The following is a 136,768-nucleotide window of genomic DNA, read 5'->3' as shown; positions in this document are numbered from 1 at the left end:
TATCTAGTCTACTGTTTAATGATATATCTAAGATGATTAATGAAGTTTTAAAGTTCATTAATCTTAGATACGTCAAATTTTCGTATTTTTCCTCTACCATTCTAAATTCACTTCTGTTACGAATTTTAATTACTTCTCTAAAGAATAAATTATTTATTTATTACAGTTAAGAATGTGAAATGTGTTGTTGAAGTTAAAACTGCAACACAAAGTGCACATTTTAAAACAGCTATACAAGCTTATCTGCTTCATATTCAATAACTTTTTAGTACATTCAGTGAGAAAAATTCTGGATCAGCGAGTGAAGGAAAGAAAGCCCGTGATTCGTGTAATGATTTCAAGGTACCCGCATTAAAAGTCTTTAAAAAAATCTAGCAACAAACTGCGTAACTTTCCTGGCAAAAAACTTAAAATTGTGTGTGGCGCCATCTGTTATAAGATTTTAACTTTAAAACTTATTATATTATTAACTATTATAAAATAGCAAAAAACTTAATTTTGAAGGTAGAGGCGAGTTTTATAATTTTTTTTTAATTGTAAATACTAATAACGAGTAAAAGCTTCATTGAGTCCAATCTTATTCGAAATATAACACAAACCCCTCTCTATCTTCCCACCCATTTGATCTTTAATTACCAAAATTTAATAGCGTCAATACCTCTAATATACAATTTTCGACAAAAGGCACAGGAGTTATTAAGCTTCAAAATGGGTGAAAAAATCACCCCCCTCCACACACACATTATCATCAATATAGACAGAAAAAACCCCAACTTGTTCTGCATTTCTCGACGTTTCAAGATGAGTCCAAAAATGTAAAAATCTTGGGAGGTCTTTTTTTGACTGATCGCCACACTTTCCCTCTGTTATATCAATATATAAGGGTGTTGCAAAAAAAGAAGTGTTCTTCCTACAATTGGGTGATAGGACTCGTCGAAATGTGTAAAAAAATGTAGAGTAACATATTTGCAAATTCGCGATAGTTACGAAATATTCGAGGTTAAAGTTGCAAATTTGAACCCACTTTTTTTAGGAACTGTGCGTTATCGCTATTTGAACTATCATTTTAAAGACAAACCGAACAACATTTAAAACAAGAAAAAAAAATGCAGCAGTTTCCAATTTATAAAACTTTCAGTTAAAAGTCGTCTCCAGGTTATTTTAGAATCCCATGTTGCCAGTTTAGAGAAAAAAATAATCGCAATGACAAGGTTTTTGAGATTGTTTTTTAATCTGTCCTTTCATCTTCAGTCATAGGTCTACAGTTGACAAATCTATAACGACGGCCCATTCCAGCACAGTTTGGGGCAAAATTTTAACCTCGAATAATTCGGTAGTTATCACCAATTTGCATTATGTTACTCCACATTGTTTGCTTATCTCGACGAATACTATTGCCTATTTCCAAAAATAACTCTTTTTAACACCCTGTTTAACAGTTGAGAAAGTAAAAGTATTGGTTTTTATAAGTTTAAAAAAAAAAAATTACAGTATTCGATAATTTCAAAATTTTGCATATGTAATGCGAAAGCATGGTACTAAAACTGTCGTGAAAAGTCATAAAAGTCATTAATTATCAAGAAAAATTATCATCAAATAAACAATAGCAGATTTCCCATTAAAGAAAATATTTATTTCTGCTATAATCACATTATTTTCTTTTCATTTATATAGAATAAATTTCTCTTTTTAATATATATCAAAAATAATAATAATAAAATAAACAGTAAAATTGCACTTAGGTAGTCCCTATGGCGACCGGTGCAACTACTTACTACACCAACATCTAAAGAAAAAAAATCACTCACTGTTGACATATCTCTAATTCTTTTTCTCAGATTTATTCGGTAAAAAACATGGTTTCGATGATTCTTTCATAACTTCATCCTTTTCCAGCGTAGAAACTTTTTCCGCATTCTTAACACACGTCTACATTCTTTCTCTTACGATTTTCGGATTTATTGGTACTTACTTTCAGGGCTGAATGTACAATATCGGGCTCTTTCCAAACTAAAACATGCTCTTGGATAAAACTTACTCGTATGCTGAACAAACAGTCGAACCATTCTTCTAGTTTTTTCAACAATTTCGTCGATTTCGACAACCTTTCCAGGTCCATCCAATTTTCATTCCGGTAAAATTAGATTTTGAAACAATCATAATGTGTCGTATGAGACTCGCCCAGTCAACAGCTGTTCGACTACTCACGCTTACAGCCAAACGGGTGACGCTCAAAGTACTGTGCATTCTATGCAAATTAGATGCCAAATAAACGAAAATGTAGTTCCTCGAAAAATTTACGTTTAAAAATTACTTCAAACGATGAACTGTTCATCTTGCATTTATGACACCTAAAAGAAACAGAATCACGATACTTTCGATTATTTAATTTACGACGACCATCACATTTCGAACAATCTGCATCTGCAGGTCGCATACCAAACTTTATGGCAGACATACCAACTGATGAAATTCTCTGGTCAAAATTGAATTCAGGATATTTCGATACTAAAAACTGAATAAAATCCCTCGAAGTACACTTTTGCCAAGAAAATTGCTGATGTTTTCCAAACTCCGCCTTTACAACATTAAACGACAGAATATCAAATGTAAAATTCGAAAAAAATGATTCACATAACAATATACAGTATAACTTTTTGAACCTGAATAATTAAATTGCTCTTAACAAAGTTATAAAATGTTAGGAAATCAATCTAGAACTGAAATGACTCTAGAAATCTTGTAAACTAAAGACAGCGACACCTAGATTAACTTTCAAAGCACGCATGTTGTCGAGATTCCGGAAGTGCCGCCGTAGGGGCTACCTAAATACACTTCTACCAAATAAACTTTACAAGCATTTTTTGTTATTTTTTAATTATTCAAACTAAACATTTGACCCGCGAATTCAGTTTTGAACACTTTCGGAAAAAGGTTTGCCATTGCTGTTCTAGATCAGCAACCCAATATAATTGTTTATAATGGTTATTTATAATATAAACATTTTCAAATAACCTGGTAAACTGGAGTCACTATATATTATATAACGAAATCAAATTATGCATAATTGATAAATAACTTCTACGTGTAAAATGTAACATTAAGTACGTTTCTATTAACAGCGATTCAGGCCAATTTGAATTGGTAACGAATAACTTAGTTCAACATCAGCTTTTATTATTGAAATTTAACTATTAAAAAGTAGTTATTTGCTCAATAGTACGAAATTAAATCGATTTATTTGTTTCAATAATTGATTACAGAAAGAAAAAATAATGGAACATTTAAATATGTCAAAGAAAAGTTTCTATTAAAGCTTAACTTTCTACTTTTCTTTACTAATTTATTTATATAGGAATATTTTTAGTAATTACAAGTCGGGCACCCGTTCCTCGCTACCCGGCCGCCCCATTGTGGGCCTGGTCAAGCCTATAATGAGCTTGCTAAAAGAGGTCCTCTTGGTGCCCACAGGTCAGAAAGGACTAACACAGAGGGAAACGGTAATTACAAGTATTTATTCAGTGTATTTATATTTCTTAGTGATTTTTAATGCTTAGTTTCTGCTCTACATTCAGATTTTCTATAACTTGAAATGTTAGATTAAAATAAGATTAATCCCTAGTAAATTAGTCAGTGAGAAGGTATATTTACACTTAAGCTATACATAAAACTTCGCAACCAAAACTATTTATTAGAATAGCACTCGTCAAAACATTACACAGTATATCGGTATAAAAAAGATATTTGTATGCATGTCAATTAAATAATAACGAGAAGTAATTTTCTTAATCAAAAGATGATAATATAGGATATCTTAAAGTTCTATGAAAGAATATATTTTTTAGTTTACAAACAGCAGATATTTTTTTTCTTACATGGGCTAAAAAAGTTGTTTACGTGAGATCCCGAGTAAGACTCCAGCTCACATGTCGGAATTTTAACGAGTGTTATACCGAAAAGTCGAACTTTCGCCTTATGATCGTAGAAATGAAAATAACGACGAAATAGCAATGAAACGAGATATATTGTTTAATAAAAATATCGCGAGAAGGCAATTGAAATTCTTTGGTGTATGGGAAAAAAGTGCACTGTCCTGAATTTCGAGCGAAAGTTCCAAGGTCCGTTAAACATCGTCTGGTCGGAGTCGAGATGCGGCGTCAAATTGAATATCGATGCCGACCTTTCTTTTGACCCGATCTGGTCTAAAGTTTCACCTAGAAACAAAGGAAAGACCAATCGAAAGTGACGAAAGTAAACGGGATCAATCAGAATGGCTAATCCGAGACGAACCCTTTAAAAACTCGTGTCTCAAGGACACGAAGTTCTTTTTCTAAGATCCAAGTCTTCCCTACGAAGTTCTTTAACTCAAAGGTCCGTTTATTTCCTAGAAAATCCGTACAGATTCCTTCAAAGATCCGTACATATTAAATGATCGTTGTTCTTTTTCCAAGATTTGTATTCCATCTGTAAGATCCGTGTTCGTTTACCTCTGTGGTTCCCAACCAGTGGTCCGCAAGAGCTAAAATATGGTCCGCGAAAGATTTAAAACTTTTATTCATTTTAAATTATTCCCACATTGATACAAACTGAATTTAATTTTTACTAAAAATGTTATGTTTTCTATTATAATAGTACTGTTAAAACATGTTACTCGAGTTTAACGATTACTTATGTTAAGAGTTTTGATTAAAGTTTATTTTTGGATTGACACAGTTTATTTTTCTTAAACCTTGTGGTCCCTGCTAACAACAATGAAATCAAAGTGGTCCCTGATCAAAAAAAGGTTAGGAACCGCTGGTTTACCTGAATCCCCTTTCTTCGTCGTTCCGCTGTGAAATTTCAGCGCCCGTCCGAAAGGGAGCTTAGTTCTCTTCATAGAGTCCTTCTTCAATCAATCCATCGCCTTCAGTCAAATTACACAGCTGAATGAAAACAGCCCGGGAAATGACGTTCATGAAATTACTTACAAGTCCATTTCTGTATGATACTCAAGGACTAAACTGACAAACTGAACTCCGTCCGGGAGAAGATCCTGCAGAACGAACTTACAAGCCTTTTTCCATTATAAACAGTTCTTCTCTACAAACGAAGTCTTGCTTCAGCATCTGCTTCAACCTGGCATACGATCTTTCCCTTCTCGCGCCATCCAGAAAGAGAAACCGTTTATACTGGTGTGGATGATACGGTACATGGTCACGAAACACCAAATCGGGGACCTGACATTTAGAATTTTAGATCAATGTCAAGGTAAGGTGTCGGAATTTAAACCAGGATTTCAAATCGCGAAATACCTAAACATCGTATCGAAAGCAGTTAAGGAAAATTCTGTAAATAAAATGTATGCCATTATATTTTATTTCAAGATTTTTACCTGTGAGTTAATGCTAAATGATATCATAATCAATATCATTTTGCATACAGCTCCATTCCAAGTCATCTATTTGACCAATGCTACGAAAATACTGTATGACTTATGCATCTAAGACTCAGACATTATTAGTCATTGCATTAATTTTTCATAGAATCTGAAAATATGTTAACGACTTTTATAAAGTAAAGTGTAATTGAAATTTGTTAATTTTATAATAACAACAATTATAATTACGCTGTTATTTTATATATACAATATAATGTATATATTAATTGAAAGAAGGATTGAGTCTGAAAGACTTAGTTAGAGTAAACGACTGGGATTAAAAATACTGTTTATGAATCAAATTAAAGCTCTTATCCTGTAGATGATGCCGCTGAAGAGAGATCTGAAAAATGTGCAATAAATCAGGGGAGACTAAGTGACAAAATTACAATGTTAAATCTATGGGACAAACATGTCGGGCGCTCGTGCGCCATCTACTAACTTTTAGCACCAATCCCTTTTTATTTTACTGTTACTCAATGATAAGATCAAAATTTGATTGTAACCATCCAATTCGTTACTTACCGGTAATTCCTATTGATGGATTTTTCGACAAACTTACCAACAAACAAACAAACAATTGTATTTCAATTTGAATAAAATTGTCTATTTCGCTGCTAGCAGTAGTTATTATTATAATAGTAAATCTAAATTATAATACATAATACTTGAATATAATAGAAAGTTAACTAAATAATAGCGAATCGCAATATAGCTCAAAGCTTCAAGAACATAATTTCTAGTTCGCTCTACGCTGAATTTAAAATTATGAATTAAAATAAAAAAATATTCCAATAAAATTTTGGAAAATTATCTTGAATACTAATATTATAAAATAAATGAGTAAATGCATAAAAATTTATTAATGCAAAAAAAATGTTATATTAAAATACTTGACATATACAACAGTTTAGTTTATAAACAAAAAACCTAAAAATAAATTAAGATAATTTAGTCATATTCGGAAAATATGATAATTGATTCGTCATTATCATATGATTTGATAGCAATTTCAACATAACAGCTTTATGAAGTAAATATATAAAAAATTTATATCATAATATCTAATTTTACAATTATATTCTAAGCTTTGTATACCTGGTTTTGACTTTCATGTATTTTAACTTCGTTCTCGAAATTAAGGACGAACAGACAACAGACGGACGGACGGACCGGACGGACAAACGAACGAACGAGAGTGGAAATTTATATGTCTACAATTGTTTTTAAATTGCAGCCCAGTGAAACAACGAAAAGATTTCTATAAATTATATAAAAATCAAAAATAGAATATTCGTAAAATTTTTAAAGCATTGTAAAATGTTTCAAATATCTAAGTATTCAATACATTATTATACTCAAAAGATAGCATTACATTTCCATTAGGTTACTCAAAAATTGATTTTACTCATTTATCAATAGAACAAATACTCTGTGTAGTCTAGATATTTAATAAGTTGCTAATTGTAATTACAATACGGAATACAAAAAGAAATATTTTAATGAAAAACAAATCAATATCACGAATATCACTTTGGATAGCACAAGATATTTCACTTGGATTCAGTCTACAATCTATTACCAAACGTGTTATACTGTATTGTCAGTTTTAGACTTTACTTTCACTAAACATTCGTTTGGTATCGACATACGAATCTGGATTTCGACAGGATTGTCACGATTTTTTACGGTGTGTGATCACCACTCTTTTTGGTCTATTAAAAACAGTCAGTTCCGTTTAATCAACTCCATTAAAATTCTGTTAAATTGAATGATTGGCGAAACTGAATCAGACTCCATTAAAAACGGACAACTTCGGTTTAGGGATGGCCGTTTCCAAAATTCAAGATAGAGAATACAGTATTACAAGCGTGTCAATAGGCCGATATACAGTGGAATCTCGGTATACGACCTTAATCCGTTCATGATGTTTGGACTTATACCGAACAGGACGTATACCAAACCAACCTTTCCCATAAGAAGTAATGTAAAAATGATTAATCCGTTCTCATGTAAAAAAAACCCTCTTGATATGATAATATATAAATGGAGTTGTAAAATAATTTAAACACTGTTTGAGCACATTAATAAAAAAATAAATTTTATCATAGATTTTTAAAGTTATTACAGTATATTGTATTATATTATTTAAATCATTAAATCAAAATCAAATCAAATCAAACTCTCCTTAATACTAATAATCTGTTTAGAAATTGATTAAACCCCTTTCGCAACGTTAGCAGATTTAATAATGTCTATTTTTCACGATTGTCGATATCGTCGTTCTCGGAATACGGTATGCAACAGCTAAATCTCGAACACGCATGCCACCTTCATATTTCTCAACAATCTCTTTGTTCAGTTCCATTGTGATTCTAGTCATTTTTTTAGTTTTCTGTTGCTTTTCATTTGCCTTTTTGCAATTCATGATTAATAAAAATAATAAAATTTACTTACAAATTAAAATTAGAAGAAATTTAACAAAGTTATAAACCGTGGGACTGCGAACGTCTAATGTGGTCTAGTACACCGATAGTGCTACTTGTTCATAGATGGCGCGTATATTGAATTAAGTCGTATACCGAGCAAAATTTGTTTCGTCCAAACAGGACGTATTCCGAATTGGACGTATTCTAAAGAAGACGTATACCGAGGTTCCACTGTACAGTATATATATATATATAGAAGGAAAATTTTTAGATTGAGATATTCGGAATTTGGGTGAATTGTCTTCACATCATAAGCACGTCTCTCCATCACTGTTATAAAGCAAACAGACTTCCTCCCAACTATCTAGCATAAATAATCGGCTTTCATTGATCTCAAGTCCGTTTCTCATATGGATGAATATGAAGAGGAGTTTTCTACACGAGATCTTGTTTAAAACTATCGTTCTTTAGTACATTTTCCGTAGTTTTCTCTTTTCAAAAACTCAAACTCAACTGTAATTATTTTGTAAATTTTATAAAATAAAATTTTTATTTTTTCGATACTACGTAACTATTTTTATACAGACTTAAAAAAACAAATTAACATTTGGCTCGAGGTTTCGCTGTACCGTGGACAGAGTGCTTAAAAGCCAATTGTCCGGACTAAAACCGTACATCTAGGGTCCGAATATGTCAAGTCCCGTTTCTCGTCACCCGGCCGCCCACTCGGGACCTGGCGAACCCATAATAGTCTTGCCAAAAAAAGACCCTATTATTTGTTAGTGGTCACAGGGCGGAGAGAGTTTTGAAATAGTTGAAGATCTGGCCATTTTACCTCAGTTTTACCAAATAAATGTGTATTACAACTGACCAAAAAGAGGGGTGACCGAAACTATTAAAAAACCAGATCGAAATTCAGATTTGTCAACGGAAGAGGTCTAATTATCGTATATACATTGGATAGTTTTTATACTTAATAACTTCGTTGTCTATTTTTAAAAAATTATAATTTCATTTTTAATTTATATATACAAACAATGTATTTTAATTACTGTACTTATCATAAAATCAATACATATACTGTAAATTCAATTGTAAATTTCTTAAGAAGAATTTATAATGTTTATAAACCTCTAAACGCATAAATTTTAAAATAAAACGATTTATCTTTAATTTAAAAAAAATTCTTTTAAATAAACCTAAAACAGTTTTAAGAACCTTTTATTTCGAAGTGCTAACGTATAAAAAGCATTCTTTATTCGTACAAAATTTACCTATTTATTTCAGAAACTCTCAACAGATGGTGTTCATAACACATTAAAAATAATCCTATTTGTTAGCATAAAATGAATATTATAAAGCGCCATCTATTGTAGATTTCATAATCATTATTCTTAAAGATAAATATATATATATATACATATAAATGCAGCCCAATTAAGATAAAATAAAATTTATCAAAATTTACGCAAGCAATATAGTTTTTTTCGGGGAAATTGAAATTTATCTACTCTTTAGTTTCCTTATTAATTTTGCTTTTACATAGGCCTAAATCAGATTTGGTAACAGGAATGAACATTTAAATTTTAAACCTTAGAAGGTTGTTTTTTATAAAACTGAATACAAAATTAAAACTTGAATTATATATTTCTCATTATGTATACAGTGTATAACAATTTATTTGTTTTGTTTCTCTTAATGGAAACATTTACGAAGTTTCTCTAATTTTAATAATCATAAATTAATGAAAATAATAAATTTTTTTACTTAAATTTTGCCATTTATGTTACCAGATATTTATAAATGAGGACAGATGAAAGGAATACCCGCTCCTACAATTAATAAAGTCTATTTTTTACCAATTGTTCCTGTGTGATAAGTTCGTTAAAGTATGTTTAGCCTATGTTTAATCGAAATTACGAATATAAGAACAAGAAGGTATAGAAACGAGTTAAATTTTAGTTTATTTTTAATAATAGACTGCAATTCTTGCATTGGCTGATTGACTATCAACATGCTTTCTCTGATTTAATGTGACTGCATTAGACGAAAGATAGAAATATGGGTCACATTACAGTTCCTGACCGTTACTGAAGAATCCTAATTAATGTTGACAGAAATCAGATATATTTCAGATTTATATAATGAAGTCCGGCTAAAACAATATTTCTTTGTTTTATATTAGATATCAGCTTTAATAGAACTGACATAACAACAGACTCTTGTTACTAATGTACAATTGTATTGATGCCAGTTTTATTGTTAAATGCAACTATTCAATATAGGATGAACTACCCAAATGTGGAATTCATTTATACTTAAAATGTCGTGACAATAAATCAATATAAATAGGTTTATGAAAATATAAATTCGTAAAGTTTTATAATAAAGACCTATATAGGCCTACATTGTTTTAGTAGGAAATAAGAACCTCAAAGTTTAAATATAAATAATAGGCTACTATTGCATAAATTGAAAGAGGATAAATTGTTCTATTCTCTTCTGTCCAAATAACAGGATAAACTGTTCATGCATATTAGTTTTAAGTTAATTAATCTGTGGCCTTCTACTTGCTACATCAAGATAATAGGTCTATTATTTATAGTCTATTCTTAAAAAATTTACATTAATGTTTCTGTTTAATTTTCGTCGGATGGATAAATATATTTTTTACAAACAAGAGACAAGTCGCTCTAAAATTTATTAGACGATCACCATTTACACTGATGTTCCAGAACAATTCTATAGACAGCCGGACCTTCCTTTTTAGGCTACTCGACTGCCTACTCTTTAAAAAGTTCCTTTAAAAAACACAGAAAAACCAATAAAGTTAAAAAATCTTTAAAATTGGTATGGTAAGGATGACTTTAAAGAAGATGTCGTAAGATTACCATACCAATTTTAAAGATTTTTTAACTTTATTGGTTTTTCTGTGTTTTTTAAAGGAACTTTTTAAAGAGTAGGCAGTCGAGTAGCCTAAAAAGGAAGGTCCGGCTGTCTATAGAATTGTTCTGGAACATCAGTGTAAATGGTGATCGTCTAATAAATTTTAGAGCGACTTGTCTCTTGTTTGTAAAAAATTAATGTTTCTATCAAAAATGCATTATTTCCTGTTTTTTATTAAAATCATTTAAGATATTTTAATAAATTTTTAATTTTTTTAAATAAGAGTTTATGTTTATACTATATATATACATATGCACGCACACATTCGTTTAATTACATACCTACACACACAAGTGTCAATGATTATATTAAATTGTATTAAATCATTGACATATGTATGTGTATATTAGGTTATTGGCATAATCACAGCAATATACTCATGAAAACTTTCAGAAAAAAATCGAGATTACTCCTAGTATAAAATCAATTTTAATCATATTTTATATTTTTTTCTATTTCCTTCCGAGTAATTATTAAAGTTTTTATGGAAAATAAATATATTTCATAAAAACTATTAAAATTATTAAAAATTATTTAATATTGAAACTTTTAAATACTGTAAATATTAAAAAATTTGAAAATTTATTAAAATATTTTAAATTATTTTAATGAAAACAGGAAATAATGCATTTTCCTTGATAGAAACATTAATGTAAATTTTTTACGAACAGACTATAAATAATAGACTTATGGAAAATAAATAGCTGTAGCTATTTATTTTCCATAAGTCTATTATTTATAGCTACTTATTTATTTTCCATAAAAACTTTAAGCCTGTAATTTAAATGTAGTTTGAATGTCTTTCATAAAATTTCAATACAATAAATTGACGATAAAAATTACTATAAATATTTAGAGTTTTAAACTGTGTGGCTTTGAAATTTAAGAAAGGTCAGAATAGTTGTCATTTTTTTAAAAAATAATTTTGATGACAAGTAAATATTTGAGTTAATTATTTCCTGTATATTTAGATAAAGGAAGAAATCATTACTGACCTTTTACCAAAAGTTCTAAAATTAGATATATATATGGTTTCATTTTTCATAAGTTTACAATCTTTTATGTAATATAAAAATATATAAACTTTATATTAAATATTATATAAACTAGTTTATATTAGTTTTATATAATACTGATTTATCTTTCTTTTATGATGATGATAAATGATAAAAGTCTGTTTGCATTTATCTTTTATTAATCATCATAATAACAACATAAATGTTGATTTATTGCCGAAATGAAATCTTTAAAGTCTAACGATGAATTAAGCATCGATTAAGAATTCATAAAATAAAATAAATAAACAATATTCATCAATTTAATGCATGGTCTGGTCTCTCGATCATAATAACAAAAGCAGACCGTTTCCAAATAACAAATGTTTAAAATCAAATGTTTCTGATTTTAAACATATAAGAGGTAATGTAATAAATATGTCAATAGTTAAATTTTAAATAAGGAATACTTACCGTGTTTAAATATCAAATTTTTCAATTGTAACGGCTTAACAGATAGAATAACAATATAGAAGCTTAAGCATAACAGATTGTTTTCTCATTACTTTTTAAACTGTAGCTGTTAGCCTTACGCATTTGGTTAAGATAATATGTATATTTTACGTGAATTTACGACATATTCATATTTATTCACTATAAAAATTTGAAAACGACTCTATTAACGTAAAGTATGCACTGTTTCAGTCAAACGATCAGAACGAGGATAAGTAAATTTTGCAGTTTTTCAAAAATATTATACTCAGCACGTTTTATTTGGGACCATGTGTAGATGTACAAAATTCCAAACGAATACATAAAATAACAAATTTTTGGTGAGCAATCGGAAATTGGTCCAATTTTCAAATTACAATTTCATTGTTAGCCGTGTATGATTCTATACCACTTTATATATTCTATTCCTTAAAATATAATTTTTATTAGTTTTAAAATAATATTAATATTAATATTTAAAAATTATAGCTCCACGATTTATTATTTGACAAGAATTTATTCGAAACAAAAATATTTTATTATTTCACATAATTCTCAATTTGACAAATAAAAAATGAGGAAATTCAAGTAAAATAACTTATTGACTGTCTGATTCTTTTTATTATTTTAAAAACTGATTTTACAATATCTTTTAGTGATTTTATTAAAAATTTAAATAATATTTTGGTTATTTTTGGTTTAAATAAATAATTGAATGTTTATTTAATAAAACGATATTTATTCTAACAAAACCATACAGATACAGACAATAACTACTGAATAAATAATTATTGATGATAAAAAAATTTTTTAGTTTATATTTTAAAGTTATATGACCGAATTTTAGAAATTTTATAAATGTTTTACAGTAATTTAATAATTCTTTGTGATGTTATGAATAATGTGTTAGAAAATTTTTCCAAATATCGTTACATGATAAAATATATTTTACTTAAAATTATAGCAATTTCTATGTAAATTCCGATGCTTTTCAACATAATTGCAGAGGATTTTCTGCTTTGGGAAGTTGGTTCCAACGGATAAATAATTGTTCGAGGTTTCCAGGGTCGAGTGGGAAGATGACGCGCTTCTCTCATTGTTGAAATTTCTATTGTTTGAACTCGGGGAGGAGGAAGAGTAGAAACTCTGCATTCGTCATCTAAACTATAATAAATGCTTAATTAGTAAATCATTTATAAAGTCATGAAAATTATTGTAAGTTATATTATACGCAAGAAAGTCGACAATATAATTATTATGTAATTATATCATTAATTATTATACTATCGCGTAAGAATAATTTTCTTATCTAAGAATGGTTTAATTGGTGGTTTTGGATAATTTAAATCGTATGTTTAATGGACGAATAAAGGAAGTTGTTAGTGTATGTGTTCAAATCGTCAAAAATTAACAAATTTAACAGATTTTAAATGTCTTTTGATATATGGGGTAGTCCAAAACTTAATTAACACGATATACTGTTTAACATTTGCCTGTTCCAAGCCAATTTTAATTGTTCGTAAAATAATTGTAATAACAAGGTATTACAATTGAGCAATTAAAAAAAATTATAAAAATACATTTTTAAATTTTGATATATTTTTTAATTTTGCATATTTGGTAAGTTCTAGTGGCCATCGTTTTAATATAGAAGTTGAATCGGTGATAGAATATATGGATTATGTGTCATTCACGAATAAATAAGAGCAAAATTTATTTTACTCTTATTTATTCTTAATTGATTTTATTTAAAGTTCAGAAATTATTAATAGTTTTTCAACATTATATCAATTTGTTTCAAATTAATTCTGTCGGTTATTTTGTCTGAAAGATGCCATCTGTAACGAATAATTTTAAATAGACCTATAGAGCATTTAATATAATTATATATTAGACAATTAAAACTAATTATAAATGTTTATGTCTATTACTAATATAATAAAAAATTATTTAAATTATAATTTGTTTGCCAAGTAGAGTTTTTAAAATTTTCTATTGGAAATTTTTTTTAGCAAAGATAGAAAATTTATGAGAACTTGTGTGCCAATTATAAAATAACTGCTGGTAAAGAATTCAAGCACTTTGTAATCCGTTTCTATTAAGAGTAAAATTACTCATAATATTCATATTTAACACTGATTTGATTTCGAAAAATATAATTTCGAATTTTGGTTTGAATGTAAAAAATCATGCAATAGGATAATTTTATACATTCAAACATTTTATCACAAATTAAACAAAAATGAGCAACTCCTTACCCTTTAAATTATTTTTTAAGCTCTTTTTATTAAAAATATGACTTATATTTACATATTGTTATATTTTTACTTTCAAAGGGTAAGAAATTTTAATTAGTCTTGTATGATTTTCATAAGAAATTTAAAATTTCTTTCAAATTGCACAAGTTGAAATAAGAGAAAAAAGGGACAGTTCATGTGTAAGATGATACCCGAAACAGTGTTACTGTAAAAGCAAAGCCATATTGACCAGATTACAGTTGTTCTTGATCTATTGTTCTCTTATAGCACGGAGCCACTCCGATCTAAGCGAACGAGAATCTTAACGTACGCATATGACAGTTTGGACAGAATTTTCACTTCGAATTTTAAACTAATCGAATTTCTTAACATGTAAATCTCTATATCCCAAGCCGGGACAAAAGTACAGTTACAAACTAACGAGATTTCGAACTATCCGAGTTCGAATTGACGAGGATTTCCTGTATCGTCTCATTTGGATTAAATTCCAACAAGTAATCTCATAATTTTATATTTTTAGTTTAAATGTTTAAAGTAACGTAAATTTGAATTGCAACTTATATACCACTTAGTTTAAAAATGTAAAACTAATTTGTAAAATGGATAACTTCTTAAAGGTTTTCTGCTTTTTATATCGCTGTTTGGGAATCTATAATTAACTATTCCTGTAAAGATCTCTTACATCAGTGAAAATTGTCTAATGGATAGTAATCTCAATCAGTTTTTTGGTTCTAGTTGCTTTAATTCAGTGATATTTTTCAAGCTTGTTTTGAAGCTGTTACTGGTTGACTTTAGTGTGTGTGTGACAGACCTGGGATTCAATAATTGATTTAAATCTTTAATAAATTATTGGATATCAGGGAATTTCGCTGCATATCCAGAACCTTGTTGTGACGAATTTGGGTGTCATGAAAGTCAGGGTGAAAACTATTGCTTTAAGAGAGCGGTTGTACACTTGCATTCTATCTTGTTAGTTATTAACCTGTTTACTTCATTTTCATGTCTTGTCTTCATATTTTATTACTCTATATTATTATTATTTGCTATAAATTTATTCTTGACGCAATTTAAAGTAACAGGTCCTTGCGTTAAAAAAACTAAAAACATAATTTAATTTACTTTTAATGTATTTATTCCCATCAATTTTGGATGTTATATTAATAACATTAAATGTACTTAGCCTAAATAGAATTAGTTTACTCAAAAAAAAACAAACAAATGTCTCACTAAAACAGCACTAATAATATCTAATGTGTTAAAATATAATATGTAACTATTACATGCATTTAAAATATAAGCTTAAAAAAACGCTTTAAATGAATTAATATAAACGTTTAAAGCTTTTAATTTTGTTAATTAAGATAATAATTTAAATTTAATGTTTGATTAATTAACTTTTAAATTAAATTTAATATTTAATCAGAATCTACATTAAATGAATTATTTGATTTTTAATATAATATTAAAATTAATTTCAATTTCAGATTTTAGTTATTGAAATTAGTCAACAGAAAATGGCGACAACTTTGAGATATTCGTGGATCATTCGAAGTTGCGATATTTATTGGTCAGATGAAAACAAAAGACATTTTCAAGTAAAATTTTTTAAAAAAATCCAGTTACGAGTTGCTCAACTTTCCCAGCAACATTTAAAATTTTAGTGGCGACATCTGTTATAATATTTTATTTTAAAAATCTTTTATATTTTTAATTATTATAAAATGGCAAAAAAACGTAATTTTGAGGGTAGGGATGAATAACGAGTACAATTGTCATAAGTCCAACCCTACTACACGACCTCCTTTATATCCTCACTCCCTCGACCTATAATTACCAAAATTTAACAGCATTAAACCCCCTAATACACAAACCTCCCTGCAAAATTTCAGAAATTTTCGATAAAAAACACAGGAGTTATTAAACTTCCAACAGGATGAACAAAATCGTGCCCCGCACACTAACACTCATACATACAGGAATTACCCGCGACTTTTTTTTATTCTTCCATTTCTCGACGTTTCAAGGTCTCCTGAGTTCAAAAAATGTAAAAAATCTTCGGAGATCATTTTTAACCGATCGCCATACTTCTCCTCTGTTATATATAACAGCCGGAAAAGTAAAAAGAAACGAAAAATAATTTTTAACTGTTGTAAGATTGTATATTAATTATATTTTCAGTAGATATACAATTATTAATGTTTTTTTAAGTAATTTAATATTGACTTTAAACTTACTCCTAAATTAAAACACTATAAATTTCCATTATAAACTAACTTTGGTTTCTTTCATTGGATGCATTCGCCTTTTCAGAATAATCAGTCATTATTTATTTATTTATTTATTTAGTACAATTGGAAACGTCGAAGACGATTGTATTCCACCCCCTAATAACAAGAAATAAAAAAGATCCCCAATAAAATAATAACAAAATATAAAAGACATAATATAAATTATAAACATAGCAAAACAAAAGTTACATTATGTGTAATACAAAATAGATTTACATTTATTTTTAAAAAAAGTAAAAATCACAATATAGGTATGGTTCCACAGGCTGTATGTGAGATGCTATACGGTAAAATAAAAGGATCTTTGTGAGAGAGAAAGGCGAAAATATGGGATGAAGAAGCATGATGTATTGCGGGTTCTTACAGTTGGGATGCGGAGACCTAACCAGTAGTTTGAAATTAGACCATTGAAGTATTTAAAGCAGAGAATGCGATCAAAATATTTTACGCGATCAGAAAGATTAGGTAGACCACATCGTGGTTATCAGTAAAGGATAAATCGCAGAATTTAAGTATCAGAAAATAAACTTTATCTAATTCAGATTGTATTTTTTGAAGCAGATAAGGGGCAGCTATGGCCCAGACGGGTAAACAATAATCGACTATTGACTGAAAATTAGTAAAGAAAATTGTTCTGAGTACGGCTTTTGAAGAAATATTTTCGCAAAAACGCCAGATAAAGCCACGTCTAATGGCAAGGGAATTAATAATGTAAGAGATATGTTCGTAGAATATTAATTTTTCATCAAATATGATTGCAAGGTCGCGATGAGACTGAACATAGTTTATTTTAGTAGAATCGATAAATATGGAAGGGTGGTAGGGATTGCGAAGTAGAGAAAAGCACATAATAACAGTTTATGGATGTTGATTTTTCGATTATAGCTGGCAAAAATGGAACGTAGAGAATTGAGAGTAGCCTGAAGGGAGGAGGGATCATTGGATAAAATTTTAATGTCATCAAAGTAGGCAATCATTTTAGTGGGTGGATTGATTAGTAATTTATCTATATAAGCTGAGAAAAAAAGCATGCTTAATACAGAACCTTGAGGGGAAAATTTGGAGGTAATTTGGATATAGATTTTATTATATAAGCAAATTTCAAAAATTTTTAACATGACTCATTTAGACCAATAACTATTCTATCAATTATATTTTTGGGGGAGAACCTTTATATTAGAAATTAACCATTGATTTGGAATGTGACTAGAGTTTAATAAACTCGTGAAAAGTTTGGAGAGAATAACAGCTGATATTGCTTTTAGCTTTTCATAAAATTGTGCGAGAATTGAATCTAGACTATAATTAGAGTTGTTTGGGCTATCTATAGCAGATTTAACATCGGAAAAGGAAATAAAAAAGTTATGTTTACATTGTTGAAAAGATAGGGAGTGAAAATTAGCTTCAGGTAAAATGCGAAAATATCTAGATTTGATATTATTAAATGTATCATAGATTTTCTCATCAGGAATAGATTTTTGTGTGGAGGTAGTTTATTTATTTATTATTATTTTTTTTGAAAAGTTAGGAATGAAATGCCAGAAGGTACGAACCTGTACCTTATAACTGTACTATTACGTCAGTATGACATAATTCCTATATATGAAAATTCAAAAATTGCGTCAAATTGACTTAAAAGTATACATTATCTTGACAATACGAGTATGCCTAATATACGTATATAGATTCATACGATCTCCCTTTTGCAATATACAATTCTGTACATTAGCATAACTGTACTATTACGTCAGTATGACATAATTCCTATATATGAAAATTCAAAAATTGCGTCAAATTGACTTAAAAGTATACATTATCTTGACAATACGAGTATGCCTAATATACGTATATAGATTCATACGATCTCCCTTTTGCAATATACAATTCTGTACATTGCAATATGAATAGCTTGAATAGTTTATAAAATATTCTTATTTTTAAGTAGTCAAAATAACCTAATATTTACTACCTTAAAGGAGGTGCTTAAATGAAAATTTAAAAATAGTTTTTTTTTCTAGGATAATCAGTTTAATAAATGCTTAGAAGAATCAGATTCCAAGGGTATGTTTCATGACATATTTATGATATAATGTGAATACGATGGTATAAAAGTGAAATGATTTAACTTGGTTTTAAATTGTAAAGCAAATATTTTATTATATTAATTACTTGGGTATTACTTGTATTACATTAAAAGAATCTTAAGTTTTTGGATATCTTCATTAATTGATCGTAATATATTTTATTCAATCAATTTAAATTCATTAAACGATTTTAGTACAATTACTATATTCGTGTTTGGTTTTATTGAGATTTCAATTTACTTATTATTAAAGGATTTCATGTAATTATTAATGTAAATTAGTATTAAAATTATATGATTTAATACTATTAAAGTACATAATTCTTAACATAAATATAGATGAATAATTTTTTAAATCTTTAAGCATCATTTTTTACTAACAAAACTGTTGACAATAAAAAGACTAACAAAATAAATAAATAATTTATAATATCGATAATTTTTATTGAATAAAATCCTCGATAAAATGTTGTTAGAACTAACGTAAGTGATAATGTAGAACATCTGTCAAAGTAAATATTACAACGATAACTTACTTTTAAATAAATTTATGAAAGTATTTGATCTTAAATAAAATTCTTTATTGTTATTTGGAACCGTGCCTGTACTCTCGTATACCTTTTTTGAAAATACAATGGAGTGTTAACTTAATTGAAGACATCAGACTATTAAATAAAAATGTTAAAATAAAGGAAAAGTATAAATTTATAAATTTACAAATATATATATATATATAATTCTTAAATAGTTTATTGCTAAAATTATAAAAGTTAATGCAAAAAATAATCCGTTTTGTAAAGTAGTCTGTAAACTTTTTAAACTGACCATTATTACAGACTGGACGGTTTTGTTTTATCTAGGTTATTGTCAGATTTAAGACGAGACATCTAGACATTTGTCTGGCCTACAAAGCAATGACCTTTTTAAAGTGTATATATATATTAACATTTATTTACATTTATATAATTACGCTAGTTTATGTGTATTAAGTTCGTGTAACTTAATTAATAAGAGAAATAACTCAATTTAGCTAGAATTAAAAAAAAACTTTTGATATTCTTCAGATTAAATTTAAATTTTTATAAGTATAATGTTAATATTAATATAATTAATATTAATGTATATTACATATATATTAGTATATATGTATATGTACTAATACATATATACTAATATGTATTAGTCATATATATGAGTGTTGATTATATTTTAAATTTTATATTCATCTATTACATTAGATTACAAATTATTTTATTAATTTAATAGAAATAAGTTATTATAAGTTTACTAAAATATTATCAAAATATGTTATTTTAATTTTTAAAGGTTCAAAATGCAATATAGTATATTGATATAAGTGAGTATAAATAAAAACACTGTTACATTTTAGAATATCCGAAATTTAAAAATATATAGTAGGCACCATAGTTATTTCTAAATTCTATCTATTTATAGAATTAATATAACTTCTGGATATTCCAATTAATAAGAAAAGTTATATTTTAAAAGAAACATATAAACATTTTTCATGGTCTATGAATTACTCGTTTTATTCATTGCAAAGTAATAGAAAGAATGATTGTGGTGTGAAAAGTTTTATGGAGCTACCTCAAAGTCTGGAAAATGTAATTATTCTAAATTAAAATTTCATAATTAATTCATATGTAGCCAAAAGAAAGAAATCAAATCAAAATATGAAAAATTAAGAATAAAAGTTATTATAAAAATGGCGAAGAATCTGTTTTAATCGATGCGAGAATATGAAAACGTGATCAAATATCTGAAAAATCGCAAAACGTAGAAGGAACTATTTATATCAGGCTCTGTAAAAAAATGTAATTCTTATTTTTACAAAATATTTAATAGGAATTATCAAAACATGAATCCAAAAATTATAAAATTAGAAATTTATGAAAGAAAACTATTTTTGTTGTCCGTATTTAATAAAAGGCAGAATGGAAAAGTGAAATTTATGAAGCAAAATTTAATAGTTTTAAATTTCGGTTGGTAATATTAGTTTATTTATCGAATAGAATAATATAAAACATGAAACTTTAATGAATTAACGTAAAAATAACTTCATTGATTTTTATTTTATTTTTCAATGGAATATTCTGCTAACAAATTTTGACGTTTGAATTTAATTACAGGTCAGAAAAATCTTAAAACTATCCCAACCAAGTGTAGAAACAGTAACCAAATACACTATCAAAAAATGAAGATTCTATTGATTATATTTTTTTTACATTGTAAACAAACAAAAGAATAATACAAAAAACACAATGTTATCAACTAAAATTTTAAATAATAATTTTATTATATACACACAAAATATAAATATATTTGTATACATGCAGATACATGCATATAAATACTAAAATAGTAACACTTGTGTCATTCCGATTCTTTTATATTTCTATTATCGAAGTTTCAGTTCACAGAACAAATTTTATTACAGAATTAATAAAACAATAATTTCATGTGGGCTATCAATTTATCTTTAGACTTAAAATATAAAAGTGAAGAGAATAAACTGAATAAATTTGACAATATTAAAGATGAAACATATTGAGTTTAATAAATTCGATTGATTAAACAATTATTTAAAGAAGATAAAATAATTGATGCAAATAATTAACGTATGAAAAAAGAAATAAAGATTTTCGAATGAAATTGTCCTGAATAATCTAAGAATTACGAAGATTGCCAAAAAAAAAAAAAATTATCAACATTTAAATTATTCAATTTGATATGTATTTATAATTAAAAGTAAAATTATTTAAATATGATTTAAACGTTAGAGATTAAATTATAATTGTAAATTTTAGTATTGTTTATCGAACTATTAATACAATACATTTTGTTTTAGATCTCCATCAAGACGACGACGACAAAAATTTAAATGGCTGCCAATCGGAAAAGAAAATTTTCTAATATTTCCAATATAAATTAACATGGAAAGAATAACAAAACTAAATTTATATTTTACAAGGATTAAGATATTACGTAAATTTAAAAACTTTTATTTATTTTTAGAGAGTTATTTATAAACGAGAATTAATTAACTTGATATGAAAAATTAATGTCAATATAATGCGATTCATTAATTTGATTTAATAATAAAACCATTTGTCAAACATAAATCGAAAATGTTACAATTCGGAATATTACAATTTTCATCTTGTAATTTATATGCAATTTAGTTTTAATTATAACAATCAGAAAAAAAAACTTTTAATTTTAATTGAAAAATAATAAATGTAAGAGGAAAATTTTTATTATGATATTTCGAAACGTGTCTTTTTTGAAGTCTTTCGGTCATGCAAGCCTTAAGTTTTTTTCACATTAGTAATGAGATGACTGGGTAATAAATGACTGGGACCGGAAAACCCACGATAGACCATTATGGTTTCAAAGAAACCAATTCAAACTCGAACCCAAATCCTTCAAAGCACGTCTTCGTCGCACGGCCATTCGATCGTAATCCTTTATCAAAAGTAAAACATACTAAAATATTTGGAAATTTATTAATTAAAATTAGGAATAATAAATGAATGCCGAAATCTAGAATAAAACATTATAAATAATCAACGTCATAAATCTTGCATCGTTAAATCAGAAAAAACAAAATGAAATAGATCAAGTTAACGATAATTTCGGTTTAAATAGTCAAACGCATAAATAAAATTTAAGAAAAATGTAATGAGGTCCGTATCATTTTTTTTAAATGCGAAATTTTGATAAAAGAATTTAGGAAAAAATTTTCTTTTCTGGATTTGGGCATTTTCCACATTAAATATTGTTCGTAATATGTGAAAGTATCCATCTTCATAAATAAATATAAAATGCAGATTTTCCTGAAGTTAGATGTTAGTTACACATATTCTCTTTGATTTCTGACATTTGTGCGCATTAAATTAGCCATTTACAAGTTTAAATTATATTAATAATATAGAAAATTCACTTTTACTTCAAGCATGATCACTAAATTAATTTACTCTTTAATACTTTAACACGTAAAATTGATGGTAATAAAATCATAGAACTCTACTGTACAATAAAATATTAAAAAATCAAGTCGAAATCTTAATCTTGAAATTACATTTTCAAAATAAAAATTGGTGTCGAAATCTTTTTAAAAATACGTTCTTATAGATGTATCTTTTACTGTTTTTTTCACTATTTATGAAATATATTTAAATGATATTTATTATATTAATATTTAATGAAAATACCGAGTTATATAATAAAATATAAAATATAATAAAATTATATTTTTTGCTTTTACAGAATTTGATCAAAATGAAAATGATAAAAATGTATAACGTGATTTAGTTGAAAATAGGCATTTAGAATTGTTTTTAATAGAAAAAGAACATTATACAAAGTTTTGTTTCTCGATATTAGGTAAAAAATAGAAACACATTATGACAATTATATATCATATAATTGTAATATATTGTTGTTTGTGATAATATGTAATTACAATATATCGTAGCATTTATATATATCGATACAGTCAAAGCTCGGTTTTCGAACGTAATTCGTTCCTAAAAGTTGTTCGAAAACCGAAACAGAAACAAATTCACCCATAAAAAACAATATAAAATGGATTAATCAGTTTCTGACCTCTAAAACAAAGCTTGTTTTTTTTTACATTTTAAGCTGTATTTCATACATAAAAGTGCCATTAAAATGCATTTGTATTTATTTATTTGCATTTATAATATTATATATAATATTATATTGCATTACAGAATAGATATAGATATATAAATATTAAAAGTAAAATGTTCCGTCGCCGCCAACCGAAACCGAAATTACAATGAAGTGCTATAAATAGAGACTCAACTCTGACTGCCAAGATGAAATATAACCAAATCTATCAAGACGGACAAAGAGTACTTGATCTACACTTTCCGAAATACAGTATTATGTTTCAATTGATTTGATTTTAATTTTAATTAATTAATTGATTTTATTTTTAATTTTAGTTTGTTTCAGTTTCAGTTTCTATGTAAAGACCGGAGTTTTAATATTATTTTATTATTTTTAGTTTTAATTAACTGGCTACCTAGTAAAAAAAAAAATTACATTGAATTCGCGTTTCTGACTAAAACTCTCTATTTGATAATTTAATTTAAATATTTTCTAGATTTCAGCATAATATTTTTATTAAAATTGTACAAACAAATCTATTTCATTCTTTCAGAGATGCATTTTATCTATTTTTTTAGATATTCCGTGTTTATAATTCTATGAGTTCTTCTCCTTTCTTTCTACACAAAGTTTTTAATGAATATGGAACAAGGCCCGACATATTCGGGTCAGATTACTCGTGGAAGTTTCGGAAGTTCCGATCGGAAGGTGAATCTTGATCCTCGGATTAGCTCAATATAGCCAGCATCCGGTAGTCTTTTGTGGACAAATGTTAATGCATAAATTTTATTTAAGTGCTGTTTTAAATAATAATTAAACTAAAATATTATTATTTATTTAAGTCACAATTTTCTTTAATAGAATGAAATTGGAAATTTCAGATATTAAAATCATAAGATGTAACATTTAAAATTTATAAAATTAATTTTGTTTTTATTCACTTATTTTACCGAACAGTAATTTCAATTTTTATAAAATTATAAATATGAAAATTTTGAATTAAATTAAGCAAAATACGAATTGGCCTATTTATATGCTAATTTCTCAATGTACAGTTATTTCGTGAAAGAAGAAACAAAATGACAGGTTTCGTTATTTTCCTTATTAACGAAAATGAATTTTACTAATAATTTCATTTCAAAATAAAATTAATATAAACTAAATAAATTCTATTATAATAATATGTCTATGTATATTTATCGTATATCATATTAATTAAATTTATTATATATCATATAATAATAAATTTAATTATCTATCGCAAATCACAAACTACTTAAAGTTTGAGAAGCAACGCTTACAAAGCAGCCGGACACTACAGGGAAGCCGAACTAATTGAATCCTTCAAATTTTTGGGAGTACGTAGTGCATCCTCTTTATCCGTTTTTGATTGAACAAAATACGAAACATATTAACTCGACCCACTCTACGACTGTACAATTAGAATTGTAGTTCTGTCTGCAATAGAACCTTACATAATTTTACTCGTTTTGGGAAAGGGAAATGCTCGAACAATGTACGAAAGCAAAACATTGTTTACATGAATCTGATAGTCCTTTCTGATTTATTAGTCTGAACTGCTTCTTAGGAGATACACTGTATATAGCTGCATAAGTTCACGCTGTATAACTTCTATTGTTTTAGTAATTATTTAAAATAAATTAAATAAAATTACAACATGAAAAGTAACAAAATTGAAAGTTAATAATAAAAGTAGTAAAATATAAACATATTATTTTAAAGAAATAATGAAATTCCGTATATAAAATACACTGTAAAAATACAAAATATTAAAGACTAATACGAATAAATGGTTAATGTTACCTATGGTTCCGAAATGGCGGGTCGTCTCTGATTCCAGCAAATAGAAGAAAGGAAACGGTGGGGACGCACGTTCTAACCTAACCTAACCTATTCTAATAATTTTGTTGGTAATAATTATGGTAATTTATTAGAATAGGTTAAGTTAGGTTAAAACGTGCGTCCCCACAATTTCCTTTCTTCTATTTGCTGGAATCAGAGACGAGCCGCCATTTTGGAACCATAGGTAACCGAATAAATTGTTCTTGTTGTTTTCTTTGTCGTCCTCTTTCATTGTCACAGGAACATGATCCACGTATAAATATATTTTATATAAATATATTTCGTCCTGGATGTTTTATAATTTTTCTTTAAATGAAAGTCCTATTAGTGATATCAGGAGGCAATCGCTCTTATCGATATCTCCTGCATCTGCTTCTGCATGAAAGAGTTGGAACGACTTCTTAATAGCACAGTTTTAGTAAACTAAAACTACACACACATAAGGACTAAAACTAAAATTTAGGAACGTGACTAAAATAGCATTACTTCTTACGACGATAGTACAGAAAGAATTTTATGTATACTGTATTCGAAAGCTGTTTAATCATATTTAAAATCGATTTTTTAAACAAGATTAAACTACTGTATTTTAAAACCATTTAAGCTTTATTTTAAATTTTTTGCTATATTTTATCTATATTAAATTTACCATCTTGTCATACATTTTTTAAACTAAATTTATGTTATTTTATATAGCCTACATGAAGAACAACCATTGTATTTTAAAATGTATATAGAAGATCGGCATTCTTTAAATACAAATTGGAACATAACACTGTACAAACATAAATACGAAAAAATGATTTATAAGGAAGGTTCAAATTTCAACAGTTCTGACAAAAGTAAAATGACGAATGGAATGTGTTGACAATAAATAAAAAAATTCGAAAAGAAAATGATGATAGTGTGCATTTTAACAGAACAAACAGGAAATGTCATTATTAATATAAATAGAACGATACTCAAAAAATAGAATTTATTGAAACCGAGACCCACAATCACTTCAAATAAGTCATATAATTAAATCTTGTAAATTTACAAAAAAATAAATCGCATGATTTTAGTCATTTTCGGAAAAATAAGCCATTAAATATCTATTTTTAAAAGAATTTTCCTTCTAATGATATTAAAAAGGATTCAAAGTATATATTTTTTGATGTTTTTCATTAAAAAATGTTCCAGTTATCTCTTAAAGTGGCGTAGAGTTACAATCAGTTTATTAATAAGTAATGTTTTAAATGTATAGTAAAGTACATTTTGATCTTAATGTAAGATCACGACAGTGATGAATCATAATCGTATTAAAAATAGTAATATGTATACAAAATGTCTTCGGTTTAAAATTTAGTATAAAATCTATTGTTTTATATAGAAATTATACAATAAACGGTAGAAAAATAATAAATACAGATTTGTAACAATGAAAACATATTGCTGCGATGTCAAAATTGATCGTTTTTTATAGGATCAATTGATCCTATAAAAAACGATCAATTTTGACATCGCAGCAATATGTTTTCATTGTTACAAATCTGTATTTATTATTTTTCTACCGTTTATTGTATAATTTCTTTATAAAACAATAGACTTTATGTGTTTTGCTAAATAACAAACAATTCTTTTGTTATAACTGAGAAATTTATAAGACATTATTTAAGAGTATTTTTAACACATTTGAAAAGCAATGAATTTAGAATATAGTTTAAAAAGAACATTAAATATAACAATTTTTATTTTTTACAATTTTTCTACAATCTTTTTCCCCAATTTTTTTATTTCTTCTTTCAAACTTTATCAATCAAACAATTTTTTTCGACTAAGGAAATTATTGCTTCCGATGCTAATAAACATAGATTGATAGCAAAATGAAAATGGTTATTTCCTTGCAACGGGATTTTCCACTCCCGTTGTAAGGTAATAACCAAGGCAAGTCAAGGTTTCCAAGTAGATTTATCAAATAAACACATCATATTAATAGTTTGCAAATATCAAACAAGGATAATCACTTCGTTGCAATTTTTGAATTCTTTTTCAGCATAATAAATAATAAATAATGACTGTTTATACTATTAAATATAGTTTAATATTTATTTTTAACTTACTCCGTCCTGCAGGAACTAAAAGGCTCTTGCGTATCATGTCTACGGTCAATGGTGTATTACTAAAACAAAAGGTACAGCAACGCTATTTTCTAATTCGTAAATACATACTTTATTAAAAAGTAAAAAGGGTTGTGCGGTTTATTTATCATATATTAAATGTAAGTACATAAATGAATTGAAATCATTATTAAACCATATTGAAAAGTAAATTTACGAAAATTCCCCTCCCCCCAAAAAAATGATTTTGTATGTCAAAAAAAAAGCAACACCAGAATACATGATATTCTGTTGCTACAGCTTTTTTGTCGTTAATTCAATAGCAGAACGGTGATAGCGAAGCCATTTCTGTATGTAATAGTCTAAATTCCACACTTATAGCGGTGGGCCGTTAGTCCGATAAACAATAAATTTGTGGCATTTTCAATAATAACGCACAATCTTTTTCCATTGTAATCCAATTCACAGGAAAAAGAAAACGCGACGAGTTATAATGTCGGTATGGCCTCAATTTTTTTATGGCTGCATTGAAATAATTGCAGTGTGCTTGAAAATCAAAATTTGCGTCCGTCGTTGTGTTGACTTAAATGCGTAAAACTTGTCAACGAGTCTGGAAAGGAATTTTGCTTTTCAACAACAAATATTGCAACTTAATGGTTTTTATATATATTTACAATTATATATATTTTGTATGCTCGCAGGTAAAAAGTTCCCATACGCGATCACTGACTATAGTGGGTTCTCTAGGTCCACATAAGTGACCACTGACCAGCGAACAACGAACAGGGACAGACATATCTGAATCACTAATTAAAAATTTCTGTAGATTCGAACTCAGGCCGAAAGGATTGATTACATGCATTTAAAAATTTTAAATGATAATATAATAACCGATATATTTATTTTTTAATTATATCCTGAATTAATCCGCTCTCAAATAACGTGGTCTTTACAAAAATAAAACTTTTGGATTTTATTCTTCAACTTAATTATTTTTAATACATTCTGTTCAAATACGAGATATATCATTAATACTTTCTATAATTTAGTCATACAATTTTATACTTTTTTTTAAATAATCGTTTCCAAAACTCATTAAAATAGTTGATGTTTAAGTTGAAATGTGGGTTCTAAAAATAATTACGTTAAACAAAGATTACTATTAAATTTTTATTAGAGCAATAGGTTATTAAAATAAATGTGAGGATTAATAAACTCGTGGGCTAAATACGTAGGTTTCAAGAGGACATTAACGTATAGTAACTACTGCTTTAAAAAATATCCCATTCACATTAGACCAGAAAGATTTCTTCAAATTTTACAAAGTAATACGTTTTTATAAATTATAATTATATTTGAGGTTTACAATTTATCATTACATTTTACAAAGAACAGTTTAGATGCCGGATCTTTTGCTATTATTAGTGAAAAATTAAAATAAAAAAAAAAGTCATTGCCAAAACCTTTAACGTGAAAAATGGAGAGCGTGAAGGTCTCCAATTATTCTGGCATTTGTTTTCAGCAACAAAAAATTCATGATTACAAAGCAAAAACAGAATTATCTATCATAAACATCGCAGGAAACTACTTTAAAGGACATCATGTAGGCTAACGACACGCAATGTCAATAGAAAAATACATATCGTATTGATATACATATTGTTTGTTCGAACAATCTACAATAAAGGAACGATCTAAGATAAGCTATTCACCAATACAACTCAGAAACACAAAAAAAAAAATAGCAAAACATTTTTATATCTTGACGATAACATTACATTGGTAAATAAATAACCTTATTAATAAAATATTCCATTTAAAATGCTATTCATAGCAACTTTAAATTTGATGTAAATTACTGTTAAAATTAAACATGGATTCAAATAAAAATCTTATGATTTTTAAGAATATATTCTAAAAGATCACATCTATAAAAGAGATACACTACAAAATAGCCTTTTCATGGAGACAAATTAATAAATTATGAGTATTTTCTTTAATACTCAAAAATTAAATTAACGTATTTCCTCGATTAAACTTCGGATGGTTTATTTTTAAAACGTAGGTATCCCTCGGGGTTTATTTGAAAATCCGGGATGTTTTCGACTTTACAACACGAGACGAGTGGGTAAAAATTGGAAGAAATAGCTTAATTACCCATGCATTTTTCAAACTATCAAGACCATTTATTGGCTATATTTATGGATTACAACTAAAACATTTGAAATAATTACTGTTTTCTTAGTTGGCATTCGTATCTGCTTTGATGCGTTGTTAAAATCGAGATGTTGACTATCATCTTCAAATTCAAATTCACCACCTCTTTCCGAAACAGATGGTGAGTTTAAATCAGACTTTTTATAATTTTATTTCAAAAATATTTCCGTGAACCTTGAAATTGAAAGTGCTGTCCGACTATAAACAATTTGAAAAATTAGAATTGTAGTTAAACTCCTTACTTGTCATTCTAGTAGTTATTGCCCTTATACAGTGCAGACTTGTTCAACTCGGGGTTTATTTTTAACAACACTTTTATTCACCGGGTTTATCGAAAACCGGAGTTTAATCGAGAAAATGCGGTATTTATTCTTATGAAAAAATGTTTATAAACTTCTTTAATACGTGTTTTAATTAAAAGTTAAATAATTTTCCATTACTAGCGAGGTTGAGGCCGAAGTTTTAAACGCGAAAACGTGTACGTCGGACGTTCAGCGCTTCTTTCCTGTAAGCCTAGAAGTTTGACAATGGTGTTTGGAAAGTCAATGAGATCATGCTCGACATTCCAAACGCCATTGTCAAACTTCTCGGCTCACAGAAAAAAAGAGCTGAACGTCAGACGTACACGTTTTCTCATTTAAAACTTGGCCTCAACCTCGCTACTATATTAATATGTAAATAGATGATTATGGAAATTACTAATGCAATTTGATATTTATAGACATTTGATTTTTCTCTTTAAATAAAAAAAATATAATATTTCTAACAGGTTTTTTCCATTTTATATTTTTCATTACGTCAAATATACGTAAAATGAACAAAGAATGATGCGAAATTAAATGAATGAAATATCAAAACTGACGTCATTAGAAAATATTGAAAAACCCCAGGTGTTCATGAATAGCATATTTCTTAATATAAAATTTTACTATAAAAAGTGGAATATGATAAAAATTACAAATGCAAAGAATGATTTATTTATTTTTAATAAGAAAATAGAAATTTTTCCAATTTTCATAATTACTTTGTCATTAGTTTAACCATATTATATATTTTTCTCTTTTTGTTCATATTTTGTTTCAAATATTATTTTATAAGCTGCTTGCAATGCAGATTATCGAAAATTTTTCTCATTAAAACTTTACTGTAAAGAATAAAGCAAAATAATTTTGTTTATAAATAACATTAGATTAAACTTTAGCATTACTAATACAACAAAATTCATTACATTTACTTGTTTATTATATTGAGAAAGAAAACAAAATTATATTAATTAAAACAGTGTTTCAAATACATAACTATCATTAAACATTAGTAATGTTTGTATTTACTGAAATGAGATTTTAATTTATTTTTGCTATATTGAAGATTGTTTGATTCTTACACACTACGCTTATTAAAAATTAATTATTTAATTTGAACCGAACTGATATTTACTTATATATTTGATTTTGTAAATAGTATAAAGAGTTAGATTTAACTTTTCCTTAAGCTATTTTATTCTTTAAAATTAGCACGACGAGGTAATTATAAAATTAATTAATTAAACACAGTTATAATACAGGAAAGTTATTTAATCCAAAATTGCAATTCAGCAAATAACAATTAATCATTAACTTCTGATGAAATTCCTAGTCTGTAAAATAAATTTTTTATCCATTTCAATTCTTATTTTCTACAGCTTAATAGCTGTAGCTAGAGAGAAGCTAAATCAATTTCTACATATTTTAATTCAACTTTTTAATTATTCGTATTTAGTTATTGTGAAATATGTTTCTTTTATCCACGCTTCTGGCCATTTCTGTAGTCTAAATTTAAATTCGGGTCGGATGGACCAGACAGTTAAGGCTCGAAAAACCTTAAGAATCTTTCGGGATGGTCTGTGTTAGACATGTTGGGCTCCGCTCATCACCCAGATGGGCCTGGAATAAAGATTCTCTTAGAGCTCGTAGGGTGAGAATAGCAAAGAAAATCATTCAAATTTCAGAATTACCAAATTCTGTAATAACTAAATCGTCATAAAGCGATTCGTCCAATTTTTATCATAAAATTGAAAATAAATTATTAAATGCTAATATCATTATTTTAATGAGAGTAAAGCAAGTTTGTTAAAATGTGAATTTTAATGATTAATATTTAACAAAATATTAAAATGATCAATCCGTGTTTGCTTTGTTTTAAAGAATTGTTCAGAAAATTACATTGTAATAAAGAAATTGTTTCATTAAAACCTATCTAAAATAGAACCTAAATAAAACAGAAACCTACGAAAAAATAATTCGGTATCGTGCAATTCTGATTTACAGGTTTTACTGTAGACCATATGAAAAAACTAATTCGTATTTAGATCTGTCTATCTTGCTGAGAATTTGTTAAGTGTACACAAGAAACAATTTTAAAATTGTTTACACAGAACATGAAAAAACATACTCAATATATTAAGCAATTTTATTTATTTAACTTTTCTTAAATTTTAAAGTAGCCCGCCTTTCGAATAAAATTTTCTTAAGTTAATTTATCTCATTCGTGAAAACATTTTAAAAAATTAAATTACACGTATAAAGAATTAAATCAGTCATTTTACACAGACATTCAGAATTTAATTGTCTTACTTTCAGATCAAAATGTATAATTGAATCATACTATTTCAGACATGTTTTTGAATAAAATATTTTAATTTTATGAATTAATTAGCTTTTCAAATTAATTAATTAATTAACTTTAATATATTTCTACATTAAAAATTATATTTTAAAAATATTTACTCACGAATTAACGGCGGTTGAGCAGTGAGAAACAAGAAATGCCAAGAACTGTTCCATTAAAGAATGTGCATGAATGCCACATTTAGCTTGAAGAGGTTTGTTAACACAACTTTTAAATTCTCTATATCCGCTAATCAATAAAAGAATAATTTATTATTTAATCGTAAAATATTTAATAAATATAAAATACATTTAATATTATAAACAGTAGAAAAAACGTTTTTACTTTACGGGTAATTTATAAATTACAAACTATGCTATATATTTCTTTTTAAATAAAATTAAATTTGTGTAATTTTCATAATTTAAATAAAAATTTTGATGAATTATTTACTTGCATCTACAATTATTCATTTTATACATTTTTTCAATTTCACTTCTTTCCTCCTTACGGGCACTAAGAAAAACCTTTTTACCCTCTACATTTGTCCTGGTTTCAGCCAGGCATGTGATGAGGGATAGGTCCAACGTATCTTGGACGGACCCACTTTAAAAACTTTCCGAAGTTACCCACCTGGATTCAACCTCAGAGCGCTTTAACCGCATGGGCCGTTCGTCCGTCCTTGCACATACATTAATTAATATAATGCGTTTATCCGAACATTAATTATCTTCACATAAAAATCAAACTTACACAAATTTTAAAAATAAATAAGGTATTAACAGATTAATAGAACGCCGTAGCCTAAAAGTATCGGTTGCAGTTATAGGATCCGAGTTTGAGTCCTTGTTGGATCCTCTGATTTATGTGTAATCCGGTACGGTTTTCACATACTAGTGGGAAATTTTCTGATGTAATACCATACTGTGGTACTTATTTCTTACCTTATCCTAAGCTATCTTTCTTCCCCGACAAAGCATCCATCATTCACACCCATTGCAATCCTGACCGAACCCTTGATAAATCTGACCAGTTCCGGATATATTTTGAGATTTAATTTAGACAATTTCTTAGTGCTCATATTTGTTGAACTTATCTTGCCATAAAAACACTAAAAAATTTTGTATCCGTTTTATGTATATTTTCGTATGTCCGTATACATAAGAAATATGCAGTAGAACTCGGTTAAGAAGTTTTTCAAGAATCCAATTTAAAAAGAGTTTAAGCTTTTCTTTCAAAATCCATATTTATTTAACAATGTTCATCTGCGTTACTGTAAATTAAGCTTATATAGTATTTGTTTACTTAGCCTATGTATTTGTCTAATGTAGCCTGTTTTGTTGTGTAAAAGAAAAAAAAAACATGCTTTATGATTCCCGCAAACAAAACAACAGATCTACAAATGCTATGCTAAAATTCATTAAAGATTTACAATATCATCTACGAGTTATTAGCGCTTTTCAGAACTTGGTGTTTCTTGTGAGCAGGTTACCTTGCAAGAAAAATGCAAAACCCGTGTTCAAAGTAGCCCAATGTCGTTCGCGAAATGACATGAATTTTGTGCATTTCTTAATGCAAATTTTTCCCCCATATGCAATTAAATACATAAAATTTTCGATAGGATGAAGTTGAAAAACTTCTTAAGCGAGTCCATTTTTTTTGGATTTCATTTTACTTATGCGGGAAATTTTCTTAAACGGGACATTTCATACGGGTAAATTTACATATTTCTTACGGAAAAGAATTGGGACTTTTTGGAAATTAATCTTCTTATACGGGGAAATTTCTAATGAGGGGCGTTCTTAAACGAATTCTACTGTATATAGACGTCTATCAATCATAAAAGAAATAAAAACACATAACAAAATATTATAAATATATTTACTGTACGTGATATTGTAAAGTATAATACATTTCACATTGGGGATTTTGAACGAAAATAATTAACGGTGTCGTCATGCTAATGAAACTGATGCATTAATTTTTCGATTATAACACATTATGTAGGAGGAATTTATTAGAATTACATGTAACTTATTCTGCAATAATACATAAACAATTTGAAGATAATAATTTCAAAATAAAAATTACAAAACGAATGACGTCAAACAGTGACGATAGCATAAAACGAAATAACTACGGCCAAGACTAATAAGAAGAATCAATTCAAAATATCAACAAATACATTAAAATAAATGTATTTTTTACGTAAATGTATTAATAAAGCGAGACTCATATAATTTGATAAAAATGCTTCGAATCTCATATTAAATTCCAAATCTCTCGCTTAGAAATTTTAATAAATTTATAGCACTTAATTATTTAAAAATATCTTCGTAACTGTTTATAATAATTATATCGTATACGCAATGCATTTTTATTCAATAATAAAATTGTGCCAATAAAATAAATAATAATAATTTTCTAATTAAAAATATTGAAAGAGTTTTTATATAAAATAAGAAATAAGTATAAATTTAATGATTTACCAGCAAACGTCGTGATATTTAATATGAGGATCGGATGCTCGATCGATCATTCTCTGATATGAAGGCCCACAATGATTCACTGATACTTCTTTGAAACATTCAGCAATATCTAAATAATCTATAAAGTTTATGTTGTAATTATAATTATAATTAAACAAGACTGTATTATATATAGAGCCTACGGATTGTTTTTGAAAAGTATTTCCTTAACACCGTGTTGTAAGGGGCGTAAAAATAAAAAAAATTCCATAGAAAGAAAGTCCGAAAATGCTTCCTTTCGAAATTATATAATTTTAAAAGTAACTGTAATTAAAAAATTTCTACGTAACGGAAATTAATAGCAATCTATGGTTTCAAGTGACCCATAGAACAAGCCATTAAAGTTTAGATAGACTTTTCAAAAAACTCCCTGTATAAGCTCACATAACAACTATATTTATAATCGGCTTACGAATAATTATATATTGAATAAATATTATAGTACATTTAAAGGAATTTATAAAAATTAATTTATATTAAAATTAATTAAATAATCTTAAGGTTGAATTTAAAGTAAAAATTACAGCATTGATAGTGTAAAGCAGTACAACAGTGACTGCTGAACTGCTCTATTCTACTAACGTTGTAATTTTTACTATTATATATTTATTAGTAGTTAAAATGATTTTATAAGACCTATTTTATAGAATTATCTTTAATTCCTTATAAATACCGGTATATATTTTTTTGCATATTAATAAAGATTTGCTTTATCTTAATACTAAACAAAGAACTTATTACAATATTTTAACAATTATTCAATGCTTAATATTGAAATCTTACTTAACATTTATTCAATTTTGATAAATGTTCATTAAAATACGTCTCTAATTTCTTATTCTGAATATAAAAATTTTATTCTTAATTAATAATTAATAAATTTTATTCTTGTGGAATTTAATTTTTAAAACATTATTCAATAAAATTATCTATCAGGTATTTTAAATTAAAAATTAGTATATAAAGATACGTAGACTGATTTAAATAACTACATTTACATTAAATGTCGATTTAGTTTTAAAAAAAAAGCTATATGTATACAGCTTTTAATGTATTTTGTATGCACTGTAAAAGCTGTATATTTTACAAATGGTTTTGTATATTTAAATCTTATTTAGAAGTAATTTTATCAACAAAATGAATTAAGAAAATTTTAATTATTTCTTTAAAAATAAATTAATATGTATTTTTACTGAAAATGTTATTTAAATTTAATTTTTATAAGTAAAAATATTTTTATCATATTAAATAAACAAGCGTAAAAAAAATTCATTATTCATAAATTAAATATTTCTGGATATTTTTAATATTTTAGATTAAAAGTTCGTGTCCTTGCTTTATACATTGAAAAATATTCTTATCATTTTCTATTGTGATAGGTGTAAGATGAATCATATTAATTTCTTTTTTATTTCTGTCAAAATACTTTTTATAAAAATGAGGCATTTCATGACAGACTAGCATTAATGACATCACAAATAGGACAAGGACACGTTTTGAATATCATCTGGAATTTAACTGGTCATCATCTAATCACGTGATTCCTCTTTCCGTTATCCATAATCGGTCAATGACAAACTGGCAACACCCGGATGATGTCATAACAATAATAATATATCATAAATATTTTCTGGATATTTTCGGACAATTCTGTCATTTTCTATAAATTATATATTCGTGATTTGTTCATTTAAAATAGATTACCTTTTTGATATTTTTCTGAACTGCAAATGGCATGAACTACGTGAACAGGTATTCGAACGGCATCATTAAACTTATTCTTTTGATTAAGCGTAGAACAGTCGTTCATAAATATACGAACGCATTCCATTAATTCGCTCCAACGTCTAAAAATAATGATTTAATGGAGATTAAAAACGAATTTTTTTAATCTAAAAATACATTTATGATATATACATAATTTGTTTTCTTACTTGCAAACGTTTTGAATATCCGAAATGTTGACGGGAAACATGTATTGATGTAAATGCAAGAAAGGTTGAACAATATGGATACACGTGTTCAATTTCGAATCGCATTCTTTACCGTAGATATTTCCAAAAACTGTTTTGAATTAAATTAAGAGGGGCGGAATATTATAAAAAGAAGAAAGTTCTTGACTAATAATGTTAAATATTAAAAAATAATATAATTTGCTAATGAACTTACTCGTTACGAGAAGTATAACCTTGAGTATATTCATTGCCATTTTGGTCCTAAGTTTGTAATATTAAGAGAAATCCAGCAACATTCGATCCGTCATGTTTCGACTGTCGAATTGGAACAATTTACACTAAACGTCCAGAGATACTTTCACAGAAATTCATAACAATAGTGTCACTGTCGGACAGTTTATATTGTTCCATACAGGATACGCGAACTACCAAATTCACTGACGTGAAGTTCCTCGCATCCGGCAACTGAGGAAGAGAAGCTGTATTATCTGATATTTAAATAGTTGTTGATATATTGTCGTTGGTCGAAAGAGAAAATTACTATTTCCAACCAGTAAATAAAGTCAAAAACACGAAGTAATCATTTAATCTGTAATTGGAAATGGCAAAAGAAATAAAATTACTTCCTGGATTCATGAATTCTTTTTTATAGTTTCGTTCTTAATATTAACAATTTGCGGAATTTCACTTTCGAATTGGTAACAACCAACATTTTGTTAACGATTGAAACGCATAATTATTTGGTTATGTTATAGAATAGAATATATAAGAATGACTCCAAAAGAGAAACTCTACTTCTCCATATTCCCACCCAATTTGGGTGGGAATATGGAGGAATAGCGTTTCTCTTGTTGCACTCTATGTTAAAATTTAAGATAAAGCATTGCTCTCGTTAACAGACCAATATACGAAGATACTCAACCGGTCATTTATGTTTTACATACCAAAAATAATGTAAACTTTTTCTGATATTGTTATGATCAATACATAACTACTGAAAATACATAACTAAGTTCTCATTGGGATAATTATTTAAATCTTTCTAATTCAAGCATTGAGAATGATATATACTATTCATATATGAACAAAGTAAATAGAGAAAATTGTAGAGATTTTAAATAACAATACATTTAAACCAAGGTCAGTTTAGAAATATTCGAGTCTTGCATAATTCTTGAGCCCAGTTCTAAGGATTTTAAAATGTGACAATTTAAAACTTAAATTAATAATTTTTTGAATAGAAATTATAATTAATTGAATAAATGTTCTAGAAATCAGAAGTGCACTAGAGAAAACAAGGATTATCTTCTAGAATTTAGAATTTAAGATAAAATACATTTTCGTGTTTGTTGTTTAGTAGGAATGTAATAATTACGCAAATTAAAATTTTTAAATATATTTGTTTTAAAAGGTCGTTTACTAAGGAAACATCATGTTCCCTTAGTCAGTGATTTGTTAAAATAACTTGAAGAATTTCAACTTTCTACAAATGCTTCTAAAAAAATTGACGTAAAAGATTGTTTTTCCATTCTTATCGCTGGTGACAGAAATATTTCCCCTCTCGAAATAACATATTAGTTTCAAATGTTACCGTTTGAACAGCAATTTATCTGTGGAATGTTATCAAAAAGCTAAAAATTTCACTGAATGCTGCACATAATCGTTTTATTTTATATATTTACTTTACATTGTATTAGAAAATACTATTTTTTCAGATAAAAAATAATAAAGTAGTAGTGGAAGTGACATGAATTTTGTGTCAAAAAATATTACACGTTTATTCTAACTACAAAGTAATTCTATTAAAAATTTTTGAAGTGTAAAATAATTTAGTAAATAAATATATATATATTTAAAAAGAAATGATTTTGAGAAATTTATTAATTTAAATTCTTAGATTTTGTGATATTTTTGTATGTATTTTTAATAGCACTGTATCTCGAAAGCGTAGAATAATCCTATCAAAAACTATTTTTATTGTTTTTTTCTTAATTTCTTTGCATATTTTAATACATTGAAAATACAAATATAAGAATATTATTCAGTCAAAAATCTAACGAAAGAATTTATAGCATGCGAGTAAACAATTTTCACCGTCACACACCACATAAACACTATAAAAACATTCGTATGACATATCAAATAAAATGTGTCATTATTTAATTACGTGTAAATTTACATATATACTTATTAAATCAGATAAAATTATTAAAATATTTTCAATAATTTAACGTACAATACAAAAAAATATTCCTTAAAATATAACCTGATTATGATTAAGCTTATATACTCTATTTACATCAAAGTAGAATATTTATTAAACTATAGGCCTATATATACATATATGTATATTTTAAATATTATTTCTTTTATTTTATTTTACTTTTTTTTAATAAATATTGTACATTTATACATAATTTACATATTTAAAAAAGTCATTTTGTGTATTTGCCATTCGTTTCAGTTGAAAGATATTATAAAAAAATTTAAGAAAAATGATTTAAAATTCAAGTTTTATTTATATTTAAAATATAAAATCAATTTGTAAAAGTCCCTTTATAAATTAATATTGAAAAATTGTGTTCTTTATATATTTTACTTATTCTATTTCAGTCAATTTATGTTATAAAATTTTATTTTATAATTTAATAGCAATAATTAATAAAATAAAAATCCAGCAACGAGTTGCTCAACTTTTCCGGCAACATTTGGTGACGCCATCTGTTGTGATATTTTATTTTAAAAACTTTTTATATTTTTAACTATTATAAAATGGGAAAAAGTTTAATTTTCAGGGTAGGGATGGGTTTTATAAAAAAAAAAAAATAAAATAAATTGTAAATGCTAATAATCAGTAAAACCGTCATTAAGTCCAACCCTACTCGAGATATGTCATACGACCCACTTTATCTCCCCATCCCCTAGACCTATAACCACTAAAATTTAATGGCGTCAATCTCCCTAATACACAAACCTCTCTGCAAAATTTCAGAAATTTTCGATAAAATATACAGGAGTTATTAAGCTTCAAAGAGGGTAAACAAAATCGTACCCCACATACACACACAACACACACACATACATACATACATACAGAAAAAAGACCCGAATTTTTTGCATTTCTTGACGTTTCGAGGTCCCCTGAGTCCAAAAAGTCTTAGAGGGCCATTTTTTGACCGATTGTCATACTTTTCCTCTGTTATATATAACAGAGCCGGGAAAGTAAAAAACAAAATCATCATTTGAAGTTATAAAAATATTAAAAATTTAAGTTTTTGAGTTTAAACAAAATTTAGTATGGTATATTTTTATAGTATTCAGAGACTAGGAAAGACAAAATTGAGCCCAGACTAGTCGTAAATGGACGGCTTTAGTCTTCTCCGAATGCCATAAAAATAATATGAATGAAGTCAATAAAACAAATAAAAATATTATTCTCATCACTTACCAAAGGCAAACTTAATTTCTATCACATTCCTGTCATGTAACTTGTATAAAAGGAAAAATTTTGGGGGCTTCTTTGTGTTCGAGATTTGGACCAAATGATTCTGCTAACTCTCTCTATCTGGCCTGACGTTATCCTAAATAAAATAGTAATCATTTATATTTATATAATTTACTTTTGTAGTTTAAATATTGAATAAATATTCTGTTATAAAATCATACAATAAATATACAATATATATATATAATAAATAGAAAATACTGTAAAACATCCATTATGTACAGACTTATGAAGAGTGACAAAGAACACCACGAATTTAAAAAGCATCTCAACCTTAAATTCGGAAACATAAGAAAAAGCCATCCTAAATTCGAACTAAAGCAGTATTTATTATGTATATTAATTTACATATTCCGGAGATCGTTATATAAAAAATAAACTGTACGTATGTTTTGATGAGATAATGTTTTGTGTAACTGTATGAGAGACACGAGATTTTTGATTGTTCGATTTATTAAATTTAAAATTACAGAAAGTGATTGCATTTTCAATGCAATTAGGATAAATGTGGAACATTTGAGTGATTTACTATATTTCACCGTCGACAAAATATATTCGCTGGACGATTTCGTTAGTCTTATTTTATAAGATCCAACAGTATTGTGTATGGATAAATTGTTCCCACGTTTAAAATGGACTCTTCGTTTTTAAATGTCAAAAATACCGATAAATGAAGCTCTATTTTAATTTTAAAAAAAGCAAAGAATTTCTACGGTTATTTACAACATTTAAAAACACTAAAATATAGATATGGAATGCTTAATTACTAACATTTATGCTCCTCTTTCAAACAAGAAAGAGAAATTATTAATATTCTGATATAAATACGAGCAATTTTCTTTTCTAAATTCTGACTTACTAATAAATAAACAAATATTTTATATTAATCGTCTGAATATTTTATTAAATTAGGACAATTAACAAGAATAATCATCGTTCGTTAGTAAATAATAATAATTAATTAATTTTCTAATTAATTAAATACTGTACTATTTATTAGAAAGATAAATAATAATATAATATTAAATTATGCTTTATAAAATTTATTAAATCGATTTTTATTTTAATATTAATATATCAGGTGATGGTAATTAAAATATTCTTATTTAAATTTGTCTGGAGACATACCAGTCCAGATGCAATCGAATCTGTCTGATGACATTTCAAGAACTCAAAAGATATTTCTGTTAAAAAATTAGTAGTACCAAAGCTCACCACTATGGCACTTTTGATGCCGCAATCAACAACAATATTATTTCTACAAGACACTCATGCTAACTGCTTTTAGTGATGTAGGAGATGCTACTCAATGTGGTCCTCATTCTGAAAATGTAAAACGTGAAGATGTGTTTAACTCTAACATTCTCGAAGAACAATTAATGAAAGAGCCCATTAAATTTTTAACGACTTATTAACTATTAGATAGAGACATTGTTTACATAATAAATTAGTTATAATGATATACATGTTTAACAAAAAGAAAAGTAATTATTTCTCCACGAATGAGTGAAACCCACAATTCTAAATAATAAACTAAACAAATTAAATCAAAACTAAAATAAATATTTAATCGCAAAAATAAAACTAAGTGTAGTATCGAATTTACAATGTATCTCTTTTATATCCAATACGTTTCTTAAACTGTTAAAACCCAAAACTATTAAATTATTTTGTATTTAATTCCGTTTTAAGCACGATTATATTAAAATACATTCAATCATACTTAAATTGTAATTTGCTTTAAGTTCACAATCTAGTTCCATTTTATAATTATCCACTTTACTTAAGTGGAAAAAGAGGAAAAAAAAGTTCTCTTCACCCTCCGATTTGGGACGAAGTTGATTTATGACACTTTTCCATTTGAGTTACTTTTGTTACTTTTTCATTTTTTTTTTTTTTTTTAGTCCCCTTGAATTCTTCTTATTGTATATAAATGTGTCTACTTTTTCGCTTATTTATATTATAATTTTTCCAAGTATTAACTTAAATATTGATATTTTAATTATTATTTTCTTTTTTAGCCTAAATCAATTGTAATGCTTATCTATTTTAAGTTTACAGTAGGTTAATTACAAACAAACAGTAGTATTTATTTATAGTATCTTGTACAGAGACACAAAATTCATCATTTAGATAATTAATTTTCTAGCTAGTCTTTCTTCATCAGTTAAGTAACTCGACAGTATGACTACCATTTTAGATAAATGCGATTCTATTTTTGAGCATCACCAAAATGCCCCTTTATTCACTACTTTAAGCTGTCCTTATTATGAATTATCAAGAAAACAAATGAATACAAATGTGAAAATATCGCTATATTTATAACATTTTTTAAATAGTTACCTTAAGTAATTATTATTTAAAACAGTTTTTATTGTGTTTATTTAATATTAGAAAGAAAATTAAGGCGATAAAATTTAATTTTATATTAAAAATTGTAATCATATATATGTGAATACACAAAATATGTGCGCTAAACTGTGTATAGTAGACATTTTATAAGTTTTCTACGCTGGTATTTTATTTTAGATTAAATAATTATTCCATTAATTTAAATATAGAACTAATTTCGATTTAAAAATCAGATTAAGAAAATCTTGTTTCTAAATTTAGTTTGTTTGTGCATGAAACAAACAATATGCATTAACTTTAAATAAAACAGTAACAGCGTTAAATTATCTAAACTGATAACGAAAAGTGTCTTCGTTTATTGAATAATTTAATAAAAATACAATAACTTCTAAATTAAAATTGTAGCATCTGCCATATAAAAATGAAGATGAATAAATTAAATCACATTAACAAAATTTCAATGCAGAAGGTAGTTTAACTTTCTACTAAATATTCTATATTTGTAGTAATTAAACCAGTTTAACATAAACCAGTTTATTCAGTATTAATCAGTGTCAGTGTACAAGAAATATTAAACAAGCAGCAGAGCCTATGTCGTAGGAGGCATAACAATTATTTCTTTTTAGAATCAATTTTAATAAAGGAAGGACGATTTTAAAGATGTCTCGAATTAAACTGGGGTTTCCTTTTGAATAAGAGTTCTGTTGTTTTTCAATAGTAAATAACTGAAAAAAGTGTACTGAGTGCTACTGATCTCGCACAGTATATCTTACAATCGATAAGATATTCATTACAGAGAGATTAATTATTATTTTAGCGACATTGAGTTATACTTGCTTATATTTTATGTTTTCTTTTAACTGATATGTTGTATGATTTTGTATGATTTCTCCCTGCAGCATGGTTATACCAGTATGCTTAAATAAATAAATAAATAAACTTGTTTATAACATTGAGTTCAGAATAATTTAGTCAACTTCGATAGACCGCCGTCCCGAATAACATCACCCTCGTAAAGTGCCAATGAATACACATGAATAGATCTTTTTCGTAAATATTAAACAGACAGCCATTCAGTATCTGTGAATAATTAAATGTATGATTTTGCATTACTAACCACATTATCACCAAATTACGAAGATTTTACACTCAAACTCAACTTGTGTGTAGATCTCATTACCGTATGAATATAAAACCTTATTGTTAGGATTTAGCGCCTCTTTCAGAGGTAAATAAATGGTAACGCTAAATCGAAGTTGTACCAGAAATAAACTTGATTCGTGGATCTTTTAATAATCTAAAGATTGATCTTTAAAATAAGGAAAATAAATATTTTCTTATTTTAAACTGGGTTTTAAGTTAATATATTTAACGACTATTAATGTTTCAATCTCTGGATATCTTTCCATTTATATTTCATAAAGGGACACTTGTGAAGTAAAAGTGAATGGAAAAGCGAAGTAGTATTTATTTTACAAAATTTGTCGAAGAATATTGAAAATATTCGAAAATTTTCGATTTATAGAGATATTTTTAGCGATAGAAAAACTTGTGTTAGCATTATCCATTCTTATGTACTGTACATAAAAAACATTCTGAAATGAGTCTTCATATTTTCAGGATAACTTTAGGGATATGTGTAGGGCCTACTTCCCTACACATATCCCTACACATATAAGTCAAGTTGTATCCACAAAATTGTTGAAAAAATTGAAAAGACTCAAATTTTATATAATTTTAAAATACAGTAATTATTTACTTATAAATTTTCAATATGAATGATTTAATTTGGTTTCGAATTTCTTTAATCACTCAAAATCGAGATTCCATTCCATTCAATTATATTTATCATTATTAATATTAATTAATTACGTGGTTAAAACACGAATAAGACACGTAATTATATTTATTAATATATTTTGCACGATTCATACTTTTAAAATTTATAGTTTTGTGAGAAAGCAGTTAAGTTTCAATAAATCCTTATGAAGAATAATATCCATATTTAATTTGGGTATTAAGTAGAACAGTTAAGATCAAATGAGTACAGGCGAGGCGCCTGTACTATTAGCAACATCAATGGCGAATGACCATGTAATTCGGCTACACCGTCAACCTGTAGTAATTTAATATTTCAATAGTCGAAATTGATCTGAGTAGCTCTGGCCATATTTTTTAAGCCATATTATTGACGCCACTCTCCTGTGAAAGACCCAAATTATGTCACTATCATTCACGTAACATTACAAATTTTACGTTAATTCTTTAAGTTTGTTTATGACTTAGATACATTAATAACCTGCATTTTATATTCGTATAATTATAATAGAAAATATTCATGGAAAGGGAAAATAGATGTTTTAAAATATTTATTTAAAACAAAACTACTAAATGTTTAAAAGAAAAAAAAATTATCAAGTTAGAATGTGGGACATTTTCCTGGAATATTTCCAATGCTGAATAAGATGTAAAAATAGGGAAATATGCCACTTAATATTGTATACATAGTCTCTTAGTAAACCTTTAAGACAAATACAAATGACGTTTTATGCTTAAAATACAACTTGTGGTTACGTTAAAATATTGCAGAAGTTGTTTTTTCCTAATATATTAAAAAAAGGTGAAAATATAGTGAATATAGAAAAACTAAAATACAGTTTTAGCATCGGTTTTATATAATAAAATACGAATTTATTTAGCTTAAGCTTAATAAAATCCAGTGAAACCTGTGCCATATAATAAGATATAAATAGAATATAAATTAATATATATATATATATATATTGTTATTAAATTGTAATTTATTGCCTAGTATATTATAAGTTAATGATCTAATATAAATACATAAAGTAAAAAAATATATATAGGCCTATATTATGAAGAAAATCAGTTATATTAATATAACTTTATTAAACAAACTTTATAACAAAAATTTATGAAAGTTTTCAATAAAAATATTTCCAATTTAAAAAATGAAATTATGTTATGAATTTCCTCAAAGATGACATTAAACATTCCATGACCTTTATTACATATCTTAATATAATTACAACTTGTGTGTACTGGAAATACTAGTTTTGTCAAACAGAAATGATTTGTTTCTATCATTTTAATTATTCAAAATCTTATCATTTTATTTAAATAATTATACCTACAGCATGAAAAATTGCTTTATTAATAGAGCTTAACAAAGAATTTTAAATTATATAAAACTTAATAAGAATTAAATATTTTTCTATATTTACTCTCGCAAGCATAAAGTTATCAAATTCTAAAATCTTTCCACAAGACTTGTTTATTTACTTTGTAATAAATTTGTTTTTACTCATTTTCATATTAAATTTATATTGTAATAATAAAAGTATATTAATTTTCTTAAATTTATTTTTTTTAAATGTTTATGTATTTATATGCATAATTTTACACACGCACACTCTAAGATGTGTGTGTATATATATATATATATATTATATACGCAGTGTATGTGTGTGTGTGTGTGAGTACAGGTGGGCCAAAACTGATTGAAGATTTCCTTCTTTCCACCCTGAATCAACCCTTCACATATAACTTAATAATATTTTTTTATAATTTTAATAACATATAATGATAATAATTTCATAGTTTTATAACATGTTTGCAATTTCCACGCTTGATCAAAAATGATCATCAGCAATGTCGTCATCATCATCAATAACCTTGAACTCAATGCCCATTAATGTCTGATGACTTGTATTATGATGAAGATATATAATTAAAATACGAATACAAAAGTAATAAGATATAATAATATAATATTGAATGAAAATTTTTTTTTTAAATTCTAATAAAGGAAATGACAAAATTTAAAAGAAAAAACTAATTTTCTTGCTCTATTTTAATTTAAATGAATGTCTTTGTATTCACATTTTAATTATACATCGTCATCACCTTTCATCAAACATGGAAATTCTTTTCGCTGTAACTTTAACATTTGTAAAAGATATAAAAGGTTAATTATGTTTTACCTCTAGCTGCAAAATAAATCGCATTTCAACTGGAAAATGTGTAAATATTTACTGAAATTCTTACGTGCAGAAATTCAAAATTTAATTAATTAATTTTATTTGAATAAAAAAAATCATCGTGTATTTTAATTATTAATATTATATAGCAAATAAACAGAGGATTTAAATAATTATTTGCGTACGGGAAAGATTACATACAATTACACCGGCTACTAGGAAGTGGCGACATCTGTTAACATAAAAATATGTAGATATCATTTATGGAATTTCATATATTGTTAAAATTGTACAAAATTAATCATTAATCAATAAATTATCATTAAACGTTAATTACAGTATTCATTATTAAAAATTATGTTAGTTTTAAATATGATATTATAGAACCTTCCGTATAGTGGCCCGTTGGTCTAGGGGTATGATTCTCGCTTTGGGTGCGAGAGGTCCCGGGTTCAAATCCCGGACGGGCCCAAATTTATTGCGATTTTTTATTTTTTAATTATTATAATTATTTCTCTTTTACAAATCTTTTTATTATTGTAGCAATTATTTTAAACCTAACTCCTTCTTTTAAATTTCTATCACTATTAACGTTCGGTCAATTAAAACTTGTTAGTTATAATGCTAATTACTTATTTTTGTATCTATTAAATATATCGTTAAATAATTTTTAATGTTGTTTTCTTATTAAAATCCGTTTATAATTATTTTTGTAAAATTTGCATGTTATATTTGAATTATATTACTTTTAAATAAAAAAAATATAATATATATATATATAACACTTTTATAATAAGCATTTTCATTTTCCTTTTCTGAAAATAAATTAAATAGAATGCTAACTACTGGTATTTAAACATCCCACGTTTTATTTTTATAAGCGGGAAACACGTGAAGATCTTTTTCATGGAAGACCACGTGTTTTCAACAAATCGCCTCCACCTACACAATAAAAATCATAGTCTGAACTTGACAGTGACGGTGATGACGTCAAACCGAACATAAACATTTCTTTGTTTTTCTTTATATCTATAACACAATGTAACCATTTGTTTCTCTGGCACAAAGTACAAAAACAGTTAACATAATGTCGTGTAGACATAAAATTGTGTCGTCATACGTCACAGATACGTAACCTGTGACGTTGCAGTACCGATACAGTTTTGTGACGCCGGATTTGGGGTCGACGTTTGCCTTTTTGAACGAACAACCTCCACTTAGGAAAATGATCGAGATAGGATTTGTTACCTCGGGCTTTATTATTATATATTTAGATAAGTAACAGTAAGAAAAAAAAAACAAAAAACAGAAAAACAAAATAATTCTTTGTGTGTTCTTGCTTAAAAACAATTGTAAGTATCTTCTCAACTGCTATAAAGATTTTTCAATAATATAAACTGTATATACGTAAAAGGGCATTGGAAAATAATCAAATTTAGCCGAATGAGCGGGGAAGAGGTCAGAATGAGGTTAATGGAAACCATAAACCGAAGTTCTTGACGGAAATAAATTTGTTGTCAGGTAAATGACAGAAAATAAGGTCAGGTTTGTATGAAGCGGTATGTTTGTAAACACTCGGTTTATACAAAGCAAAATACTGTCCTTTATATTAATATTCCACATAATAAATTATTTTTATACGTTTTTAAAGGTAACGGAAACAACAAAATTGTTTTATTAAATAGTTAATACTTGTTTATTGTTATATAATTCTCATAAACTAGTTAAAAAATAATAAAATGGTTTAACAATGTATAAACAGTTATCAATAACGTAATATTGTATTTATCTTTTACATAGTATTACATATTTTTCGTATTAAAGAAATTATATATGTTATTTAAAGCCCTGTATATATATATTTACAAATAAATTAGTATAAATCGATTTAAATATTTATTTTTTTCCTGAAAAATATTTACATACTGAATTGTGGTATTATTTAAAATAATTAATTCATTTATTTTATTTACGATTGTAAACTGTTTAGTTTCTCTTTAAAACATTATTTTTAAACAAGATATTAAATATGTACATATTTATTTATAAGAGAAAAAAGCTGATTCGTAATATTTTATACTAAATATTTATGTTTAACGACTTTCTCGGCAGATGGCGCTTTTATCTAAAAAAATCTTTTAACCGGAATTGCCTAAGGAAAAGCATTCAATATTATTTCGTGGTACGAAATCTCTTACAATGCGTACCAAATATAATTAAATGGTTTCTTTTATACACCGGTGTGATCTATCGGAACAAGTGAGACGGTTAAAGACAAGTTTTCTGATGGTATGTAACCATCGAATAAAAAAAAGAAAATAAAATACTACGCATGATGTATTAAAAGTCCGGTCGGCACCCTTTTACCGGATGCCATGTTGCTATATTTTGTCAATGAGGACGGGGAAAAAGATATAACACAAGCCATGTGACAGGCGGTCAAACACGTGTTTCTTCAATATTACAGAGGGAAATTTTTCGATAGGTCCCGAACGACCTTGTTTTTGTCAATGTTTTGTTCGATATTTTTACATTCATACAAGAAAAGGAAAAGAAAAACAAGATAATTCTTCAGGATAAATTTAACTCTCGTAGATTAAAATTAAAGAAACACTAAAAAAGGAAAATACCGTATTACAAATTTGCAATTTGTCAATTTTCTTTCTTTTTTTATACGCTTTAGCGATTTAAATTTCAATAGTATTTTTATTATTAATTATTATTTTTTTTACAATTTAAAAAATAGATTTCTGAACATTGGAATGCATTATTTCGTGCTATAAGTGATTAATGAAGCGAAATTTAAAAAAAAATTATAATTTGTCATTTTCATAACTATTACAATTTAGAACTATTACTGTATCATTACGCATTTAATTTTTGATAATAACTTAGTATCTGATCAAATTTTTTCTTGTTTTTACGTTTTTCTGTTTTGTTAAAGTAATTATTTATAGTATTAGATAATAAGTAATGAGTTTAGAAACATTTTTTGTGGATCTATAATAAAATAGATCAAAATCACATTACATAGAGAGTGTGCCTGGGCAGATGCCCACAGCGGCCTCTGCAGACAACAGGCAGGTGTGAGTGGACAGGTGTGGGGCGGAGACGGGCGCCAGGTGGCCACGTGGCACGAAACAGCTGTGGTCCACCTGGTGACGTCATTGACCCGACAAGAACTAGGCCATCTGCCCCTCGAACTAAGATAAAAAAGTTTTTGCGTTCTGTCTCTCCTCTCCCTCCACTCGTTCCCCTCCCCGATTTAGTCCTCCACGATAAAATCTATAAAAAAATTCAGATCACTTAAATAGATAAATGAAGATAGCTTTTTGTAATATAGTCTATATAAATAAGTTATATAAACATTGCAAAACTTACGTGTTATTTTATCTCCTCACGCTCCTTTTATATTATTTTAAATTTGATAAATTTACCATACTAAATTTCCTTTAATTAATATGCACCTAGCATATTTTGTCGTGTTACAAAACATTTAAAATGCTTAAAAACTCGAATTTATGTTGGCATCTTCTCTTTAATAAATCTACAAAAATAGATACATTTATCAAGCATTCCTTTTCTTATTTTTTTTTTTTTTTTTTTTTTTTTTAGAGGACATTTTATTTTAAAGACTATTAAATATATTTTTGTCGCGATTATTTTATTTTAAAATGTTATAACGTGTTTTTTAATATATTCATTTTAAAATATTAATTAAAGGGAGATATTTTTTGCAAATTAATTAAATTAACAAACTTTTTAAATTAATTAATTCAGATATAATCAGACTTAAATACTTCTTTCCAAGGTCTTAGTTCGCTGATTTTACAGGTGTTTTTTTTTAAATAATGTTTCGGTTAATTGATTTCAAAATATTCAAAATTGCAACTAAAACTATTTTAACTAATTTACAATTCGTGAAATTATCAACCGAGTTAACGAACTCTCGAGATTAGTTAACCTATTTAAGTTGCTTTCTTTCTTCTCTTTTTAACATACAAATTATACCAGAAACGTTCCCTAAATTGACTAAATAAACTTCGTATCTTACAGAAGTAATTTCTCATTTAATATTAATCGATTAAACGCATGAATCACAACTAATTAGGATTATCTCTATAGATCTCATGAATAATAATGCAATTATATTTGAAGGAGTTCTAATAGTACATACGACATATTGCCGTAAATGAGATTGCCGTATAATTAGAATCAACTGTATCTAGATTTAATTTTAAATGACGTTACGATAATCATTTTAGGTATTACTTTCGCAACGTTTTTCCGCTAGTATCACTGATTATGACGCAAATTCTACAGACATCAGATGATCAAACAACACGATCTTCCACAAGTATCGACCTTGACAACAGTTCGGTTCGGCGCCAATTCGTATTCGTTTCTCGTTACAACAGGCGACAGTCTAAAAAGATTTAAGAAGAAGAAGAAAAAAAATAAAAATGAAAACGAGTTTTCTTTAAAATTTAGTCCATATTTGCATTCTTTTTTTAACGAAATTCCAATAATTTCTTATCTAAAACTGTTCAAACAAATGCTATTTAGCAACGGGATGATCAAACAAAGTATTAATACCTGGTGTTGCAATAACGGATTTTCCATCATTTGAATTCATTACAACAAATAGATCAAACTTTAACAGGATACTAACTAACGTCATAAGATAGGGTCATATATTGATGACGTCCTTGAAATGTCTATCCACAATTTTTACTTGTCGCTTAAAAAAAGACATAAAATAAATAATAATATTTTATCGCATTAAAGAATATAATGCATTTGACGTCATTTACATCAATTAAAGAATTTTTCCTCATTCAGTAATTGGACGAAGCAAAGGCAATGTGGTTTTTGAATTTAAGAATTCTAAAGTTGTTTTGCCACTTAACAAATGACATCAATTAGAAGGTTACTCGGAATTTTTAATTCCTTGAAGTATAAACGTCTATAAAATATAATTAACCATTGAACACAAGAAGGGAAATTTCTAGCCCACAAAAATTTTAGATTATCCTAATTTATAGCCTATTATTTATATTATTACAGATCGTAGAAAGATAATCTTTACGAATTTTCCGTGTTTGATACTACATTATCCAGGATATTTCCTGGCAGTTTTTAATAACAGCAATTTAATAAAAATGGTTTCTAAGTATAAATAAGCTATTGCAATTAAATTACAGAATCCAATGTTACAAATATTGTGTAAATAAATCCCAGTTTTATGAAGTAAGCTTTGGTTTTAGTAGTTTATTTTCGATTTATCGTAATTCTATTCTAAATTGAAATTTCCTTCCTTGGAAGAAGATAAATCAGGTTTTATGACGTCACCATTTTTAGTATTGCATAGTCAACCTGGCTCGCTCTTGATCAAAATAATAAATTATCCCCTTTCTCAATTTTTTCAATGTACTTGTATGGCGTTATCTGGTGGTGAAATGTCCCAACTTGTTTAAATACAGCAATTAATTATAACCGACGCCTAAATTATTTTTATTTGATTATTAAGCAAACAGTTGTTTACATTTAAATAATTCATTTGCATACAGTATGAAAAATGGAGGTCGTATTTTGACAACTATTTAACATTCTATAGAGTCGAAACAAGGAAAATTATATATTTATATCACGAACTTAACGTTGTGTGAAACAATTCAAAATATAAAATTTGAAGAATTTAATATTTTTATATTAAAAAAGAAGAAGAAAGGATTATATAGTTTTACATAAAAAACGAATAAAAATACAGATAGTCTGTGTCTTCATCTCGTTTTCCATAAAAGGTTAAAAAAGTCGTCTAGACATTTCAGAAAAGACAGCTATTTGCAAACGTTATTTCTCTTATCCAACGTATTATTCAAAACATGATTGCAAAATTTATTTGTCTTCTCTTCTAAATAACACCTTACATGACAAATTCGTTTCTAACATTACAAAGAATAAACAAACTCCTGATTCTTATTACAATAATATTTTGCAAAATATCTAATAAACAAATTAAATATTCTTTTGTAATTGTTTAATCTAATTATCTAAACCACAATAGCACTTATGTTTATATTCTTTTTCAATACTTACTTCTCATAAATGATTCGTAAAATACTGTAGACGTTTAAACAAAGAAGAGTCTTTAATTATAACTATTTTTTGTTTCCCAAAAGAGAGTTTTCTTCAATTAAAATATTGAATATTTTATAAGAATTCGCGTTAAATTAAAATTTTATTTAGTTTACATCAGTTTTATATATATATATTTTCTCTGTAGAAGATTTTATAATGTCAACAGTAAGAGACAAATTTGTTTTTTTGTAGAACCAATATATACATTAAGTAAATAAAAACCTTTAAATTAAAAAATTATATTTAATTTTTAATACATAGTTTCGTTACTGGAAGTTTTATTTAATATAAAATCAAAATTTTTGTAGAATATCTTTATAAGAAAAATATATAATACTGTACTGTATATACTATAAACCATCAATTATATCATTTAAAATAAAAATAATTTAAATAATTGTTATTCAATTTTTACAGCACGCATACATTTACTAGAAGCTTCAGTATTTTATTTAATTTTAAAATTTCTATAATATTTTACATCAGATTCAAGTTTAATTAACATGACACAAGACTTAATTTATGCGATTTTTACAGTTTTCTTTCAAAATAAATTAAAATTATGATAATTAATGTCATTTCTACAGTAAAACATTTATATATTCATCTAAGTGAAGATAGAAATAGCAAAATTCGTAATAATTTCATATCTTAATGTCGTTATTACATTATTTTTAACTTATTTGTATCATTTATTCACTTAAAAATTATATAATTTAATTATTATAAAAAGAATATATTATAAAAATTAGAAGAATTAATGTTATAAACATATTAAATTTAATTTTTTTTTGTTTTTTTCTAGGTCTAATTTTTCTATTTTTATATTTGACTTTCCTCAATTCTTACGTCATTACTTAGAAAATTGAATGTGGTAAGATACGATTAGATATCAAATTTTAGTAAAAGTCTACAATAATAATTAAAACATCATTAAAGTTAAATTTTATTCTGTAAACATCTATAGGCTATGTAGTCTATAAATATTTAAAAAATAGAATAACTTTCAGGCCTAAATGTTATCAAAAATACTTTTTTTAATTAAATTTAAACAGCAGTTTATTAAAATATGTATATATATTTTTACAGAGATTTGAGAGATTTGTAACCTATTTAAATACATAATAGAATTCCTCCTTTTAACCATTAAAATTTTCACTAAGAAAAATATTATTGTTCGAGATAGCATTCAAGGCTGTTAAAGAGGAAAACTATATGAAACTCGTGTAAAAAATCTTCTAAATCTATTTTGAATATATATTTCCTGTTCTAAACACACAATTTTAATGATTGCCAAAAATGACGTAGATCCTATATTATAAGCAATCAAGTTATCAATTTTTTTCCCCCAGAATATAAGCGATAGAAGTCGAGATAAGGATGAAATTTATAATTTTCCTATTTGTTTCTTCACGCTTTTTAAATTTAATAAAATTTTTTTACATAAATTCTTCGAGTAGTGAGTGAGTGATGCCTTTAAAGTGCAAGTAACACTCAAATTTTAAGCATTACTTGTTTATTTCTCTCGACTCTTCAACAATGTGTTGTTAAATCTAAATTTAAATACAGCATTTCTATTTATAACCTTCATTTTTTCCCCCAAAAAAGTATCTAAAGGTCAACAGATATTTTAAAGGACAGATAAGCTATATATTTTTCTAAATAAAGTTACATCAACTATTTTAATTGAACAGGCATATTTTTGTTTTTTTTTTATTAAAATTAATACGAATGTTTACATTTGAAATCAATTTAATTTAAATGATTTATAATTTTTATTAATTTAAATTATTATTTTACATATTTTAAACTAAGTAATGCATTTGCTATAAGGGAAAAAACACCTGTCAAAAATTATTCTTTCCACCAGCGAAAGGACTTTTGCATAGAGATAATATTAATCTGTCATATCAATCCAAGCATTATCGATTTTTTGAAACTTAAATATACTTTTTATCGATAATTTTAAGTGTGTGTGTGTATATATATATATATATTCTTTATATTTTAAAATTAATATTTACTTATGTATATATAATGTATAGTTTTCTTTATTTAATATTTAAATTAGATAAAATTCCAAAATAAAATGCTTAATGTCCTGGAGGCGTTTAAGATAGAAAATTCTTTAGAAATTTCTATTTTTATTTTGAATAGTTTAAAAATAAAAATATATACCTTTATTTTTTTGCTTAAATGTAAAAATATTCAATGTATAATAATTATTAATGATATTACTTATTTACTTATATTTTTTATCGCAATATTTTAAAATTTACATATATATATATATAACTCCATAAATAATTATATTCAGATAATTAAATATTTTTATTTTTTTTATTTTTAAAGAGAAATATATATATATATAATTTCTAATCAAAAGAGAGGAAAACATAAACTTTTATTCCAATTTATAAGAAATTTTTAAAAAATAATAATAAATAAATTTCAATTTTTTGCTTAGAATTTAAATATAATTATCATTAATTATATTTGTTAGATTTAATTTAAAATATTAAGTATTAAAATTTACCACGAAAATATTATTGCAATAATATTGTGCAAAATAATTTCATCAAAATATCAAAATATTACATTTTGATTAAGCTCTAAAACTATTTTTTTTAATGAGTTCCTTTATTTTATTTTATTTTATTTTAGTAATAAAGTAGCTACATTTATGTTATTGCTTAAAATAAAGAGGTGTGTTCATTTATTGTATGCATAGCATGATGTGCAGTACTGAAGGTGTAATAAGTATTAACAATATTATTGATTTATTTATTTACTTATTTTTACTGTATGCTATTTTCAAGTATGAGTTAGTTTTTATATCTATAACTAAATAAATATTTATATTCAGTTTATTATGTTAATAAAATTACAATGTAACAATAATGTGCAAGATATTATTGTGATAGTTTCATAGTTTCATCATAATATAAAATTATTATATTTTGGTAAAGTTTTTATGTTATTTTTTTGTTTTTAATAAATAAATGAGTTCTTAAACAAATATATGAACTAAGAAATACATTTTATCTCATATTTTCCTTTACATTTTCAACCATTCTGAGTTTAACCTCTTCTGAACTTTAACATTTTTGCAAAATAATAGGTTTTATTCTAGTTTAAAATTCATATAATGAAATAAACTGTCAACTATTGTAGTTTGAATAAAAATTTGAAGGTAGATAGGACATATTTGAAGAAAGTTTATGAGAAAAACTAAGTAGGAGGACATGTGCTATGTGGAAATGTAAACCTATTACTTGGTGATTAAATAAAGTCTGGCACATATCATATCACTATTTACAAGTGATATCATATGTGCCAGACAATATTTTCAATAATAAGTAAATATACATTCTGTAGATTAAATATATCTTTAAAAGGTTTTATAATCCTAAAATTGACATAACCAACATACAATTTCTCAAAATATTAGAAGAAAAATAATATATTTTTAATTAAAAATAGAGCTATAACTAAATAATAATTGATCATTTTTTTTTTTATATATATCAAATATTGTATTTGTTTATCGCGAATTGATAAATACATTATATGAATATAGTATATACAGTATATGTGTTAAGTATAAACATTATATTTCAATTATTAATAAGGAATAAAAGCAAAAATTATAGTAGAGGAGGGAAAAGGGGAATAAATTCTGTTACTATAGAAAAATTTGTTACATATTAAATCTTTTTCCTTTATTAAATTCGAATGAAACTCGAGGAATTCAAATGTATTTTAAGAGAACCATTTTCTTGGGAGCAATAGAGGATATCAAAGTTCAAGTTACTCTGCGGGCAAAACATATCATGCTTGAAAATATCCATAAAATGAAAAAAATAAGGGTTGTCGAAATAAGTAGAAATGAAAAAAGGAAGAGTTCAAGCATTGCTTTTAAAGGGAGATAAGAAACGCCCTTAACCAGAAACTGAAGAAAAATGCTCGTCAGATAAGAATTGGCGAGAGCCCTACCATGAAAACTGCATTAAAATGAACACAAAATACAGATATATCAACGACACGACGCAAATTGGAATCCCAATAATCTGATAAATTGAATTAAGTTTGCTGTACATCATTTTATATTAGATTTATAGATGTTTAATAAGTGTATTGTTCTGGACTCCATTCTGCAGCTGGATACGCAAGAGTTGATCGGATCGCGTGTACAAAGACAGGCGGATCAGATAACAAGAAAGAAAATATTTATCTTTTTTTAATTTTAAGTTTTGGAACATATAAGATGATAAACGTAAAAGTATTTTGTTTTATTCTATCACTCGTTACCTTAAAGGGAAGCCGTGAATTAGGCGAAGGACCAGAAGTCAAAGACCGGTGTAACACAACACAATCGAATGACTAATTCAAGCCATTCGATAATCAGATCAGATCAAGGGTAGACGACTCAATAATTCACAGGGTATGAGGTCGGCTATCCTTCGATCTGACTTCCGGAATATTGCATGTCTTTGTCCTAAATAAAAGGGACGTCTCTTGTAAGAATCAAAATCGTCTAACGGAATTAGGGCGTTATAAACTTATTTTGCATACAAATAGCGGATAAATGCTCTAAATCAATGAAGAATAATGACGCAACGTCTATATTCTACAAACAAACATTCACCTTCTCAAGGAAGTTTAAGATTTCCTTTTTTTTCGGTTTAACCGATTGTTTATAAGCCAACATTTGGACATTTCAATCAAAATTGAAACGTTTGCCCTCATTAATTCGCATTTGGAAACTAAATATTTATCGAAGATTATAATTAATTAATTGGCGTTATTTTTAATGCAAAAGCCTGAATTTTTCCGCTTATGTTTAGATACGGTTACTATATTTGGAGACAAATGTTTCTATTTAATAGTTCTGTTCTATTTCTCAAATGCAACACATGTTTTATTAATGATCTCTTTTTCGTTCTTTGAATAATAAAGTGGGCAAAGAAAGAGCATGGATGGATCGGAGGAAAGTGGGGCATGACACAAGCAGAGCCATCTGGTGCTATTTATAAAAAGAGAAATCATAATAAATGAAAATTTCCGGAATTATAAATGTGTCGAACGAGTCGAGATGGATAAGAGCTTAGCGCAACCAATGGATAAGAATGACCATCAAGGATCGTTTGTCAAGCGTCTCTACTGTCGCTACTGCCATTATTGCAAAATAAATAAAAAAAATAATAATTAAGTTGTCACAAATAACAGTTTTAAAAACAACAGTGTTATTTTCTCTCCATTTAATCCTTGGTTAGTTTTGCGTTAAGCCATTTCTTTGCATTTGTGGACAAAATAATAAGCAATGACCATTTTGAAGCAACTTTACACGATAATTACAAATGATATTCCTTTACTTTTTTTCTCTCCATTAAATAGTATCATTAAATGTCATTTATACTCTAGAATCAGAATTCAAATAAATATTTTCGATAATTTTTCTAGTAAACATATTTACCGCTTTCGGTTGGTAGAATCCCCCCCTTAAACCTTTTAAAACGGTCGTTATCAAAAAGTTTAAACATTTAAATGGGAGGAAATCATTTTTAAATGTAATTTTATATACATTTTTTTTAAACTCAATCTTTATTTTTACAAAAAAACAGTGTTTTTTAGGGGCACGTCAAATGATTTTCTTTCTTTTTTTCCAATATAAAAATAGAGGTCATTTTATGTCAGAAAGTTACTTTTGTTTAATACATTTTGTAAAATGACTCCATTAATTTTGATTTCTTGGTCCGGTGAGAACAGGAAAATACAAGACCCAAATACTCGATCAGCAAATAGAGAAGTCAGTCAAGGCCGCAGATAAAATTACAATTGTTACATAATGTAAATGATTAACCGATGTCTCGATTGTTAGGTTCACACAGGTTATAACATCCGAATTTCCTTTATATTTTCAATCAAAAATTTTATGGAAAAAAATCAATAATATAATTTATTAAAATATGCACCAGTGTATTTTCATAACACGGCCGATTATTTGAAAAAGTTGACAAAAGTTAACTTATTCTTTAATAAATAAATGACTCTAATGAAATTTTAAATGATATTTAATCGATGAACATGCATTTAAAAATAAATAAATGTATTAGGTTTATAAAATATAAATGTTACTATAAAAATAATAATTTGTTGCACTTAAATATGCAAAAATATCTGGAATATGATGATAGTTATCGAATTTCAAACTAGTTTTTTCTATTATTATTCGTTTTTTCTATTGCCTACACCTTTGCAAGATTTCTCTCGTATGCTTTGTATATTGTAGGCACATACGTGGGATAATCTATTATGTTTCTATATATATTTATATACAGAAAAATAATGATAAATGTCTGATAATAATACTAATAATGCAAAAATATAATTAATAGTAATAAATACATCGTAGTGATGTACTGTACTAGATTTGTACAGTATTGCACTAAGCAATTATTTTTCTAGTCGTCTGATGTTGTTTTAGTATTATTTACGAGTTAAAATATGTTACAGAATTTATATTAGCGCATTCATGTAATTTAAATATAAAATAAAGTACTTTTATAATAACCAGAAAATGCTGTTTATATGGAAATATATATAATATTTCATTCTAAATATACCGGAAAATAAAATAATAGATAATTCCACGAAGGTCTTTTCAAAATTTGTTGCATCATTGACATACTTTATTATTATTATTATTATTATATTCTACATATTGTTTATTTGTTTATATAAATAGGAATTTATGAGATAGGTAATAAATGTTTAATTCTATTCAATTATATTTCAACAATTGTCATATATTTGTTTAAATAATTGATTGCTATTTATTAAAATAACTCTGTAACAAATGATGGTGCGTGTATATGCACCTTATATAAGCATTTTAATGTAGTAAAATTATTATTATTAAAATACTATTAACTAATCCCAAATAGCAGTAGTTGGCATGGCCAATTAGCCATGCTAGACTCCTTGTATTAATTAGCCATGAAGGAATTCAATTAGGCATGAGGGAGGTCAGCATGGCAGCCATCACAGAAATTGCCCTGTATTTAACATAAAAACGTGAAAGTAATATAAATAAAAAGTTTTAGTTTTAAAAATCTGTTTTTATTTATTTCTCTTATATATTTTTATGGCATTCGAAAAGGGGTAAGGCTCAGACAAGAGCTCCATTTCCTTTCTCTTACGCCTTGTTCTAACAAACAATAACCAAACATAATTAATTAATTAATTAATTAATTAATTATTAAATACGTAATATTACAGAATTACTACCTAATTTTAATATATTCTAACAACAAAACAAAGAAGAATTATCAGTGACTTAGTGAAGTGGTCCTGCAATTAATTGATAATTATCACATCGTATTGTTTTCTAATCTTTTAAATTCTTTGATAACTTTAACATATATTGTTAGATAATTTCAAAAGAATATTTTCAAATTCCCATTATTATTTAAAATATCGTATAATATATGTAAATATAAACAAAACCTCTTCACGTTCTAAAATGTTTATTTCATTAGAATAAATGAATTTTGTTTCAAATAAACTAATTAATTAGCAGAAAGAGTTTATAAAAGATTTTTGCATATTCATTCAGACATTTCATTATTAACATATGAGGAAGAATAGGGTAAATATGGAAGGGATAAGTATAAATAGTCATTGTTTTCACTTGACCAGAAAGGATACCACGTGCATATTCCCATATTGAATTGTCTGAATAAGATATGAGAACGGACACGTGGATCCTTTCTGGCCATGAAACAGTGATTATAAACGGTAATATCAGTTATAAATGATTGTTTATGTAATTCACGTCCATATCTTTCTCTCTAGAAATGCAATCGTTTATAAATGTTAGATTTAAATAGCAATTTTATTTTAGATAATTGAAAAAATATTTGTTTTTTACTTTTTATTTCCAATTAAATATTGTATAAATATAAAAAATTTATATCCAAAATTACAAATATCAAAAATGTTGCTTTGAAAACATGCTGTTCAAACGTAAACAAAACAGTAAACGTTGATTTTATTACATTTTTCAGGTTTTAATGATCGAAAAACTGCATCAAATTTCTGATTCGAAACATTTTTCAAATTTAGAACATGAGAATTTCACAAATATTTTTCTGTCAAAAAAATTTACGTTTTTGTTATCACTAGGACATGGTTATTGCTTTGTTGTAATGGGGACTGGCACGTTGCTTTGTAATTAAAATAAATTTATTGATAATAACTCCAAAATTTCGCATGGCAGTAAGCTTATAAAAATGTAGTAAGATCCAAAATACTTTTTCTAACATTAGTTTTTAAAATAACGTAGGATACAATTTCGGGTTAAAGTTTATTTTCGTTTTAGCATTTTTTTTTAAAAAAAAAAAAGTTATTTACGTCAGAGGTCTTATGTTAATGAATAAAAGATAGAATTTCGGGATATCCGTTCTCTATTTATAACAGCAAAGTTATTGAACCCCAAAATAGAGAGGCATATTAATGATATTCGTAGAAATATAATTTCCACATAGATAATTACAGGAAATTATCAAATAGCGTTATGGAAAAATTTAAAGAAGACTTAACAAATTCAATCTGTGGCCAGTGTACTTCCTCATTTTGTTGACAGAAATCCGTTCGGTTGCAACATAATTAGCGCCTTGGTGACATTTTCTTCCAGAGAGATTCGTTGGTGTTGATTTCGTGAAGATCGAGCAATTATCTAACTCCCATTTCTTTCGAGAATAAACGAAATTCGAAATATTTCTTGTTTTCAGTATACGATGTGCATTCGGTCATTCACACACACTTTTTCAATTTCTCTTTTTTTTTCATAGATTTAACCATTAGAGACAAAAATAAACCCCAGACATTACAATTTGTCTAGACACCCGATAACAACACCACGTTTAGTAACCTATTTGGCAAATAATTTAATAAATTTTTTTAATATAATAAAAATGCATATAAGTTTTAAAAATTACATGTATTAATTATATATATATATATATTATTATTATTATGAAAACGAACTAATATAAAATAAAGAAGTGTTTTATCGAAAATTTTCTCCCCGTCACTTGTGATATAATAAAATATCTAAATTTTGATATGAATTGCATGATATGAATTCATTTAGCTTTTCTTTGAAGGAATTAAGAACATTTTTCTCAGTCAAAAAATTAAAAATATTTCAAAAAATGTAATTTGTTTTAAATAAATATACTTTGATAATACACAGAATAATAAATTGGCATTAATATAAAAATTTAATAACATTTAAGCGATAATAAATTTTAATTAATTTATTAGCGCTTTTCTCGGATTAATTAATTGTTTAAAAATGTAAATTTTATCGATGCTGACGGCTAATGATTTAAAATAAATTTTATTCTTTTTTTAAAAGTAAATTTAAAAGAAAAATTTTTAGTTTAACAATCTACAAGATTTATACACGCAATTGTAGCAAAGTAAGCAAAAATTATTTTAGTGTCTAAACATAAATAAATATTAATTTTTTATACGTGCTCATTTTAAAACCGTAACTATGACTATGTAATTCCCGATTTGTCCAAATTACAGACGAAAATAATAATAATAATAATAATAATGGATAGGAATTAATTCTTAAGATTAATAAAATTAATCTTTCATAAAATTATTATGCAAGTAAATCGAGTGACATTTGACTTTTGTTCTGATTGATAGATTAGAAATGCTTGTTTGAAATGGAAGACTTATAAGAAACCTATTCAAGAATTATTGCCAATGCAAAATATGTTTATATCTATTAATATCTTACGTTTTAAAACCATTTATTAATTGTATTAAAAAAAAGTATTAGGCCTTCATTGCACGCAACTCTTGCTTTCGATCAAAAAATACTTCCAAGAAAATGATTAGCAATTTCTCAATACTTAAAAATGGCATCTTAAATTTTCAATGAAAGACTTCTATGATAAAACATAATTTCGATTATAAAAAAAATAATAAATAAAAATGAGTGTTTGATAAACGATATCAATAATGGAATCGTACTTTGAATCTCGTCCTCCAATTAAGATTTCTCACTCGATGGCTTTTAATCATCTGGACTGCTGAACTTAACGTAGATTAGCACCCACGTTCAAGGTTGGTAACGTGGTTAGATATAAACCTCCTACGTCGAATGATGTGGATTCAGATATTTGCCACGCATCCTGTACGTGGGAGAATAAATAACAAACGTATTAACGTTAAATCCTGTATTGAAGTCTATCGATAATTTTAAATATATATATCATTTGTCAAATATACGATTCATTAAATTTTAAGGATTACGAAGTAACTGAAGGAATGATTCTCATTTCGTAACTTAACAGATTTTCCAAACAGTTAGTTAAACATCCCACAGTCTTCGAATGGACTTAATTCTCTTTGGATTGATTAAGAATTTAATTTTTTTAAATCGATAACTTATTGGTTATTTCATTGTATTTTCATATTTTTAGAAGAATATAATTTGAGATCATTGGACGACTTGGTAGCAATGAAGTTCATGGACGCGACCTTGAGAAATAGCAGCTGCGAAACCAATCACGTGACGGAAGCAGATTTTCCTTATCTGTTCGAAGCAAATGCTCGGACCAACATGGATTCTATCATACAACATGATCGTGCTATTAGTGGGAGGAGAAATTATTACTGTTGCCAGATGATAAGTGTATTCTTCTCGAATTCTTTTCCAGCGAACCAGTGATTCCAATAACTTCATTCCGAGAAAAAGTTTTATTTTTGTGGCATAATTATATATTATACACACAAACTATACTACGAACAATTAAATATTTCACTTTATAAAAATAAAATACCAAAATTAACTTCTCTGTATTTTAAACTTGCATTATGTTTCAACTGAGGCTAAATATATATATATATATACACTAAAGAGTAAAATATTTTAAATTATAAAAATATTGATTTAAAATAATTCTCTGAACATATTTTAATCAAAAATAAATAGTTCGAATGTTATATTTTATAAATTAAGTAAGAAAATATTGTATATTTATTTAATTAAATATCTGTTTTATTAATTAAACAATCTGTTATAAATAGTTACATTCAACTTAGGCCTATATTATCTAACAGTTAAATATAGAGTTACATTTGAAATATAATTCTTAAACATTTATATTTTAAATATTTAAATAAAAATATTATATTGTTCGATTTAAATATATCTTCGTAAGAGTTATATCAAATGATTTTTTCTGTGAATTGTGGCAAAATTATTTATATTTCGTATTTATATAATTATTAAAACTAAACAATTTCTATCAAATAAAAAAACTAGAAAGAAAACTCAAGGAAATATACGGTATAAATTTATATAGTTATTATCTATTCCTACTTTTTAAAAGGGTTTAATTCATTTTTTATTGTTTTAAAAGATGAAACGTCAATTTTTTAAATGTGTATTATTAAAGAAAATAAAGGCTTTTGTAGAGAAAATTTCAATTCATTATTTGATGACTGCAGATTTTTACATCGGCTATTTAATATCCGCTTTGTCACGTTAACATCATTCATGAAGTTATGCACTACAAACTACATTTCTTCTCAAGCTATGCAACTACAAACTATATTTCTTTCTGTCTTATTTTTCTTCTGGGAGATGTAAGGCATAGAATGTACGTAGGTCGTTAACTTTTTTAGACATTATTAATATGTCATTTTAACAAGGAAACTAAGTGTCATAGCGATAATAAACATCGAGAAACAAATTGAAACGATATGGTATCGACATAATATTGAAACTCCTTTTCAATTCACAAAATTAATAATTAAAACTAATTGAGAGAGACGGAATTCCCATTACCCTTAAATAATGAGGTATAATTATATATAAAATATATTTATTATATATGAATTAGTAATAAATTATATGATGGCTCGTATTTAGTAATTTTGATGTACTGTACACACCAGCATTTTATAAGAACTGTAAGTAGCATTACTTGGATCCATTTCGTTTTGACCTTATTAAAAAAGGCCAAATCTACTGACAGTTTATTCTCAGTTTAGACTGTTACTAATACTACTACTACTACTTCTACTCCGGGTTTTAACTGACGGTGTCCTTATAGTCTGTAGGTCAAAAATATATCTATATATCTATATTTTAAATCAAATTGCTAAATAACATTTAGGCTATATGTTCGAAATATAATAATATAGTCTACTTTGGATTTATTTGTTAAAATAAGGAATAAAAAGTGAACGAAACAAGCAGGAAAAATGAAAACTCGAAGCGAATACGAAACTGTAACGTTTAATAAATTATTTCTACTTTCAATTCTGATTATTCAGGAAATCTTTAACTATCAATTTCGCTTTATCAGTTTATTCATCATTTAGGCCTATATTTACAGTTTTTTTTTTTTCATAAAAATCCAAAATATCTGTAACTTACGTTCATATTTCGAATGAATATATGCACTAAATATTTACAAATATCATCATGAGGATGTAACCATGTAGGGTCAGTGACAAGTAAGTCCATACAAATATAATAAGGCATATAATATACTCTAGTTATTTAAAAAGCGTACACTGAATAAAGAGTAAAATAATAAAATTATTTATAATTTTTTGAGAAAAATCCAGAATGTAATGTATTATATTGATATTAAAAATAAAATAAAATAAAAACGGATCGTATACAAAGATAACGAAGATTACTGTATTAGAATTAAAAACAAAACCATAAAACATTACATAAAATTTAAACTGTTTCCAATCGAATTTAGAATTTCGAAATAAAAACTGTAAAATAATTACTTAAAGCTTCCATAAAAATGAAAACGTTAGAAAATTCGTTGTCATCAATTATACAACAGTAGAGATGTTTCGTCATAATAAAAAATAATAATAATAATATCTCTTAAGTGGATCTCATAAAATACTTTCTATTTAAATAAACAGAAACAAAATTCTTGACACCAAAAAAAAAAAAACAATTAATAAACGATAATTTAAATGATAAAATTATTTTTTGTGTATTTCATTGCATTTTCGTGAAAACTTCTTTATATCTTCATGTAGGAATATGTGTCTAGATATATTTCTTATTAACTAATTTATTGTAGTCAATAGGGAAAGGGAACTTTATTTGTTCCTAACACGGAAATCAGAACTGCTGTTAATTCTATTTTCGATAGACTTACACAAATTACTATCTATTGTATAAATAAGGACGATGCGGAAATAATTGAGACAAAATGCTAGTTATAAGAATATATATGAATAAATATGCAAATTCCACAAGTTTTACTTTCTCTCTTGTTAACAATATTAACTTAATTAGTATCTTATTTTATTTTTTCCTTATATGAAGAACTCTTACAACTATTAATTTATTTACTAATAACGGTAGGAAAGTAAACAAAATAAAAAAAAAACTGCTTAATGATACCTCTCGACATCGTACAAAAGACAATAATGATTTAGGCAAATGATTGCAAATAAAGGTTCAAGAAATAATAGCCCGAAGCTTGCATAAACTTTAAATGATGTAATACAATTATGGTTTTTATAAAATTACACAATTCTAGCGAAAAAAAGTAAAAATAATTACAGTAAGTGCCGCTTCTCCGACTTTCGATATTATAAGAATAAAAAAAAGCAAATTTTATACATGAAAATTATTGAATATTTTATATTTTTTAAAACTGAAATGTTAATTAAATTTAATAAAAATTTTGAAGTAGGAAGTAAGAAATTCCAGACTGAAAAATACGCTATTTATTTTGATAAATGAATATAATTCTACGAAAAGAGATAAGAAAACAGACATTTACGAATCTTTATCCAGGATGCGATACATCCGCTTTCAGTTTTCTAAAAGGACAAATAATTATTTTTGTAAAGGGACAAATAGAGATTTCAAATGAAAAAGATAATCTAAGCATATCTTTTCTTAAAGCTTAACTTGAAACGAAACTAGGCTTACTAATTGGTAAATAACTTATATAGTTCATATCATTGTTGAAACTTAACAATGTATCAACTAATTAGACGTTCCCAGTTAAATTTTATGTTTAAGCAGAATCATTTTCTAGTTACTGCTTTAATAGAGAATTTATAAAAAGTATATATATTCCGCTTATTTTAATTTCAAAAAAAGATTGCAAATGGCATAAAGAACGATGAATGGAAATGAAAACGAAAACTTCAATTTTATGTAAGACCATTCATGCTAGTCATTAATACAAAGTTTTCTTTCCAAATCAAAACTATTATCTAAGTTCATTTTATATAATTTTTCATCAGTGGCAGTTTTAGATTGCAAAAGGTCCTGGGCAGATGTGAAATTACGAGACTTCTTATAGCCTATATAAATTTATATATTGTAAAGCCCTTATCACGTGATATTTGATATTAGACCTAGCACGAAGTCCAGGATTCTGGCTACTACCGAATTATGAAAAATGGACGAAAATGGAATATGGACAAGCATATATTTGTACGTGTTTGAAATGTCTTGAGGCTTTAGGTTTATAATCACAGGTTTTATATATGCTTAATTCGTAGATCATTCTTCAAACTATTGTACTTGTATAATCCGGATTAGATTAAAAAGTTATTGGGTAGTCTATTGTGTCATATATTATTTAAACTTAAAGGAAAATTTTAAGCGTATGGTACGCAATTATGTGAATATATTCCGTGTACCACAAGAGGTACAAGTACGCGTACTATACTTCGAAAACAAAGACATTACAGAACATAATTCATTGATATCATTTGTAAAATCGACTTATCAAAATTAATTTAAAAAATACATTATAAGCGAGTTTTATAAATAATAAGTACTGTATGTCAACATAAAATCACATAAATTTCTTATTTCTAATGCATCAAACTTTTTACATTAATTATTCAAAAATCTACTTTAATTAATATTTTCAGATTGAAAATATATGAAATACATTAAATGTATGTAAATATTTAATTTATTCAAAACTTAAATGGATATTTTTGCAAGTAAATTCACATTAATATTTTTTATAATTTTTTATAAATGTGAATTATGAGGAAATTTCAGAAAACAATACAGTATTAAAAGTGATGTATCCACGTGTGTGATTTATTTTATTTGTATCATATTTAAGTTATCTGACGTAATATAATAACGTATTTAGTACATTAACTATAATTTAATAATGGAAAAAGCATTGGTTGAACCATTGTGTGTTATCTTATTCGTGCTCATTACGTTGCTTTGCTCTGACAAAATTTATATAGATGAACAATTACTTTGTTTTTTTTTTTTAATTAAAAGCTTTAAAATTGTGCAATTTTAAAAGAAATTCCCAAAACTATATCATTCAGTCAATATAAAACTTTATGAATTTTTTACTAATGTTACCCATTTTTTATTGTGCTCTTCCATCAGATCGTTAATTATTACTCTCAGTCAGTGGCGTATTATAGCTTCATGGGATCCAGGCTAATTTACATTAGGGGGCCTCATGTACAGTGTTGACTTCAGGCATTTTTTTTCGGGGAAATTTTTTGGGGAAATCTCCGTTTCCTCGTTCGTTTTTAACGCAACCTCTGGAGAGTTATTAATTTAAGTTCTGTGCTGCGCCACAACAGCAATCTAGGATCTTCAGATATGACGCCATATTTAAATTTCGATATTTTACAGAAATAAATTTATAAAGGAATAGTTCGAGCCCCAGGCAATTGCCCTTTTTTGCCTATAGGATAACGCGCCACCGTTTTCAGTAATATTATTTTACTTCATTCTATCATTTTTTTCAATTTATTAGTGCGTAAGCTATATCTATGTAATTATCGTTTATTTTTTTAAGATTTTAATCCCACGCTTTTCTTCATACTCCTTTACTATCCCTGAAGCAGAGACGGGCGGATGGCCAAGCAGTTAAGCTGGCATCCTACCGCTCTGCGAACCGAATCTGGACGGGTCGGATATATCCCGAAATTTTTCAGGAGTGGTCCGTCCCGATTTTATACGGTTCCGTCTCTCATCACTCAGCAGTCCCATTGTGGACTAGCCGAATCCATAACGGGGTTGCTAAAAAAAGACCTTATTGCTGTCCATAGAGCGGGGAATTAAAAAAAAAACTGTAGCAGAGTTGCACTACTACACTGCTGATTTAGATTATATTGAGAACTTCAATTATATTCGAAGGATTATACCATTATATTAGAATTTATGTAACAAAGCTTTAAATAAAAATTTAAGTAATATCATTTAATTATTCAGATAACTCTATCAAAAATTGCGTTTAAAATTATTAAAACCGGTATACTTTACTGATTATAATAATAAACATTAAAAATAAAATATTACGTAAAATTTTCAAAGAACACTTTTTATTTTTATTTATAGAAAATAATTATTACGCGTTGCTGACCTTCGATTAGAATTACGTAAACTTGCTATTAGCTACCAAAACCAAAAATAAAATCTTTAAAATAAATGATAATTTTAGTTAAAATTTCTTAATTAATTATTTATTTTTAATTAAGTGAATTTAAAATGGTTTTAATATTATATTATAGATCGAATAAAGAAATTAATTAAAATTCATTTATTTCTTTTTATTTAAACAAATATAAAAATAATAATAATATGCGTAATTAAGCGTCCTACTTTATTATAATTGTCTACAGCACTTTCATTTGTTAATATACAGCTGCAATAAAATCTGTTCGACTAAATTATTATAAAATAAATGGAATTATGAAAGCAAAAGACTTTCTGATTTTCATCATTTTTACATAATTTAATGAGAAATGTTATTTTTAATGTATCAAAATTATTGATAGGAAAAAATTAAAGAAATACATAAATAAAAATAATTTTTTAAATTTTAATTTGACTTTAATTAAAACAATAATTCGAATAATTTCGGTAGCGAAAATAGAAAATAGAATGGGTTATTTGTAAGAACATATTCCTGAATCAGTTTGGCATGAAACTCCAAATGTAACTATTTTTATTTGATTTTTTGATATTTTATTTTTCTTTAACCTTTTAATGAATTCCTATCTTGAAAACAGATTTGATAATCCTCTTTCGAGTAATTTCAATTTCAATATCGGCTGTTTCAGATTGAGAATTGATAAAATAAGAATTTAAGGTCTACCATTTATATACGAATTTACTAATTTATTACAAAGTTTTGTATGAATATTTCATTAAGTTATCGTTATCGATAAATAAGTTACAGTACAGCAACTTCTGCATATCAAACATGCTAAATAAAACTGCTAAGATTTTTATTATTCTAGATGTATTGTATCAATATTATTAATAAATTTTAATTTATATATATAAATTAAAAGAACCTCTATAATGTATATAAAGCTTATTATTAATTAGAAAATACTTTAAAGAACAAGCATGTTTTATATTAAAAATATAAAAGTGTTAAGTGAAGTTTAAACTAGTTAGTTAAGAATTATTTTTGTTTTTATTTATTTATTAGTTTTTAATTTTTGGATAGGGACCCACCCTCTGTCGTCCCTCGAATACATCCACAAAACTTCACAAGTAATAAAAAATAAATACAGTAATAGTTATATATAGTGCTGTATGATTATACATAACTATTGCTATAATATTAATAATAGTCATAAGTAATAGTTACAGTAGACATCAAAAAGTCTGTATAACAATTACTTACAGTATAAAATATATATAAAAAACATGATTATAGTAACTCATACAAATAAGAGTTATTTAGTCTTTTAACTAACAGAAAATTAATTTTAATAAAATAGAAAATAGAAGCTTATAAAGCTTATGTAACAAAATGGCTTTGAACTAATAACAATTTTTAAAAGATTTAAATTGATTCCTACTGAAAATTTTCTTCTAAATGTAATAAGTAAAAAATGACGATAATAAAAACATTTCGAATTTATCCGATATATTTAAATCATTATCGCGTTTAGCTGATTCCGCGTGATTTATTTATCATGCGAAAATATAAAATTAAATAACTCATGTGATATAAACAAATATAAAGATTACTCAGGATTAAATTTTTGCCTCGATAATAATCTAGATACGTAAGAAATGATAAATTTGTATTGCGTAGAATACCTACAGCAGAAATATTAAACAGTTCGGAATTGCACCAATTCAGAATTAAGAAAGGGGGGAAAAAAGAGAGATGTATTGTCTATTTAAACTTAGAATAATTGGTCATGATCAAAGGGTTAAGTGATGTCTATTGGTTCATTTATTTATAAAAAGACCTATAAGCTTATTTAATGTCATTGGATATAGACTCTATTGTTAGGAATACATTGATGTATTCATAGTTTGAGTAAATCGTTTTCATTTTCCCATGGATAAAATTGCCTAAATTGCCTTACAATTAACTTATTCAAGTCTATAGATTTTAAGTGAGAATGTTAAAGTGGGAGATGATTTGCCTTTGATTTAGGTAAGGATAATGTTTTAAAGAAGTCTATATGTTATCTTATATAACGTACGATGAAAAGCTGATTAAGCAGGAAATATTATGACAACTCGAAAAATTCATGCTTACTGAGTCTTTTTTTTCATGAAAAATGAAATTAGTTGATTTTGAAAAGCATGTATCTTTTTACAGAATAAACAGTTCAAAATTTTGAACTTTATACTGTATATCTTCAATCAAGTTAAGTAAATAATGAAATCATCGATTATGACTTAGGTGAAATTTTTTAATTAATGAAGACACGAGATAAGAATCAATATTCTGTGTACGACAGAGAATTTTCAAAATAATAAGTGCGTGAACTGTAAATTAAAAATAAACACGTAAAAAATACGCGAAATAATAAATGTGGCAATTAAATCTGATAAAATTTATGAAACATAATGAATATTTTTTTATTAGATAACAGCTAACGTTCATGTGATGAGTAACATTTTATAAACCTACTGCGAGGGTTCTGACCTCTAAATCTCCTATCTCCTCTTTTGCCAACGCACCTGTATGGAAATCAGTAATATCTTAAATGTATTCAGCATAATGCTATCGTAGAGTTTAAATGAAAATGATTTTCAAATGGAATACTTTCAGAAATATCTAGAATTCATATAAAATCAAAAATCATACATTCATAGGAACAGGTTTAAATAATCAATTGAAGTATCTACAAATGATAATTGGAAAATATGAAATAAATGAATTGTTATAAATTAAAATAAAATAAGTATTTAAACAGAACAATAGATTAATGGAAATTTTTTTGATATTAACTTCTGATAATGATAATTTATTCAATTACTAAAAATCTAAATGTGTATAAATCTGTTACAATATTTACTGATATAAAAATAAGGAAAAGAAGAGAGAAAATAAAGAAAATTGCACAGTAAAAAATGCAGTAAGTTTATATTTAATATTACATATAAACCTGAAATACTTAAGAAGAAATCTAAAAAAAAAAAAAAAAAAAAAATTCACTTTAAATTGTAATATCATGAAAATATTTGTAGTGTGTAACATATATAAATAACACAAAATATCAAAAAAATAATAATTAAAAGAATAAAGCATTTTAATTTAGCGTGTTTTTCTTAAAACAGATACAGTATAAAAATAAAATATATATATATATATATTTAAATATTTCTTGTTTACATAAATTTGAGGAATGTGACAAGATTCTGATAAAGATATATAGTGACAATTCTCATTTCATAGATTGCCAGTCTCGGTGTTTTGAAAAATACAAGCATGCAGGAAGAAAACAAGTGTATCTTTAATATTGAAAATAATATATGGTGCAACTGTAAGAGGTCTAAAATTTAGGAAAAATATGTTTTCATATTTAGGAAATGCCTTGTAGAATATTGAGAATATTCAGAAAGAAATTATCAAAGGGCTTTAACATACATACACTATCAAGATTTACTTAAAAAAAAAAATAATTAAAGTAATTCTGAGTAAAATAGATTTGAAATTTGTGCCTTTTTCCTTTTTTTTTTTTTACATATAAATAAGCTCATATAGAAAAATATTTAATTTTTTAAATAGTTTATATAAGCTAATAGAATTTAGTTTGTTGGGCAAGAGTATCAGAAGAGGGTGCACAATTTCCCCCTCATTAAATATTTATTCTGTGTATGCATGCATAGAAATGCCAAATTACTTCGAATATGTTACGAATTGAGAGTGAAAGGGTATGTCGTCTCTCATATGCAACGAAGCAAATTATTGTCAGAAAGTACAGAGAAGTCGCAGGTGCTTACGTTTATAGACTATATGACGTACACAATGAGTACGGGTTCCGTTTGAATTTGAATATATCAAAGGTATTTGTGTTTGAAGAGGAAGAGCAACGTTGGAGTGTGTGATTAAGTTGAATGGCGTAAAACTGGAACAGGTTAAATAAATGAGTTTGCTATTTGGTAAATAAGGTTTTAACGTGATGAAATAATAAATGGGAAAATTAACAAAATAAGTACTACACTGGAATGCTGTTATCTGACAGATTTTGTTAGAAAAATATTACTGAAATGCATAGTTTATAAATTCAGAAATAATAATAAAAAACTGCAATATTTAATGCCATTTTTTTTGAATAAATTTAGCAACATTTAGTGAAATATTTTGCTTGAATTTAACAGATTTTATTTTGAATTTAATGAAAACATTTTTTTAATATTATAAATAATTGAACAATCTTAAATATATTAAATTGCAATATATTACATTTCAATTCTTTTATTATAATCCAAGTCCATAATAAAATAGTTTTAATAAATAAATATGGAATAAAAGATATGAAATGTTTGTATTGCAACTCAACAAAACATATTCACTTTCAGAAATAAAACTTATCTAAATTAATTTTATTACCGCACAAATTTTAGAATATTTATTTTAAACTTAAATTAAAAACAATTTCTCAAATTTATCACAAAACATATAAATTTTACATAGCCATAAGCGCTAATATTAAAGCACAGAAGTGAAATATAATTCTTGATAAATATTATTCATAAAATTACTTTTGGTTGTTTGCTTGAGACCATTTTAACATTTTTCTTTTCAACAAAATATTTTTAATATAAATTTTAAAATTTTCGAGAAATTTCAGATGATGCTGCTATTATTATTTTATTGCGTTGAATAAATTAATAAATGTCTAATCTTATTATTGCTTTGACAGAAATTTGCTAATGTAAAAAGGTAAAGTACTGTACATAAACCATTATCTTAATTTTTACGCAATTTCAATAATAGCATTTTAATTATCATTAAACTAATTAATAAAATGCAAAAACAAGCTTTAAAATCTTATTTTATTCTATCTTTACAATAAGCTCCATTTATTTTTAATTGAAGTACATTATTTAAATAATATATTTTAAAAAATTCAATGTTTCTCCTTAATAATATATTACTATAATAAATTGAATTATATACAATAATATTTTTATTTTATAAGTCAAGTTATGTCAACATTTTGAATTTTTAAACTTTGAAAATTTGCTAATTTTGCATGTTATTAGATTATTTATCTTTGACACAAGTAACAAAATATTGTTTTTATTTTAAAAATAAATTTACATGTCTGTTAAAAATGAATATTCATAAATTATTTAAAATATTAAGCGTTAATAAGATTTTATTCTTAAAATTAAAACAATAAATATGCTTGATAAATAATTCTGATGTAGAAGATAGTTAATGAATTTTTTCGATATTCATGAATTTATTATTGTTAACATATTATAAATAAATATATAATAAATTTTTACGAGCCTTATTTTTAATTTAGGATTATCAGTATCATATATTAATTAAAGAAATGAATAATTTTTAAACACATATCCTCATAACGTAGCAAAATTTAGTCCTTATACAATGTTAGTATTTTTCTTTATTTAGTAACATCAAATTCAGTTGATGTTAAGTACTCTTACGTTAAATATATTACAGTTCATACTTGTGTATAATATAAAATAATAAAATATATATAATTTTTGCATAAGTTTGAACTTTAATACTTTTTGTAATTCTGAGTACATTTTCTGTTTATATAAAAATTGTTGAGAAAATTTCTGATCGAAATAATTCTAATCGAGACAATATTCGAAACTTAAATTATCCTTATTTTAATCAAAACTGATTGATAGCATCAAAGATAGACTATGCTCCAGGAATACAATAGCATTATCATCATCCATTTTATTGATTTAAGGGAAAACAAACTACTCTTGCATCAAGGAAAAATAAAACAAACAGCAAATTTTAAATATAATTTACTACAAATCTCATGTATATATATCAATAAATTATTAAATGAGATTTTAATAATCAGTACTTTCAAATTAATTCAAATTTTGTAATATTTATTTCATTTTCTTCTCATTCCGCTTCCCCTTCTTGTTTTTGTCCTTATTTTTTCCAAGTTTTCTAAAGGAAAATGATATAAAACTTTTTCTCACAAAATATATAAATATAAATATGTGGTGACATGAAATTCTTATAATGTTTTAGTTCGAGAAATAATTATATTACAGTCTACAATTAATATATTTAGATCAGATTTAAGGATTGTTATTTAACAATTCTTGCCTTGTTGATTTGAAATGTTAGTTTAATTAAATTGAAAATGAAACTAAATAGGTCCTCTTTTTTTTTAATAATATATTCTTTAAAATTTTCATATTTTAGTTAACAAATGGTTAAATATTGTAATTAATTTATTTTCTTATCATAAATAAAATAATTATATGCATGATCTTCTTAATTTGCATAAATTATATTATAAACAATACAAAGTTTCCTCTAAAAATCGTTCTAAATAACTTATGTTTAATTAATTTTTAAATCTATAAGTGTATATACTATAAGTATTAAGTATTTTGAACCCAAAATTAAATCAAATATTTATGATCATTTATACTTAATTTAGTTTTTCTTCATATTTAACAGAAATCTGAATTATTATTAAATCAAATTATTTCACAATGAACTTTTAATTTATAGAATTTTTACATATTTAAAATCATGAAATATAAGAATTAAAAACAATTCTTTACAGTTATATAATAAAAATTTTCACATCAAAATTTTATAACTAAAATGCAATATTATTATTAATAGCTCAAGAATATGTATGCGCTTCTGTAAATTAATTCAGTTTTTTGTTTGTTTTATGTATTAACTGACGATTTTCACGCGGCACGCAATTTTTAACAAATGCATAAGTTTGTAACGTTATTTTAAAGTTGATAAGTATTTTAAATTAATTCCTAATTTCATACTTTTTCCCCTAACATAACAAGATGGCAAAGACTTTAGTTTGCTCATATTTGATTCAAGTTTTATAAAATATTCAAGAAATAACTTAGTAGTCAATCATTTAGTAAGCAAACTTGTTTATTAATAGAAATTGGTTTATATTTGCTTATCTATATTTCTTTTTTTTTTTTTGGCAAAGCGAATCATTTTTAATAATTCATAATAGATTATACAGATGAAATATGTAAAATAACGTTGGAAAATAGTAGGAAAAAAAAAAAACCAAATGAAGAAAGTGACATGATATAAATACGGAACCTCCGATCTAATTTAAAAGTAGTGCATACGGCCTGATTACTATTTGTTTAAGGAGAAAACAATATACGACAATCGTATCATAATTAGAGGAGAGATTCGACCAATCACAATAATCATTTCTCTGATAATCATGCCTACCGTTATTTGTTTCGCTTTTGACCGATTATCGTTAAGAGAATGCGCGGTTTCGGATACTTTAAATGCATAAACTTGCTTTAAATTCCATTAAAGAAACTACGATTTTATCATTTTATTCACTTAATTTGACTTCCTACAATTGTGATGTAGTACTATTCAGTACAAGGAGTAAAAGAACACCGCCATTCGTTTGGATTATGCATAGATTTGGTAGAGCATAACAAATTTAATGGAAGTTTCAATTGTAAGACGACAAAATACTTAAATCGTATTTTAAAATATATATTTGTTATGGTAAGTTAAAAGTAGAAAACATAAAGTAGTAAGCATGCTCGGGGTTGTCGCAATTGATCGAGTCTCTCTTCAGCCAATCATAACACGAAGAATATTTGTAATGGTCGTGCATGTCAGTGGTTACTTTCGACTTTCACCAACCCGTGATAAGAATATGCATTGTTTTAAACTTACTAGAAGATTTTTAACATCTACAAATAAAAAAAAAAAAAAAAAAAAAACACTTCGTTAAGAAAAGTTGTGTTCCTTTAGATTTATGTACTTTCCAAATCAGAATGTAAAATCCTGATATACTTCACGTAAAGAATACTTAATATGTTTAATAAATCACAAACATATTGTGCTTATAAAAATAATTATATATCTTATGTTAGTATTAAGTTTATATCTAAATTTTGTATGGTCTGCAAGATCCATGATGTACAGATAAATCTAAATTAAATTTCATGCATACATATAGGCGTATACTATTTAATTACATTAATTAGAACATATGTTACCATTTAGAATCCTCTCCTTTACACATAAATGGGAGTATACATACAGAGAAGGCCCTATATATTCGTAGAATTCATATAATATGCAGATAAAAAAATAAATTATTCGTTAATATATAGTTAATTGCATTCTTCTTTTTGCATTTTGCCCAAAGTTTTATTATTAAAGTTATTTTAAATTTAAAATAAAATTTAATAATTTTATATTATTTTATAAACCATAATTTACAATTTTAATAAAACTTCATTAATAAATGTTACAGGAAAATTAACATGATAAAACATTTACTACAGATATTTAGTCCTTCATTATTTATTAAAAACTATTGAGGATAAAAACAATTATTTATTTAAAATTTCATTTTATTTTTAAAAAATGATTTACAATTAAAATTTAACATAACTATTTATTTTTCTACGTTTTATAAAGCCTATACTAAAACTTAAATTAGCAAACAAATAAATTATATATAAATAAAAATAATAAACTTATATATATATTTTTAATAAATAAAACAAAGTATTGTATTAATTACAAGGTAAAGTTACATTTATTTACTATTAATAAACTTATTACAAGGAAAATAAATAAAATTTTTAAAAAAGCTTAATATTGTATGATAATTTCTTATAAATATTGGATTATATAATTATTACAAAAGTTTAATAAAATAAAAAAATAGTGAATTTTGAGTAAATATTCAGTAAATTTTTACTTGAAATATTCACTGAAGATTTAATAAATTATTAGTTTTTAATTTTTTATACATTATAATCGTAATAAACCTATAAAAATGATACAATTATTAAAAATTTCTGAATTATTGTTTAAGCTTGTTTATAAATTAAATTTTTGCATATTTTAATTCAGTAAAATTTATAATTTATTAATTACTAACATACAATTAATTTTTATATAGAAATAAAGTGAAAAAATCCAAATATTTATAAATTATTTTGTTCATTTCCTAATAATTTTCCTTAATTATTTTTATTATCACGTTCGATTTTTCCAAATGGTTGAATATTTAATTGGAACAATTGATGCTTTACTGTATACAATACAGTAGATATTTCGCACACTTCAATTTATTTATAATAATTGCATAATTATTTTTATTTCATAAAAAAAAGTATAATAATATTAGCCAAATTAATATGATGTTAAAGATATTTCCATTCTGATATTGATATTAAGATAACTTTTAATTTAAACTGTAAGAGATTTATATAAACAATCAAGTTATATAATATTGTTAAATAAATAATTTAATAACAATAATTTATATAATCTTGTTTTTCATATAATGTAAAGAAAGCTTAATATTATTTTAACATATATAATGTATACGTAATTAAATACATAAAGCAAAAAATATACATATTTTGTAAATTTATTTGTAATAAATTAAATTAAAATTAAGTATATAAGTATATATATATAATTGAGTTAATATATTTATTATAAATTTTTAAAAATATATAAATAATCTAATATTTTTATTGGTGTATTTTTTCACCATGTATATTTCGTAAGCTTAATCAGTTAAAAATCTTTCAAGCTCGTAATAGATTCCAATAACCTACATATTATGTTATTTCTTTTCTAAGAAATTCTTCTGATCGCAGTTACAGATAGTAAATATAATAATATATATATAATTTTGTTTTTATTAAACTTTTAAAACTATATTCGAAATATTAAAAAAAATTAGGTATTTTTATTTATTTAATATACCACTAAGGGTTGTGTTATTTTTTACGTTAATAATATATGTAAATTTAAATATTCGTATAAAAAATAATAATAATTGAAAAGAATTTAAGAGTTTAAAGCGTTTAAAACAATTAAAACGCTATTAATTACGAGCCAATAACTTCATTCATGACTAAGAAAAAGTTGTGTCATCGTTGTGCAATTTCCACGTGGTCTTGAAACATAAGTCCAAGTATGTGACATTTTGTTTATATTTTACAACCGCAAATAAATCTTTCGACAATTAAAGAATGCTACCGTATACCTTTCTTTCTACCTATATTTAATAACTGTACTTGTACTAAGATATATTCTATATATACACGAATTTTACGTCGTATTTTTAATTGTTTACTTGTACGTTCTCTTTGTTTCTGAGTACTTTTACGTGTTATGAACCTGGCTATTATAGTTTTACTCTCGTCCTTCGTTTCGATGTTAAACTTAAGAGTATTTGATCATTGTTCTTATAACAATAAAACTTAAAATAACTACATAGTTAAAATTACGTCATTATAAAGGACACGCGAGGTTGACAACGAAAATGACGTCATAGAGAATCTGCGCCGTAGAAGCAGAGTACACCGAAGCCAGTTGCGTCACTAAGTGATGACGCACTTACCGCTTCGATCTTGAATAGCCTCCAGGATGACGTCACAGTCAGTCACTATTAACTGCGCAACAATATATCACGTCATAAAATATAATTTGATCTGGATGTCGATTTTCCAAACATCTTATGGTTATAACTTATATTTTAACACTATATACAGTAAAGCATTTTAAAATATTAAAATATACAGTCTCATTTTGTATTTTATTTACTTTTTTCAAATTGTACAATTTACTAATTGTACTTTTTTATATTTTGTGTAAATTGTACTTTTTTATATTTTGTGTAAATTGTACTTTTTTATATTTTGTGTATGTAATGTTTATATTACTGTAGTGTTTTTTTTTTAAATTTAAATAAAAATAAATTATATCAATAAATTAATTAACTATCTTTTCAAAGGAAATACTAACTTTTAATGTATTTATAATTCATTACAATTTGTAAATCTTTTTCTTTTTTTTCGTGTATTTTCTTCTTTTTATACAAAATTCATGCCGGTTTGGTCATAATAAATACAAATATGTTTATTTATAAATTATTTTGGAGTAGTTTTTGAACAAAACTATTTAAAACAAATTTATATCACATTAAAAAAAACGAAAAAAATGAAATGAATTTTCATTAAATGTACACATCTTCCTGAAATAATTTTTTTTTATTCCAGGTATCTTTTATATAAAAATATTTCGTTTTCTTTACAGCATACTTACATAGAAAATGTTTTGCAGTTCACTTTCTAGTGAGTCTCGGTTAAAAACAAACTTCACATTGGAAACAAAATGACTTGTTGGTGTTTTATTTAGAATATATCTAACTGTGCTGGCTCTCATCTAAACGAAAAAAACAAACCCGTTTTTTGTTTAGTCCTTTAGTGTCCGCTTTTTCTCCTCTTTCTACAAAAACTGTAAATAAATTATCACAAACACCCAACAAAGGAACTGAACAAATTTGTTGATGTACAGTTTTATGTACAGATAATAAATAAATTGTCCATCTGTTCTTTCATTTAATTGACTGCTTCTAATGCAGATGAATGTTCCGTTTTATAATATATATATACTATATGTATAATATTTACAGTTCTTTTTCAATGGATGCACTGAAAACACTTAGGAACCGTCAGTTCATGGCAAAAAATGAAAAACGTGCATCAGCACAGTCTCAAAGTCCTGTGATACTGTACAATTACAAATATAAATTTTAAAGTTGCACTGAATTCGAACATAGCAACAAGGCCCCTCTAATTTGGAGGTATGATGGTGTAACTATAAGGCGTCCTCTCTCTGATGGTAATGATTATGTACATCATTACATAAAGTGTCAACTAACTATTATACACATCATCAAATACTTTCCTGGCTGCTAGTTGATGATTGATCCAGTGATTGTTGGTCCACAGATGTGCGACGAACTGGAATGACTGCCGAAGTAGTACTTTCCAACTTAGCTTTCATCCACGAATGTACAAGAATTTCTTCTAAAGTCGGTCTATCAGAAGGCCTTATTGATAAACATCTCTTGATCAAGTCTTGGCATTCTACATAAAAAAATAACAATAATTATAAATTTCTAACTTATTTATAAAAGAAATAATTTTTTTTCTTCAGATAAATGCTATATCAACCTACCAGGTGATAATCTTCTCCGAAATATTACTTCAGCTCTAAGAATTTGTTCATCATGCTCAAAAGGTATATCTCCACAAACCATATCATACAAAAGTATACCCAAAGACCAAACTGTAGTGCTCCTGCCATGGTATCGATTACATCTGATCCATTCAGGTGGACTGTAAACACGAGTACCTAAAAATTATAAAATTTGATTATTATTTTATTTTTTTAATAGCAAATATGTCAATACACATTTAAAACGAACCATGTTATTATTTAATATATCATTTACTTATTTTAAAAAATTTTTTCGAGAGAGAAATATTTATATTCGGGGGCATAAACTTGCTTATAGAGCAACAAACTTCTTGTTTACCATCTCTTAAGTACTTATAGGGCACTTTCTTTGCACAAAACCTGTTTTCAGACACGTACCACATTCCAATCAAGGCTGTCTACCTCTGCACTACGTACCAAAAACCTGACCTACTTCGAATGCCTGCCGGTCACGCTCGGCCAACTATGCCTTGTATGGTATGCGGGAGACGGGCAACCGGCTCGGTCCAGTCCCCAACTGAGAATAAGGGGAAAAAAGTAAAGAGTTGAATGTCCAGTGTTCGTCGAAGACGCAGGTGCGAACGACCTGAACCCTGTGGGCGCAATAATTCTGAGAAATGGCAGGTTTTGACCATCCGACCAACACATTTATCGACCTCCTGGCATCTCGCCAAATCCGCCATATTGAATTGTAAAGTCGTATCGTGTAGTGTTTTGAGGAATGTGTCCCCAGCCAAAATTGGTTCGGCCATCATCGTTGTCTGCTACAGATGCGTTATATTTAGGCTCAAGGGTGGCGACGTTTCGTCTGAGTTGCTTAATTTAGAACTCGGGGATCATAAAGACGCGTCCTTAAAATGACGAATCAGGAAGATATAAACGTACTTGCAAATTTGGTTTTCTTAATGCTAAATTGATTTCTTTAGTCATACTTTTAATTCTTGAAATACATAAACTCAATTAACGAGTTAGAAAATGCCGACTCGATTTTTCTTTCGAGTCTTTATAATTAGAGTCTCATTGTACTAATCTCCAACGTTTCTTTTTATTAACATGATAAAAATTAAAACACGATATTGGTAGACGGCCTTGAATAGACTTCCAGGTCGACCTTGGCTACCTGACCCAAATTCTTACACCTACTTTGTCTAGTGTCGTCTGCCAACCTTATATCCCAGGGTCTAAACATTTTCTCAGACCCTTTGAAGGTTGGAAACAAGCGTTCCGAGACAAGACACGCTAGGAATTCGTACCGGAAGTGCCACGCCATATTTCGGGGAATGTAGTATAACAAACATCCGTGTGTAAAACGAGGAGGGGTTATGTCCAGACGGGAGGAAACGCGGAGGAAAGGATCAAAGGGAGTGGGATCCAACAAAATATATCCTCGCCGATTCTTCCATTCAATTTTTTAAACATTTAATCTTAGCTAAATTTAAATATTTAATATTTTCTGGCATTATCAATATATATTATATTTCAACCTACCATCGAAATCAGTGTAGACGGTATCTTTTAGATACGCTCCGGATCCAAAATCGATTAACTTCAGTTGAAAGGTTTTCAGATCTATAAGGATATTTTCGTCTTTAATATCTCGATGGATGACACCAGCCTTGTGACAAGCAATTACAGATTCTACAACTTGGCGGAAAAATAATCTCGACATTTTTTCATCGAGTACACCTTTCTCCGTAATGAAGTCGAAAAGATCTTTCACAGGTTCGGGACGTTCCATAATAATGATATAAGAATCGGGACGTTCGTACCATTCTATTAAACGAATAACGCCTGGTACATGACAAACCTTCCGAAGAAGGCATATTTCCATTGGAACTTTATTTCCGTTTATCTACAAGGAAAAAAAATATTTTTAGCATCATCAATGCATAAAGAAACGGACGAATAATTTTATCCTTAATTATACGTGACTGCTACCTACAATGACAGCATTAAATATTCGCATATTTTTAAATTAACAATATCGAAAGAGCCGAGGAAATTTTACACCATAAGCAATAAAACAGCGAAACGCCAAGCCATATAATTCACCTTTTAATAACAACCCCATCGTTTTAAATTTACAGAAGCGATTTTAGGGCATAAATTATTTTAATGGGCGCGTTTTAAAATCAACCACGTTCGCAGAACTTTTTCCTATTCTAAATCATTTTTTGGGCGCGCCAATGACGTCATAAAACGCCCCCATGCACCGTTTCTAGGAAAACCTATCCAAAATAGGATAATGGAACACGGGCAGGTATACATGTAAGGCTTAGATTACGGGGTATTCCGAACAAATTAACAATCCCGAATTAATAAACCCCCAAAATAAACCCTAGAAGGGCATCTCGTCGCCTACGATATGTATCCGTTAGTGCGCAAGCGTTGGCATCCTTCCAAACAGCCAACGGTTGGCACTCGCAACTCGAACCTAACTCGTTATCATAGCAACGGTATCTACTACATTAATCTTAACCTAATTCAACTGTATTTCCACACTTACCTGTCCCCATAAAGTGACTTTTTCTTTGGCAACGTGTTTGATAGCAACCTGAGAAAAGAACACAAAACAAGACTTAAGTACGGACGGCCAACCAAATGTCCACAGTACAGTACAATACAGTACACAATACATCTACACGAGCTTTAGCATTAATGGAAATTCGCGTAATTTACGTTTAAGCTTCTACAATCAATTATAAAATGGAAAAGCGACAAAAGAGAAACAGGATATACTTACGGATAGATTATCCCTAAGTCTTGTTCCGGCGTAAACGGTGCCAAAACCACCTTTACCGAGCACGGGACCGACACGATATGCTTTTTCGAATGTTTCTTTGTCGCGAGCTGCAATAATAGAAAAATCATCTTGGGACTCCATCGATATGAAAACTCCAAAGGACAAGAGCGAACGAAAATGGCTGAATGAATGGCTTTAATCCTACCTGATTTATCTTTTTCGACGTTGGAACTACTGCCGGATGGAAACAATGCAAACGTTTGAATCTTACGAGCTAACATCGTTTAGTATTCCCAGACGTAAACACTAACTTAGATCCGTTTTGTTGATACGAAGATTGAACACTCCGCACAACGTCGGCCGTCGACGACGACTTACTCTGATTCTGGTGAACGTTCAACGGCCAAGATAAAGCCCGACCTATAAACGTATCATTCCGCCAGACGGACGCGATTTCGAAATTCGAATAGGCGCCAGGCGTATAAGAAAAAACGTATTGGGATCCAAAACGGAATTCCAAAAGGCGATTTCGTCGAAACGTTGCGAGAAATAGGTACTTAGAGGATATATTTGAAACGAGACATGGAACTTATTTACTCATCGTCGCGTATATATATAGTCTAAAAGCTAGCAGTGAATAGACCATGCGTCACGGGAATGTTTGACGCGCCAAAATAGGCCAATCGGCATTTAGATATTTCCCACCGTTTTAGAGACCGACGACCAATAGTAAGCGAGATTTTGATAGCGTGGATGTTACGCTCGGTTTTTCTCTCACTCTTTCCCGCCAGGCAGCAATGTTAATGGCCGAAAGAAAGTCCGGGCAATTTCTGTTTCGTCAACAAAATGCCAAAGACGAACACAATTTTCCAAAACAATCCACACAATAAAATATCGATATTTTTTTCTATATTTATAAATATCTCCGTATCCAATAAGCTATCGATTATTTCTTTGTCGACCTACTCGGAACAACAAGATTTCTTTGTTGTGTCTAGCGAATGGAACAGACAGGATGTTGGTGTTCGATATATATATATACACACAATTGAATAGGCAATGAATGCTAAGGTAATGCGGTTGACGAACAGAAAGAAATAGTTCACCTCTCGCCAATAAAGCCTTCCAATGATTTTATTAAAAGATAAGGTCGACAAATTCCATTCCCGACATGTAAGTTTTCTTCTTTATTCTTCTTCTTTCGACTCGGCGCCTTTCTCGGATTTTTTTTTGATCAATTTTTCCGATAGAGCGAAACTGCCAATTTAAAAAAATTGTTACTGATGTTGTGACCTTGCGTTCGGCCGTCCTGGAATTCGTTCAAGGTTTATGTCCCCTCTGCTATCCGTTTTGCCGACAAATTTTCACCCTGGTTCCGAGTCGCCTTCCCCCCTCAAGGACAGCTGTCCACGCCCTGCCCACCAACGCCCTCTGTGATCTAAACTGGGAATTTCCTCCCCCGAGTCCTGTTGGTTATCTTTTGTACCGTAATTAAGAATTTCCTTGTTTTTATTTTAGTTTTTAACTGGTTAGAGACGTAATCTAATTAGGCCTGTTTTTATTGGTTTTTCCTTTCGGGGCAGATATTTTCAAATTATTTTTAATTATCGGCTATATTTTTGTGTATCAATAAAAAAAAGGGGGAAACATCTGGCAATAACCGTGTAGTATCGTAGTTTTCTTCTAAGTCTTCGGAGCCAGACGGCTTTCCGTGTTCGAGTCAGTCAAAATAAGTAAACAAACAGGATTGTTTCGAAACGCTGCAACCGTCAAAATAATCGACGACGATAAAGTCGTCAAAATATGTTGTACCTGACAGCAACAAACCTTTTAAGGGCCGATTTCTTTTTATAAACCGATATAAATACTTAAAGCGAGTGGACATTCTTAGCGTTCCTAGATATTGTTGACGATAAATTTTTATTTTCGTCGAACGCCGACTCCGTTTCGGCACGGCAGATGGGAATACCTGTGACGTCATAGGGCTGGTGGCGACGCCCACGACAAAATGGTCACTCGTACCCGAAAGAGCAACGGAGGAGACCACCCACGGCTAAAAATGACAATTCCGAGAACGGATTGGATGAGCTTTTTATCTCGGCCCGTCCAACGACATTCCTTCCGAGCAGCTAAACAGTCGAAAGATTTCGATAATTGGTACGTCAAAGCTTGATCAATTGTTAACTAACAGATGCGTACGACTCTCACGTAAAGGTAAAGACTATTTATAGAAGAGAATTGGTATTTAAAAATTACGACTGCCGGATCTCGTTTAGAGAAATTGTTGAACCTGTTCCTGCGTTGCTGGCCCGGCCGGTGATCCGTTAGAAAGTAGTCAGGAATGCGGACGTAGGTTCCGCCAGTTAGGACTAATGTGGGACATATGGAGGAAGTTATGTCTACATCGTAGTCATTGCGAGCATCGTATCTGAGATACTTAAAATCTGTCGTCACATCACTACATTAACAACTTCCAACGCGCTCATTACGCCTTCTTCCACTTATCAAATTGTTCAAATAAAGTATTCATATCGAAAATTTATGTCTTATTTTTATTTATTTTTTAAGAAAAATTAAACAATAATTGGCTCTTACTACACATTAATATTTCCGCAATGAGATTTGCATAAGAAAAATGAACATTTTTATGCCGTTTAAAATAGCAAAAATGCTTAAACTCATTCGATTACCCAAGAAAATCGTGCGCATAATTTATATAAAATATTTCAATTAATAATATAATAAATTATAAATTAAATGATATGCGTAAAAAGCGTTTATTACAATATTAATAAAAAGACAAATTTAATATATATTTAAATAAATTGCATTGTCTTTCTAATAAAGCTTTTACAGTATTTATTACACGTGAATGGAAATATTTATTTAACTGTAAACCCGTGAAATTATTTTCTCCTAATTGTTTTGCATTATTATTAATTAAATTTAATTTCTATTTTCAAAAAATATACTTAAATAAATATTTATTAAAGTAGGTTATGTTATTTTCTCATCAGATTAAACAATAACCAGTTTACAACAGAGATCCTGAATAAACTAGTGCTGGAAATTTTTATCGAGGTTGTTTTGGGAGGAGAAAAGCTCACAATTATTGAGATCAGATTGATTATGTATGCTATATATATCGATAATAATAATAAATATGTAATCGAATTCTAGTTATATCTTAAAAAAATATAAGAAACAATTATAACAAGTGTTGAACCTTCGATGCAATTTAGGCCGTAAGGTAACGCGCACACTTACCAAAATCAATACATTTATAACAGAAAAGCCAAATTTTATACAGTCTTATATATATAAATTAATGTTTTTTTTATTCTAATATATAATCCATTTATGCTCAAGACTTTCGGTGTACAAAAAATTGAATTTGTTTAAGTAACAAATGCTGATACAGACAGCTAGAGTTCAACATCCGGAAACCTATATATCCGACTTTAAATGTAGATATACATTAGATATCCTTTATCAGATATTTTATGCGACAGACAATATTTCGTAAATTCAGGCTGATGAACCAACATTGCTTCATTGCTAACTGAGCACAAAATCGAGAATTGCAAGTTATGCAATTTGATTCGCGAATAAGTGTAATTTAAGCCTGATATTATCAAATGGATAATGTTCATTAGCTAAAATTTGATTTGAGAATAATGTAACGATGATTGGTACGGTGTGTTTACTGAAAACTCTTACATTAGTTTTGTTAATTGTATGCATGCTGTGTATAAAATATAAATACGGTTTTATTTCGAAATATTGATTTATTCTCAATTAGTAATTTTCCTCGTTACTAATAATCTAGTATTAATTTATTGAATGCAAATGGAGAAAAAAAAAACATGGAAGGCAATATTAAAACGAATTCCCGATACGTAAATAAAACAGAAAGATTTTCTTTTAGTTTATAAATTTTTAATCTATTAATTTTGAGTGGCTGCCATTAAAATTTTATTTACAAAAATAAATATTTTCGTTCCGAAACTGAAGAAAACAAACTACTAGAAGTTTGAGGCTGTGGGAACGGTCATTCAAATAAAAATGCCTACATTCTTGAGGGTCATAGGTTTGGTCCCTCGGGGTACCCTTACTCTCCCATTCACAAATGGGCAGTCATTTCCCAAACTGTTGTCCCGTTTTCGGTTACTATAGAGAATATTGTGCCGCCCCCTAAGGGAAGAAATCGTTCAAAAGTCCCTTTTCGGAAAAGTTCTACTAGGAATTCCTAACTTGTTTATTTGCCACGAGTACAGATTAGAGGAATGGAAAGTGACATTCCAACGAGACAAGGGCTGCAAGATCACGTAACTGGTATGTAATCTATTTAAATGTCACGAGATTGGTCTTTTGTTAAATAACTATTTAATATCAGTAATTGTGTTCGAAATAAATGTACTCAATTCACACAGCATGAAGTTCTCGAACAGGAAGTTCAAGATTTTGGGTGTGTCAGTTCTTATTTAGGAAAAACCTTTTTACTGTATTTTCCCTGCATGAGATGTTGCTGTTCAACTCTGTATGGTAACACAATTACAAAACAATTATTAAGCTCTTTACGGGAGAAACAACTATTTAAAATTGTACTTTCCTCTTATGAGATACGTATTGTGGTATGTACTGTACAGTACAGTGCAGTACAATAGTTCTGTTTTAAGTAAACTAAAAAAAAATTTCAAGAAATTTTACCGACTCGATTAAAGTCCCATTAACAATTACGAAAAAAAAACAAGCTACTCATCAACAACATTTCGTTAGAAATACGTCTAAAAATTAAAAAAGAAACACATAAACATTTCCAAAATGTGACTGGTATGCATTCATTATAAACTACAATACGTAGTTACATATAATATTTCAAAATTGTGTAATTGTTGACATAGCTTTCAGTAAATTACATCAATTCCAAATAAAGTTTACAAAAATATTTCTTGCCTCCGCGTATACTATTTTTTCTTCTTTATTATACTCAATTAACCCAATTTTCGTTTAATTTTATTACTCTTAATCAACTATTATAGATAAGGTCTAGGTAATTACCTTATTACGGGTAGCTTCTAGCGTATTGTTGATTTTCCATTGTTACTCAATCACAATATTTTTTCGAAACCTGTCAACATAGAGATATACTATATTATTATTAAATAAACTCATAAATTAATAAACTAAAAATATTTTTTTAAAACTAAATAACGAGCGATTAACCTTGAGTCATTGCTTTTCATTGGAAGTTTTCAAAGAATTAATTCTAATTAAAAAAAATTACAGTCCAAATAACGAGTTCAAATATTCAAAAATATTAAAGCTGTTTACAATTTAGAAACAAAATTAATAATAAACAATGTGATTTATAATTGAATAATTTAGAAATCGTAACTAATTTTACAATATTCTATGTACCGTACAGTACTTTAAAGATGTGGCAATATGGAAATACTAAAACGGAATAATATATTATGAAAGCGATCGTATTGTAAATAATGTAAACTAAACATTCATTTTGAAATTGTTTAAAAAGGAAAAAACAAAACAAAAAAAAATTATAAAATTTTAATGAAATTACTCTACGAAAAGTCGCGGAAAAATTTATTAAAAAGGGGTGGTTCGATTTAAATAAATAATTTAATGATTTTAGAAACGAATGTGGTAATATGTAAATGAACTTTTTTAATGATAATATTAATATAAATTATTAAATATTGTATATTCGAAGAAATTTTGTGCTGAGATTTGATAAGCTTAGTCGACAGAGCCGAGTCGGCCGCAAGGTTGTTCTTGCAACATCCTGACCATGTATCGAAGTCCACACGACGGTTGCCATAGAGACTAAATGCCACGTGAAATGTTTCCTAGAAAGCATCGTCTTGGACTTCCTCGTCTAACAAAATATCCTAAGAACCAACCGATTGCAATTTCCCAGTAGCGTCTTATTGACATGTAAAAATCGCATCTCGGAAATAGAAAATTTTCGAAGAATTAGTAGTAAAGAAATTTATAAAACTGGTTTTAATTTTTTATTATCAAATCTGTTATGTAATAAATAACTGAGAGCGAAGACGCCTCGAATTATTTCCAGTAAATATAATGCCGCTGCCGAAATAATTTATACCGAAATCGAAATTCTTTTTAATTAAAACGGGATAAAAACCTATTGCACATAATTCTCGTCCATGTAAACCGTTAAAGGGGAAAAGTTCGCCAGATAACGAGTGATTGTCATTTCATCAAAACTAAAGCAGTTTCTACTAACCGATTCCGGTTAATGCTCGATGTGGAAATGCTGTCGTAACGATTTTCTTAGTAAGATATTGATATTTAAATTGGGTTAAATACGTTAGAAAGAAGGAGACGGAGAAAAGGTCTTTTGTTTGATTATAACCTAAGTAATACTTGTCTTACTTTATGAAATTATTGGACTTAAGTCAATAAAACGCAAATAGAATAAACCCATTCCTTTCGCTCTCATCAGTTTCACGAAATTAGGTTAAGCCCGTTCCTTTAAACACAGACAAATAATCATTTAGCTGGGTTCACCTTACTTTTCTCAGGAAGAGAAATATAATAGCGATTTCTAAAAAACATGTTTATACGAAAAATTACGAAACGAAAGCTATTTTATCCTGTAATTATGAGCGCGTCGATCTTAGACGAGATCAACAAACCTAAAATGGTTAGGTATGCTTTAATTCTTATTTTTCAAAATTTTCATCGTTAAGGTTCCCAGAAAGACACCTGCTCGACCTAAAATAAGAATAAATATTGACGTTAAATACTTTTTCTTCAGACGATTACGAACCAGATTCATTCTCTGCCAACCACAACATTCGCCGCCAGGGGTCACGATGGCGATGACCTGGCGCGTCCAGCCGATCACGTGGCCGAAGTGATGCAGCAGCAACGTCGCCATCACGTTGTGCAATTCCCATTTATCTGACGGCGTGATTGCAACGTGAATCCGATGACGACATTTTTTTCTTTTTTTTTTGACAGAGAAAACCTTCTCTGCTATCCATATGGAAAATATTAAAATACTATAAAAGTGTATGTACGGATAATTATTTAAATGGGTCATTCAAAACTCTATTAGGACTCATATTTCCGAGAGAGATTAAGCAATCTTAACAAACTTTAGAATTCGTCTAATTAAATACTTTCGATTAAAAAAAAATAATAATAATAATAAGAAAAAAGACAAAACTGGCGCCAATATTTGATATCCTCGCACCGTTTAGGAGCTTATTAATTTTTTTGTTTTAACATTTCATTCATCCTTTTCGATTTACTACTGTAACATTACTCTAGGCGTCATTCAATAAATCACGCGTTAATCAGAATTCTATCGTAAAAAAGTAGAATTATGTGTGAGATGCTTTTCGGTAGCAATTAATTCTAGAAATTCTGTTTGAAAAGCGACCGAGACCAAACAATCTTTCGTTGATCGATATCAGTCAGTATTGTAAGTAATCATCAGTAATCGTGAGGACCGATTGCAACAACGACCTTTGTCGATGTGGTTAAAGTCCAAAGGTTGATGAGTGAACCGCGCCCACAGGATGCCGTAACACGGATCATTTGGACAATATCACGCCAACGTGGTTGGGTTAGACTTTTCAGCTTATAGATTGCTCCTCAGATAGACGATTGCAATGGGACGTTTGATGAAAATAATAGTTTCGGACATATCTCCAGTACATAAATACCGATTTTAATCGTTTCTTCGACATTTAAGAATGTAAAAATATATTTTTTTTTATAAATGTTTAACAATACCGGCAGTATTTATTGAAATTTTGCATGATTTTAATTATTAATACGCTTCTTAAGAATATAAAATTACGTCTGAGATGCAGAATTTAATTCAATGAAATTGAAACAGAATGTAAAATCTTTTAAAATTTCGAAACATTTTTAATTATTGGAAAATAAATCTCGATAAAAAGATTTATAAAAGATGACAAATAATATATAGTATTTGGAGATGGAACGGGCGTGTTTTCTATTAAATAAAAAGCGCAAAAATGTTTGGAATTAAAATCTGCAAGGTAAGAAACACACGGATTAAATATATTTTGAAATATTTTCCAGCCATTTTCAGTTCAAAATCTTTTTGTTTTCACTGCTAATTAGTCGATTGAATTATTTTGATATAGGTCTAATTAATATTTTATAAATGTAGAATAATTCGTTACCTAATTGGACATTCGAACAAAAAATGGATAATTGATACTAATTGGTTTTTTAAGTCGAATAATTTTATTGCGGATTAAATTTACCAACGAAGAAACAAGGCGTTAGAATTTTAGTTAATTATATAATAACCCTTGCCGGCTGGATGTTGTCATTGCAGTTACCGCTATAAAACCAACGTGTTTATAAACATCACCTGTATCCATAGTCGCTTGTGTTTACAAACATAGTAATGACGTCAACGTCGACAGAATGTGACCCGTTGCTTAGCGACGGTACGCAAGCATGTGACTGTAAAGGAGGTCACACGCCTTGTTGGGGAAGAGGGTCACCAAGACTGTCGCCGATTTGATCCCAAGTATTCCCGACCTTAAGGATCGCTTTTGGTCCATACATTTCCCAATCATTTCTTCGTATTCTTTATCACTCGAGGTCATCTATCTTTTTACGATAAGATTGTAAAAAAGCTCGTGATTTAATGGCGAATGATTGGTATTTAGAAACGTGATGAATCAAATGCGTAATATTTGTATACACCAGATTTAAACTTTGGACGAGAAGTTTCGTTAAAGTTGCCAATGTTTTTTCTAAGTATAGATATTTAACCATCAAAACACGTTATTCGTCCTTTACATCAAATAATAATAATAATAAAAATTACCGATTTTGAAAATCGACAACCAATTTTTAGTAACCATAGAAATAATGACCTCAATAACAGAAAACGAAAGATAAAAAACCAGCAGATTATCTTCTTTTCAGACGATACAAGACCCTATTTTATTTTTAATTATATTCGTTCATAAAATAATATTAACTTGTCGAGATATATAATTAATGAAAGCAATCGTTCATTTTTTGGTTTTGATTACGATTTCGTTTAATTGAAACTTAAAAATGCACCGACTCTGGGCGAAATGATTTCTTGTAATCTAGTTCATTCGATTGTACCCTAATGTTCTTCGTAATTAAAACAAATCAACAAGTTCTTTCATTGTAATTAATTTCGTCAATTTCTCGATAATCGTAAGGGTGGAAAAATTAGTTTGGTCGAGAATCCAATAATCTCTTAATTTTGCAACATCTAGCTTATTTATGTTACGCAATGCGAGTGAATTGATCCATCTCGAAGTGAAAGTAAATCGTCCTATATTTGTTTTCTTTCAAGGCAGTTCAGCAAGCCAAACCCAATTCAACTTATAGCCAAGTAGGTCGTGTATCTCGCTAACTAGTTACCGAAACTCTCTTTGTTTTCATCCATCATTCATTGCTTCCGTGTTTCATATTATATTAATAAATGCTTGAGAAACACACACATATATATATAAATATAAATACATTCCTTTATTATAATATATTTTGAAATTCTTTTACTATTTTGATCGTTTTTTGAAAAGAAAATCGCTAATTAGTCTCGCTTGGAATATTATGCAATCAATGAAAATGATTCCAAGATTCTATTTTAGCTAAAAAAAATTTTCCCATGGAAGAAATAAAAAACACACAAGGCACGAGGTAGTAAAAAACAAAAATAAGTAAATAAAATAGAATGAACTTTTGATAAAAACAAATAAACAATACTATAATGAAAATACTACGGATCTGTATAGTTCATGAATTAAAATAATAAAAATTTTAATTCATGAAAAAGATGGATTTAGTTGGCCATTCTGATAAAATTCGCATTGTTTAATCGCCTAAAAAACATATTTTTAGTCCTAGATTAATAATGGGAAACTTGAATATATATGTTGCAAAGATGTAGGCTATCCGTATCAAAATTAGGTTATATTATTCAATACGAAATTTGTTTTTTGTTGCCGCAGCTTACTTTGGCATAGTCGACGAAAATCTTTTTCTTTTAAGTAGGACCTAAATAAAAATATTTTAAACTGATAAATCCGTCGCGAATAATTTCGAATTTCGAACAAATTGCTATTTAAATTTGAACATATATTTTAAAATTAAAATGATTCATTTCTATTTGAATTTTATTACAATTTAATTTATAAATAAATTGAATTTTTATGTAAACGGCATCAAACTTTTTAATTAAAACTTTCCGGATAATCTTGGGAAAGGGGTGAAATGGCTAGAAGCTAAGTTTTTGCACAGATATAAAGAATGTCTTATCAACTTATCCAATAGGACTGGATGCTTTTCACCATGCTCTTTTTTTCCTACGAGCTCCAGGTGTTCATTTGATAGAAGGCTGAGCAAATCTGCTCTGTAATCAAATCTGTTTACAGAGCATAGCTGTTCTATAAACATGAATGTGTCTTTTCTGGAATCGAATCCGGTTCCTTTCAATTCAGAATCTGTCCAACTGAACTGATAGAATTCGTATTTTTTCAGTACTATTCCTGTTTTTCGATACTGACTTTCTAGCAACGCGTATATATTTTAAATCTCAAATCTCGATTATTAATTTGTCATTAATTAGCGTTGCCGAAAATTGTCACATTCACAATTTATCTTTCGTAACTTTTCATATTAAGAATTATCTAATTTTTCATCATTTTCATATGTATTTTTTACGTTTAAACAGGCGAAAATATGTAAAATATCTGTTTAATTTGAGACTGATATTTGATATATGAAACTGTTTTTTTTCCTTATTATATTTGTTTGTTTTATTCTGTAATTATATAAGCGCTGTATAATAAAATTTTGGAATTTCGAGTGTTACGCAAATGCGTGCTATTTATTTTCTACAATATAAATTACGTAGAAAACACCAATTTGAAATTCCCAAATCTTTTGACGCTCGGCAATTTGTAATTTGTAATATCTAGCAGTATTTAGGACAATTTATTAAGTGAAATTTGCCATGTCACGTCGGGATTTTCCCCAAATTCTGCTTTTTCATTATGAATGAAATTAAGACAATACGCAATCATTACCGTTAACGTCACGGTAATAAAATTCTTTCATCCTTGAGAGTCGAAAAGAAATTAGATCAAAATATACGTGTTGACATAACACAGTTACATCTGTGCTGAGATTTTAGTTCAAAGAGAATGTAACCACTTCGGTAAAAGAAAGAGGAAACTATCTCCGGAGAATTCAGAACGGCATACATCTCCAACAATTTTTGGCTGAACTGGTTACTCACCCCAAATGAGTTATGTTTACAAAATGTGACTTAACGAAAATGACTATTTTGCTTAACTTAACATAGCATCGCATCATTTTACAGTTGTTCTTATACCTGCTCTATGCATCCAAATTTAGCTTCCGTACCCAGTCGTGACCTAAGAGGTATGACAGTTAGACGACAAACTGGTGCAGAAGACAAACGCGACGCACTGTCAGCAACGTAAGCGACTAAGTGGCGCCATCCTGCATGTCTATTACCAATCTAAATTTAACATTAAATCAGGCTGCGATGAAGAAGTCAGTCAGTTAAACCTTTGATAATTAAAAGACAGACGCCGATTCAGACAATTTCTCAACACCCCTTTAAATTATAAGACAGGTAAACATACAAATCTGGCTTGCCAGTATAATATAATGAACGTCCTTCCTATCCAACGGAATGAGAAATGAAAAACTGAAGTAATCAAATCGCACAAAAATCACCTTCCACGCGTAAGAAAGATTCTTTTATTATTAAATGATGCTATCTGCAAATAAAAACTTCTAGGCTAAACTTTTTTTTTTTTTTTGTTTCTTCTACAATTCTCATAAAGGACTCGTTTGTCTCGTTCATTTTTATGCTCCGCGATGGTGTCCTTGACTTCAAATTCTTTCGAACAGGGTTTCTCAACCACCGGGCCTGGTCCGGAATTAGTTTATGAATCGAGATGAGTAGAATACCATTAAAAAAATGAGGGAAAAAATCACTTAAAATTCTGTGCGTTTTATACTATTTTTATTCACTTTTTTTAACTGTGCCACACTAACGTGGTGTGCCATATTTTTTTTTCTTCGAACTAAAATAATCCTGTAAAGTTTTTTTTTTTTTTTTTTCTGAAAGTACAGTCTGATACGCCGTTTGTCTGACACGCCAAACTAGCAATCGCCATAGTTTTCTATAGAAATGATCGGCCCCAGATACAAAATGGTCGAGAAACAAGGTTCTAAAACATCTGTTGTCGAGCCAATCAATAAATCTTTTGTTTCGGGAAATCGACGTTTATATTCAGGCATTGTATGCACCTTTAATCGTTCATCTTAATAATTTTTGAACGGAAACTCATTTCTTCTTGATATCCGTTAGAGATGATTCCAAACGGGGCGGGGTTTTTCACACGAGATCTCCTGTTTCCCTTTGCCCTTGAGACATGAGTCATTGCAGCGGAAGTATCACCGGAAGTCGCTAAAGCTTTTCAATGCTGTAAAAAAAACTAAGCTTGCATCAAAGAGAGTTCGTTAACTACTGTAGGGTTGACGCCAGTTTGTTGAAAGGCTTTGTTGTAAAGGAATCAATGGTCTGAGTAGAAAGGCATAGCGTGAAGAACGAAAAATGGCGCGAAAACTTATCTAATCGAAAAATCTTCAAGATATTAGCGATGTTTTTTGTTTTTTTAATTGGACAAAGCGCGTAATTACGCGTAGTAAAATAATTCAAATTAATTCATTTAATCTTTGTAAAAGAAACACGTTGTTATTAATTTTTATCTAATTTGAATATCAGCTCCTATTTTGTAACCACAATAGAATATTTAAACAAAGTTAATTATTTCAGGATTACAAAATGTATTATTTTTTTAAAGCTTAAATGAAATTCGATTGTATCAAATATACATAATACAAAATCAAAAGCTTTTGACATATTTTCTCATTTTTGTGCTGTGTGATGCACGTCTTCTAGTACTCGATTTATATAAATTTGTCAAATCTATCATAATTTTAAACAAGAAAAATCGCATTCTTTAAAGATAAATTTAAAAAAGTTCTCATATTTTTGGCTACCAGAAAGATAAATATATTTGTGTTTAAACTGATAAAAGCAACAAACCCAAAGTTTATCGGAGCACAACAATAAATTCGATCAATCTTTGAAATTTCTAATTAAACAAGTTTCAAGTGAACTTGAATTTTGATATCGAGATTCGCCATTTGGTTTCCGTTTTGCATCATAAATGGTAATGTTTCAATATATAATGCGATTATCTATATCATTTTAAGAAACATTTCATTGTACTATTGTGTGTTAATATGATATGAAATATTTCTCTATTTGAACAAACTGATAAACTGCAAATATGCAGATAATTTTTAATCAATCGAGTTCACGATTACTTCATGTGAAAGTTTTCAGAATATGATTTAAAAAAGTTATATAACCTGTTGTATTTATAGAATATATATAATTAATCAGTGATGAAACGTCTGAAAACGATCATGAGATCTACATTCAAATAAGCTTTCAAAATGATTTTAACTATTATTAAATCAATAGTATTAACTTCTACAAATTGCCTAAAACATTTCATATTAAAAATTACACGGCTGTACAAATTATATTAAAATAACAGTCTAAAATAAGGATTTATTACTTTAGAATTATAAATATGAGGATTGTGTAAAAGACCTTACTTTAATATATTGTATAACAATTTCTACTTATATCTCATAAATTAAAGAGCGTATAATAATAAAAATTTCCTATCAAAATATTTTTAATAATATCAGAAATCCCTAACATTTTCTAAAAATATCCGACGGTAACATTTCCAAACACGAAATTTACTCTTTTACGGAATTTCTTTCTTAATTTCAGACAATAGACTAATTTTATTGTGTAATAAAGATGAATGTTATTAAGAAATTTTTAGCGTGTTGTCAATGTGGTGCTTTTTTTTAAAGCTGAGTATTTACAAAGAATGTGATTATGGCGAGGAAAAAATCCCTGTCCTCATTGTCTTGATTTTTCTCTTAATGTGACATTAAAATTATAAAAATTGCAATTCCCTATGTAGGTCGGCATTAAATTCTGCCTGAGTTTTACATTAGCCTAAAAATGTTACCATTAATCAAAATTGAATCTATCTATAAATTGTTTAAACCACGAAAATTTATTAAAACGCTTATTACGTTCAATTTAGATAAGAATATCAACCATAAAGCTAAGAACATTACTTTTATACAGAAAATAATAGTCGAGCTAAACATAACGTTACTTAAACTTATACCAAGCAGAAAATTATGTCAGGGGGTTTATTATTATTATTATTATTTTTCTACTATTATACAAAAATATTTATATTAAAAGTAAATAAACCATTTAAAAACAATTGTTAAATTAATAAAATTAGAAATACTGTACATCAATATTGCACCAGGAATAAAATTCTCCTGTGTTATCAACGATTTTAAGCTTTGTTTCAACCCCTTTGTCCACGTCACCAGATACCGCATATCGTCACCATCAGATATAAATGAAGTATCTTTGATAACGCCCATTTAAAAGCAATGAACCAGACAATATTATAAATTTTAATTTTTCACGTTTTAAACATTGTTGTTGCTGTTTAAATACAATTGGCAATTAATCATAGTCTTAATGCGCTTATTTTCATACACGAATAACAATATTAAAACTTAAAATGACGAAAATTTAAAGTATAAACAAGCAAATATATTTTGGAATATACGAAAAGTAATTATTTTTGAATTTATGATAAATATTTTTAAATTTGTCATAATTTATAATAAAGAAAAAATCATTTTGGAAGACATAAATCAGCTACGAAACTTCCATTCAGTACTAATTATATGCATATTTTTTCTTAGAATTAAAAAAAAAAATTATGAATAATATGGAAAAATTGTTTCGTCATATAATAACTATACATTCGACCCGAAAAAAACAAATCGATGAACAAAATTTAATCATCAAAATTTTGTTTAAAAAGAACAGACTTACTTCAAATAAATCAATTTGGTATTGCATTTTACTAATATATTAAACTTATATTTCGGATGTTGTGTGAGAATAAAATTGATTATCAGGAATACGCTTTGCTTTAATTAGGAAGATGGATCGATGATAGATTGAATCGAATTCTGTTTATGTACAGTACATATATATACTGTATATACACGCATTATATATGTATACATATGTATATATTTAAAGTAATACATTCTAATAATTTATAGAAGTAAAGAAAATTTATAAAACTACTTTTACTTTATCGCAGTTTTAATTTAAAGTTTTTGAAATGTGATACTATGTGATTCTCATCAGAAGCCTGCCTACGCTTTAGCCGACAGTGTTAGATATTGTTTCCAAGTATAGCTTATTATAAAACTATATTAACTTCATTTAGTTTTACCAAGAAAGAAGAATTTTACTTCTTTTTTTCTTTAATTCCGATTTCGTCTAGCAATGGTCAAAAAATTAAAAAAAAACTGTAGAACATTCTAAAGCTTTATAAGCCATTTAGAGCATTATAATAGTAGATATTTTTGATGTTATTTATATAAATGCATAGATAAATGTCTTTGTGACATTTCCCTGAACATTTTGATTTAATTCCTATGCACGATAATCGGAAATCTTTGAAATTATATCTACAACAGTTAGTGATTTAAAATACAATTACGCCCATAAATGTTTTCAAATTTCCCATCTTTAATTTCCTCCATTGTCTCTATCATTTATATATCTTGCTTACACTTAAAAAAAAAATTATTTAATATAATATTACGTACAGATGTACTGTACCAAATATTAATTATATAAATTTACATTTTGGCATATTTGTAAATTATCGATTATCATCATTTATAATGCAAATTCAAGCTAAATAAACAATTTTATTAACTGAAATGAGTATCTACAATTTTTGATATTATTCATGGTTTCAAACGAGAATAATCAAGGGGGAAAAGAATATACAGTATTAATAATTTTTATTATAAAAGAAAAGAATTAAACTGTACATAAAAATATGCCGAATGTAATTAAATAATAACAATATCATTTATTAAACTGTTTAAATTAATATATCGGAGTAGTTTAATAAATGATTATGAATCAAATGAAACTTGTTCGATTAGATTTTCGTATAAATGTTTTATAAATGAAAATAATTAAAATAATTTAATTTTTTAATAAGTTTAATCAAAACTTATAAATTGCTCATTCTATTTTTATGTTTATATTTTCATTTACTTATTTACTTTTGCCATATATATTTCAATTAAGTTTTTAATATTCAAGGTAATAATTTTGATACAATTCATTAACATCTCGTAAGAAATCTTTCATAATTAAAAACTTGATATTAAAATATTAACTACATTTATATATATATAATTTTTCTTTTGAAAAATATTTTATAAATAAATCGTATTTAATATCGAGAAATGAAATTTTGTAAAGCGATGAATATAATGAAAAAATTGTGGTATTAATGAAAACGTGTGGGTTAAAATGTTAGATATTTTGCAGAAAAAAGGGAAATTAATTAATAAATATCCAAATAATCATTATATTGTTATAGAAAAATCAGCAATACAAGTAAAACTTTTATTATTGTTATCGAATTTAACAATTAAATAATGTGCAACGAAGAGTTAAGTATATTAATGCGTTGCTGAAGAATGGAAAAAACGGAGCGCAAAAACATAATTTCTTTTGGAACGAGCCAAAATCGGCCTTTTTTACCAAATGATCCTCCTGCCCATCGTCTCGGAATTACAGTAAAAAAAGAAATCCTTCCAAATTTGGGTCCAGGATCGTACAATAACGACGTAACGACTAGTAGTAGATATCAAACTGAATTGCTTATGTTTAATAGAGCCGGTTGGGGATTTGGTGTCGATAAATCGAAACGATTTAGAAAAGAAAAGGCTTTTCGAATCCCTTCTCCTACAAGATATCAATCTGATCCAAATAAAAATCCAGATTATAAACAATCTTCAAAGCCATTCGGAGTTGGAGCGAAACAACGAGACACCTTTCTAAAGCGAAGCGTAGCACCTCCTCCCGGTTATTATATCAATGTTGTGCCAATTGATAGAACCCTAAAGAAAAAAAGCAGTTTCGGTGGAAGAGAAACAGTTATACCGTCAGTCATTATCAGATGTACGAGAGGACAACCGGATATCTGTAAAGAATGTAGTATATCTCTTTTAGTAGACTATTATCAGTTGAATGGTACCAACGAATTTATATGTAGAGACTGTTATAATCAGAGACTTCAGGCAACTGATAAGTTGCATCTCCAGTTTAAAACTTATCACAAAGTTCGCGAATGCTCTTTCGTGCACGATCATCAAGGATGCTCGGCGGCAATTACTAAAGGAAAACCCAAAGATTTTAAGAAGTTAATGAGGAGAGAAGTATACCTAAACATGTTCATCTCTTAAGATTTTCTCGCAAAATTTAACTAATACCGACAAATTATTAAACGATGTTTAACAGTATTTTTTTTAAATCAAATTTTAAATAAATTATATAAAAATCATACGAATTAGTTATCAAAAATTAATTTTTCCCGTTTCGATTCTTATTTTAATAAAAGAAATCACAATATTTACTAGATATTTTCAATAATATTAGATGAGCGAACGTGGTCGACCATATTTAGCTCTAGACGTTGTGAGCCTATAAATGGGAAAATATGGTTAACGGAAAATGGAGAGTTGTTGTTTCTCATCCGAAAATGAATAACGCGCTCTCTGAGTCGACGTATATAATAAGAGTCTGAAAAGCTTGTTTCCGCTCATATTTTTTCGTAAGTCACATTTTATATATGAGGATGAATTATGTTTCTTTAAGTCTTTATAAATGAATTTAATGTATTGTATTAATAAAGAATTTATGCTTCTATTCATTTTTTTCGTATCAAATTTGCAACAATTACATGTTTAATACGTTAATAAAATTATATGTATATATAAATTTAAAACTTATCGTTTTTTTTTTTTTTTTGGCAAAGAAACCTACTTGACCGAACTGAAAACTGCACCAAGCGTACGTAAAAAGGTAAATAAGTAAATATACAGTACGTAGCTATATTCAAGAAAGGGCAGAAATTAAAAATTAATAATTAAATATAACAAAATAATATATATATAAATCTTTTTCGATTTGTCTGCAGGAAGAAATTTATGACAAATCTATTCGACATGTCTCTCTTACGAAGGTATCCGGATACGCATAAGTATATATATACGTGCAGCCTTTAGCATCTCCACCATTCTCCTCCTTGCCTGATTTCCTGCACAATAACTGCTCCTTACTATATGACGTATCCCGGGAGGACATTGGAAGTGAAAAAGACGTCTTCCACACTTGGCGTGTCGGCACTTTTGATCTGTTTTTATCGCTTCTCGGCCTTTTTGGCTTTGATATATATTTATAAATATTTATTCAAATTAATAAAAAATATTTATGATAAATAAGAAAATCGAGAAATTTAGAAGATTACTTCATATTCGTTGACAAAAGTCCGTAATTGAATTTAAATATATTCATAACAACAATAAAAATAAACAGTCTCAAATTATGTTAAACGCTAATTTATACTGGAGTGTATAATTGCATATCTGTCTTGTTTTCGATTGAATCATTTACACAAAATAAAAAATAAAAAAAAACAAAAACAGAAAAAAATAATTTATCTTTCATAACAAATTATGTCATTTCAATAGAAATATTTTGCAAATCATTAATAGACATAACATAAACACAGAACTGTGTCAAGAACAAACATCTCAATCCGATATCATTTAATAATTTAAACAAATTTTTTTAAATTAGATGATAAACTCCACGTCTTTTATTTTTATTTCTTCATAAACGTTTTATCTTATAAGATTTAGATTCAGATACAACAATACCGTTATCTATTATAAAATGAAATGCGTCGAAATTTATTTTCTAAAAGTGCATTGTTAACAATAACTTATCGACATATCTTAACTTATCTTTGTTATGAATTAATGAAATAGGAAGTTGAATTTAATCTATTTAACATCGATTTATATATTATATAAATCATGTATCTTTTGTACTTTCCGTTTAATTTGCGTGGTGTACAAATGCGACGCAGAACATCCATAAACAAACGCCCTTTGACCAAGAAACTATGTAAAGATGATGAAAAAATTACTTGGCAAGAAACATAAATCTTATTTGAGCCAAGTATTCTACATGGAAAATCCTTTACGTTCTAAGGCGTAACATTTAAACTTTTTAAATACGGATCATGATTTCAGCTCGTAGACTAATAATTTAAAGCGAATACGAGTGATATATCCTATGACTCATTTGAAAGGCAATTCCATCCCCTTGTCTGGTATGTGTGTGTGTGTGTGTGTGTGTATGTGAGGGTATGTGTGCGTGTGTGTGTGTGGAACTCATAATACGCGTCCAAGAATATCATTAGATCTTTCCAAATTTAGATTAGTCCAGTCACTCCTGTCGGTGTGTAGGGGGATTTGGCCAGATTAGGTTTCAGTGTGATGTTAGTAAATAACAATCTTGACTCACGGTCACTGAATAAATTTGGAATGAAAACCGATTGAAAAATTTACCCGAATCATTACGAAACAAGATTTGTACGCTTTCGTAATTCACGTGTTTTACGAAATTTCAAGGACTGTTCTATATAAAAAAGAGCTAACAAAAATAGACTGGTTCAGTGTAGTCTATTTTTGTTTACTATTTTATACGATAAATTATGTAGGAAAATATTAAATTTTTACTTTTACACAAAAGCGAAAAAATCAACCGAGATAGGAATTTTATTTCTTGTCAATTCAATTACATTTTTTTCTCTTTTTCCTTTTATGCTAGAAGCAGTCTGTAAAGATTCTAGAGAAAAGCACATTATGTAAATATAGAAGGAACAAATAGAAGCGTAACAAAACAGGAAAATAAGATTCATGTGTGTGATATGACCTATACGAAATTATGTCTTTAATGTTCCTTCTTTACGAATTGCAACAAAAAGTATCTAAATAAGCGAACAGGTGCTCCTGACACGATCGCCGTTACGAGATACCGTATATACATAACTATTTATTCGTAAACATGTTCTAGGAGTTTCAGTTTAAAAATATGCGGATCACTACAGTAATGATATATAACAGATAAAGGTAGCCTAAATGTCAAGGTTGCTTTACAAAACTTCTTATATCGCGCTTCTGAATATATAACTTGAAGTATCAATTAAAGTTTCCAAATTTGGAGTTCGGAATTTAAAATAAAAACTATTTAACTTTATAAAAGAAAAATTTTTAAAACTAAAATTACGAAATCTTCTTACGTAAATCCACTCTTCGAATCCATTTTCTAAATATGTTTTTCGCATGAAAAAATTGTAAATAAAATCGAATTAAATTTCTAACCGAAACTTCGTATAAGAAACGTTTATATTTTATTACTTCACATAACTATTTTTAAAATAAACTATTAAACTAAAATTTTTTAAAAAATGGCAATAAATTCTTACAATGAAAACAATCCTTTACTTGTTATATTGAAATTGAAAAGGGCTATTTATTTTCTAAATATTTGTATGAATACTCCTATTCATGTTAAAGGAATGTTAAGAAAGAAAAAAAAACGCGTATAATCATCTGCTAATATAATAAAAAAACAATTAAAAAATAATACTCTTCACTTAACTCAAAAGAACTTCTAATATAAACTATTATATCTTGTATTCTTACTCGATAAGTATTTATTTCTATTAATCATACACGTTACGTCATTGAAACTCACAGTAGTTCATTTGTTTAAAAGCGGCAAAGTAGAAAGAAAGTTTTTATTATTTCTTCTTTTTTAAATGAAATTTGAGTTTATACAACAAATACCAAGTGTCCTCCGCATGAGTCGTCACCGCATGACTATTACTTGGACAGAAGAACCCGAGTGATCTCATGTCTCATATCTTTGTCCAGTGACGAGTCACAATCTTATTAATTTGATACCGTATTATGTCTGTCATTTCTTCGAGAGAGATGACTCACAACAAATCTTTATTTGGAAATTCTTATAAATTCCTGTTATTGTAGTGTTATTTTCCGAAACATAAACAAATCGCGCGAATATTTAAAACAAAACCTGCTTCGAATTCATGACATTGTACACATCTTTTAATTTTTTTTTTTGGCTGTTTTATAATAGCAGTGCGTATAATAGTAAGGTTAATAAAACTTTTTTCAACTAAACGCTATTTTTCTCAGAATTTCTTATTTGTATCGTTTTTTCCCCCTTGTCGTTTTCTTCAAACAAAATCATTTAAACCGAAAGAAAAATGTCCAGGAAATATTTATATAATCTTTTAACGGCAATAATTTCCAGTGTAAAAAGAAATATAGGCTAGATAAGTATTTCCTATTAAAAAGTAAAGTTTTTATAAGAGTAAAGATAGTGGTGTAATTTTTCTTCATCTGAATTTTTCCTGATGTTTAATAATTTTCAAAACAAATGATAGGAATTTTTCATATGAATTCTTTCCACATTCGAATGTAAGCCCTCTTCATGACGGCGGAATACACACAACAATGACGTCACAACACGCAAATGACGTATGTGCTCGTCAGAGACCTTGAGCCGCTGGCTGACTGCCAGGAGACTGGCGCCAATACGCCCGTCTCCTAGCAACCAGACAGAGTCATCCTCTGCGGTCGACTGTGAGAAGTTGCGAGATGGGAAAGTCGCACGTGCTGCCAGTGTTTTAATCGTCGTTTTGCGTAAAACAAATGAGTCTGCGATGAATTTACTTAAATGGCGGTAAGGAGAGCAATGATGATGCCAAAGCCACATAAATATGCAGATTAAATCATCACCGCTTGGCAATTAAGGTGCACTTACAACTCCTCGGTCAAAGGTAACAAATGAAATAGCGAAAAATCGGTGCCATTTCACTAAACGAACAATAAAAATTAATCGCGAGTCCTTGAAAGCGATCGGTGAACCGTTTAAAATCATTAAAAATCTAACAAGCTATCAATTGCTTAAATGAGAAAAACATCTATTTTTAACAACGAGAATAAGCATCGTAAGCACGACTTCAATCCAAGTTACGAAGGTTGAACTAAGTGAACAATGATCAATCCTTTAATGGGTCTCAATGGCAACGTTTTGATGTTTTGACTTGTTAAATGGCAAAGCAAAAGTATCGACACATCAAATGGTTGCTGATAACTAAACGCTCAATTAGTGTCCTTATTTTTCGGCAGTTAAACTTTTAACATACCTAGCAAATGGCAACAATGATTTGGCAATTATTCAACCGAATGCAGGTGGAATTGGCGCCACCAAGCTCGAGCGTCACGAGACTTCTACCGACACTACCGAAGTGTTGGGTTGCATCGCATTATTCTCTTTTCTGCGTTTCTACATAGAAAAAACTGGCGCCAATTTTTGCGAAACATAATACACACTACTTGTTTGTTTCTACCATTAGAAGAGCATCTTTCTTTTATTTAAAACGCAGAATAAACAAGTTACCGACATCTGGAATTCACAGCCAAAAAACTCGGGATGAATGAACAATTGTGCTCTATTAAAACAATTCTATAATTATTAAAATGCAGCCGCCACAAGGGAATTCGAAAATAACACTTGTTCCACTTCAACTAACGCTTTTTCTATCAATATAATAATACTTTAAGTACTGTACATTTAAATAATTGTTATATTCTTATCGCCCGTATCGAGATGCCGTAACTAACAAAACGCTTGTTAAAGGCCAATTTCTAGACGATAATCTCGAATTAATCTTTTCCAATGGTTAATAATCTTATCGTAATATAACGTACATCGCTTTTTTTTTGAAATGACGAAGCTATTTTTAACATCAATCGAAACATTTAGAGACGAACACACGTTTTATTATAACGAAAAAACAAATATATTTATTTCAATTTATAAAAAAAATAACACTTTCCATTTATTAAATTCAATAGCTTAAAACGAAAATGACGTTTTAATTCACCAATTAAATTACGAAACGAATTACATTCCTGTTATTCTCCCAGACAATATATTTTATTCATCCAATTTCCAAGGAACGAATTTTAAAAGCGAAACTTTCTTATTAATCGCCATTTCCTTCAACAGAACTCAGTTACTTCCGGTTTCTCGATTCCATTAATTTCATTATCAAAATATCAACCTTTTTATTTTCTTTTTCCATTTTATTTTTTCTTTGTTATTATTATTTTTATTTTTCACTGGTAGAGATTCAATATTCATCGAAGACGAAAGAAAAAAAAAATAAAGTAAATATATATATATATATATATATATATATATATATATATAAAGAGTAAGATCTAAGTAGGCAAAAGTAGTTTCTTTTTCTGGGAGTACGGTAATGTCCAATACCTGCGTTTGGCATTTAAGTTCCGGTTTTCCCCAGTCCCTCTGGTGAGCAGACGGGATAGTTGGATCAATGGTTGCTGGATGAGTGCCAAGCAGACGGTTGGCACAGAGCCAGACATCGAACGGTCAGTTTCCATTTTACTAGAAAATAGTAGGGGGCGTCTCGTGAACATGTTCGTTAAGTGTGAAAGCAATTTCGTTATAGGTTATCTCGTTATAATTGTCATATGAATAAAAATTACAAATATATCTTATAGATACTCGAATGAATTTTTAAAAAAAAAATGCATTCACTCTTTATTTACAAGGGGCACGTGAATCGATCGAGTTCTACTACCACCGATCGCTCGACGTCGTTTAATTAAACACTGCGCGAAATTTATTCAAGAGAAGGAGGAAGAGGGAAAAAATCATATATATATATACATATATAAATATGTGGAGGATTAGGGAATTCGAAATTCGTTGGCAATGCGTCGAATTCTCAACGATATATATGTATATTTAAATATTTTTTTGCGAGTATTCACGATATAGCGGAGATTTTTTCCCCACGCCGGCTATTGACACCGTTGCAAAATATCCTAATTATAATTATTGCAAAACGCAGAACTCAAAATATAGTCTACGAAAAGATCGTTTCGCCCACGTAATGCGCCTCCTTCGTAAGGAATGGACTTGACTATCGCCTACTCCATACCTTGAAGGTTAACTGTTCGCACTTTTATACAAGGTCGTTATGACTTTACCGACGAAATATTTCCGATATTAGAAGCGACTCTTGGAATAACGGATAAACTTTATATTTTATAACCTTATTTTTCGGATTGAAAACGATCGATGCCATCATTTATGAAACGTTCTTTCTTTTTTATACAGTCGTCATTGTTGGATAAGTAATGCCGTAAAATATGGAAACAACACGCCTATGAAAATTTTTCTGCCGAACTGCGAATAAATGTACGGAAATTTTTCCCCGGATTATCTAAAAAGATTAAGCTATATCGAATCGTAAGGTTAGGAAAAGAAATGCTTTGATCGTTTTCTGCTGTTCTTTATTCAAAAAAAATAAAAAAAAAAAACATAGCAGCAAAATGACCTTAGAAAATTTAGATGCTATTTAGAAATTAATTTTTAATATATAATCTGACCTAATATGTTAAAAACATTATTATTTTTTTAATATTAACTTATATAACTATACATTTTATTTACGTTATATATGAACTGAGGGAAATTTAATATTATTTTCCTAAGACTCATCAAATAATCTATCAGCTATTCTCCCGGATATTAAAAAAATTATGTAATTAAATTTAATTTAATATTTTTCAAAACCGAAATATTTTGCTGTAAAATCGATAATGACAATTATATATCTCCTTGGGATTGCGAGTGCATTGTCGAGAATTACTTAACCTTTGACGATAATAAAAATAACGGGTTCATAAAACAAAGAAAAATATAATAAAAATTGTAAGAATAATGGTTAAAACAGCAAGAAAAAGTACGATTTTTCATCATTTATAGCTCTTTACGAAACGCAACGTTATCACAATTAATTGCGGAAAAATAATTTCTAGGAATATGATATAAAAGCGAAACAGAAATGTTTTCCCTTCAAACCGGAAGTTACGATAACATTTTTAATTCTAGTTACATTAAAAAACTTTAAAGATTCAAAAATATAAATCTCGACATTGCAATATTTGATGTACTCTGTGATCTAAAGACATTAACGAAACAGAAAAAGCCCGTTTTCATGTCGCGCATCATTAAATAGAAGAGCTATTCACGAAGAGAAAATGTTTCACTGTTAAAATGCAAATAGCTTCCAATATGTTTCGATACATTCGCGACCTAATGTCACCAGTAGGGTATATACACCTGCTGTTAGTATACACTGTAATCGCAGATAGTGACATCCGGCATTCGAGCGTAGGTGTGTTTGACACGCAGATGTCGACTGATAGGTTAGATCTATAATGGCGACACTATGTCGCTTTTAATAACACAGGTCGTACAATACGTGCTGATCTATAAAATTTCAGTTGAATAAAGAAATTCTAATAAATTCGAATGCAGATCTATATCCTATTTGTTTCCAAACTTGTTTTTTGGCGCAATGCATTCAATTTCCTGAATTTATTACAACAAAATACATGCTGAGTCGACGAAGGGTTATGTATACAAAATTAGCTTTTTAATCCACTTAATATTCTTTTACCTATTTTTATTTTTCAATTCAAGCTGTAATTAGAAAATTTCATTTCAAAAATTATTCCTCTGTCGAATATTTTAGTCGCTAATTTTGAATAAATTAATACATCAAAATTTAAAAAAGAAACATTAAAATGTATCAGGAAGTGTATTAAAGATATAGATAAATCAATTAATTATCAGAAATTCGATTTTCGACGGCAAGCGAGACGGGCGATAGCAGCTAATTTGACTAAATTCGTAAAAAAAATCCACCGCATCCTTAAAATAATCAAAGGAAAAAAAAAAAAACTAAGTGCCGCCGGATTTATGTGACTTTAACAGGAATAAACTTTTCTTGAAATCTTCATTTCCAGTTAAAGGCTAAATCATCGTATTACCTTGTAACCCGAGTAGCAGCGGTTAAAGGTAAAAATATCTTAATTTCAAATTGTTTCGGTTTCATGGAACTAATAGGCTCTCCGCATGAAATTAAATTGGCGAGTTATTTAATTTTCGATATCGTACAGCATAAATAAAGATTAATAAATGACAGTAATAATTACGAAGACGTTTATCTTGTTTCGAATCTCCCCGAAAGAATTTCTCAAACCTTTCCCGGAAATTAATGGGAAATTTTTCTTCTTCTTCTCCCCTTTCTGCATTTATTCTCCGAATCCGAAACGCGACTTCATAACCTACTATTTTTCGCGCCGACGTTATTTACGCCTATTTCTCGTATTTCATTGAGTCGTATTTTGCTAGATGCAAACCTCGATCGAATACATCATTGAATAGGACACATTTATACGTCACAACAGTTTTTCCCACCCGGTTACCGTGGCAACTTCGTTCATCTTTTGCGTCATCGAGTAGATGTTTACCTTTAGACTAAGTGTACAGTACATCTAGAGCCTAGACTGTAGCATATTGTGTTTATATTCGGGCGGAATAATTTTTCTTTCTGGTTTTCGAATTAATCGAAAATTAATAATTACGTACAATAATTTATACAGTTCTATATTTTATAATTTATGCATTTATTGCGCTATCATTAAAATATATTATGCATTGGATTAGAGCTATAAAACTATAAATAAATTTATGAAACGTTTGAAGGTTTTTATGGAAAGCTAATTACGTATGAGATTTCAGACAGACATATAAACAATTCGTAATGTTGTTTACGGGCTTTCATCGAGGAAAGAATTAATTTCTTACAGCTTTATATTGTAGGTCTGATGTATGTTTCTGTTTAATGCATGGCATTTGATTAATCCATCGTTGACGAGCTACTTTTTCTCGCAAGAAATTTATCTCTAGCCATAAAAATTTGCATAAAAATCATAAATTTATAGAGAGAAAAAGTCGCAATAAATCCAGAATACGATGCCTTTTGCTCTTCTCGTCACCGCCGAGTTCGAATATCGCATCGATGTGGTTAAATAAATGGCAATCACGAAATCGGAAGCCATTGTTCCAATCGATGAAGATGCATATAAGCGGTCGTACGAAACACGAGATAAAATGTCTAAGGTAGCGGAACTAACGCGGAATATTCCAGCACGCACGTTCTGCGCTTCGCTATAAAAATTCAAATTTGCCTCTCTTAAACGAGACTAAAAATAGTACAAGATTCCGCCGGGCAGAATGCGGGGATCGGACGGAACGGGCATTTGCATCACGTGAGCGATCTACCTCCCTCCGTCCCTCCGCCGATTAAAAAATCCGTCCATTCGCTTTCTGTTCCTTAATGTCTCTTCAAAGCGGAAATTTTTTGGCACGCTGCCAGAGACGGAAACTTGGCGCTGTGCCAGCACGAGCCGGCGACAGTCACGTGCCAAATGCGGCGTTTCCTGCTTAACTTGTTCCCGCCAAAATAAAACCGGATGTTCGTTAAAGCGTCCGTCTCTTGTTATGGCGATATCTACAAAAACCAAGGCGATTCCTATACGCGCACAGGACGGTGGCATTTCTTACCCACCGATAAGCGAGAAATTCAAATTCTCTTAATCAAAAACGGCCACCGAATAAGAAATCGAATTCGCTAAGATTTCACGGAAAATTTATTTGTAAACGGACAACTTACAAGCGAAAATTAAGTTACGTAACAAAAAAACCACGCCGACGTTTACACAAGCTTATATATAAAAAAAGTAGAGCGTCGGATAATAATAATAATAATAATAATAATAATAAAATAGCAAAGTATGGGCAAAAGGAGAGAAGGATGCAGTTCCCGTTTACTTCATTTTCTAATCGCTCATCTCCCCTATCAGATTTAACATAAAGGTGAAGTGACGTCACGGTACGCCATCACGACCGGCGATCAAAGCGTCTGCTTAACGAAATATGGCGGTCACAGTCCAGTGACCGGCAGTAGGCCTGCGGGAAGGACATTTACCCTGGTGTTTACACGGTTTCGAGTCACCGGCCCCTTTTCCGATGGCGTTTGTTGTGTCTACCTTCTTTTGTCTCGCTCTCTTTCTTCCAACGTGCACTTCCTGTCTATTTATACGTCGACCGTTGCGGTAAGGAGAGTATCGCCGCGTTTTATACGGACGCCGCCGACAAAACGGAAATAAAAAAAAAAGGCCAGAATTAATTTAAAGCGACGCTACGTCGGGGGCCACTACGTACGAGCAGTCGATAGTCGGCTGGGAAATACGAAGTGACTCCGTTATGACTAATTCTGTTCGTAGCAAAAAAAAAAAAAAAAAAAAAAAAACGAGCCGACTGCAAAGGAGAGATAGGGGAAAAAAACCGTCGGAGGAATGCGTTCAGAATGCATTGCACGCAGACGTAGTGTCGGGTTACAAAAAAGGAACGCCTTACAGTCGAATGAGTTCGGTCGGAATACCTTTCTCCCTTTTTTTTTATCTACGCATCGTAGTAAATGCGAAACCAGGCAAAGGCGTCGTGCGTGTCTGCCCCGAATTAAAGCGTTTACGCGATATCGGGGCCTATTTTTGCGCCGAAACGTTTTACCGGGCTGCGATCCGGCAGCAGACAGTCAACCCGGAAGAAACTGACGCGACACCATATTGATCACTTTTGGCCGACGCAGGGTCTTGATTGTTGGCATGGTGCCAGCAGCCAGCGTCTCTACCAGACGTCGTGGCGGTTGTAATCGTCGTCTGTGCCACAGATAGATACCCCTAAATATCGGGTCATCTGAATTGATGGCGAACTAACTACGCCACCTCCCGTCTCTCACCCACGTCCGGCTATTTCGTTCGTCACAAACGTTTTTCCCTCGTCTGATACTCCGATCCCCGTCTTCCCAATTCGCTTTTTATCAATCTGGGTTGATTTCAAAATCAATTTTTCTCTTGCTATAGAATGACATTGACTGCTCTTTGCATTTTGAGTGTTGCGTGCGTGTTTGTAAATATTCCGCATCTGGAAAAACGGGAAAAATTTCGAACACTCGTATTTATTTTTAAATTTCTTTTTCCCCGATCGATAAACTATTAATATAGCATACCCAACCCGGGAAAAAATATCTCGGCAAACACAAATTATTATTATTATTATTTAATATTTCTCTTCTATAACTGCAATTTTCAGTTTTATTTTATTTTTTCTCCTACTGAACTTGTAGCGCAGATAACATTTACTTATATTTTTTCTCGAAAATAATTTAAAAACACAGAAATTACGTGGTTAGTGACGTATGTATTTTTATACTCAATTTATGGATGGTAAATAATGCCACGTGTTTCGCCCACAGATAATCTAAAGGCTAACACGTGACTGCAGTCAACGTGTTAAAATTGGAGATTTATTCTTTACCTGCGAAAGAAACGCTTATGCGGGTGTATTGCAGTAAAGCCACCATCCCTGCAATGACCACTCCAATAAATAGCGCAAAAGTGTGATGGTGGATTAGTCCGCTTTTAGTAGTCTATTTGGGTAATTGTTACATTTATTCTCGACAAAGTTGGATGAGTAAATCTCCTTAATTCGGATAGGAAAACTTTTCATCCAGAAATGGAAAAGGGAAGCCAGCAAATCTGATGTTTATAGATCGAATGATGGAAGGTTGTCTGATAAATTTCCTCGAAATTTAAATATTATTTATTTAATATTTTTTGCGGGTATTAAATAGCCTTATTTATAAAGAAAATACAGCGAAAACAATTAAATTAAATGCGTTTTGTCAAGTTTTTTAAATCCATTAACCATTACGTAACGTAACACATGCTTACATGCGTATCTTTGTATAACATATGCTTGTATGCGTATAAGCGTATGTTACGTTACGTTACATAAATATTTGCAATTGGGCTTTCCTTTTCTTTTGCATATTAATCTTGTAAATATGCTTAAAATTATAAACTATTACAAGAATATTTACAATGTAACAATTTGCTGATAAATAATGTACGTCGTGCATACGAATTTGTTCTAAGAGCGTATTTGAAAAAACTGTCGACACACGCTCGAAAATAAATTAATATACAAGCAAGCAGTTAATGTTTCTATAAGAAAAACATAAATAAATAAATAAATATATATATATATATAACCAAATTAATTCTGTGGTTTATAATCAAATATTTATACGTAAATAAGTGAATTTAGTGCATATTTCTTGTTCGCCTTTTCTTTAAAACCAGAAAATTAAATTCAAATAAATCACGATGAAATTCAGAAAGAAATTCCACTAAAGGAATTTCATAATAATATTTCAGGATTTAAATTAAAAAAAAAAAAAAAAAAAAAAGAGAGAGAGAGAAAATATCCTCATTAACTAAGTTGGAGAAGCAAAATAATTCTTCGAAATTAACAAAGTTTTAGGGACTTCTAAATCCCATTTCCTCAAAAATTTCGAATATTTGCGAAATTTCACCCCCCAAAAAATAATAATGGGAATAATTCATTTGCGTCATCAATGACTCTATTTTTTAAAAATTCTTCTATTTGAATAGGGAATTATTGAAAATTACGAAATATCAACCAATCGATATGCGGAAGAAGACAAACCAAAGAAGAACCGACTTGTGATTATTGGTGTAAAGCGCAGGAAATAGTGCTAGACGAGTAACCAAGGCAACGACGGTCAATCTAGGAGTCTCCCATTAAACAACTCGGATGCATTGTTCGATAGACAAACGAGAGGACGTAGAAATTTAGCGATTACGCATTTTAAATTCAAAAGCTGTCTCGTTATTAAAAAAAAAAAAAAATCTTGCAAACTATCTGCACGCAAAGAATACCGTCCCTTTGTATCTTTATACGTTAACGAAAAAGGGGGAAAAAAAAATACAATAATAAAAGCGTGTTTGGCAGGTGGTTTTTATAATTTATCAAAGAAAAACGTGCGATGGAGAGCCACCGATGGCAGCGACTCTACGTAATTGCGGAGAATGCGGACCAAAGGCGATGACTCACTGCGCACGCGTACTATTCTCACTACATCCGGTAATTTAAGGGAACATTTTTGAATCAACCTTTTGATTGAAATTTCATTGATTCGTCCGTGCAGGGAACCAACCATGCCACTTTAAAATATCTTTACTTTTTTTTATTTTTCCCTCTGTGTTACGCTCTCATAAATTTTCCCACCGGTTTATCTTAAGTTACGCGCCTGAAACGCGCGTAACTTAAGATAAACCCACAAGTCTATATGGAATGGGGGGAAATACTTAATGTTTCCGGATTTCTAAACAGTGAAAATGGCGATCGGTATTTTATAAAAATAATATTTACTTTAGAACAAGCTGATTAAATTTCATTAAAGAAGCGGCCGAAATAGGGGGTTACAAATTTTATTAATTTCGTATCGATCATTTTTGGCTGGTGAGGGGGAGAGGTGGGCCAACGCGCGCGCGTGTTGGTGTACCTTAACGCGTTTCTCGTTATGGATTATTATTACGTTATCGATTACGTAACCAACACGATAAAAATAGCATCTCTTACACCTCCACGTGATATACCTGTTAGTAAACAAAAATGTACAGGTGTAGGCGTTTTGTTATATTTTTAGTATGGTTGTTGCTATAGCAACGGCTGCCGTCTTCTGATCTAACCTAGTAACCTAGTTCCAAGCATGCGCAATGACGACTGCGCAATGTGTCGAATGCACGTACTGTACATCGAACTAAAAGTTAACCGAAGGAGGAGGAGGAGGAGGAGGAGGAGGCGAAGGACGTAGTGGGGCGGAGGAGGAGGAAGAAAAGGAGGAGCGCAACCTATGTGGAAACGGGGTCGAGTAGGGAGAAGAAATAATAATGGCTAGAAAATATGATATAATCGTTTATAGCCGCAATGTCTCATCAACTGCGAATATCCTTGACCTAAATATAGGATATGGCGATCTATACAGTTAAGCTAACAAGATTGCCTTGTCGGGTTTTCACGAAACATTAGCAAATTCAAATTTCGTGCGTGCCGTTAACATTAGATTCGTAACTTAATTTGCAAATTTTTTTTTTCTTCGCCGAGCGTCCTTTTTTCATCTTTTCCGGCAGCCAGCGCGTGCGTTCGAAAAGGCATTCCGGTTCCGATGGATCGAAAACGTTCCGATGCAGATGTGTGTACAATGACAACCTTGAGGGGCGGCAGATGTACTATCCGTCAGAAACGCTAGAGATATGTCAACCAATTAGGATTGACTTCCTGCACGAGACAGAGACGCATCTCCAATTTGAAAACCGGAAAAGAAGAAAGTGGCGGGAAAAAAGGGGAAAAAATTCCATTTCCGTTCCCACGTCGGTCAAACAAGCGACCCTATAGGGCATTTTCTATACCTCTCTTGTACTCCACCTTTAAACGCTAACTTTTTTCAGGTAGTTTTTTTTTTAGTTTCGGATTACATAAAATGGGTTACAGACTGACCTATTACGAAAAATTCCGATTAAAGAAGAATAGTAAAAGAAAAAAAAAGAAGTAAAACAGCGCGAGATGTGAAAACAGGATCTCGACTACTTCGGTTCGGACTTGTATACTGTGTATACTGTTCAATGACACCACGTTACTCGATTTTCCGGTTATATTTAGGGATCGAATTCGAATAACCAAATTTCTCGTCTGTTTGTAAACCAATCTGTTACTTTTACGGTAAAATAATAATAATAATAATAACAATAATACACGAACGAAGGTCACGTATACTGAAAGAAAAAAGTATTTAACAGGACAAATCACGATTTAACGCGCTAAAAAAACTGGCATATTTAACAACGATAAAAATTATCCAGACATTTTTTCCCTCCACCGAATGAACCGTCATTAAATAGTTTATTTTTAGCAAAAATACGACTGTAAAATATTCATATAATTCCGTATTTCAAATCAGATAATAGCCTTGTATCGGTTAAATCACACGAGAGACCGTTATAGTTCAAAAGGCTTTCCTCTTCGCAACGACAGATGGTTTGGCTCTTGGCCAAGTCACGTGATGACAACAAAGTACCTCGTGAGTTTTGTCGTTCAAACAATGGACAACTTTCCACCTTCTCCAGCTATTTCCCGGCACGAATGTACTTTGACTACTTTATTTTTAGAAGAATAAATTCGGAAAATAATTCCTAATTGATTCCAAAAGTTGATCGCTCTCGTAATAATAATAATAATGATAAAGCGAAATATATTTTCATCCTTGAAGTTACTGGATTTCCCTTTTTACACGATTTAAATATAAACGTTTTATTTTAAGTCGCACTGTATTGTATTACGTCTCTATCGTACTAATTTTATACTCTTGCGTGAAATACAAACGAAACTTTTATATTTTATCGTGGTAACCTCCCACGACACTGGCAGATTACATACGACTTTATTTTTGTACAATCCTAACAACAACAATCATCGACGCCTCTGATACGAGTTGGGAAATTTCGCTACGAATTTCAGTGACGCATTTAAGACGAAGTAAACAATAAGATAAGACATAACTGTTTTAATTATACAAAAGAAAAATAAAAAACAGGGGCAATGACGAAGCGCGTATGATCAAACGGTGCGCCATTAAAAAATGAATTTTGAATTTAAACAGATATCCTTAATGGGAGGATATTTGTACTTTTTCAAGGTTTGGTCGAAATGACGTCATCGGGATACTACAATGGATGCGTAGGCGATGTATACAGAACGCGCGCGGTTACACCAAAAAGGAAATTGTAGGCGGCTTACAGCCCTAATAAATTCCATTTAAAATAATTAATAGGGCAATAAAAAATTTCGGAATTTATTGAAATTTATATATACATTAATAAACGAAATCTGATGTTTAATATTTCTCCCATCCCTTAAAATATATATATATATTTCAGATAAAACAATAACAAATATTTGCCAACCGGCCTTTCCTATTATATACACTATTTTTGTTAGTGTTATCTGATCCAAAATATCACGATATGGTATTTTTCCCCCTTGTTTCTCTTGTAGACGCGAAAATATTTTGATTCGGGAAGAGATCGTAAACATAAACAATTCGGAAAATGTCGTGTTTATGCTTACGAAATTCGTTGTAATTTCGTCAAATATGAATATGAATATTATTATTATTAGTTTTGGTTACGATGGCTTGTTTGTTTATCAGTTAGACCATTTGTTCCAGAAGATTTAAGCGAAAGCGCGTTTGCATGGATCGGTTGCACCTGTTCTGGTTCAAACTGTAGGCTAAATATTGCCGTTGGCTATAAATAAAAAGGAATTTCGCAATAATTGGAAAATTTCTAAATAGCATTCCCTCTTGTTTATATATACAAACACACACACAGACAGTTTTTACACGAGACGTGTCGAGCGCCATCTTGCGATAAGAATCCTAATTAGAAAGATCATTTATCAAATTCTCGTTTTCGTAATATAGGTTAAACAGGGAAAAAACCTAACCGACGTCCGGAAAAACCAACTCCTGGAATTTCGTATTGGCATTTATTCCAGTTTTTAAAATTAAAATAATGCTTTTATTAACGTACGTAAAGTGGGAAACACTTTTTTAAAACTGTATTTATATTTGTTTAATTTAAAAGAAATCATCACGCAATATGGGAAACAAATTCGATTACGTAGAATACGAGAAGGAAAAACTCTATTACGGGGTTTTTAATGAGGCATTTTCTCGACGGGGTTTAGTTAGATATGGTAAACTTGCAGATTTAATGGCAAGTGAGAGGCGAGGAGATTTTTGTTTGGATTGTTAGTTTAAGAGACGCTCATCAGATGGCGATCAATGACATGGATCAGTGAAAGTCACTTCAGAAAGATGTGGAATGACAGTAACCGTGGCAACGACCTCTCCCGTTTCACGTGGTAGTGGCCTGTCCTGGCCACTGAACTTCGTGCGGTTCAGTGGCCCGTCGAATAGACATGCACCATTTATTCCGAGAACCTGTCTAATGACGTAGCCACTACGTCATTATGGTACACAATTAAAGAAGAGTAAATACCGACGTCAAACTTAACTTGCCGAGAAAGTGATAATGCACTCGGCGATTTATTTTCTACTCGAGTTTATTAAGGAATTAAATTAACGCAATCTCTTCCTCGCTGTATTAAAAATAAACGGCACAATTAATTAGCCACCGGCCGAACAATTTAAATATCATAAATATTGTTTAAATATGGAAATATGAATTCTTCGTCATGTTACTGGGAAACTAGCGATAGCGCCATCTGTCGTCGAAATTCGAAAGCATTCTGATTAATATTTGTGTATTTGAATTCTATTTATTTTGTAAATAAGCACATAATTTAAATAATAAAAATTAATGCAATAAATAACAGCATTAAACCAGCTGATACATTAATGTAAATATATTTAAAATATAATTTACGTCGAAATTTACAATAATATATTTAAAGTATTTATAAAAATCTTCCATAAATAATACTTTACCTATTTATTAATAACAAATATTTTAATAATTTTTATTGAACATTTTACTTCGAATCATAATAATATTACACCCTAAAATCTTTTATTAAAGAAAAAAATATGACATCATTATCAAACTATATTAAAAATATATTGGAATAATCAATGTGAATTTATTATTTATTTTTATTAATAAAAAAATGACTATTCGTTTTATTTAATTATAAATTGTTTTAATCACTAAACTATCCTATGATAGAGTTAAATATCCTGTCGCCATCTACCGTCAAAAATATAAATTAATATTAAATGTAAAATTATCCATGCGTTATCAGTGTTGTTACTGAAAATATAACTTGCAAACAATCCAGTGCGAACAACAATCCGATTTTAAAACTAGTAGCGATTATAAAAACACGATTATCAACTAAAGCTTCCATATTATTGATGGGCCTAAATGCATCGAGATAAGAAATCGAAGAATAAAATGAAAGAACAAGGTGGAAATTTTATTTAAAAAACTATTAAAAAATAATCAATAAAATGTGAAACGAGATGGCAGACTAATTATAAAAATGAATAATGGAAAGTCAGAAATTCCGGAAAAATAAATGTAATTGATGAAATGTTAGATTGATGATGTGCCGCCATCTATTGGTTAATAACTAATTTCAAAGAAGAAATAAAAGAAAATTTTTTTTTGGTTTTTGGCAATAATTTTTGACAATTTTCTTCAATAAAATTAAGCATGAACTTTATTTGATAAATCTAATATTTATCGAGGCAGACCTTTCAAGAAATTGCTTTAAAACTTATATTCCTGCGTGTAGCCTATTAAACTTATAATAGCGAGGTTGAGGCCGAAGTTTTAAATGCGAAAACGTGTACGTCGGACGTTCAGCGCCGCTTTCCTGTAAGCTAGAAGTTTGGCAATGGCGTTTGGAAAGTCAGTGGAATCATGCTCGACATTCCAAACGCCATTGTCAAACTTCTAGGCTTACAGGAAAGCGGTGCTGAACGTCCGATGTACACGTTTTCGCGTTTAAAACTTCGGCCTCAACCTCGCTAATAATTTTCGTTTAATATAACTTATATTAAAAGAAAATTATTCTGTTTCGAATGAAAGTATAATTAAAACAGTTAATAAAATGTTCTCTTAAGGTTATTATTTTCAATGCTTTTTTAGACTAAAATTCAAAGAATAAAAAAATTCTACTGAATATTTTACCATTAACAGAATAATAGAAGGAAATATTTGTATAGGTCTTTAAAATAACTTTTTATATTAGCTTTTTATTTTGATATTTAAAAAAATTTCCTTCTCCCTTTCAAAATTGCAAGTAAAGATTTAAAGTACAGACTAAAAGACAATTTAATCACATGTAAAAAAGTTTTTAAAAATTGAAAAAAATAAAATAAGTAAGAGAAATCTAAAAATTAAAAAGCTTTATATATTGTATATATTGATACTTTTAACATGTGATTTTTCCTTAAGATTTTTCTTCAAATGTTTATTTCTAACTATATGCGAAGGTAAATAAATTATTTATAACAACACATTCGAATTATTAAACAATTGATAAACTATGTAATAATATATTTATCAATAAAGTAATAATTTTTAAACTGTTGGAAAACGATTCATAAACTTTATTAAAGATAAATTACTATCAATATTAGGTTACAGTATATAATACCACTCATATTACGCCCTGTAGTCAACTAATAATGCAACGAAAATCTAAATTTAGTCATTTAAATCCTCGTAAATTTTTTCGTTTGAAGTCATCAGATTAAAAAAAAAAAAGAAAAAATGCCAGAGCCGCTAATTAAAATTCATAATTAGTTAGCATCTTAATCTTAAATTTTTATTCATTAATTAAGAGATTATACTACGTTACGTCGAGAAAAGACAGGATTTTTATTCGTGTTCACGCAACTAAGTTTACTTTGGTGTCACTCCGTTTCTTTCTTAATGAAAATTAAATATGACGAAGATATCTGACTGAACAAATGAATAAAAAGACTAAAAAATTTTTTTATTAAGCCTTACTAAAAATATATTTGTACATTTAAATCTAGACGTAACAATTTAATAAATTTAAAGGATAAACAGCATTGTTATTAAACCACAATTTCTTATGAAAGCTCTATAAACAAAGATAAACTGTACACTAATAATGATTTTAACAGGCATTATTTCGTTCCTTTTAAATTAGTTAAGTGTCACTTTAGGAAAATTAGACCATATCAATTAGAGAATCATATGAACAAGACGAGGGGATTCGTGCCGTAATTTAGTCTATACGCTGAATACAATATTTAATTCATATGTATTTATGAAAGAATATGTTTATTCTCAAAATTTCTAAAAGGAGTTATAAATAAGATCACTTGTTTTGAGTAAAATGTTAACATAGACGATTGGTTACCGGAACGGCGATACAAGCCTACTTGCCAGTAGCCAACACCTATGGGGATCAACCGCAAAATGATAGAAGAAGACTAATGTATCTGGCACCCTTCCCATCCGGAAGTCCACAGGGACACACTTTATCCCGAACTTCAGCGCGACAAACCCGGGTCAATTCACAGCGGCCATTGCAACGATCGAATGAGATATATCGTGTATTTTGAAAGTATTTTCTTGACAAATAAGCGAATTATATGAATTTTTTTTATTCTAGCCATTTTAGAAAAGTTTTATAATAATTTATATAATTTACGTACAATTTTTTGTTTTAAATAACATTATTTTGTGCAACTCACATACTTAGGCTCGTCTTTGGTATGTGCGAGGTCCTGGGCCAAGAAAAGCTTGATGGTCCTTATGGAACCTTAAGGAATTCTTAATGGAGGGTCAATGTTCATAAATTTTTTCAATTAGCTTTCTCTGCTAAACATATTGTTATATTTATGTTTAATAAAATTTATCAAACATATCATTTGATCCTTTACTGTTTATAATAATTTTATTACTCGTTGCTCTATTCAATTTTGCATATTTTCGAGGTCTCGAATGTTAAGAGGCTCCCAATGTCTGGAGGCCTGGGCCCAGGCCCGGTAGGCCCGCACGTAAACACGGACCTGATCTATACAAATAAGTGGAATAATAAAACTAAAGTGACTCTTGGATGTTGGAACATTCAGGGGACTTGAATGGTCAAAATGAAGGAAGAAGATAGGTTATATTTACATTGTTATTCGGGAAGAAATAGGAGATTCGGTCGAGCATCTAGAGGACTATTAGTTTTAATCAAGAGACATATTGGTGAGTTGTTGAAGTATCAGATAGGGAAAAATTATGTTTTTGCTTTAATGGATACTCGGTCGATGTATGAGTCAACTTGGGGAGATTCGAAGATTGGAATAATAATTGTATATTTTCTCCCTTTAATTGATAAAGCGACACGTTTCCAAGAAATCCGAAAAGTTGTTACACAGTAGTCAATTATTACAAATTTATGGATTATAGGTGGAGATTTTAATGCCCGAATTGGAAAGAATTTAGACTCTATATATAAACGGAGAAATTCTAATATTAATTATGTAAGATTATTAATGTAGATGGAAAAGTTTTATTGGAATTTGTTCAGGAGAATGGTCTATTTATTTTAAATGGTAGAGTTACTGGTGGTATTCCAGAGGAATATACTTTTGTATCACATATTGGTAAATCAGTAGTAGATTATATTATTTGTACGGAATTTTTTACTGATTGGTGTTTAAAGATGGAGGTGCTTAATCTTGATGACTCAGACCATTTTCCAGTACAGTTGAAATTGATTGTAAGTCTAGAAGGGGTAAGTGAATGGCAGAAACCTACACGAAGCTTTAAATTAGAGGTAAAGGTGGAAATATTAACAAGCAGAGGTTTTTGAGGAAAATTGAAAACAATTCGTATGACTTAATATTACATAAAGGAAAAAAGATCCGGTAAATAATTATTATAAATTAATAACATATAATCGCACATTTTTTCTGTTTAATCTCAATTGATGAAAATGTAATTTGGTTCAATATCAATGATAATTAAGAGAATGTAATGATGTCGGATTAATGCAGATTCTTAATCAATGGAACATATGTCGTTTGTTTCAATGTAACGTAAGATTCGGGAAACCATGACTCGATTTGATCATCCTAATTATAATTTTAAATCTGGATTACAATTTCATTCATTATGATTAAATAGTCGAGTGAGAAAGTAAGAAAAATTTAGATAATTAGATTTCATTTTCCTCATTTATAAAGAATTAATACATAAATAAATAACTATCAATCATTTACTCCGGTAAGACTATTTAATGTTATCCCGAGATTTGTTACGAAATTAATGTAAATATGTATTATTAAAGATTCATTATGTTAAATTATCAAATAATTCGTTAACTCCGATTCAATCATTTTACAAATACGTTAGTATTTGTAAAATAATTAACCTGAGATTTTTACTAAAAGTTTTAAAATTTACGTTTGCTAATTCGAAAATTAAAAAAAATATTGCGATTATCGCAAAAGTTAAAAATACAGAACAAGAAATTGTAAAAACAGTAATTAAAATAACTCATAGAGATCGTAAAAAAATAAATATTGTCGGTAGCAAAATATTAGTTGTCTTTTCGCCATCTGTCGGTTAATAATTGGACTAATTTAAATGGAGAGTGCAGCTGTTTTTTGTTTATACTTCGATGCGATCGTTTTACTATAATTACATTTTAAATGAATAAATTTTTTTTTATAAAGCTTTGAAAGGAGTAAAAATTTAATTGTAGCATAAGATTTACTGATAAATAATAATTGAGTACTGATTTATTAAAACGAATTAAATTCGCTCATTGCAAGTCGTATAGTCCTAATATTAAGACTATAAGGCCTACAATGAGCGAATTTAATTGGTTAAGGCCGGACTAGACCCACATTATAACTGACCAGAACAAGAATGGAATAGCGGTATTGTTAGTAATGAATTAAGAGTGTCTGCATCGCATTCAAACTCGGATCCCTCATGGCTGTAGATTGACATACCGATTGGATGAGCATTATATGTTCCTTAGAATTTATTGAGAACTTTTTAATATATATACAGATACATACACCGGTATATAGAATTTGTTTACTGAACAATCCACAATAATGCCCAAATTTCAGAAATAACCGATATAAATTTTTTAAATTTATTGTAGAAAAAAGATATGGGGACTTTTTGTAATAAGAAGGCCTCGTGTTAAATTGCATGTCGTGTAAATGCATACATTCAATATAATACACAAAAAATATACATACATTTAGTTAAATGCCTTTTTTGAAAAAAAAAGAACAGTAAATATAGTTTATGATTCCAAATTCATAACAGGAAAATTAAGTTTGTGCCATTTTATATATATTGTTATTAGGCCGCATTAGAAATCACAAAACACTGCATGTGACGTGAAGGTCGCAGGTTTCTATTCTACCTACAGTATAGTATGGACTCTACAGAGCCATAGACCAAGATCCAAAGGTGGTCATCCTGTCGCCATTTGACACATGTGGAGAATTGCAATGATAAAATTTCTCGTTGAAAAGTATAAAATTGAAATGTTTTCGGAAAGTTCGTTATGGTAACGTTATTTAAATTTTTTTGACAGATATAATGCTTCATTTAGCTAAACTTAATATGAAATTGTAGAAAAATAATATAACCAGAGTAAGTACACGATCAAGAGAATCTATTAGTCCGAAACAAATCTACTTTTGACACGAATTAAAAATAACGATTTCATCCATTTTGAAATATTAAACAATTTTTTTTTTTGGATGAAAATTGAGACTGTGATATTTTTAACAAGAAACGGATACTTAGGTTGAAGGGATTCTTGATTTCAATAAGTTCAAAGGAACTTTTAAAATTTTCCGTCATTTATTCAAATTTGGTATATCGAATTGCACCATGGAACTCGCTATTACTTCGTCATTATAGAAACGAGGAATATAAAACATTTACTTTTGTAAAATGAGAAAGTTTAAAAGCTTGATAAAATTCTAAAGCTATGGAAATACGTTTTTACATTCATAGAAATATATATTTTTTAACTGATAAGAGTTCTTTTTGTGATAAAATTGAAGTTTCAAAACGATTACCCGAGGTGTGCGTATGTTCGGTTCGACGCGAATTTGCGAATCAACATTTTCAACGATGGAGATGATTAAATCAAAATACAGATTTCGAATTGTTAAACATAAATTTAGAAGCAGAACTAAAATGTGCATTAACGTTCTGACATTCAGCTACTAGTATCTTTTGTTTGTATATAAAAAAAAACAAAACAAAAAAAAAGATAGGCCTATAATCATTATTACAATTTATGAGAAAATATGTCTGAATAAATAGTTTTTTTTTTTCATAAGCCAAATTAATTTTGTAATTTTGGTAGCCTATAGTTGGTAAATTTTCTTTTTCATTCAAAACAGTTGTGACTACCCGAACAAAACAAAGTTATCAATTATGGCGTAGACTCTTCACCGGGCAACCAAGAGGAGACAGTGAGAGCGAGGATCAAAAAAAGACATTTAAAAAAATAAACAAATCATCGTATATCTTTTATAAATTTCCATAGTACTGAGCCTTAAGCATTATAAACATAATAAATATTCAACGATCCCGTTCTAAATTGTTAAAAACAGATAAAGGCAAAAGAAAATGTCTTTTTAAAATATGTTCTTTTATTTTTAAATTTTAATTGTCTTCAAAATTTGAGATAAAATGTCACATTATTTATCAGAAATTATGCAGAAATTATCAAAAAAAAAAAAAAAAAACCTAACAGTAATAGAATTTATTTCATAATGCCTTACAGTTAGAATTATAATTTGACATCAAAATTATTTTCAATAAGCTTATTTCTGTTTAATAGAAACAATAGTTTTCATTTGAAATAACAAAGGGCTGAATAAAATAATGCGAGACGTCAATTCTGAATATATTAAATTAATATCTCTATTTTGTCTGTTACGGACAGACGTGATCTGTAATAAAGTCAACCAACAAAAGATAAAGGGTGAAGAACGGTTCCTCAATCTACTCTAAATTATGTACGAACAATTAAAAAGATTTAAATCGAATTCAATTTTTCACAGAGCTTAGAGAAACCGTGAAAACTGTCCGATTAATGCCATCGCACGGAATCCGGATGAGAGAAATGGAATGAAGTAAATAAGGCTATATATATATTTTATATAGATAAAATTAGGCTGAAAAATATTTCAGCTAGAATCTAATACAGATATAGCTTTGAATTATTTATCAGTACGGCCGGATCGTCATTTCTACATAACGTGTAAATTCGGCGTAAACCGTATCAGTATACAGCAATAATTATAAAATTCTGATTCGTGATTGGTCATTTGAAAAAATGTTGACATTTTATGTAAGCACTTCGCGGAAGTGGAGATACGGCTTTAAACTAAATCATAAAAGAATCGTGCGTAATGCATATTGATGGATAGTTCCATATTCTTTTAATTCGAATTGGCTTTAATTCAAAAATATCTTTCAAAATACCCTGAATTTTCTTATCTGAACATTTAAATCATCAAAAAATGAAGGTGTTTTACAGTCTTTTTTTACTCTAGAATTACGATTTCTTTTAAAGTTGTAGCGGCTGTAAAACTTTTTAAATCTGTTTGTGGTTTTTAATTAATTTTTAAGATCAAAATCATTTTTATTTAAATCATTCGCAAGTAAAACCAGGTGCCTTGAAAAAACACCTGGCTTTAGTAAAAATACCATTCGTAGATTATATAATGTAAAAAGGAAGCGACAATTTTTTTAAAAAAACGATACGAGTATTATAAATTTGCTACATCACGTTTCTATGTACATAATTTTAGACAACTAGAAATATTTTTTAAAATTTTATTTGCACAAACCTTTCAAATATTAGCCTATATAACAATTTGCAGTTCGTAAATGAAATTCTTAGATGCAGAAGTAAAAATATAAGTTGATTCGACAAATGAAAATAAATATTTACAATATTTTATTCAATTTTTTGATCAACTGAATATTAAATTTTGAGAAACACTTTTGACGCATTAAAAAACACAATAGATGAATACAGGCACATGTGGTATCAATTCAAAAATTTCCAAGAAAAACAATTAGGCCTACATGAAATACACTCAGGCTGATTTTTTCTGAAATAATTATTTTAATGAAATTAAAAAAAATTAAATGTAATCTGTACTTATATTTTTATACAGGATATTAAAAGAAACGTTTAGCATTTATATGGATGATAGTACAAACAGTACTGAAGAAAAGTTTAGTACATATAGGTCGAAAACTCAATCGTTTCTGAATTACAAGGTATTAAGAATTTTATATGTTAATATCATGGCTGCTTTATTGGTTTCTATCGGTATGTTTCGCATGAAACGTGAAAAGAGAGGATAATCTTGCAATCCTTATCTCGATGTATTCAGAGTGTTTCGCATATCTTCCATTTTTATTCACTTACAGATGCACAAACTTTTGAAAATTCCAGGTATTTGTCGGATTATTTATCTCAGAAACGATTGAGTTTTTGACCTATTTTTACGAAGGTCTTACTCGGTATGATGTGTACTATCTACCATATAAATGGTAAATGCTTTTAACACCCTGCCTAACTATTGATATATTAATAAAATCTGAATCAAGTAATATTGCTTATGACTTATCAAGAATTTAATAGTTAAAGTGAATTACATACTTTTCTATAATATACAAATAGTTGAACCTTAAGCATTTCACGAAATTCCTCAAAATTAGATTAAATGTTAAATATTAATTAATTATTGATAAAATTCAATATAAAATTTATAATTAACCTGATTTTTATTAATTAGCAAATCTAGTACCTTTTTCGGTTCGTTTCGCTTTTAATAATTTCATACATATGTAGTATTTAAGTACTGTACATATAATTATAATCATTTTATTATTTAGATTTAATTAATAATCAAAGCCATTTTTACATCCTCTGAAGCTCCAAACATATTTATGACGATTCGTATGGTAATAAGTAGAATCAGCCCTACTAACATACACAAAAAAATAGTACGAAGACATTTCGTAAGTGCGGTTTACACTTATGAAAGTATCAATATCTTCCTAATATTTTCAAAAATTATCTAAATAAATAAATAAATATATAAACTACAATTTTTTTCAAAAATTGCAGCCCAATAAGACAGTCCTACGTCATCAAGAAACTTCTCAGAGTACAAACCTCGTTTATAAAGGACTGCTTTTTATACGATCTCTTTTTTAGAATAATTTTGAAAAATCATTCATTCAAAATTGTTTAAAACAAATTATCAACGAAACGATGATTGATCTATGTTTGCGTCATCGTTTTTTAAGTTTAAATATTCAATAATTAAATCCAATCATCTAATAAATTATGTTCTAATTAAGAAATGATTGCTAAAACAATATTTGAATTGAACTTTTTTATTTTGAATTTTGTGAAAAACAGTATAAATATCTTAATAAACCAAGTAAGTAATAATCTAAAAACTTACTACCAAGTATTAAATTAATTAGGATGGCTGTACAATTTTTCAGTTTATTTAACAAAATATTTTGATAACATGTTTAAAACATTTTATTTAAGAATAATTTAAAATAAAAGATTAATTTTTATTGTTTAAATAAAATTCTATATACCTAAATGATAAACTATAAACTGCATTTATTAAGGAAATGCGTTGTTTAGTTTTATAGAAAAAACATTAACTCAACAACTGGTAAAAGTATCTATTTAAATATTATTAAAAAGAATTATTTTTATTTTTATCATCAAATAAATAATTAATAAAGTCGTTTATTGGAGCTGTGTCAAAATTATTCACTTCATTTTAATAGATTTACAAATATAAATTAATGAAGCTTAATACCGCAAAGATATTTCATCTAGCGCATTAAATCAGGTTATAAGATATTCGCTTACATTTTTTAAACGATTTTTAAAAATATATTGCCGGTTGACTAATTCACTTCATCTCAAATTTAAGAGGTGAAATCAATAAGAAAATTCAGCCAAAGACTGAAATGTGAAGTCAATTTTTCGGTAGTTACTTTCATATTGAAAACTAAATTATTTATCTTTTAGACGCGAATAAACTTAACACTTTTTCTTGTGTAATCATTAAATAATCTATTGTTGCTCCTATTTTCATAGGGTTAATCATAGTATGAAGCATAATTTAAAACGCCTGCATTTTCAAAACAACTTATTTGAATCGGCCTTCTTGGATACGTAAGAATAACATAAGCAACGAAACAATAAAAAAATAATCGGTAATATTTTAACTATTCCGTGTATTAATTAAAGAATATTTTGTTAAATTCTATGTACTGTACGTAACTGCTAAAATTTTATTTTAGTTTTAAATGTAAACTTCATTCTATATAGCATTTCAGAGATGTTTTTAGGTTTCTGGTAGCCCTAAAAGAAGGTCAAGGTTACCAATAAACTTGGATTTTTTTTGTTTCCAGCAAATATGTTAATTTATTTTAGTTTTTACTTTTAAACTATTGTCTTTGTTTAAATATTTGTATTTGATTAAGTATTTGAAAAATGTTTAAGATTATAATTAGATGTTTAATTGTATTATATTTTTTATGTAATTTCCACACTACTATAGGATTGAATTGATACTTTCTATCTTCAATGTTATTAAGCTTATCTACATTCAAATATCAAAATCAACAATAAAAATTATAAGTTTTTACAAGTTATTTTAATCTAAAATCAGTTTAATGTATGAACTTTTAAGTATACGGAGAACAATTTTTCAGTACAGTATCTTAATATCTGCAAAGTGAATTGTTACCGTTAATCACGTTCTAATCAAGTTTGTTAATCCAACTGCAATCGTCTAAGTCATAAATCATTATAGCAAATGACTATCGAGAATGACGTGTATTATCGTTAGTATCTAAGTTCAAAACTGCTCAAAATCGAGCTAAAATATTCACTAGGAAAATATATTGTACTGTTACAAAACTATCCCCTTACTTTTTAAGTTATAAAATCTATAACCATATTTTATCCGTAAGCTGTAATGTTTTTTAAATTCCGATAATAGCTTATTCCATTATATAATAGTGGGATAACACTAAAAAACGTTTAAAACACTATAATAAGATTTAAAAAAGCACTATAAAAGTATTTGTTTTAATAGCATTAGAAATATTTTATTTATTTTCTCTTGCTTATAATTTACTTCACACCTTTGTTAAATATTTAAAATGCTTCAGAATTTCGGAAATAAAAAGACGAGTTTTATTTATTATATATTTATAGATACGCGATCGGTCTTCCTGATTCACTTACATTTGATTTTATATTTCTAGTTTTCTATTCCTAGAAAGTTTCTTGCCTACGAATACGTAAATGTAAGCTATCGACTCGTCACTTAGTCTTTTATTCAAACATGATCCACCCCGCAGGCAATCTCGAGAACTTTCTGCATTCCAATTTTAATGATTCTATATTGTGGGCTTACTTTAAAACAAAAATTATACAAAATATTTATATAAATATCCACATAAATTTTCAATTGAAATAGATAGATTTTATATCTATCAACATATATATATATATATTTTTTTTTGAAAGAATTATTTTGTACCAGAAATTTTTATCTCTGGTTTCTTCGTAATACTCTCAAATCAACTTAACATAGAATAAAATAGCAGTTTGTGTTTATCTATTAATCATTTTCTTATTTCTAGAAAATAGCATAATTTTTATTTCTTTGTGATCGATTTCAATCCAATTGGAATCCCGATTTGATTCTTATTCTCAGGAGTAGGGAACTTTATTTTGATTGGAACAAACATCTCGATAAATCCAACAAAGCAGCAAACTTTTGAATATGATTCCATAACCATCTTAACAGAGCCGTCAAGATGCTTATGAAATCATTTATAAAGGTTAAAATTAAGTAATAATAAATATAATAAACGATAAATTACCGTATTATTTCCATTAAACTACTATTTCAAATAGATTCATAAAAATATTCACGTTGTATTCATGCATCCGACCTTCAACCCTTATATACGATATGTAGGTTAAAAGCATGAAGCTGATCTAAGGGAATCAAATTCAGAAGAATACGAGAAGAGTTTGCATTTAAAAAATTAAATTATGAATATTTTAAATTGAATAATTTCGAGTTAATTTGGGAACCATAAGCGGATCTGTAATTAGAATACACTTCCAATATGACGAATTCAGTTAAGTGTGTCTTAAATGAAATAACAAATATTAAATAATAACGGGGCATTTTTATTGTCAATTAAACTGTCAGGAAACTTTTGATTTAATTATAGCTTTACACCTCTTGGGCATTGACTGTTGATACAGAGCTTTCTACTCCATCCATTCAAACGCTTAATTGAACAAGGTATGCAGAAACAAATTTAACCAAATACTACTACTGTTAACACCAACTGTAAATTCTTGTTATATTTAACTTGTAATTTGTAATCAAGAAGGTGTATTTGATAAATATTTTATTTAAAATTAAACCTAGTCTACACTGAATTGGGAATAGAATATTCAGTTATTGTTTAATATATGTAATTTCACCAAAATTCAATTTGCTTTTAAATTTTCCATCTTTTACTTAATTCAATTATATGTTCTGATAGATACAAAGAGAGAAAATTCATAAAATTCAAATAAATTTATTAAAACGGTGCGACCATAATGAAATTTTTATGGACTAATTTATGCAAAAGTTAAGAAGCGCGGATGAGTCACAAATCAAAGGACAATCGATATATCCGCATTGCGACAATTATCTGCAATTTGATTGGTCGCTAGTTCAAATTTTTATTTGTTTATTTCTTCTTCTCTTGCGCCATTATTATTCGCGAGAAATTATATAAAATTAACCTTAAAACAATTAAAAAACATTGAAAATTTTCTCAAATACAAAACACAAGAAGAAAATTTAAAAATGGAAACGAATTCAGAAAATATTTTTTCAAAATTTACAAGTCGAATTAAACTAAAAATTTAAATGATTAAATAATTAAAGTTTGTGTTTAAAAAATAAAAAATGAATGAATTTAAAACCATAAATTTTTAAAAAATAATTTTAAACTTAATTTTCGGGCGAATAAAGAAGTTTAATTTATTTAATAATTGTTTATAATTTATTCAGATTTTTTCCCCAAAAATTTACTGTAAATTCTTGGGAAGAATATCATAAAATATAATTTTTAATTAAATAAGTTAAAATACTTTATTTTCCACAGAAATAAATTTTAAAACTATAAAAATCTTTGTTTTTTTCATTTAAATTATTTGTAAAATTCACCAAAAATTTCAAATATTTCTTTATTTTATTGGATAGATTTATTATAAATTTCATTAAAAACTTTTAATGAAGGCTTTATAAAGAAAAACATTTATATAATAAAAAACGGAACTTTAATCCTTAGCGCAATTATAAATAATAGATTTTATCGTATCTTAGATTTAGAAGATTCATTTTGTGAGCTTAATTTAAATATAATTTTTAGGCAAATTATTAATTTCATACATCAACTTTTAAAACTTTATACGAAAAGTTTAAACTTACCTTTATCTTTTATAATTCCAATGCATTTGAAGAATTAATATAACTATTTTTGATAATTCCGTAAATCCCGCAATTTCATAAATTTTCACTCGAAACTTTCGAATTTCCAAAAAGTTGCCCTTGACCATGAAATTCGTTCTTGTAATGAAGGGGTTGCGAGTGGGTTAGTAGCACAAAGGGGTCCTTTCGGTTACTATGGTAATACAACAACAAACTGATACGACGCCGCCCGAGTTTTCCACCAATCAGCTGCAAGAATAGCCCGAGGGGGTATTCATTTCACCAAACTCTTTCCGGACATGAACAGGAAACGAAGCAGGTGATGATGTAATGTTTGTTGACTATTACAGAAAGAAAAAAAGTCTTTCTGTAATAAGTTATTTTCAAGAGGGAGGGTTTAAAGACAAACAGGAAATGTAGAAGTGTGTGATTTTTTGCAACAAACTTGTTTTCGTACACAGTATAGGCCTATATCTTACGAAAGAAGAACATTTGCAATTTAATTTACCATCATTGCTTTAATTAATTGTAAATCGTATCAACGTTTTAAATGAATTTTAAATATTAAATTTTTATGAAATTAATTCTTGAAATTTCTTTCGCAAAAGTTCCTAAATAGTTATTAAATATACAATTACATTGGAGTATTTTAGTAAGTTACAATTGAGCTATTTTAGATGTTTAGTAATTATTTCAATGTCTTATTAATACTGTATTACACAAATAAATAAGGAAATATATTTTGAAGTGTATTACAAATGCATTGCATAGTAAGATTCAACTCACCTATTTTTAAAATTCTGTAATAAAATTATTACGTCTGCAACTTTAACGATATTTAGAGACACTTTTTTATGTTTTTCAGAGAGAATTATCCAATAAATAAATGAAGTATACAATTTATTTTATATAAATTCAAAAATAAAGTAAGAATAAAAGAGTAAATGTTAATTATATAAAAATATACGAAAGTATCAATACTTTATTTTCTAGTACAATATTTTTTCATCATTCAAAAACTATTAAAATTACAAATATTTTTAAGATTATATTCTTGAAATATTACGAAAAATTAAAGAAATTAGATTCATGCTTTTATAATTTGAAATTCTTATAATCCTTATAGCGTAATATATAAAGCCATTTTCTTAATTAAGAAAATGGCTTTATATATTACGTTATAAGGATTCTTTTCTTATTAATTAATTAGGAATAAATTATATTAGCGATAAGCTGCTTTTAAAATTTTAATTATATAGTTAACGATATTTTTCATCTGTTAGCTTTTCATCTAAATGTTGACTTGTGTGGTTACCGATAAAAACAATATATATATATATATATTCCCGTATTTAAAATAATAAATTGTCCATTAATTATGGCAAATAGAACCATTAGTTGGCTGTAAAATGAAAGAATTTAATTTAAATTTCATTTTATTTATCTTTTTTTTTTTATTTGTTTTGTAATAAGTAATCCCAATTTAATTTACATTTTACGCAATGTCGATAGATTGCGTAGAACTATAATTATCTTATTTCCTCCTATTAAAAATTGTTCATACAGTCTTCTATTCAACGATATCGAAGTAAATTCCAACATAGAGTATCTTATCTGTTTTTCAAAATTTCGAAAAGCAGGTGAGATATAATGGAATTTTGCACTATCTTTTTCTTTCTTTCTTTCTTTTCTTTTTTTTTTTTTTTTTTTCAAGCAATGCTGGCTGTTGTCTTGTTCATATCTCCCAACAGTTTTTCGCTTTAGGAATTCTTGTTTCCTTCGAAAACGAACAGCTGGTCGCATCATTCGAAAGCTTCACTCTGCAATGATCTGATTCGATCGCAAAAAAAAGAAATGTATATATAAAGCTTATATATAATTGGTTTATTTAATACATCAGTTTTTACGTCAAATACATCAATTTTGTTATTAAAGTGTATATTGACGTTTCTATATATCGAGCGTTAAATTATTTACAAAAATTACCGGTTATTTACTTAAAACATTAAACATAGAGTTTGAACTAAGATCATATTTTTTACTTTATTTGTTAATTATATAATGTGAATAATTGCAAAGAAAAATTAAAAATTTATTGATTACTTGCTTGTATAAGCTTAAACTTTTGTTTGTTTTTTTTTAAGGCCCCTAGTGATTTAAAGACAGTACATGTACTGTACAGTATGTTTTAACAGCAAGTACTAATAAAAAAAAAAAAAAAAAAAACTCGCCGTTTTATTAAACGGCGGATTATTTTTAACGTTTTTCAATGTTAATATTAGCCCCAGGAAAACTTTTCGTTGTTAACTTTTAAAAATTATTTACTGTCTGTTAAGGCTTGTTCAGACAGAACCAGTAATTTAGTAACTAACCGTGTGTGGACAGTGAAATTTAGTCGAGTTGTTTAGTGAAACGATTTAGTTTAGTAAATCCATTCAAGTTTATTATTATTATTATTATTTTTTTTTGGTCGAATAGCTGCTCCCACTGTCACTAACCAACTAGACACATCCGAACAGGATTGTTTTTAGAGTTCATTAATTCAATATCCCTTACTGTATTAGCCAGTCAGAAGTTCTCAAAAAGAGACTAATTCAAAAATTTAAAATATCTGAATATTAATATGCATTGTACCTTTTATTAATATGCGCAGAACGATCGTATTGCAGACAGTTCGATAGACTATATTTATCGTCGTAAATGCTTTTAAAAACATCGTTTTCAAGTTCGAACAAATAAATTTTAATTATATTCAGCCCACTCTTTGTATACACCATTGTATTCAGTGCCGCACGCATGGCGGTCGAGAAAGAACTGCGAATTTTTCCCCGGACCCGGAGAAAACTTAGAGGTTCATAATGGTTTCTTCCCTTATAAAATTCTATTTTTACTATCAGAAAATTAAAATCTTTAAAACTTCTTTTTATTAATAAAGAAAAATTCTACGTATTTCATTTATTCAAAAACAAAAAAAAAAAAGTTCTAAAGGTGTCCGCTAAGAGGCAAAAGGAGCTCAACCCCCGTGGACACTCGACCATTGAGTCCTTTAAACCAGTGATTCTTAACGGGGGGCCGCGGCCGCCTGGGGGTCCGTAAGAAGTTTGCCGGGGGGCCGCCAAATTATGCAAAATTTCCTTCAGAATATAATAAAAAGAAAATTGATGTATAACCGAATATCGTATTGAACAGTGAAATAAGAAAGATAACGTTTTTCCTATTTCTTCCTATATATTTTGTTAGTACAGAAGAAATGAATGCAAATACGCTACTTACACCGCAGTATTTACTTCTTTTATTCCAAACTCTAAGAAACTATTAACGCTTGGAATTTTAAAAATAATTATGCAAAAATAGTAGGCTTAGTAGTAGGGTTTGAAAATTTAAATATTTTTGCAAAAGATAT

At 28.0% G+C, this 136,768-nt stretch overlaps 3 protein-coding genes, 1 long non-coding RNA gene and 1 other non-coding gene across 5 annotated transcripts; 2 read left to right on the top strand and 3 right to left on the bottom strand.

Annotated features, from left to right (window-relative positions):
- Positions 1-13,022: 13,022 nt before the first annotated feature.
- On the bottom strand, positions 13,023-37,421 carry LOC136968970 (uncharacterized). The gene is made up of 6 exons (XM_067263046.1): positions 37,089-37,421; positions 36,854-36,983; positions 36,624-36,766; positions 34,881-34,998; positions 32,515-32,640; positions 13,023-13,442 (listed from the first exon to the last, which is right to left on the bottom strand). The coding sequence occupies exons 1-6, from the start codon at positions 37,126-37,128 to the stop codon at positions 13,208-13,210; spliced, it is 792 nt and encodes a 263-aa protein (XP_067119147.1). The 5' UTR covers positions 37,129-37,421; the 3' UTR covers positions 13,023-13,207.
- Positions 37,422-40,352: 2,931 nt separating this feature from the next.
- Positions 40,353-133,567, bottom strand: LOC136969573 (uncharacterized). The gene is made up of 3 exons (XR_010879845.1): positions 133,366-133,567; positions 89,258-89,327; positions 40,353-40,455 (listed from the first exon to the last, which is right to left on the bottom strand). It is a non-coding gene; the product is annotated as an uncharacterized lncRNA (long non-coding RNA).
- On the top strand, positions 47,132-47,203 carry TRNAP-UGG (transfer RNA proline (anticodon UGG)). The gene has a single exon. It is a non-coding gene; the product is annotated as a tRNA-Pro (tRNA).
- Positions 80,418-85,334, bottom strand: LOC136969564 (serine/threonine-protein kinase pim-3-like). Its single transcript, XM_067263784.1, has 6 exons — positions 84,402-85,334; positions 84,197-84,303; positions 83,960-84,007; positions 82,942-83,305; positions 81,412-81,588; positions 80,418-81,320 (listed from the first exon to the last, which is right to left on the bottom strand). Exons 1-6 carry the CDS (start codon positions 84,475-84,477, stop codon positions 81,127-81,129), a joined length of 966 nt encoding a protein of 321 aa, XP_067119885.1. The 5' UTR covers positions 84,478-85,334; the 3' UTR covers positions 80,418-81,126.
- Positions 100,869-101,831, top strand: LOC136968964 (uncharacterized). The gene has a single exon (XM_067263041.1). The coding sequence runs from the start codon at positions 100,964-100,966 to the stop codon at positions 101,729-101,731; it is 768 nt and encodes a 255-aa protein (XP_067119142.1). The 5' UTR covers positions 100,869-100,963; the 3' UTR covers positions 101,732-101,831.
- Positions 133,568-136,768: the final 3,201 nt, after the last annotated feature.

This window comes from Centruroides vittatus, unplaced genomic scaffold, assembly GCF_030686945.1.
Source record: "Centruroides vittatus isolate TY-2023 unplaced genomic scaffold, ASM3068694v2 contig_1035, whole genome shotgun sequence".
Taxonomy (NCBI): Eukaryota; Metazoa; Arthropoda; class Arachnida; order Scorpiones; family Buthidae; genus Centruroides; species Centruroides vittatus.
The sequence above is the reverse complement of the archived record's forward strand: the minus strand, read 5'-3'. Positions and strand labels throughout refer to the sequence as shown.

Excerpts from the sequence above, each read along its gene's own strand:
- LOC136969564 (XM_067263784.1), bottom strand. The coding sequence starts at position 84,477 with ATGTTAGCTCGTAAGATTCAAACGTTTGCATTGTTTCCATCCGGCAGT. Across the intron at positions 84,304-84,401 it reads CGTCGAAAAAGATAAATCAG|CTCGCGACAAAGAAACATTC; the intron begins GTAGGATTAAAG and ends CTATTATTGCAG. Across the intron at positions 81,589-82,941 it reads CGTCTACACTGATTTCGATG|GTACTCGTGTTTACAGTCCA; the intron begins GTAGGTTGAAAT and ends TATAATTTTTAG.
- LOC136968970 (XM_067263046.1), bottom strand. The coding sequence starts at position 37,128 with ATGGCAATGAATATACTCAAGGTTATACTTCTCGTAACGA. Across the intron at positions 32,641-34,880 it reads AAATATCACGACGTTTGCTG|CGGATATAGAGAATTTAAAA; the intron begins GTAAATCATTAA and ends TTTATTGATTAG. Across the intron at positions 13,443-32,514 it reads TGCTCAACCGCCGTTAATTC|TTTAGATGACGAATGCAGAG; the intron begins GTGAGTAAATAT and ends CATTTATTATAG.
- LOC136968964 (XM_067263041.1), top strand. The coding sequence starts at position 100,964 with ATGGAAAAAACGGAGCGCAAAAACATAATTTCTTTTGGAACGAGCCAA.